Here is a 128,640-nt window from a genome sequence, read left to right as displayed (position 1 = left end):
CCCAGTGAGATTAAAGAACCTCTTTTTCAAGGGAGTCCTGGCCAAGACAGGAAGCAGCGAATTTACACAGTTAATCCAGATTAAATGTTACGTTGGGCGATCACATTTATGAGAAGTTAAAATGGTGATTATTCAATCCAACTTTATTTATAAACAGGGCTGAACGATTCTGAATAAATATCTAATTGCGATTATTGTGACAGGAATCGCGACTGCGATATCTTTACATCGTTATTGTCATCGATTACTGTGATATCTGTGCAGATCTGTGAGAAACAAGTGTTCTCTTCACTGTGTAGTGAATAAGATGTGGACAATAATTCATCTGAAATGATCATTTACATTTTGTCTTTAACAGATTTGAACATTGCAGATTTTGATAATATTTGGATGAATTGTTCAGCCATGTTTATAAAGCACTTTAAAAACAACAGCAGCTGAAGCTAAGTACATGTCTGTATCTGTACATCACAGATACATAAAATAGACCTAAGAACAAACAGTAAAATACTGTAGAAAGTATAAAAACAGCACAAATAAACTCGTCACGTCTCATACTGGGTCGTTTTAAGATATGAGAGTTTGACAGTGAAGGAGCAGCAGCTGATCAGCTGACCTCAGAGACCGAGCTGGAGTCACGATGAAGCAGCTCAGAGACATTTAAGGATTTAAAAACAAATCTAATCCATTTAAAATGAACTCTAAAGTGCAGTGCGGCTAAAATAGGTGTTAAAATGTGTTCCTCCTCTCACGTGCTGCACTTAAGACGCGCAGCAGCATTTTGGAGGAGCTGGAGACGTGAGAGGGACGTCTGTGTTACAGTAGTCCAGGCCTGACCTAATAAAGGCATGTGTTACTGTTTGGAAAGGATAGAGTTTTAGAGCTTTGCCAACATTATGATACAAATATGATTATGTGACGTCCCACTGTATGTCCTCAGTGTTTTCTGACTCTCACTCAGAAACACAGAGTTGTTTACACTTTGATGAAAACGAACCGAGCAGATCCAGTGGGACAGTTTTAATAATAATAATAATAATAATAATAATAATAATAATAACAGTTTTACATGTGTATGTGTGAAGAATCTTCCTGGAAAGCAACTCTCCAATGTTACATGTTTTACTTGATAATCACACTTTGCTCGGTCATCTTCACATGTAGGGTGTTTCTGGTGTGCCTGGCCCTCCCGGTCCCAGAGGAGTGGATGGGGCCGCCGGTCTAACTGGGCCCCAGGGACCATCTGGTGGTGCCGGCCCTGAAGGGCTCCAGGGAGAGAAGGTGGTCATTCATTCATTCACTCACTGGTTTGATGCTAACCCACCTTATGGCGAGTTTCCACTAACTCGACTCGACTCGGCACATCGTGGTTATTTTGCGTTAGCACTACAGTGCCACAGTTCCTGCTACTGAGGCCATACAATGTGTGACTCGTCACTCGTGTAAAACTAAGTCACGGCAGTTTCATGCAGCCGTGCAGTGATGACTCCGCCCACTGAACCGTGCCGCGCCGAGGCGAGTTCCACAGGTGGACGAGGGGCTTGATTTGAATTGTATCTGTGGGGTAAAGTCACTGCAAGGCAAGAAAGAACAGGAGATAGTAGTGCAGCAGCAGCAGCAGCAGCAGCAGCAGCAGCAGCAGCAGCATCAGCAGCAGCAGCGACTGTGCACAGGTGTGATGGAGATCCAGCAAAAGAACAAATAACAGCTGTGAGCGGCGTCTGAGCGTTGGTGCCAACAAAGATGAGACTTGTTTTGATATTTGACACAAGAACAAAAGGATGTTCTATAAAGCAGACGGTGTCTTCTGGTGTGTTGCTCCTTACTATGTTTCTTCTCTTGATTGCTGTGTATTTATCTTTTGTGTCGTCCAGTAAATAATTAAAGCTGGTGACGATCGATTGACCTCGTTTCAGACGCAGACTCTGCTTATAGCTCTGTTATTATATGACTTAAATGCAATGAAGGCAGAGCAGCTGGTGTACTGTACTTATACTTGTACATGAGGTAAATGTTGTCACGTGTTACTCGTCGAGTTGCTACATTATTGCCAGACTACGGAGAATAAATAATAAATAAATTCATTCTGTTACAGTGCACTTGTGATTTACACAGACTTGATGTCTAATTCCTAATCTTGTTGTGTGTTCTCTGTGAAAGTGTGCAGCTAACACCACACAAGCATGACTCACTGTAATGTTGTTTTTGCTCCTCGCGTGTCAGGGAGAGCGAGGGCCGTTCGGTCCGTCGGTGGTGGGTCCACGCGGAATCCCGGGGATCCCAGGAGAGCGAGGACAGCCGGTCAGTGTCACACTCACTTACATCCTTGTTTTGTTTTGGTTGTTTTTATGGTTAAAACAAAAGTGTTTCCCATCAACATCCACACATTATCCAAGCTTTGAATAAGTGTTTAGGTGTCTGTCTTAAGTGCCTTTGACTTTGACTTTGACGTGCAGTTCTTCAATGTTGTGACTGAATGTGCTGCGAGCCTCTCTGTGGGTCGCGTCTGTCGGTCCTGACACTTGTCCATGTTGCAGGGAGACTTGGGCCCAGATGGAACCAAGGGAGACAGAGGAGAGCCGGGCATGACGGTCAGTGCTCCATCCTTACTGACGCTGAACACCATGCACGTATACAAAGATATCAGCGTTGTGTTTTAAGGGTCTCGTCTTGCTTCTCTCTCAATTTCAAATTCAGGAGGATGAGATCAGACACTATGTCCGCTCGGAGATGAATCAGCACTGTGGTGAGTCTTAAAAGAGAAGCTGCATTGACCTTCAGCAAAGACTTTACTCTTTTACTGACCTTTATTATTCTCTCTCTCTCCTTCTTTCCTTCCTGTCCATCTGCCTGGTCCTCAGCGTGTGGAGGTGAGTGAGCATCAGCAGCAGCAGCAGCAGCATCATCATCAGCAGCAGCAGCAGCATTAGCAGCAGCAGAGGGAAAGGTTGACAGAAGGGCTATGATTGAGTCACAGTGCTTTACTGTAGCACATATGCTGCATATGCAGCGTCTGTGGCCGTCATCCATGTAGCAAATGTGTTTTCTCTAAACGACAGAACAACACTCCAAACGCCAAATGACTCATCGCTATACAATATCAGTTCTTATCATGAGTCAGTCTGACGGAGGATTAGGGCCAAACTTTATTTTACAGAATAAAATCATGTTTTTATGAGAATAAATCTTTCAAGAATAAAGTCGTAACATTGTGAGAATAAAGTCGGAATCTTTCGAGAATAAAGTCGTAACATTGTGAGAATAAAGTCGGAATCTTTCGAGAATAAAGTCGTAACATTGTGAGAATAAAGTCCATTTCACCCGTGTTTAATTCTACATCCTGTGACATCATGTGACGTCATGTTGCATGTTTCATCACGAGCAGCTCACTAACACTCTGAGTCTCCAAGTCTTCAGCTGAATCAGCACTAATTTGACTTGGACTCAAACCGGTCAAAGGTTCGACTTGAGTGTGACACAAGTCCAAATACTTGAGTCCTTAAAGGATTACAATCAGTTTTTGGAAACAGACCAAAAACCTGTAATTCCTTTAGCGTGCGTGCGTGCGTGCGTGCGTGCGTGCGTGCGTGCGTGTGTGTGTGTGTGTGTGTGTTTTTTTTCAGTGTGGGAGTGGAATGATTGTGTGGTGGATGTGGGTGTTGTTGCCTGCTCATGTGTCTAAAAGGTTTGACTACCAGAATGTGATGTCCCTCTCCGCCCTTCCTGACTCCCCTGTCTCCCCCTCCTGTGTAACACTCACCTGGTCTCTCTCTCTCTCTGTCACTCTTGTGAGTTCCATCTCTGCTCCTCCTCCTTCGGTGTCCCTGTTCACTCCTCCTCCTTTTCCCTCTCTGGCTCTCTCAGGTTCAGGCCTGGACCCTCAGTCCCAGCCGACGGTCAGGGCTCGGCCTGCACTCGAGCAACTGGGCCTGAACGGTGAGGAGGGTGAGTGTTTCCATCTCTAACAAACAGGATTCATGTGGTGGTTCAACATCTGGAGACCTCTTCAAATACTGGGTTGTTTTCTCTTTTAAGAAAACAGAGTTCTCCGATTGTGTTTCACATGTCTGACGATGTAGTGTGCGTCTCTGGGTGTGTCCACACACACATATCAGGCTCTATTTAACCTGAATTAACACACTCCTTGTGTTGTGTTGAGTTAAAGGGATGAAGAGCCTTTAACTCTCACTCACTGGCAGCTTAAGTTAAGGGCTTTTCTTCCCTTTCAGGCCGCGAGCTGCACGTGGTGGTGAATACCAACGACCCCGACTACGAGCACATCTACTCCGTCGAGGCCTACGACGAGCCCATGGACGAGCTGCTCTACGTGGAGCCGCCGGCCAACCAGAGCGATGGTAAGTGTGTGGTTTTATTTTCATTGTGTGTCTCATGCTGCGACGCATGACTCATGTTTACACTATTGTCTGAGTAATAAAACAGATAATAAAGATAATTGTCTGTGTCTGGTTCCACAAGTGAAGCCCGGGGAGTAGAACAGAAGCGTCACAGTCATTGGACACAAGTTTGAATGGAAATATCACTTCTCACTTGATTTATAATGAAAGTAAACATTCTCCTCAGGAGTTAATGGTCTCACTCACTAGTTCCAGAGGAAAGTAGATAATAAAGCATGTGTGGACACCAGGTGATTGACAGCTGGACTCATCTGATCGGTGCTTCATGGTGCCGGTGAAATATCAGGGCTTCAGAACAGAAATTCACGTTTCTCTCTGTTTACTTAGTAAAGTTATGTTAAGAAAAGTTAAGTTCTCTCACAACAGACAAAAAATATTCGAATTAGAAACATTAGAATAACATAACACTATTCCTGACATCAACACAATTCATTTATTCATTTAAAATTCAATTTTCTTTATTCAGTTGTACCATAATCCAATTTGTGCTGCGAGAGTCTCAGATCCTGCGTCTGTGCTGATTTCATGTCATGACATTAGAGAGAATGTGTTGGATATTTGTCACGCCGCCTGTTCCACACACACACACACACACACACGTTGACCACATTATCTTCTGTCCACTGCCTGTGTCTGTTAAATGTCTTGAATGTGTGACCACGTGTGCTTGTGTGCATGTTTGGACAGGTGAGACTGTCAAAAAGGATTCAGAGAAAACATTCAAAGTGGAAGCAAACAAATCAGTCAGGACCAAGAGGAGAGTCAGAGGTGAAGGTAAAGCAGCTCATCTACTGTCGTCTTGGCTCGACTTTGATAAGTGGTTCACTCTTCACTCTGCCTGCTCTGCTCGTGTCTCTGGGCTGCTGGCTGTGCTGCTGCTGCTGCTGGTTACCAGACGTTTGAGCTTCCACTTCTGTTAAATACAAAAAACAGAACGACATATGTCCATACATCACATGGGAAGAAAGAAACTCTGATTTGTGGCTGCGAAATAGGTCAAACGTGTGCATGAAATACTAATTTGTGGCCATGAAATGCTAATTTGTTCCCACAAAATAGGGAAAACGTGCACACAAAATATTAATTCATTCCCATGAAATGTGTATAATGTCCATCCATCCATCTTTTAGCGCTTCATCCTCCACATGAGGTCACAGGGCGAGCTGTGCCAATCTCAGCTGACATATAGGAGGATAAAGTGGTAGAAGATGGATGAATGGACTTTATACCTATTTCGTGGCCACAAATGAGTATTTCGTGCACACGTTTCACCTTTTTCGTGGGAACTAATTATTAATTAATTCCTTAGCCGTGAATCAGAGTTTTTTTCCCGTGTCATGTCTGACGCTCCGTACTTCCTTAATAAACAGGTTGGTTTGGATCTTAGAAATGATGACTTCTGGTCTTGGGTCTCATTTTGCTATTTACTGCTCCTCTGCTTCTACGCTATTTTCCTCAAAGTGCAGGTCTCTGTGTTTACTTGTGTTCACGCCTCACATGTGTCTTTTTTGTGTCTGTGTCTGTGTCTGTGTCTGTGTCTTTGTCGTGTCGTGTGTGTGTCATTGTCGTGTCGTTGTGTCTGTGTCTGTGTCTTTGTGGTGTCTGTGTCTGTGTCTTTGTGGTGTCGTGTCTGTGTCTCTGTGGTGTCGTGTCTGTGTCTTTGTGGTGTCTGTGTCGTGTCTTTGTGGTGTCGTGTCTGTGTCTGTGTCTCTGTGGTGTCGTTGTGTCTTTGTTGTGTCTGTGTCTGTGTCTTTGTGGTGTCGTTGTGTCGTGTCTGTGTCTTTGTCTTTGTCGTGTCGTGTCTGTGTCTTTGTGGTGTCGTGTCGTGTCTTTGTGGTGTCGCGTCTGTGTCTTTGTGGTGTCTTTGTTGTGTCTGTGTCTTTGTGGTGTCGTTGTGTCTTTGTGGTGTCGTGTCTGTGTCTCTGTGGTGTCGTTGTGTCTTTGTGGTGTCGTGTCTGTGTCTTTGTGGTGTCGTGTCTGTGTCTTTGTGGTGTCTGTGTCTGTGTCTCTGTGGTGTCGTTGTGTCTTTGTGGTGTCGTGTCTGTGTCTTTGTGGTGTCTGTGTCTGTGTCTTTGTGGTGTCGTTGTGTCTTTGTGGTGTCGTGTCTGTGTCTCTGTGGTGTCGTTGTGTCTTTGTGGTGTCGTGTCTGTGTCTTTGTGGTGTCGTGTCTGTGTCTTTGTGGTGTCTGTGTCTGTGTCTCTGTGGTGTCGTTGTGTCTTTGTGGTGTCGTGTCTGTGTCTTTGTGGTGTCTGTGTCTGTGTCTTTGTGGTGTCGTTGTGTCTTTGTGGTGTCGTGTCTGTGTCTCTGTGGTGTCGTTGTGTCTTTGTGGTGTCGTGTCTGTGTCTTTGTGGTGTCGTGTCTGTGTCTTTGTGGTGTCTGTGTCTGTGTCTCTGTGGTGTCGTTGTGTCTTTGTGGTGTCGTGTCTGTGTCTTTGTGGTGTCTGTGTCTGTGTCTTTGTGGTGTCGTTGTGTCTTTGTTGTGTCTGTGTCTTTGTGGTGTCTTTGTCTGTGTCTCTGTGGTGTGGTGCAGCTCCAGCAGACTTGTGCCAGTTGCCCATGGACGAGGGAAACTGTGGACGTTACAGTCTGCGCTGGTATTTCAACGATCGGTCTCAGGCCTGCAGACCCTTCATCTACAGCGGCTGTGAAGGAAACGACAACCGCTTCCTCCACCTGGAGGATTGTGAAGAATTCTGCCTTGGGGAGGCTGAAGGTACACACACACACACACACACACACACACACACACACAGACACACACAGACTAGTCTATTTTAAAGTCCTTGATTTAACGTGTGCAGTCTAACGCGTCGTGTGTTGCAGGTCCTCGGCCCGTGGAGACAGCGCGGTGATTGTGGCCAAACCTTTCTCAGCTACGGGAATGTTTATAAAGCTTTATATATCTTTTTTTATAGATCATTATTTTTGTTGAAAGCCAATGGTCAAGATTTGTTGTGTTTATTTATTTATATCTTTAAATGCAGCCATTTCACTTCACCGTGGGTTCGACAGCTGTGAGACTTCCAGAGAGTTTATATTCTCATATTCAGCAAAACTAAAGACTAAATTGTGTGTTTCACATTTGCACAGTGAAGAGGAGTTTCTCTTAAAGACTTCACCCTGAGGTGGTTTTAGTGCTTTTGTCACTCATATGCACAGAGGGAAAATCACCTCACACATTGGTGAAGCTGTAGTTTAGCCTGTTATTTCACTTATTATCTGAACATAATGAGACGACTCATTTCAAGTTAAAATGAAATCATCAGTATAAAAAATGAACGTTAAATGAAGCCAAAGACGTTCCCTGGAGAAGTGGAATCCTCCGTCTTGTGTGGTTTGGTGTTGATTTATCGCTGGTCAGTCACCAACAGTCACCAACAATCTCAGCCTGTCTCTCTGCTCCTGTGCTTATTGTTGTCGTCTATTAAAACTCACAGATATCGCTGATTAGAATTCAGCTCGCCGCGTTTCTAATGATCGTCTCTGGAAGTCTAAATAAAACAAGTCAACACTCGAGCAGAGAGTTAAACCATGTGTTCAAACTGCAGCCAAAGCTGGTGCTTATACTCGCAGGATGTTTGCTAATGTTTTCATTCTTTTCATTCTTTCTGTACAGCACAAGTGGGCGGAGCTGGTGGTTTCATTATCCTTCTGTCCAGGCGTCTTCTAAAGATAATCAGGATACTTTGTTTCTCAATATAGGAACGTAGGAGTCACCCGAGTCGTATTAAAGTGTTTAAAAAATAACAATTAGAGAAGAATCCTTTTGCAGAACTATTTATAAAAACAAAAATAAGTGATTAAAGTATTTATACCAGCTCTTAGCCTCACATAGTCAATAGAGTTTTAAGTGAAATCATTGGTTGATTGTTTTAACTTCTCTCTAAAACTGCAGCTAATGATTATTTTCACGAGTAATAAATAAAATAATAAAGTATCAGAAAGTGTTTGTCAAACGTGGAAATGATGATGTTTTTAATGATTTCCTTGTGATATGAAGCAAAGAAACCAGAAAATATTCACACAGAAATCTTCTTTTAATCATGAAAAAAAGCTTCAAACCGATGAATCGATTATCAAAATAGTTGACGATTCATTGAATAATCGATTAATCGTGTAATTGTTTCAGCTCTACATTTGTATGAAAACACAGATCATCATTAAAACTTTCACTTGAAGTCGTCTGATGTTAAAGTTTACTAAATACAAAAGTTACTCCACAAAGGCCAGAAAACAACAAAAACATTGGCTTACAATTATTCTGGATACAGTTTGAATCATTTGTGTCAAATATGAAGAATCAAGCACAACAATCTCAACAATGTTTTGTACATACTGGTTTTATTATTATTAGTTTGGGGGAATGTTGTGTATCTGCATGTTTACCTGCCAGAGAAAAGGTGCTATTTGGAAAAGTATTTTTTTGTACTGTTCGTTGAAGGTGGAAACTTTCGTCATGTGGAACATTGTCATGAACATTTCTAATAAACCAAATGTTTGAGTAAAAGCTTTTTTTTTACACTCTGTCATTTTAGATTTACAACCTCGCTGATTATCTGACAAATCAAATGATACAGTTTGACTTAATGTCACTTTATCTTGATATCGTCTCTAAGGGCCTCAGTGAATTGCACATGGTTTAAAGCAGGGTTTCCCAGTCCTGGTCCTGGTTCTGGGGACCCACTACACTTGCGGATGATCTGAATTATCATTTGAATCGGGTGTGTTGGAGCAGGGAAACCCTGACAGGTGAGGCGTGTCCAACTGCACTTTTGCTCATTACACAGCAGGTGGTCGAGGTGCAGAGTGCAAACAAAGGGGTCGTCTGAATTATCTGGGGTGTGTGTGTGTGTGTGTGTGTGTCTGGTGCTTTACTGTTTAAGTGACCAACACAGGCAATGGGAGACGTGAGTGTGACGTGAGTGTGACGGTGAAAAGAAACCTTTAAATAAAGGGATAGTCACATGAGTCCTTGGCCAACATCAGTAACGACGTCTGACTGCACAGGATAAGGAATTGCACTGGTTTTTAATCTGCATATATTTCATGTCATTTAAAAATATTGCGCGACTGGATTTTGATGGTTCATTGTTGTCTAAAATAAATGAACCATGAACCGATGATGCACCAATTCAGCACCATTAACTCAATTCTGTACCAGAATCAGCTCCATGCTTTTGTTTGCTAATTACAGGCCAATCATTAATAAACTCCAGGAGAAGGTTTTCTTCAGTCTTCTTTAGACATTCATGAGGTCTTTCAGTCCGGGTTTAAAACCTTACACAGCACAGAGATTTCACTGCTGCTTCCCTTCTGACAGCACTCTTCATTTCTCAGGGTTAGAAACACAGGACACGCAGGCGTGAGCACATCTCCCTGTTCTGACCTCCCTCCATTGGCTCCCAGTGTGTTACAGGAGAGATTTTAAAATCCTTTTATTTCAAATCATCTATCCTGTATAATTGTCTAAATGAAAATATTGCGTTATTGACTTGAGACCAGGATTTTGTTGGTCACATGGCGTAGTGGCTTTTTTTCTGCCTCTAAATAGCCACAAACCCACAATGCACCAAACCACAACTCATTTACAGACCAACACACAACACAATGTGTGCACTGGGCGTGAAAATGCCAACTGTGCAGCGATGACGCACCGGGTGTAAGATGGAAACCTGAATTTTCATGTGCACACAGGAATGGAATATTACGGGTCACAGACATCCACGACAAAAAAAGGGAGGAGTTAATTAAGCAGAAAAAATAAGAAAGTGTGTGTGTGTGTGTGTGTGACTGATGTGGATGTTCTATTTCATCAGCAGGTTTTATTAATGAGCAGATTTTCTGCTTGTTGCCCATGACTCCTCCCCCCTTGGTTTTTCCGTGCCCCCTGCCCTGAGTTGATTTCCCGTGGTGGGAGACGAGCTGACTCCACATCCACTTCATCACACCTCAACCGGCCTCGAGGAGCGTCCAGCTCCCTGCTCCTCTTCCTCTTACATGACTTAATATCTCAGTCGGCGTCTTATCTGCAACAAGATCGTGACACACTGACAATGACGGAGGACGTAAAGATAAATAGATGATAGAAAAGCTTCAAGTGGAGCAGGTGATGAACAAAGACAGGCCAGATATGTGGATCAGTGACATCACAGACTGAAAAGTGAAAGAGTTATTTTTCACCTGTAACTTCTTAAGGTTTCATGTGTGAAATTCAGCACAGTCTGCACTTTGAAGGGTTTTTAATGACATTTATTTACCCACTCACTCTGGTAACTGTGTTGTTCTTCTGCTGCTTTTGCGACGGTTCACCACAACACTCTTAATTAATTAATTATTATATCTATATCTTACATTTTGTCAGGTTGCTGATGAAAAAAGCTTATTTCAAGAACATGTTTTATTTTTGGCTAAAATATAGATTATTCCAGGGTAAACACATGTTCCTGTCCCTGTTTATAAATATTACTGAGTGCATGGAGGTCACATGTTCTCCCTGTGTGTGCGTGGCTTTTCTCCGGGTTCCTCCCACAGTCCAAAAACATGCAGATTTGGGGATTAGGTGAACTGGACACTAAATTGACTGTAGGGGTGTGAGTGTGAGACATGGTTGTTTGTCTCTGTTGTGTGTCCCTGCGATGGACTGGAGAACTGTCCCGGGTGTGACCCCCCGCCTGTCGCCCTATGTCAGCTGAGACTGACACAGTGACCCTCATGTGGAGGATAAAGCGGTGGAATGATGGAGTTAAATACACGACGATGTGACGCACTCTCAACACTTAATCACAAGACACCGGCGCTGTGTGATGCCACGGTGTGATGCTGCGGCGTGATGCTGCGTTTAACTGTGCTCCACTGTGGAGCTTCATCATCATCATCATCATCATCATCGTCCAGGTCGACTCATGTAATAATAAACAGTTTCTTTATGACTCGATGAGCTTCTGAACTCAATATAACCCACACACACACACATGATTCAGACAGACGCACTTCTCTAAAGTCATATGGACATCGACACACTCTGCTGCATGATCCTCTCCTGTGTGTGTGTGTGTGTGTGTGTGTGCGTGTGCGTGCGTGCGTGTGTGCGTGTGTGTGCGTGTGCGTGCGTGTGTGTGTGTGTGTGTGTTGGAGCCTTATTTCACATCCTAAAAATAGCTGCCGTCACTGATTTCAGTCGCCATAACCAGTCAGCTTTACAGCAGGCACCAAAGCCTTTAAAGGACGTGTGAGGATAGTCACTGTGTGTGTGTGTGTGTGTGTGTAAAGTTAAGTCTTTATGAGACAATAACCTTATCTAAATTGATATTCACTCTGTTGTCTGAGGCTCCACAGGGTTCTCACTCTAAACACACACACACACAGTTTTGTGATTCAAGGTTGTCCTTCACAGACCTATGCTAATGTGTGTTAGACGCTGGGTGTAACACAGTTGAAATGTAATATATTATATATATATATATATGTTATATATGTATAACATATATATATATGTTATATATATATATAACATATATATGTTTTATATATATATGTTATATATATAACATATATATTTATGTTATATATGTATATATATAACATATATAACATATATATGTTATATATATATAACATATATATTTATATGTTATATATGTATATATATATAACATATATATATGTTATATACATATATAACATATATTTATATGTTTATTATATATATATATAACATATATATATGTTATATATATATATATAACATATATATATTAAGTGCATGCCTCGCTGCATTGGTCAGTTTCAGCGTTTGAACGTCAAAAGCATAAAAGTTGAACATGAATGTTGAATATGGGACATTTTCCAATAAGACGGATGTTGACGGAGAATCGTCGTCCAAACGAAGCACAATAAGGATTAAATCCCCCCCTTCTTATTATCTATGACCCTTCAAGGGTATGGATGAAAAGCTGCCTGCTGCTGAGGAGCGGGTGTTCACAGTGGCGCCCCCTGTCTGTGTGAGGCAGAAGTGCATCATCCCCTCTCTTGGATGTGGAGTATGCACAAGCACGTTTTTCAGAGTTGTTCATTTTTCCTCCTCAGTGACCTTGACTGTTCAAAGCCCCGAGGTCTTAGGGTTGGCAGAGAGCTCGGCTGGTGGAACCAAGAGCACGGAGCCAGCCAAAGTCTCCCTCTGTCTCCCTCCCTCCCTCTCTCCCTCCATCACTCCTCTCACTCCCTCACTCACAGGCTTGCTCTTTTTTTACCCTGCCACCCACTTCTCTCTGCAAGTACAAAGGCTGTTGCTATAGCAATGAAACATGCTAGAAATGTGCTCAATCTCACTTTTACCCCCTCAGTCATATTAGCATATGATCTGTATCACTTGCTGCCACATTTTTGCTCATCAAGCAAAACACAGCAGCCATGTGTGTGTGTGTGTGTGTGTGTGTGTGTGTGTTGTTCACAGTGAATGCCCGTGATGCTTTGACCCCACAGTTTATCCGTCTCATCTCCTCAGTGGTTGACGGGGGCATCAGGAGTTCTCGCTGTCTTTCGTCTTTCATTTCAATTTTCTGCCACTTTAAGCTTTTCTACAGTCTATCGATTTGCACTGAGCTCTTTAACACAAAGCCCCTTCAATTAGAAACGGGTGTTTCACACCACCACCACCTCCTGTCTCTGTCTGTCCGTCCCTCGTCCTCACTCTCTGTCTGTCTGTCCGTCCCTCGTCCTCACTCTCTGTCTGTCTGTCTGTCCCTCATCCTCACTCTCTGTCTGTCTGTCTGTCCCTCGTCCTCACTCTCTGTCTGTCTGTCTGTCTGTCCCTCATCCTCACTCTCTGTCTGTCTGTCTGTCTGTCTGTCTGTCTGTCCCTCGTCCTCACTCTCTGTCTGTCTGTCTGTCTGTCCGTCCCTCGTCCTCACTGTCAGTGGAGGTGTTGTTTCCTTTCTTTAATTCTGCCTGCAGCAGCTGAGTCATCCATTAGCATACCCTCTTCATTATGGCAGTGATGAGCAGGGGCCACCTGAGTGTCACAATGCCTCCTCCTTATTAAAAGCCTCTCATGGGGTATCTTGGGTGCACAAGCCTAAATTATCATCTGCCATTTCTCATCTCTGCTTACTGTCATTCACTGGTCTTCGCTCTATTTTAGTTGATGCTCAGACTAAACTGAGGGCTTATTTTTCTCTCACCACCTATCATTACACCCTCCCTCCCTCCCTCCCTCCCTCCCTCCTCTTTTTTTGCGACTCTCCCTCAATCTTTGTCCCCTCAAGCGAGCCACTTCCCTCTCTTGACTATAAGCAAATCGGTAATTTTGCAGCTGACGAGGAAACAGAAAGTGGAGGAAAATTGTTACCTTCTCTAAAAGAGGGGGAGTAGATCACGTTAGTCACTTCCTGCTCACGACTACTTGCACAGTGTATAGATGGACATTACATTACATGTCATTTAGCAGACGCTTTTAACCAAAGCGACATGCAGCCATGAAGTCTTTTGCACACACGGTACCAGAATTAACCACTGAGCCACTGTGGAGCTGGAGCCTGTGTCATGTTGGTATTAGTTATAATAAATGTTGATTCTAAAGGCCCTGGTATACTTCTGTCACCTTGACGCAGTTATTTTGCTTTTCCATTAGTGACAGTACTTTTCAGAACCTGCCCTGACGAGGTTCCAAGCCAGCTGAGGCGACACCGTGCATCGGTCAGTGTGACGTCACAGGAGCAAACAATCCTGAAAACGTGGGAAAATCAATGTCAAACATCTCATCATGTAACAGAGGAGTCTGGTGTAGTTAGTGACAGCACTGCTGAGAGCCTGTGTGTGAGCGGCGAGCTGTGCACGAAGTCATTCACTGATTCACTGAAAACAACTGCTTTACAATTCACTAGTGTGTGTGTGTGTGTGTGCGTCGCGTATAAAACAAAGGCACGGCAGTTTCATGCAGCTGTGCTGTGATGACTCCGCCCACATTGAGGAGGAGCTATATTGTAATGAAAAACCAACCAAACTGTGTGGAGGCGTGGCGAAGCGAGGCGGTGCTATGTCGTTCGATCCATCACTTTAAATGGACGTAAAGTGGAATGTCCCAGTTGCTCCACAGGGTTACATAGCAGCTGCTGGTCAAACTGGTCAACCAGACAAAATCTGATATTTCTTCACAGGCTGAAAACATCCCAGTATTCCCTGAGTTACATTTTTTTTAATGCAGCATTTTGTGCTAATGGCTTTAAAACGTCATCCTTAATTTAACTCATCCCCTTAATGACTCTAAGTGTGCTGATGGTCCAGACGCTGTGTAGCCACCACACTTTCCCTAAGTAATTGTCTATTGATTCAATGACATTTGGCCAAAGTGAGGTTTTCTTTGTCAGGAAAAAATTGCACTTTGACTTAACTTTAAAGGGGAAGACAGTGATGCAGATAAATTGTCATTTAGTGAAGATGGAGGAAGACTGCAAGGTGAGGGAGAGGATTATTTTCTGCTTTGTCTCTGGAGATGGATGCATGCGAGCTGTCTGTGTGGTGTATCAGTTTGGATTAGTGGGCTCCAGGGCTCCATCGCTCTTATTCAGCACATCATCTGTGGCAAAGGATCTCATAATATCTTCATTCTGAATCAAATGTCTCCCCGAGGCTCTGCTGTTAGAAACACACTGAGAGGAAACTGTAGTAACGGGGGGGCACGCTTTAAAAAAACCTTTGAGAATGACTTTATCAGGTGCAGGCACGCAGGCGGGGCACAGGCGGGGCACAGGCGGGGCACAGGCGGGGCACAGGCGGGGCACAGGCGGGGCAGAGGAGGGGCAGAGGAGGGCCCGCTGCGTCCACGCTGAAGACGTCACGCGTGGTTGAGCGGGAATGGGAAGCGAGTGACACGTCGATGACGGACAACCGACGGGAGACGGGAGCGGGGATGTCAGCTGGTGCCCGGGGAGAGTGGACGATACAAGCAGGGGTCAGGGAAAGATGGGCTGGGCTGGGCGGGCCGGGGGGAGGTGGGGGGCGATTGAAGTGACAGGTCACTTCTTATCTTCCATCATCATCCATCCGTCACACAGTCTGTCCCTCTGTGCTTCAATCAGAGCAGAAATGACTCGACTGGGGTTGACTGCAGCAAGAAGTGACCCAACGCATGCAGGTGAACACATGAAGGCACTTGTTCATAACTGAGCAGTCAAGTGAAAAGAGATGCACTCTCACTGAACCCAGAAAACCAGTGGGTCAAATCATATTAAACAACGTGAACAGGCTTTAATCTGTTCTGTCATCATCTGTGCACACAAACACTTTGGTGTTTGTAAATGATCAATTTCATGTGTTCCACATAATTCACATTCTCACATCTGCCAACTTCCATTCCTGTTCTGAGCCGAGAAACTACAACCTCGGACTTTTCTGAGTTGACCCTTTAACGCCGAGCGTATCGCAGTGAACTTATCGCAAAAGTTCCAGCAGTTTCTGAAAGCTGAGGAGTTGCACGTCAAAGGAAACGTGGGGTTACTGCGGTAATCTCACTCATGCTGTCGCAGAAAGCCGGAGAATTTGTGTCTTTGTTACCAAAGAGGAAAGAGCTGGAAAAACATTTTTTTGGCCGGTTTTTAGTCCAAAAAATGTGTGTATAGTGTGTTTTAAAAAAAAATATAAACAGTTTGTTTTTCTTCATTTTAAATTGTTAAAACACAATTTTAACATGCAGTAAATTTTAAATAACTGCCAAATATTGAAACATTGGCTAAATCACTTACTCACAGAACGTTTTCTGGCACTTTAATGGTTAAAATAAGCACAGACGGACATTTTGAGGTTTAGGTGTTAAAGGGTTAAATTTGCTTTGTTGTAATTGGTTTTTTTTAAGTTACCTCTAATTGTGTTCCTGCTGCAAGGTGAATTTATACAACATATATATGCTGCAAATAGAATTCATCTCTTCACTCACACATGTATGTTAATGTTGAGTGTTTTTGTAATTGTTGTACGATATGTAATTTAGACTGGAAATGTATTTTATTTTTTACAAACTGGGCCTTTGGAGAGAGAGAGAGAGAGAGAGAGAGTGAGGGAGAGGGAGAGAGGAGAGAGAGAGAGAGAGAGGGAGAGAGAGAGGGAGAGAGAGAGGGAGAGAGAGAGAGAGAGAGAATGAGACTTGTCGTGGAGAATTGTTGTGCAGAGATAAAACTCATTTCACAGCCCATTAGACTTATTTGAACAGCAGCAGCAGCAGCAGCAGCAGCAGCATCAGCAGCATCAGCAGCAGCAGCAGCAGCAGCAGCAGCAGCAGCCTCAGCAGCAGCATCAGCAGCATCAGCAGCAGCAGCAGCAGCCTCAGCAGCAGCATCAGCATCAGCAGCAGCATCAGCATCATCATCAGCATCATCATCAGCAGCATCAGCAGCAGCATCAGCAGCAGCAGCATCAGCAGCATCAGCAGCAGCATCATCATCAGCAGCAGCAGCAGCAGCAGCAGCACGCTCATAGAGGACATACAGCATCAAGAACATTATAGTTTACACCAGCTAAAGGTGATGGGGCAACCACAGCGCAGTTATAGCCACATCAGTCAATATTAGACACAGTGTGCAGGTCCGGGGCAACACACTGGGTGCACTAATGAGAGGGTGAAGCACAGTCTCACACTGTTAGCTTATACAAATACACTTTAGAGGTTCAGTTAGTTACATTTATGTCAGTCATAGTCATCACACTGTTACAGCTCTGCGGTCTTTGTTTCCTTCTTACACACTTCTACTCTCTCGCTCTCTCGCTCTCCGGCTGTCTTTTGTTGATCGTCCTTGTCTCTCCAAACCCTGGAGGTTAATCTGCTAAGCCACCATGTCTGTGTCCTCTGCATGGCTTGGTCAGATGCAAGGGCACTCCTTGGATCGCGATAAATCAGAGCTTAGAAATATCCCAGTTCTCTCCCATTAGGCGTCGCCACAGCGGATCATCCGCCCTTCCTCTCGTGTCCTCTTCTGTTAGACCAACTGTCCTCACGTCCATCCATGAGCCTTCTCTGTGGTCTTCCTCGTTTCCCTCCTGCCCTGCAGCTCCGTCTTCAACATCCTTTGTCCAGTATAATCTCTGTCCCTCCTCTGCATCGACCAAACCGCCTCAACCTTGACTTTCTTACTTTATCTCCAGACTGTTGAGCTGTCCCTGGAATATTCAATATCATTTGTAATCCTGTCCATCCTGGTCGCTCCCAATAGAAATCACAGCATCTTCACCTTGAACACCTCCAGCTCCAACTCTGTCTCCAACTGTCTTTCAGCCACTGTCTCTGAGCCATGAGTCATAGCATATCAGGCTCTCTGGATCTGTCCCCCATTTGTTTCCTTTCACCCCAACCTGTCTAGGCATCTTTGAGTCTGGTTCTCTCAGAGATTTCTCTCTCTCTGTGATGTTGTCTATGTACAGTGCTAACAGTGATAATGTATGTTGTGATCCGGCGCTATACAAATAAAATTGAATTGTAGTATAGCATCTGTTATTCAACCATGCAGGAATTATGATGCTGAGAAGCCGACGTCACAAAAGTGTCTTTGTCTGCGATCGGACGTTTGTTACGCAAAAGTCCCAAGGGCTACCGTAATGACAAGTATACGAGTGCAAAGCTCTGTTTTTCTGCCTTCTGGTATCCATCCATCCATCTATCCATCCCTCTTCTACCACTTTATCCAGCTGAGATTGCTGTGCCAATCTCAGCTGACATAGGTGGGATCACAGATTGCCAGTCCATAGGTTTTGAATTTTCGGTCTAGGAGTTACGGTAATGAAACGTACGCACGCCAAATCCTGTCGTCGCGGACAGGATTTGTAACAGAAGGGTTAAAGGTGAAATTCCAGTATTTTCCGAATGTGGCTGCATAAATGAATGGCACTCACAAAAAGTTTCCTAATTGGTCCAGTAGATGGCCTCGAGCGCAGCCACAACAGGCACTTGTAGTTGCAGTGTAATCTTTTTTGTTTTCTGACAATAAATGGCTCAGATTGACTCTGGCTCTCGTCTCCACACGTACACATCACCCTGTCTCTATTATTGCATACATTGCAGTCTGACGCGGCTGCCTGAGGCCATCTGCTCGACCAATTAGGAAACTTTTTACACACACACACACACTTATAATAAAAATAAGGCCCAGGTTGAAAAATACACGGGAATTCCTCGTTTAAAAATTCATCTTTCAGATTTGTATCCTTACTGGCTTCTCAGGTTTATTGTGAATAATAATATTAATACACCTCACTGCCCTTTTCAAGGCTGTCGCTGTTTGTGATATTTTATCAGAAATGAGACCGAGCCCATTTTTCATCTTTGTGTTATTTACGAGTGTGGAAGTGACTCATTCGTGCTCCTGCCTTTTAAAAGATGTTGCTGTTATTCACAGAACACAGTTCACAGAACACGACACAATGCAGTGAAAAAAGACGGCACAGCAGCAAACATGCCTGGGAAAAAAAGAATGATTCATTATTGAAAGATTCTCAGTTGTGTGGTTTATAAGATAAGTTAGTCCTTTATTTGTCCTGCAGTAGGGAAATGTACATTATTACAGCAGCAAACACAGTCACCATAAAGATGAAGAGATAGTTTTGCAAATGTGGTGCTGTGAAAAATAACATTTCCATAGAATATCCTCTAACTTATTGTCTCATTCATTGGTCAACTGACTTTTATCTCCTGCTTGATGGTGTTTCCCAGACGACGTACAGTAGCGAGTAACTTTGACGACTCCACCACATTTATGTTTGTTTTTCTCGTTCAGCATCTTTTCTATTGGACACATTATTTTTTGCCATATTCAAGTGTGTTCACACTCTGTCCTTTAAAATCATTCTATCACAGGTTTTTTCTTTATTCATTTATTTATTTATTTATTTGATTTAACACTAACACTTTATATCAGGGAACACATATTCACCATTAACTAGGTGCTAACTAACATGCATATACTGTAAGTAGCATACTAGCCCTTTATTCTACCTCTGTTACGACATCAATTAAGATTTGTCCTAAAAGTGTTAATATGTGCTTAATAATTACTAATAAAGGGTTAGTATGTTAGTAAGCACCTAGTTAATGGTGAATATGTGTTCCCCGATATAAAGTGTTCCCTGATTCTTTGAAGGAAGTCGACTTTTATTATTTATTATTCTCCCTCTGTGTGATGATTGATGAACACATTTATCTCTGGAAATTAGTAAAAAAAACAACTGTATATGTTTTGTGTGAACTGACCTTTTCTCTGTCTCTGTCTGCACTTTGTTTCTTTCCATTTTTAGATCACAACACTAACAGAAGAATAACTGTGATGGACGGTGTACACTGAGCTCCCTGTTTCATCTCTGGAGACAGATTCTTCCATAAAGTAACACATTAGTTTTCACCCTGTGGCTTTATCTATGTATTTATGTTTTTACAGTGCAGTGAACATTAATATTGAGTGTGTGTGTGTGTGTGTGTACTGTAGCTGTAGCTGTAGCTGTGTGTGTGTGTGTGTCGGTGTCTTCTCTGACAGCACACCAGAGTTACACCTGTGCTTTCCTGCTATGAGCTAAAGACAAAGACTCAGAGTCCGGTGGTAAAGAAAACCAGGGTAGATGTGGTGTTTGAAAATGTCATTGTGAACTAGTGCTGTCAAAGTTAACGAGCTTAACGCTGCGATTAATTCAATCATTTTACACAGTTAATGCAAGTTTGTTTACGTCTGGTGTGCGCCGACCTCTGACCTGAGATCCACGCGAGTCAGATACTGTAGGAGAGACTGAGGAAGTGGCTGAAGATGGAGAGAGGTGAGGGATTGTTGAGGCGGAAGGTTTCATTTTAAGAAGCTGAGCGACAGAACCGTCGATAAAACAATTTATTGACAACGACTGGAAGTTGCGATCCTTTGCCCTGACTGTCAAAAAACAGATGTGCAACTAATTGCTGAGACCTGCGCAGAGGAATTCCTCAACATCGCCAACGAGTGGTAAGTCAGTGGCAAACGAACCACTCCAGGCACCGATAGTGTCCGTAATACCCTGGCAGCTGCCCGGTGACTTCTATATGAACACCAACGCTGCGTCACTGACTGTGCTTTCTGATTTGTGTGTTGTGATGTTAGCACGTGTTCTTGTTGCATACGGGACGACAGTCATCAGTGTCAAGTTTCTTCTTCGTTTGACCAAGTGGGAAAAATGGATGGAACTGCCCTTTAAAGAGAGCTGAGGGAACGCACTTCAAATCTCAATAGATGATTATATAGGCGTTATAAACTCTAAACTATAAAGTGTTGACTGTATATGAATACTGGATATTTCCTCAGAATCTTCCGTCTGCGTCCGTTTGCCTGGAGACATTATGTTAATGTATGTTTTTATTTGCTTTCTTGGTCTTTCGTCTTCATGTTTCCATGTTTGTCCTGATTTGGCTTTGGCTGCATGTCACAGACATATGGTCTGTGGGTGTGTGTGTGTGTGTGTGTGTGTGTGTGTGGCAGATGCTTCCCATAATCACCGGCCGTAGCTCTGCTTCGGTGGCTCTTCTCATAACAGATTCAAATCGGTAGCAAGGGCACCTCACTGTTTGTCAGGGGGAGAAAAAAAAGGTGGCTGCAGGCTCAGCGGGGGGGCGGGGGTTTCACAGCAGAAGAGAAAGGCGGTTTGTGGAGGGAAATATGGTGATGAAGAGGCTTTTGGATGGAAGGGAAGTGGCAACAAATGTCCAGAGAGAGTGCAAAAATCTGTTGACGGAGAACACGAGCTGTTAATGAGAATCATGTGGAGTCGGAGGTTTTTATACCAAGTACCACCTGAGAAAATAACAGATACTTAAGTATTTAACCCTTAGAACACTTTATATATCGGTTTAAACATACAGTAAATACAGAGGCTATAAGGATGCAAAAGTGCAACATAGACAGTCTTATATCCTTATATATCCTTTTTTCAGCACAAGCTAAACAATCTGATGACATTTGTTTTTCATTTTTATAAACTTTATAATCAGAATCAGAATACTTTATTAATCCCATATAAACACACCTAAGCAAAATGACTCAATGACTCGTTTTCATGAACAAAAAAGGAAAAAAAAACAGTCTAATTTTGTGACTTCTGCACAATTATTGCTACTTTATATCACGACTAAAATGCGATAATAAAATTAATCATAACTTTGACTAAACAACACATAAGAAGACATTTTTTAAAGCCTGAATATGTGACCTATAACCACACACACACACACACACACAGGATGTCCATATAAGGAGTTGTGTATTATTAATATTATGGTAAATTACCTTTACACACTCTGATCAAAATTCCTCACATACCCTGGTTTATACAGTACAACAGTGTTTCTGATTTTCCCCCAGGTACCATCAGAGGAAGCTCGCGTACCACTTGCCGTACACGCACACACGCTTGAGAACCCAGGCCTTAGATGAATGCACTGCATGGACAGTCCACACTGAACCACATCTACAGTTTGTGTCATATTACAGATTTACATGGTTACAATTATTACTTTACAAACAGGGTTAGGGTTATAACCCTAACCCTAACCCTAAACCCTAAATATGAATATGTATATGAGCAAGGGCAAGAGAGACAAATGTCTGCCACACTGCAGTAATTATATTATTTATTTTAAACTTAAAGGTCCAGTGTGTCCAATTTAAGAGGATTTATTAACACAAATGTATGATTATGTTTGTAAAATTGTTTTATATTAAAAACAGTATGTACAATCATCTGGACACTTACTGAGAAAAAAGGATGGACAATGAATATGTGAGGTGCAGAGATTTGGTTTTTAAAGGCACAGAATGTTTCTTGTTCAAGGTTAATTATTAAATCCATTAGCATCCTGGGGTCAAACGGTCTAACGAGGGTGTAACAGGTTCAAGGGGGCATTTATTCTCTTAATGACCTGCCTCTGAAACAGGGTGAGAACTGCACTGACAGGGACTGACTATTTATTTGGTGGCCAAGGTCACGTTTCCTTTAAACCCGCGACCTTGATCCCTGCTCATGGCGCGTAAAGGATGCACTGTGCGAGGATGATGACGATCATCCAGTTGAAGTATGGCCTCACAAACCTGCTCTTTAACCAGTTCCTGCTCCACTGAGGTGGTGACTGTGACACGAGGAGCAGAGCAGACTCTCGGTGACCGTGTGGGCAGCTGAGCGTCGACAGAAGCATCCCAAAAGCCTCCTCCACACTGGACGAAACTGATATTATCAACTCAAGCTGGAATCCAATCATTTTACTTTGAGGGAGATCAGGTGAAGTGCGAGTAATATGCTGGGAGGGAGGAAGAGAGGCAGGGAGGGGGGGGGGGGGGGGGTGACACACACAGGTTCAGGGGAATCTCGTCGAATTACTACAGAGGATCATTCACCCTTGAGGAATCTCAGGTCGTCCTTGTGAAAGGCTCGTCCCTCTCTCTGTGTGTGTGTGTGTGTGTGTGTGTGTGTGTTCGTGTTAGGACTCTGATTTAGAAAGACTTGGCATCTTTTTCTTGCATCTTCCTCCCAACTTTAACCACTTCTACCTCATCATTTCCGGGCTTTGAGACCTCTGGTCCTGACAGGACCAGTTTTCACACCAGCGGAGGTCCTCAAGAGGCGACAAAAACGAGTACACACACACACACACACACACACACACACACACCTCCTCCTCCTCCTGCATTCTTGTCTCCTCCCCCTTTCGAACAAGAACCCTCTCCATCTCACCCCCGCCCCTCCTCCCCCTCCTCCTCCTCCTCCTGCGTCGGCGCGTGCTCGTGCTCGTGTGCGGGATGCAGTGAAGCCCGCTGCGTAAAAGTGTTTTGGTGATGATGGTGATGTGGAGAGGGTGGCGGACAGCGCCATGATATTACCTGATGTGTGAGCCGGCACCAGCCAGCGCTGCGCTGAGTGTCTGCAGCCCTGGAGAAACCCCCCTCCTCCTCCTCCTCCTCCTCCTCCTCTTCCTCCTCCACCCCCTCCAACTGTAATATTTATGACAAAACGGAGGCAAATTATTCTGGTCACGTTTTTGGCTGACAGCCGGCTGTCCCGGAGAGCGCTGGAGTGAATCCAGCGGTCCAGTGGTGGAGCGACAGCGCAGCGCGGCGCACAGACACCTGCAGTAGGATGTAAAGGGGGATTCCCGCTCTAAACTGGTAAGTTCAACACTCTGACTTCACATCAGACACTAGGTTTTTATTTCTGTCATGCTGAGCATTTGCTTTTTCCTCTGAGACAAAATGCAAAATGGAATGAACGCAGCTGCTCTGTCTGTGGACAGTCCACACATTTGTTTAGTGGACTGTAGAGGACTACAACAAGCTCGGACCAGCTCTTATGAGGAGCCAGGAACCAGCCTCCGGACTTGAATCCCCCAGCATCCCATGATCATGTTTGGCTTTCTTCTGATGTTCAGTCAGAGCCAGACGACCCTGAGGGAGAGGAAAGAAAAGTGATGATTACTGCTGCTCTCCAGTCACATGGACACAGGAAGGTGCTGGGTTTCATCATGTGTGCGGCTGCAGTTCATCAACTTAAATCAGATTTAATGTTATCCCATGTGTGCATGTGATATGTTCCACTGTCTCAGATCCCCGTGAGATCTGGACTTCAAAGGACTGGGTTTTTTTTAACCTGAGATCCTCTGCGTTTATTTGAGTCCACAAAGCATCAGTGGAAACACGGGGAAACAGTTGCCCCATCTCTGATTTTATGAGATTCTTAAAGCTGGTGTGACCGAGCAGCACAGAATTCATAACGCTGTCTTTTTTTCCTTTTTTCTACCTCAAGTTTCCTCCAGTGCATGAATGCAGTGATGCCTTTGAAGTCTCTGTACTACTGTACAGCTGCCTCCTTATGCAACGTGGCTCTGTGTCTTCACATGTTGTGAAGGTTGTTTTGAACATGGCTCACACACATCCTCGTGTGTTTGTGGGATGGATTCAGCCGCTTCCTGTCGACCACTTTGGTGCAAAGCCACAAATTCAGGCGCTTATTGATTTCATGTCAAACGGCTTCTTGTTTGCATTCGTTGATGAGCGTCGTAGGACGGACACAGCGGTGTGCTTCACTTCAAGTCATGAATCCAATTCTCAAGATGTTTTGTTTCTTCAGCTTCTGTAATCGCCTCTGTGGGTTAATTATAACTAAGTAAAAAATTATTTATTACTTTTGTGTTCACTGCAACGCTTAATTCCCCTAAATTCTGCCCCTAACTGAGTGCTATCCACGTGTCGATGTATTGGATTGGCTGAAAATACTAATGCAGTGCTAGAGTGGCAACTTCATTTAAGAACAACCATCAGGTTTTAAGGTTGCAGCCTTGGAATTCTAGGTATCGTGTGAGCTCGAGCAGCGGTCGCCTTTGGAATTAGATTTGTGTCGATATTTTCAAACAACACTTTTCACGATGCAAACTCGTCTGGAACTCGTTCCCCAAGTTTTCCCCGTCGACGTCCGTCAAAATAATTGTAATTATCTAACGTTTGTCAGATTCTAAACGTTAGATACTTACGATTATTTTGTCGGATGTCGACACTCGGGGGAACGAGTTCCAGACGGACAGTGACTCCAAGCCTGTGAGCTGTTGCTCCACAGGTCAGTAGCCAATCAGCAGGCAGCTTCCTAAGGCCCGCCCACAAACAAAAAAACCATGGGTGCAAAGAACAAATATTTTTGAAAATATTGTTTCCGCCTAAAAACCTCGGTCTCGTTTTGCTTCAAGTGATCCAAATGCAGGAAGCGGACTATGACGCAGGGCATTGTGGGTAAACACAACCAAATCATACGCCCGATTTGACGCAGCTCCATGTGGAGGAAACAGAAGTTGTCCTGCATTCACCGACAGATGAGCCAGTTTTCTTGGTCGTTGTTTGTCTCGTCTTCTCCTTCAGTCATTCCTGATGCAGCGCCGCCTCAGGCGAGGAGGGGAACACGTTATTCAAAAGGTTCGGGTCGTTTGACTAAAGTGCAAAAGTGTGAAAGCAAACTGGGACCGGCTGAATGTTGCAACCCCCAATCGTACCGAGTCTAGCCGACGATCAGGTGTGACCCACAGACTGGTACCGGTGGTCTAGACTCTATGTTGACTAAAAACTAAATGAAATGATGAAAGTAAAGTGCAGGTTTTTTGTCCTGCAGTTAAACAGTGAACCTGTCTCACCTGTTTCCGCTCTGACGGACGACAGTAGAGTGTTTTTACCTTCAAATGAATATTTCTGATGCGTACAAACACGTGTTTTACTGTCGTGGATCTCAGAGAGAACATTTCTTTCAACAAACTACCGTTTCCATTCACTCTCGTGGCAGCACCGCGTGTGTGTGTGTGTGTGTGTTTGCCTTGCATGTGGGTCATTGTGTGTTTGTGTTGCTGCATGTATTTATAGCGACGCGTTGATGCTTCCTGGTGTCACTCGTCAGATGTCACACCATAGTTGTGGGAAGTTGTCGTTTTGTTTCTTGTTATTTGCCTTTTTGTGTGATAGTTGTTCAGAATGTTGCTGGAAGAGCTCACATGCTTCATGTATCTGTGGGATTCATTGCCTTTTATGAATCAGTTGTTTTTTTGCTTTTTATTCTCTAAAGTTTGTATTTTACTGGGAAGAAACTGCTTGTGTGCCCTGTGGTTCATCTTTTGGTCACTACTCTTGTAAAGCAGTAATTGAGCCATTTTACTCACAGTCTGCACCTTTTCCTTTGAAGTAGGTGAAAATCATTCAGTTGCTGCGTTTGAAAGAGGGAAAGATACAAATGTGGAGGATCCAGAGATTTACTGCAGAGTTTGATACACACGAGAGAATCACAAGGGAAGATGCTGCAAAGCTTGCAGGATGTTGACAAGTTGATCAGGTGGGAAGTGAAAGGAGAGTGGAGACTATATACTTATTGGCCACTTTATAAGGTACACCTGTACCACGGGCAGGTAGTAACAAGACTGAACACAGACGATCATTTTGGTGACTTTTTCACCGCCCCCGATTATTCCGCTGCTTTCCGGGGCCACGGACATGTGTACACTTCATTTTGTGACAAATATAATGCAAGAAAAAACCAAATGAAAACTCAAAGTCCTTCTGAATCCCTGGAGTGCAGATGTGATGGACCATGACGCTAACTTTATTCTGTGTGTTTGCAGCGTCGAGCGCGACTCACAGGAGGAAAACAAACTCTCCAACTGTGCAATATGAAAGGAGTCAATCGCCTTTTTGTTAAAAGCCGCAAGGTTTTGGTTTGAAATGATTAATAATGAAAACAAGGCTGAAAGGTTGATGAATACCAACATGGACGCTGTTTTTCCATCACCAGTATCCACTTTGCAATCAACAACAAGTACAAATTGGTACATTTTTGTCAAGCCATTATCATAACGTCTATAATTTTGCTTTTAGCACATCTTGAATGTCATTTATTAGAGTAAATAACAGCATTTCGTGAAGAGAGTGAGAGAGAGAGAGAAAGAGAGAGAGCGTGAGTGCACAGAAACAGAGGACGGGGGAAGGAAGATTTCAGCATAAAAGCACGACGCAGGATGATTCTGGAAAAACAAACCACCGGGAGAAAATAGATCATAAATCATTAGAGGAGCAGTGTCATAACCTATCAGGAGCCGGGAGACGGGTGCAACATGAAAGAGACGACGCATAAAGAATTGATTGACTCACAGTGACCACCCATCTGTAGAGCAGGGATATGGCTGCATTCTTACTTATGAAGGTGTGATTTTAATACATTTACAAATACATTAGTTGATGCTGCTGTAGCAGAACTGACAGATATTACAGATTAAGTGACTATCTTTTGTGTTGTGTTTGTGTTTGTGCGTGTGTCGTGGCCTGAGACCTCTTGTCTGTTGTGAAGTGGTGATATTACAGTTGACTCTTGGTGTGCTGTAGATAAATGACATGAATTGAACTCTAATTGCCTTCTCCAGTGAAAGAGCTTAATCATTTCATTTGAGGAACACAACTTCAGTGTCTTTTTTATCAAGAGGACCCACGCAGTTCCACCTACTCTTTGGCTAATTGTATTGCCTTTAAATCTATTTTTTGATCCCCTCTCTCTCTCTAAAGCCTGATTGTCCACCTAACCACACCTAACCCAACAGGCTACACAGCTCCTAATACAGGGTTCATCTCCTGCCTCGACGACTGCAACGTCCTGACCTGTGCTGTGAAACCAGCACAGATGGTTCAGAACGCGGCGTCTGGTCTTCAATCAGCCTAAAAGGGCACATGTCACGCCTCTGGTTATTGCTACCCTACGAAGTGCTCCATGGGTCTGCTCCCACCTTCTGAAATGCTCTCCTAAAGGCTTTTTTTCCCCCCCCGACTGCTGCGTTCATCAAAGGTTTGTCGTCTGGCGGTGCAAACACCCAGCACATGACAATCCAGACTCTTTTCCTGTGTCGTTACGAGCGCTACCAGATCTTCAAGAAGCTCTTGACGATCCAGCTCTTCCAAGAGCATCTTCTGTCCTATAGCACTTACCTTACCGCCGTCTTCTTCTGCACTTGGATCCACTTGTGCACTCTCACCCTCTCTGTGCTAATCTAGTGGATTTCTTTCCAAGACTTCTTCTCTGTAGCTTGTTCCTCTTTGTGTAAGTCGCCTTTGATAAAAGCGTCTGCTAAATGCTTCAATGTGTGTGTCCACGTAAAACTCAGGCACTTTGGTCTTTGACCAAATCCCATAATCCCATTAAGAGGAGAAGCAGAGTTTCTTAAATCAAGAGACCGTTTCGCTTGAACGTCTGATATAAAATAAATGATTTTGACCACTGGAAACACGACGGAGGTGTGGTTTAGTATGAGCTCATCCATGTCCACGGTTTATGGATCACAATGAACCATGAAGAATATTGATAATTATCATAGTAGAATGTCGGATAATTAAATATTAACTTTTGCTCCAAAGAAACGAGTTATTTGTGGTTTGAGCAGAAACTTCTGAAACATCTGAAAGGAATGATGTAATCAGACAGACAGAGTCAGGCATCATCTCCGAGGCCTTCATTACTGTGTGATGCGTTTCATTTTGGTCTGTTTTATTGTGTTTGTGTTTTGTAATTGTAGAGCACTTGGATTGAAACTGCTAAACTGCTCTATAAGTAGAGCTTTTATTAAAAGCCTACTTTATATAGTCCAGCTATTCCCAAACTTAGGAATGTCTTGGCCCATTTTAAATTCTGACCAGGTGACGACCAAAACACCAGATTAAATCACAACTCTGATCAACACACAACACGACAGGATCAAGTATTTACAACCAATTTATTTATTTATTTCAAAACCTGCCAGAAACCAACTTTTTTCTGTTTCAATCATATTTAAAGTTAACACGTTCATGGATGATTCAAAGTGTGTTCCATTTGAGAACATGTGGCCACAGGTGGAAAGAGTACTGAAGTATTCATATCAAGTAAAAGTCAAAATGGGTCAAAGGTCACAAATTCAAAGTCATTACGGCCAATTCACCTGTTTTTTTATTTTTTTTTACTCAGTAACGGATGTGATATGATTTAAAAGTACAGTAGAAAAAACACGCTTCAGTAAAAGTCAAATTACACATTTTAAAAATGACTTCACCAAGTACAAGTACACAAAAAACCTCCTCAATTACAGTAGCGTGAGTAAATGTACTTCATTACTTTCCACCTCTGCATGGTGAATACCTCACTAGAGAAAGAGCAGCAATAATGAAGGAGTTCTCGCACAATGTAGAGCTGAACTTTCATCGAATTAAAGCAAGATAATAAAAATAAAACACTGATGTGACTCCCTCCTGAGCCACAATAGACCCTGCATCACTCGTTAGTTAATCTCATCTCATAATGATTATGTTGGCATGTGCACATGAGCAGCGGTCACATGCTTGTCCTGCTCAGCGGTGGAGAACTCCTGCTATCACGCAAACAGCCGCTGATTCTCAACAGAGTGGCATTAAAGCAAGCGCTCACCCCACGTTTTACATGCAACTGTGAATTCACACAAAAACACTTGAAAACAACACACAGATACACACGTCTGTGCTAATCATAAGCAGTCACTTCACAGCAGCACATGCACGAGAAGTGGCTGATGTATAATAGCAGTGTAATGAACACTTTTCCATGCGTGTGTATTCCGTCCCATTGCATTGTCTTACATTCATTAATGGCAATCATAGCTATTCTGTTTAACAGGCCAGCGCCCGCTGATGTCCTCGCCGCGCTTCCTTTCAGCCGCTTTCACACTTGATTTTCCCTCTTGTTTTAAGGGGGACCGGGATTGCGCTGGCAGCATTAATTAGTGCTTATGACGGGGTGGTGCTTGTAATAGCAAGATTACAGGCCGCGGATGTCATCGCCGGATATGGGATGCAGATGGGTATCTTTTAATGTCGGGCGGCGATGACGCCGTACACCCTGTGGACCCGGGCCGTGTGGAAACCAAGGTCTTCTTTGTGCACAGAGCTGTTCCTATAGATTATAGACTGTGATAATTGACTGGCCTACTATGGTTATTGATGTGCTGGTGACAATAGATGGTGGGGCAGGAGTGGGGTGGAGTGGGGTGGAGTGGGGTGGAGTGGCTCAGTGGTTAAGACCCTACCCTGTGTGCGAAAGACATCATGGTCACAAGTTCGATCCCACCCCTGGCTGATTGTAATCAATTCCATTGTAAGTCGCTTTGGATAAAAGCGTCTGCTAAATGACATGTAATGTAATGTAATGTAATGGGCACATAATGACTGCTGGACACATGAGTTTATATAGATATACACATGGATAGATACACGGGAGGCAGCCTGTTCACTTAGAGTCTCAGAATAGAGTGTCCAGAGACGTGTGCAGATATTACACAGGGTAAAAGCACAGCGCCATGTGCTGCTTGTAAGATGGATGGTGACGGAGGGGAGGAGGAGGAGGAGGAGAGGAGGAGAGGAGGAGGCAGCACAACTATTCAAAAGAGAGATGGATAGAGGTAGTGAGCAGGGAACAAACATTCCTCTCCAGCAAAGCATACGACTCAGCATCCATTTGCACACCCCTAAGCCTGCCTCCCTCACCATCCATCACTCCCTCACCGTACCTACCTCCTGTTTTTCGCCTCGCTTCCTGTTACCTCCTTTTTTTCTCCCCCCCGAACTCAGATGGGACTCAGCAGTTTCTTAAGCACACAAGAATGTCATTCTCCTCGGACAGCAATCCATCTTTCCACTGAGAGAGAGAGAGAGAGAGGGTATGAGCAGAGAGCTGAGTGAGAGCGGTGTGGGCTGACAGCGGTTGTCTCTGTGTGTGTGTGTGTGGGTGGGTGGTGATGATACACTGATACACTGTGGACTACACGGTGTGCCTGAGTGTTCAGTGAGCCTGAGAAGAGTTACGGTCACTCATTTATACGTGTTTGAGTGTGATTGTGTGATTGTGTGATTGTGTGCGCCTGGCCTTACATAAAGAGTAGCCATGTTGGTTATAATGCTTCCAGAGTTGCACGCCTCTTTAATAAGCATCATGCCTCTTTCACGCTAAAATGAGTGTGTATAAAAAGCCGATTAACACACCGTTCCCATTGCTCGTGGTTGGTTTGTGTGACTTGTACAGATAACTTTATTTATCCCTTTAGGGTAATTCAGTTTCCACAGTTGCACCACTCCACACACACAAGTATTCATCATACATGGTATTTGGTAGAGAATGTTAAAACATACAGTAAATACAGAGGTGATAAGAATGTGCAATAAACACAGTTTTATGTCCTTTTTTCAGCACAACCTAGACAATCTGATCTGACCAACTCTATAAACACACCTGAGCAAAAACTACTTCAAATGTTTAAAATCAGATTGAATTTGTTCAAATTTGGAAATACGTCACAGTTCAAAGTTCACTTGATAAAAACAAAAGAAAAACGCTTTAATTTTGGGACTTCTGCACAATTATTGCTACTTTAAATTATGACTAAAAACTGCATTTGTGAAAGCCTGAATATGTGGCCTATAAACACCCCCCCATCCACCACCAGGATGTCCATATAAGGAGTTGTGTATTTACAAGTGTGATTACTTGAAGCACTTACTTACTTCTAGCTCTTGTTTGTACCCAAATGTTGAAATGCACTTATTGGAAGTCGCTTTGGATAAAAGCGTCTGTCAATCTGTCATTTTGGTTGAGACGGTTTTTGAACAGACTTTAACAATATGATTTATGCTGTTTCTGTCCTTTACTGCCAGACTGTTGAGCCAGCAAGTAAACGATAAGGTGAGGAGGCTCTCAATGCACAATAAATATACTCCAGAGGAGTTCATCTGACGCAGCAGATAAATCCTTTGGTGGCCCTGTTTGACGACCAACTCTGTATTTTGTCAAATTTAAGTCGACAATGTCAGCGTCCTCACTGTGAATCACACCGAGCTGAGCTTTCTAAAGATCTATGTCACGGTGGCTCTGGAAACACAGAGCAGCTCAGTGACTGTGTTCCACTCATGACTATCTTTTACTTCAGTGCCTCATTCAAACTTAATGATATCGAGGTGGTCATGAAACAAAGTTAATATACATTAAAAGTGAGCGCTGTCTCAAGTTGTAAAAAGGTAAGGTCACTAAAACCATCAATGGCCAGAGGTTTCACATCCGTCCATCCATTCATCTTCTACCGCTTTATTCTCCACATGAGGGTCGCAGGTGACACTGTGCTAATCTCAGCTGACATAGGACGATAGGCGGAGTCACACCCTGGACAGTTCTCCAGTCCATCACAGGGACACATAGAGACAAACAAGCATCCACTCTCACACCTATGGTCAATTTAGAGTGTCCAATATTGGGTGTCTTTGGATTGAACCTGGAGAAAACCCACACACACACAGAGACAACATGCAAACTCCATGTGTTCTGACCGCGTCTCGACCCAGGTCTTCTTCCGCCCGCCTCTTCACATTGTGCCGGAAATGACATCAGAATTTGCATCATTGCCAATAATGAACCAAACAAAGAAGACGCAGGTCTTCTTCCAAGTAATGAAGATCAGACCCAAAACAGATGAAAACCCCACGTGTCATTGCTGCCCTTTGACCTGGGGGTAATAAACATAGTCTAGTTAATGACCACTCAAAGCTGCTGTACACTACAGTTTTCCCATTCACCCATTCACACCCACTCACTCACAAATTCATCATCCATGTGCAGCCCATTTACTCTGGCACATCTTGTCATACCCATTCACAGCCATCAGCAGCAACGTGGGGTGAAGTGTCTTGCCCAAGGACACGTCGGTATGACGACAGACCTACAAACCGACGACTCACTCGGCCTCTGATGACCAAACCTTTGTAAACCAACAGTATTGAGTGAGTTTACTTCTCCTGATGTTGCAGAAACACCTCAGGTTGCTTTGTGTTGTTGGTTATTCCAGACTCGGCCACAGACGCTGTTGCCCAGCCGGTGGCAGCTTGCTGTTTGCGCTGCTGGATGAGTTGAGTGGTAAAATTAAGCCTTTGATCGATTGCCTCATTGCAGACTTTGGGAATACCTGAGGCGGCCATGACAGTGTGCAGAGTGCTGCATGCACCAGCATCATCATCGTCTATGTTTCTGATTTTTCTCCCCCCTCCTCCCCCTCCCTCTTTTCTGTCTCCCTCTTATGTATCAATTTCTTACCTAAATGTCAACTTTCACTGTCGGCGCCCATGGATTCAGGGAGCCAAGGCTTCATTTCAGGTCCAACCATTTTGTAGTGACATTTTAGAATTTGACAAGGGGCAAAAAACCCATCAAAGGAGAAACAGATAGTTATTTTCTCTGTGGATAGAAACCTGAATAAACCGTAACACAATGCAGCTACACTGACGACAATGCCCATGGATGTCATTTAAGGAAACATGTGTTAAACGTGTCATTCTTCTTTTTACAATCTTACTTTTCATTCAAAAGTGATAGACTTGTAGACCTGGTAAAGGTAAGGCTGGAGATCCTGGGAAAATTGTTGGAGCAGTTCAAAAGTCCAAGAACCTTTCTTCAGAAACCTCTAGAGCACAGGAACGTGCAATGCTTGTTCATGAAGTTCTGTTGGTTTCACATGGATTCATGTGTTCGGGCCGTTCAATATAATTGGATGGTGTTTTTACAGGCCACGGGAAGATGATTTTAAGCAATACAGTAAAAAAGAGACCGTTTTTTTCTGGCCATGGGGCTTGTGAGAGTCAGTTTTTTGCAGAATAATCTCTGCCTCGGAAATAGTTTCTCACTACAAAACCTTCCGAGTCGGAGGATCGGTGAGGATCAGTGAGGATCGGCGAGGATCGGTGAGGATCCCGCACTTGTAAGACAACATGCTGGCTTGTGAGGTGGAGTCACGTTTGCAGCCACGTTGAGATCACGCATCACATGACCTCTCTTCAGCAGGAGCTCTCACGAGTGTTTCTCCACCATCTCATCACTTAAACACACGTGCTCACAAAAACATGTGAGCAGTGATGACGTGAACCCAGGCTAAATTTAACCTGGTTTAATCTCTGCAGGTTGAGCAGTGCTGACTTTGTCTTTTTGTTTTTCTTCTCGATAAACCTGCTGTTGTTTTCCTGTTGGTGTTTCAGTGACTGTCAGCCCCGTCCTGATTGGCTGAAGGTGGATCAAATTAGGCACGCTGGAAATGAGATCTCAACCTGCGATGTGCTGCAGAGGTGTTTTTCCTCGGGAATGAGGAAAACTTATTGTGCAGCTGAAAATCAACGTCGCGTGAACTCGACTTAAATGAGAGAAAAAGAGAGCAGAAGAAAAACAACAACAACACAATCTCTGGACTAAGCACAGGGACAAAGAAATTGCAGCTTAACTTAACGGCGACCTTGTTATCCACAGAGATGCTGCATCAATATGTTGATTACACTTTTGAAAAGTGTGTTTTTCTGCAGTTATCTCGGACGACATCCCTCAGATCAGTCCATTTATACGTCGTCCTCCTCCTGCTGGGGTCCAAACACATGCTGGGCCTGTTTGTATTGAACCTTCTGTATTGTCAGTATAATGTTGGATTTCCTTGAAGGAGACGCACTGTAGTGCATAACTTTTCAGCACATGTTTGTCCCATTAAAACCATGTTCATACGATGCTGATTAAGCCAATCAGTTCCACATGACTCTCTCTGGGGTTTTTTTAAGTGGTATTTATATCTTGTGTTGCCTGACAACTGCACTGCATAGATGAGGCAATAGCAACATTGTGCTAGTAAAGCGAGTCAAAAGCTTCGGAAACGTAAAAAACCTCCTTGTGAGTTTGATGGGATAAATCTTTCTGATTTGCTCTCGCCTGCCACTGCGCCGCTACTGAACACAGATTATGTTACATCATTTCTCCAAACACCAAAGGTTACACTCGGCACATAGATAAGAAACAGGATGTTGTCTGGGTTAAAAGTGTCTCTGCTGTGAGTCTTTGTGTTGGACGGATCCAATTTGTTCTCTGTGAGGAAAATGTGCCATCGGGCGGAAAAACATGTAAATAATCCATGATTTCTTAGATTATCTAAACAAACTTTATACACAAATTGCCGGAGAGAGGAAATGGCTTTAAAAAAAGAAAGTGAGAGAGAAAATGAAAGTCTAACACTTTGAAGTAAATCAGCTGTAACACTGTGGACACAGCCTTGACAACCTGACACGTATAATAACCCTGACAGCAGGGTCCAGGAAGCTGTGCAGCCTCGGATGCTGTCAGTTTGTGGGCTGTTGTTCTGGAGTCATGCACATAATTAACAGTATGTGTATCACTTGGTTTGATGGGATGGATGAAGCATGTACAGACGGACGGACGGAGCTTTCATTGCGTGTAAATCTAAATCATAACCACTTTTCAATAATAGGTGATAGATTTTGGTAAAAAGAGTTGATTCTGGGTCATTTCCTAATATAACACATGTTGTATTCCTTGCCTGGAACCCTGGGGCTCAGTCCTCTCCCCTTCTGTCTGACGTGTCAATGATAGGATGGGATTTATTATCTAATGTGCAGCTATTTTCTGTAGCCACAACCTAAGGCCTTCTTGCACCAGCTCGTTGGCTGCACCAGCACAAAACACTGATTGGAAACGTAACATTTGTAACCTCAAAGTTTTCATTTTCTCTGAAAGATCCGGAGCTTGGTGGCCATTAGAGAAGATCCTCCTCGTCCAACACCTTGTCTCATTTCCCTCTTCCTTTGCTCCCTGTAAAAATCCATAATATTGTGATTTTTTTACACCCGTAGGTCAGAGTCACAGCTGCTCACATAAAGTGCTCCTGACATTTTGTCTTGCAGTCAAACCACACGCACTGAGCTCGTCTCCGTTTCTGTCTCTCGTATCTTGTTCATCTCCTAGTTGGTCAGTGTCCATTATCACAGGACTGATTATGGCTCATTGTTTCTCTTAGTCGTGGAATATCATAAATGAGTCTTGTTGAAAGCCGTTTCACCAGCGCCCTCATCCTCTCCTCGTGTAATTACTGTCGGGACAGTGAAGACGACTCTCTTGTGTTTGATGAGACCGATCACGCCAGAGGCTGCAGGATGATTTGGCTCATTTGTGGAGAAAGAGTGACATGATTGCCTGTGACTGATAAATCTTAGATTATCATCGACTGATTTGTAACTTTAAGTTCTTGCGCACACACATTTATTGATGACTGCAGTGCTTCAAACAAGATCTCGCTACCGTTGGTCAGTGAAGTATTGACCTGAGCTGTGATTGGCGTGATTAACTCTCAAATTTGAAATGTTCTCGTGATCTTCTGTTGTGACGTGATTGATTTTGATGACACATCTATTTACCAAGCTCAGTGTGAATCTCACACACACAACACATGAGTGAATCTAGATTTAGATCATTCTACCGGGGACTCCTGGAATCCTGCATACCAAATTTCAACGGCATTTTTAATGCTTGCATGACGGCTGCGGGATGTGCTTTCAGTTAAGTTTAAATACTTCTGTAATTCTAAAATAGAGAGAGTAGAACAAACTATTCTCTAAATGAGACCGTCTCCGTGACAGGACGAGATCGCGAGTGTGTGCTTGTGTGTTTGTGTGTTTGTGTGCTTGTGTGTTTGTGTGTTTGTGTGTTTGTGTGTTTGTGTGCTTGTGTGTTTGTGTGCTTGTGTGTTTGTGTGCTTGTGTGTTTGTGTGTTTGTGTGCTTGTGTGTTTGTGTGCTTGTGTGTTTGTGTGCTTGTGTGTTTGTGTGTTTGTGTGCTCCCTTTCCTCTGGCGTCGTAAACTGGCAGATCGATGATGCTTTAAATCAATGTTCGAGCAGCACCACAAACCCCATGGAACCCATTAGTGGATTATGATAGACCACTGTTCCACATCGAGTCCTGTTCTGCCCGCAGGTCTTTTCTACATGACAAAAAAAAAGGGGAGGGGAAAGGCGGAACTGTGAAATAAAACACAGAGAAAAGGGCAAACAAGAGTGTGAGGACAAGAGCTGTAGCAGAGGAAAGGTTGACCCTGAAAGGAAAACACCTGTCGCTCTTCCTCACTCAAGGAGGGAATCATTTTCTGTCCCACTCGATGCAGAGAAAAGACCTTTTCTCAAATCAACAAGCACTTGATATGATTTCTTTCCCAGGCACAGGAGAGCACCCAGCCAGACACGGATAACATGCTCCACATGCAAAACAGTCTGTCTCAGCCAGTGAACTGTAACACAGATCACAGCAGAAGGGCTTGTGAAGGTTGTGGGATAGCAGAGGAGACGGGATCTGGGGGGGGGGGGGGTCTTTCTCTACTAGCATTGTTTATGTGCCACTCTTTGTGCATCATTGATCCATTCATCTTCATTACATCTCCCTCTGAGAACTATTAACTGCTGCCACCGTCACTTGGGCGCCTGCGACGTTGACGTGCACCACACGGTCTCTCGAGCAGCCTAACAATGTCCCTGCCACCTCTCTTCTAGGAGGTAGAAGCTGACACTTACACTGCTCGGGGGGGGGGGGGGGGGGGTCATATTGTGGTTAACTGGATTTGTACGGGCAATAATTGTCATTGTAAATCTCATTATTACACACGGCGTGTGTTTATGTCTGTCACTGCCAGCTTAATACAGGGTATGATTGTTTCTTGTATGTTTGTTTTCCGGCCCATGTTAATACATGTTAGTACATGTTAGTACATGTTATACACGTTAATACATGTTAGTACATGTTAATACATGTTAGTACAAGTTAGTACATGTTAATACAAGTTAGTACATGTTAATACATGTTAATACATGTTAGTACCTGTTAATACATGTTAGTAATACTGTGTGCGACGACTCTTGCCCTTGTACCTAATAACGTCCAGCATGAGACACTCTGCTACAACTCGTCTGTCTCTCTTCAACTGTCCCTGCCGTTGTTTATGCGAGGGCTGATGTTGTCTAACTGCCTGAGCTCAGTGAGACTTCATGGGTCATCAGCGGCAGCTTGAACTGCACCCCATGATTCCACTCGACTGCCAGCATCTCTTTCACCTCGTAGCTTCGCCTCACTTGTGAAATCTGACACGTTTGACTTGTACTTGTTGTACAGTGTTATTTTTGACAAAATATGAGACAGGCTGGCGACTAAACTATGCAATCTTTGTCCTCTGTGTGTGTGTGTGTGTGTGTCTTCCCTTCATAGAAATCACCCACAGATCGGGCCGTAATCGAGACAAGGAGACAAGGAGACAAGGAGACAAGGAGAGACAGAACATGGTGAGGGGCGGTGGTCACTGTTGCTATGTATGAAGGAGAGCTGTCACGTCAATGGAGACCGAAGGCTATCGTGACCTCCTGGAGACCAGCGACGGTCAGGGGGTAGACCTGTTGGATGGAGGGGGTGAGGTGGGAGTGGAGGAGGGCTGGAGCACACCGTACCCACTGGGATTCCAGGTGTCTTTGACCACCGTGCTGATGCTGGAGCTGGTGCTGGGCTTCAGCAGCAACCTGACCGTGCTCGTGCTCTACTGCGCTCAGTCCAACCTTGTGGATTCAGTCAGCAACCTGGTCACGGTCAATCTCCACGTGCTGGACATCCTGGTGTGTGTGCTGTGTCTGCCACTGACTGTTGCTGTGATCCTGCTCCCGGCTAATGGAAGCGGACTTGGCAGTCTGGCCACTTTGTGCTGCTTTCACGAAGCCTGCGTCACATTCACCAGTGTGGCAACGGCAGTCAACGTACTGGTGATCAGTTTGGACCGATACGACATCTCGGTGCGTCCGGCCAGTCGCCTGCTGACCCCCCGGCGCGCCGCGCTGCTCCTGGCAGCCGTGTGGGTCGTGTCTCTGGCCGTCTTCTTCTTGCCTTTCATAGAGGGGGACTTCTTTTCTTCAGCGGCTGAGGACGGTGAGGATGAGGAGGCAGAAGGGCAAAGTCATGAGCCCGAGCTCACCACCAGACTGAGTCCTATTTTTTCCTCCCTTTCGCCCTCTTTATTACCCCCCAGTCACCCGTCCTCCCCCTCACACCACCTGCCTCCAGTGTGGCAGAACAGGACACTGCTGTGTGTTGGCGGGCAGGGCTATCACACAGGCATGGCCATGTATTACCATTTGTTACTGCAGGTTCCCTGCTTCTTCATAGCTGTGGCCGTCATGTTGTTCACCTACTCCAAAATTCTACAGGCTCTCAACATCCGCATAGGCTCCCACATGATGAGGGGTAAACGTACCAAGGACTCCACCTGCAGGATACGCTGCAGGAGGCGGAGGAAGAAGGACCTGAGCCTGCCCGTAGAGGCCGTGTCCTCGAACCAGAACCAGAACCTTGCCCATCCTCCTCTCATTCCCTCTCCGACACCAACGTCACCCCCACCGATCTCCTCCATGCCCCAGGGGATTTCTGACAGTGGAGCAACAGTCACTACCGTCAGCACCGCTGCCACCACCCCTATCGCGACCACCCCGGCCACCCCGGCCACCCCGGCATCCCCAACCCAAGCTTCAGCTTCCGCCTCAGCGCAGACCCATGCCACCTCACCGCTGCCCGCCTCCTCCATGGGCGTCCAGGCGTCTGTTTCTGCCATCATCGCGTTGAGGCGCGCTGTGCGCAGACACAGGGACCGCAGAGAACGCCAACGCCGCGTCCTGAAAATGTCCCTCATCATCATCTCCAGCTTCTTGGGGTGCTGGGCCCCTCTGTCCGCGGTCAACATTCTCATCCTGTGTCTGGGTCCCAGCGACAGCCTGGTGCGGCTGCGTCTCTGCTTCTTGGCGATGGCTTACGGCACGACCATCTTCCATCCCCTGCTGTACGCTTTCACCAGACAGAAGCTGCGCCGGGCCCTCAAGACACGCGTCAAGAAAAGGGTCGTGTCCCTTCTGCAAGTGGACCCAGCTGTCAGCGGGGGGACAGTTATTCATAACTCGTGGGTGGAGGGAGGAGCCCAGAGGAAGAGCCGCAAGCCACGGGTGGAGGCCAGCGATGGCACTGATCGATGCCTCACAGAGGCCGTGAGGGAGTGATGTGTGTGTGTGTGTGTGTGTGTGTGTGTGTGTGTGTGTGTGTGTGGATTTAATGCTGGTGATGGATCCTGTGTTGCAGTCATGACTGTGTGTGAGAGAAATAAGAGGCAGTTTGTTTACAAAGGTCAGGACAAATCCCGTGACCCCAGGTCCCATGCAGATATGGAGACAAGTGAGTCCTGAGCTGTAATTAGAGGCAGCGTCCCTGCACACGTCCTCATTAGTCCACATCCTGACTGACAAGGTGGCCACTGTCTCTCCATGGCTACTGGAAACTACTGGAAACTAGCGCGCACCGCACCCCACGTGTAGAGTTAGGGTTAGATAACAAGAAACACACACACTCACTCGTGCGTGCACTTTAATCTTGCATGTGCATGTGCTTATGCACACACACACACACACACACACACACACACACACTGATCTGTGAAAGCACACCAATATCTACCTGCACAAATACTCTCAGTGAGGAAAATAATCATCATAAAAATCAAAGAATACAATTCTCTTTATTTCCCTTTTTTTTTTTCATGCCTTAATTGAGTTCTTGATCTATTCTCGTGGTGCTGGACGTCGTGCTGTATGTTTACAACGATGTATGAGATACAGCAAATGAATGCAAACGTTCACACACAAAGTTTACAGGCTCAGAAGAAACTGCATCAGAAAACTGCAAAAAGTATTATTCTAAAAAATGATTTCATTTCCAATCAGCACCATGTCTTACAAGAATGTGTTAAAGCTCTAAGGCATGATTTTAGTTTTTTAAGCAACAGTCATGATGGCATAGATGAGGATATTTGTACGATTGTGTTTACATGTGAGCATATATACACAGTATATATATGCATGTGTGCGTTTGTGTGTGAAAGTGTGGGACAATACATAAAGAAGAGCGCGTGTCCGTGGTTATGTGCAATAAAACGCGAGCAAAGCAATGGCGGCAACAAGGATGTGTACAAAGACCAATGTGAAGCCTGTGGTTCACAGCAGACGGCCACTGGGGCAAATTGTAACTATGTGTATACGACAGGCCACTGTAATATTATACTGATATTGTTATTACTTAAGCTTTCAAGTGAAAATCAAAGGGCAATATTTTGTGACAAACGTCATCGTAGCTGCTGCAGGTTTAACGAGCAACTCAGACCATAGGAATCCAACAATCACAGACGTGGGACATGTCCTTGTGTTAGCACTTTGAAAGACTGCAGAGACAGTGTGTGTGTCAGCATCTGGACTGGAGGTCCTGGACGTGTTCCTCTCTATAAATCTGCATCTGTCTTTCTCCTCAGGGCTTCATGTCTCATTTCCAGATATGCTGGACGTGAAACACTCACCAGTCCTCAAAGAGCGGTTGTGTTCTGGGTGTTACTGTGTAGGAAAAGATACGACTCGGTTAGTAGATTCAACTTTGCACGGGCTCCGGTCTCGGCGAGCTCGCTGGGCGATGTTGTCCCTCATCCTTGCCCCTCTTTTACACTTACGAGCCGGATAAAGACGATACTTTGTGTGTATTCATGTACATTTTTCAGGGATGTAAATATTGACGTGTCTGTTTTGAGTTTTAGAATTACATTTTTGCTTTTGGATCACAATCATCTGCCGGACAGAAAATCAAACATTGTGATAAACTCTGTGTGAGTTGGAAGGTTTGCCGTGAAGAGAAGTTTCATGTAAGTGTATTTGTGTTAAACCTGTTTGTGTGTGTGTGTGTGTGTGTACACTGTACTGTACTTTGATAACCATGTGTATAGAGAAGTATTAGTATTGTATAAGATTTATATTATGTGTTATTGTATAGAACAGAACCAAATCTGTATTAAAAATCTTTACGTCTGCTCATATATAAAATCATTATAGTGTTTTTGTATCATGCACTTTACCTGCTATGTCATTAGAAATTTGAAACACTTGTGTGCTCTTGCCTCTGCAGTAAGAAGACCCGGGTTCACCACCCTGAGTTGAATGTGCAATATAGACTTCCTTATATATCCTTCCTTTCATTTTCAGCAACTATATAAACACACCTGAGCAAAAAGTTCTCAAAATGTTAAAAAATCTGATTGAAATTTGTGAAATTTGGAAATACGTCACAGTTCAAAGTTCACTCGTTTTTAGGAACAAAAACAAAAGAAAAACGCTCAAATTTAATGACTTCTGCACAATTATTGCTACTTTATATCACAACTAAAAATGTGATATCAAATCAATCATAACTTTGATTCAACAACACATAAAAAAACACATTTTTTTAAAGCCTGAATATGTGACCTATAAACACGCACCCTCAGGATGTCCATATAAGGAGTTGTGTATTATTCCCACGGCGAATGACCAAGGGTGCACCTGCGGCACAGATCTGTGTACCGCATGAGTAATAAGGGTTAATCCAGGTTCTCCAGTTTCCTCCCACAGTCCAAAAACATGCAGATTTTGGGATTAGGGCAAATTGGAAACTCTAAATTGACCGTGGGTGTGAGAGTGAATGGTTTGTCTCTCTATGTGACCCTATGTCAGCTGGGATTGGCACCAGCAACCCTCAAGTGGAGGATAAAGCGGTAGAAGATGAATAGATGGATGCAACACTTGTCTCCCTTGATCACACATATGCCACTTTTGTCACTTCCGAGACATTCGAAGCTACATAAAAATATTAAGAGGGAACATTTTTGGACTTAAGATGAAAAAATCCCTCATCCTCGCATCCACTCATGACAGTCTAAATGTGTTTCTCTTTTGTCCGTCTGTTCCCGTTTCCTCTGATCCCTAAATTTAGAAACTCCGTCCCAGATACTTGAAGTACTTAGTGCTGACGATGTGTCACTTTGATGTGACAACTGTGCTAATCACCATCATGTAGAGGGAACTTGCTCGTCAGGTAAGTGTGTGTGCAGGCTGCTCGTTCTCTCTTCATGTTCATGCATCTTCTTCTTTTTCTTTTTGAGCTGATCACACTGAATACATGTGGCGTGGCGTTTGTCTTTCATGTCTTACTGATTTGCGCAGTGAACGCTACACAGAAGAATCCTCGATAAGCTCATCAGTCTCCTCCCCTTTTTTACATCACTGTTTTCCCTCCCTTGGTTTTTCTTCTTTTTTCACTCTGCCAGTCTGCATCTCTATCTTGCTCTCCCTCTCCCTCTCTCCCTCTCTCCCTCTCTCTCCCTCTCCCTCCCTCTCCCTCTCTCGTCTCCAATCCACTCTCAGGCCTCCCAGAACAAAGCGAAGAACAGCTGCAGTGTCTGTGAAGGAAGAGAAGTCACCTTGGGGGTGAGACAGAGAGAGGGAGAGAGAGAGAGTGAGAGAGGGGAGAGAGAGACAGTCACAGTGTGGAGGTAAGATTAGGGAGGAAAAGTGGGAAGGGAATCTGGCATCAGGACATTGTATGACTAATAAGGGAACAGTACTGCATCACTGCAGAAGCCTATTATAAAAAAGAGAGAGAGAGAAATATCACCAGTAATGACAATGTTTTCTCTCAATGACAAATATTTGTGTCAAAAGGTCGAACATGGAAAACAATGACATATTTAAAGTCTCTCTCATGATTTTGGGATTTATCTAATTCAGCCAGTAGTGGCTCGTGATGAAGTGCAGAAAATGTCCACGTCAAAGCGTGGACGAGAACGAATGCACTCGTCGGTGGCTGCACTTGCAAAGGCCTTCAATTTTGATTTGTGCAATCTGATGCTGTGGTGTTGAATCGATTTCTTTTTGTTGTTCAAGGAGCAACGTGCACCCGTACATCAATATTCAGGTGTACTGCTGGATGTCACCTACATGGGCTGTTCTAAAAGACACGATAATCAAACTCAGCCTATGGTGATGCATGTTTTCCACTCAGGCTCTGAGGCTATGACAGGATGCTCACAGGATGCTCACAGTAGGTTTGTCATTTCATTTTTTTAATCTAGGCCTCCATTTGTTAATGAGTGACAGAGTCACAGTGAACAGAATGCTAACCACACACTATACAGCAACCCCCACTATCACGTCAACCAGCTCTTTATGATCGCCAATGGCGCCATCTTTCGTTCAAATGCTGGAACTAAAGCTGAACACGGGCCAAAACAGAACATTGCAATTCTTTGTTGTGTTTTCTACCGCCGATGTCATCACAGGTAACGTTGTCTTTTGTACAGTTCATTGATACGTGTTCGTATCAATGAAGAAGCTGAAACCTTTAGATGAAAGTTAAGTGACTCAGAATCATTTGTCAAGTTTCTGACAACGAAAATGGGTCATTTGAGTCACTGGCTGATTAATAAATAATATGTGATTGAAAAAGAATCATTAGTTGCAGCCTTATAAACAAGATATTAAATTGAGTTTGGAGACATCACACAAGTTGTATACATCTATCAGTTGCATGACGGTATTACGTTATAAATGTTGTAATGTTTTTAATGATTAATTATGTCAAGTCCAACTGTAAATTCTGTTGTTTTAAAAGTCAATCTTCCTGCCGAAACCCGGGATTGAACCAGGGACCTTCAGATCTTCAGTCTGACGCTCTCCCAACTGAGCTATTTCGGCACAAAAAGTCTAGTGTATACAGTATGATTCAACTCCATTAGAGGTCGCTCTTGAGTCACTAAAAAATTAACACATTAGTTCTGGCATGATTCTACAGAAGCACATTGCATTCATTTAAAAAAACAAATGTTGGTTTGTTTTTCAGAGTAATTATTTCTGTTTCACTGAGATATTTTTTTCTATTTTTTGTGCTCGTGCATTTGAAACAATAAACGTTCGATTTATAACAACATGGACAGCTTGTTTAGTTTAATCAAGTTTTACTTTGATTTGGGTTTAAGACACTGAGAGATAGTCTTGACTTATGTATAAATAAATACAGAAATAAATGTATAAATAAATACAGAAATAAATGTATAAATAAATACAGAAATAAATAAATAAAGCACAGATACAAGATGATGCATTTGAAATGCATTCAGGCTGGCTATGTGGAAGAGAAGAGATGATCAGGAGACTGCTGAAAATATGGGAGTCACTTGCAGGTTGAAGGTTCTCGTGAGAGATCTCGAGAATTCAGGAAAAAATTACTACGAAAAACAGGAGATGAAAAAAAATTGCACGAAAAATAGAAAACAAATTACTCCGAAAAACAGGAAAAAAACATTAGACAGAAAAACAGGGAAAAAAATATGCAAATAAAGAAACATAAAAATTGATTACTCATAATCATTACTCGTATGATTCACATAAAAAGGAAAAATATATTTTAAAAGACTTTTGATTCATGCAATACATTCAGTTCACAATGTAAACATGTTTTTTTCCTTAAAATCTGATTAATACTTCATGTCATAGTTTAGAATGTCGTACAAAAAGTCACCAAAACGTCATAGTTTAGTATGTCGTACAAAAATTTGACCAAAACGTCATAGTTTAGTATATCGTCCAAAATTTGACAAAAATGTCATAGTTTAGTATGTCGTCCAAAATGAGACAAAAACGTCATAGTTTAGTATGTCGTCCAAAATTTGACAAAAACGTCATAGTTTAGTATGTCGTCCAAAATGTGAGAAAAACGTCATAGTTTAGTATGTGGTCCAAAATGTGACAAAAATGTCATAGTTTAGTATGTCGTCCAAAATGTGACAAAAACGTCATAGTTTAGTATGTCGTCCAAAATGTGAGAAAAACGTCATAGTATAGTATGTCGTCCAAAATCAGACAAAAACGTCATAGTTTAGTATGTGGTCCAAAATGTGACAAAAATGTCATAGTTTAGTATGTCGTCCAAAATCAGACAAAAATGTCATAGTTTAGTATGTCGTCCAAAATCAGACAAAAACGTCATAGTTTAGTATGTGGTCCAAAATGTGACAAAAACGTCATAGTTTAGTATGTCGACCAAAATTAGACAAAAATGTCATAGTTTAGTATGTCGACCAAAATTAGACAAAAATGTCATAGTTTAGTATGTCGTCCAAAATGTGACAAAAATGTCATAGTTTAGTATGTCGTCCAAAATGTGACAAAAACGTCATAGTTTAGTATGTCGTCCAAAATTTTACAAAAATGTCATAGTTTAGTATGTCGACCAAAATGTGAGAAAAACGTCATAGTTTAGTATGTCGTCCAAAATGTGACAAAAATGTCATAGTTTAGTATGTCGTCTAAAAAGTCACAAAAACGTCATAGTTTAGTATGTGGTCCAAAATGTGACAAAAATGTCATAGTTTAGTATGTAGTCTAAAATTTGACAAAAATGTCATAGTTTAGTATGTCGTCCAAAATGTGACAAAAATGTCATAGTTTAGTATGTGGTCCAAAATGTGACAAAAATGTCATGGTTTAGTATGTCTTCCAAAAAGTCACCAAAATGTCATAGTTTAGTATGTCGTTCAAAATTTGACAAAAACGTCATAGTTTAGTATGTCGTCCAAAATGTGACAAAAATGTCATAGTTTAGTATGTCGTCCAAAATGTCACAAAAACGTCATAGTTTAGTATGTGGTCCAAAATGTGACAAAAATGTCATAGTTTAGTATGTCTTCCAAAAAGTCACCAAAATGTCATAGTTTAGTATGTCGTCCAAAATCAGACAAAAATGTCATAGTTTAGTATGTCGTCCAAAATGTGACAAAAACGTCATAGTTTAGTATGTCGTCCAAAATCAGACAAAAACGTCATAGTTTAGTATGTTTTTCAAAAGTTGACAAAAACGTCATAGTTTAGTATGTCGACCAAAATTAGACAAAAATGTCATAGTTCAGTATGTCGTCCAAAATCAGACAAAAATGTCATAGTTTAGTATGTCGTCCAAAATGTGAGATAAACGTCATAGTTTAGTATGTCGTCCAAAATGTTACAAAAACGTCATAGTTTAGTATGTCGTCCAAAATGTGACAAAAATGTCATAGTTTAGTATGTCATCTAAAATTGACAAAAATGTCATAGTTTAATATTTCATCCAAAATCAGACAAAAACGTCATAGTTTAGTATGTCGTCCAAAATGTGAGAAAAATGTCATAGTTTAGTATGTCGTCCAAAATGTGACAAAAACGTCACAATTTAGTATGTCGTCCAAAATGTGACAAAAACGTCATAGTTTAGTATGTGGTCCAAAATGTGACAAAAATGTCATAGTTTAGTATGTCGTCCAAAATTTGACAAAAACGTCATAGTTTAGTATGTGGTCCAAAATGTGACAAAAATGTCATAGTTTAGTATGTCGTCCAAAATGTGACAAAAACGTCATAGTTTAGTATGTCGTCCAAAATCAGACAAAAATGTCATAGTTTAGTATGTCGTCCAAAATGTGACAAAAACGTCATAGTTTAGTATGTGGTCCAAAATGTGACAAAAATGTCATAGTTTAGTATGTCGTCTAAAAAGTCACAAAAACGTCATAGTTTAGTATGTGGTCCAAAATGTGACAAAAATGTCATAGTTTAGTATGTGGTCCAAAATCAGACAAAAACGTCATAGTTTAGTATGTGGTCCAAAATGTGACAAAAATGTCATAGTTTAGTATGTGGTCCAAAATCAGACAAAAACGTCATAGTTTAGTATGTCGTTCAAAATTTGACAAAAACGTCATAGTTTAGTATGTCGTCCAAAATGTGACAAAAATGTCATAGTTTAGTATGTCGTCCAAAATTTGACAAAAGCGTCATAGTTTAGTATGTGGTCCAAAATGTGACAAAAATGTCATAGTTTAGTATGTGGTCCAAAATCAGACAAAAACGTCATAGTTTAGTATGTGGTCCAAAATGTGACAAAAATGTCATAGTTTAGTATGTCGTCCAAAATCAGACAAAAACGTCATAGTTTAGTATGTTATTCAAAAGTTGACAAAAACGTCATAGTTTAGTATGTCGACCAAAATTAGACAAAAATGTCATAGTTTAGTATGTCGTCCAAAATCAGACAAAAATGTCATAGTTTAGTATGTCGTCCAAAATGTGACAAAAACGTCATAGTTTAGTATGTTATTCAAAAGTTGACAAAAACGTCATAGTTTAGTATGTGGTCCAAAATGTGACAAAAATGTCATAGTTTAGTATGTCGTCCAAAATCAGACAAAACTGTCATAGTTTAGTATGTCGTCCAAAATGTGAGAAAAACGTCATAGTTTAGTATGTCGTCCAAAATGTGACAAAAATGTCATAGTTTAGTATGTCATCTAAAATTGACAAAAATGTCATAGTTTAATATTTCATCCAAAATCAGACAAAAACGTCATAGTTTAGTACGTCGTCCAAAATTTGACAAAAACGTCATAGTTTAGTATGTGGTCCAAAATCAGACAAAAAAGTCATAGTTTAGTATGTGGTCCAAAATTTGACAAAAATGTCATAGTTTAGTATGTCGTCCAAAATCAGACAAAAATGTCATAGTTTAGTATGTCGTCCAAAATTTGACAAAAATGTCATAGTTTAGTATGTCGTCCAAAATGTGAGAAAAACGTCATAGTTTAGTATGTCGTTCTAAATTTGACAAAAACGTCATAGTTTAGTATGTGGTCCAAAATGTGACAAAAACGTCATAGTTTAGTATGTCGTCCAAAATGTGACAAAAATGTCATAGTTTAGTATGTCGACTAAAATGTGACAAAAACGTCATAGTTTAGTATGTGGTCCAAAATTTGACAAAAATGTCATAGTTTAGAATGTCGTCCAAATTCAGACAAAAATGTCATAGTTTAGTATGTCGTCCAAAATCAGACAAAAATGTCATAGTTTAGTATGTCGTCCAAAATTTGACAAAAATGTCATAGTTTAGTATGTCGTCCAAAATGTGAGAAAAACGTCATAGTTTAGTATGTCGTTCTAAATTTGACAAAAACGTCATAGTTTAGTATGTCGTCCAAAATTTGACAAAAACGTCATAGTTTAGTATGTCGTCCAAAATGTGACAAAAATGTCATAGTTTAGTATGTCGTCTAAAAAGTCACAAAAACGTCATAGTTTAGTATGTGGTCCAAAATGTGACAAAAATGTCATAGTTAAGTATGTCGTTCAAAATTTGATAAAAACGTCATAGTTTAGTATGTCATCTAAAATTTGACAAAAACGTCATAGTTTAGTATGTCGTCCAAAATGTCACAAAAATGTCATAGTTTAGTATGTCGTCTAAAAAGTCACAAAAACGTCATAGTTTAGTATGTGGTCCAAAATGTGACAAAAATGTCATAGTTTAGTATGTGGTCCAAAATCAGACAAAAACGTCATAGTTTAGTATGTGGTCCAAAATGTGACAAAAATGTCATAGTTTAGTATGTCGTCTAAAATTTGACAAAAATGTCATAGTTTAGTATGTGGTCCAAAATGTGACAAAAATGTCATAGTTTAGTATGTGGTCCAAAATCAGACAAAAACGTCATAGTTTAGTATGTCGTTCAAAATTTGACAAAAACGTCATAGTTTAGTATGTCGTCCAAAATGTGACAAAAATGTCATAGTTTAGTATGTCGTCCAAAATTTGACAAAAACGTCATAGTTTAGTATGTGGTCCAAAATGTGACAAAAATGTCATAGTTTAGTATGTGGTCCAAAATCAGACAAAAACGTCATAGTTTAGTATGTGGTCCAAAATGTGACAAAAATGTCATAGTTTAGTATGTCGTCCAAAATCAGACAAAACTGTCATAGTTTAGTATGTCGTCCAAAATGTGAGAAAAACGTCATAGTTTAGTATGTCGTCCAAAATGTGACAAAAATGTCATAGTTTAGTATGTCATCTAAAATTGACAAAAATGTCATAGTTTAATATTTCATCCAAAATCAGACAAAAACGTCATAGTTTAGTACGTCGTCCAAAATTTGACAAAAACGTCATAGTTTAGTATGTGGTCCAAAATCAGACAAAAAAGTCATAGTTTAGTATGTGGTCCAAAATTTGACAAAAATGTCATAGTTTAGTATGTCGTCCAAAATCAGACAAAAATGTCATAGTTTAGTATGTCGTCCAAAATTTGACAAAAATGTCATAGTTTAGTATGTCGTCCAAAATGTGAGAAAAACGTCATAGTTTAGTATGTCGTTCTAAATTTGACAAAAACGTCATAGTTTAGTATGTGGTCCAAAATGTGACAAAAACGTCATAGTTTAGTATGTCGTCCAAAATGTGACAAAAATGTCATAGTTTAGTATGTCGTCTAAAATGTGAAAAAAACGTCATAGTTTAGTATGTGGTCCAAAATTTGACAAAAATGTCATAGTTTAGTATGTCGTCCAAATTCAGACAAAAATGTCATAGTTTAGTATGTCGTCCAAAATCAGACAAAAATGTCATAGTTTAGTATGTCGTCCAAAATTTGACAAAAATGTCATAGTTTAGTATGTCGTCCAAAATGTGAGAAAAACGTCATAGTTTAGTATGTCGTTCTAAATTTGACAAAAACGTCATAGTTTAGTATGTCGTCCAAAATTTGACAAAAACGTCATAGTTTAGTATGTCGTCCAAAATGTGACAAAAATGTCATAGTTTAGTATGTCGTCTAAAAAGTCACAAAAACGTCATAGTTTAGTATGTGGTCCAAAATGTGACAAAAATGTCATAGTTTAGTATGTGGTCCAAAATCAGACAAAAACGTCATAGTTTAGTATGTGGTCCAAAATGTGACAAAAATGTCATAGTTTAGTATGTCGTCTAAAATTTGACAAAAATTTCATAGTTTAGTATGTCGTCCAAAATTTGACAAAAATGTCATAGTTTAGTATGTCGTCCAAAATGTGAGAAAAACGTCATAGTTTAGTATGTCGTTCTAAATTTGACAAAAACGTCATAGTTTAGTATGTCGTCCAAAATTTGACAAAAACGTCATAGTTTAGTATGTCGTCCAAAATGTGACAAAAATGTCATAGTTTAGTATGTCGTCTAAAAAGTCACAAAAACGTCATAGTTTAGTATGTGGTCCAAAATGTGACAAAAATGTCATAGTTTAGTATGTCGTTCAAAATTTGATAAAAACGTCATAGTTTAGTATGTCGTCCAAAATTTGACAAAAACGTCATAGTTTAGTATGTGGTCCAAAATGTGACAAAAATGTCATAGTTTAGTATGTCGTCTAAAAAGTCACAAAAACGTCATAGTTTAGTATGTGGTCCAAAATGTGACAAAAATGTCATAGTTTAGTATGTCGTTCAAAATTTGATAAAAACGTCATAGTTTAGTATGTCGTCCAAAATCAGACAAAAACGTCATAGTTTAGTATGTCGTCCAAAATTTGACAAAAATGTCATAGTTTAGTATGTCGTCCAAAATGTGAGAAAAACGTCATAGTTTAGTATGTCGTTCTAAATTTGACAAAAACGTCATAGTTTAGTATGTGGTCCAAAATGTGACAAAAACGTCATAGTTTAGTATGTCGTCCAAAATGTGACAAAAATGTCATAGTTTAGTATGTCGTCTAAAAAGTCACAAAAACGTCATAGTTTAGTATGTGGTCCAAAATGTGACAAAAATGTCATAGTTTAGTATGTGGTCCAAAATGTGACAAAAATGTCATAGTTTAGTATGTCTTCCAAAAAGTCACCAAAATGTCATAGTTTAGTATGTCGTTCAAAATTTGACAAAAACGTCATAGTTTAGTATGTCGTCCAAAATGTCACAAAAATGTCATAGTTTAGTATGTCGTCCAAAATGTCACAAAAACGTCATAGTTTAGTATGTGGTCCAAAATGTGACAAAAATGTCATAGTTTAGTATGTCTTCCAAAAAGTCACCAAAATGTCATAGTTTAGTATGTCGTCCAAAATCAGACAAAAATGTCATAGTTTAGTATGTCGTCCAAAATGTGACAAAAACGTCATAGTTTAGTATGTCGTCCAAAATGTGACAAAAATGTCATAGTTTAGTATGTCGTCTAAAAAGTCACAAAAACGTCATAGTTTAGTATGTGGTCCAAAATGTGACAAAAATGTCATAGTTTAGTATGTGGTCCAAAATCAGACAAAAACGTCATAGTTTAGTATGTGGTCCAAAATGTGACAAAAATGTCATAGTTTAGTATGTCGTCCAAAATGTGAGAAAAACGTCATAGTTTAGTATGTCGTCCAAAATGTGACAAAAATGTCATAGTTTAGTATGTCATCTAAAATTGACAAAAATGTCATAGTTTAGTATGTCGTCCAAAATTTGACAAAAACGTCATAGTTTAGTATGTGGTCCAAAATGTGACAAAAATGTCATAGTTTAGTATGTGGTCCAAAATCAGACAAAAACGTCATAGTTTAGTATGTGGTCCAAAATGTGACAAAAATGTCATAGTTTAGTATGTCGTCCAAAATCAGACAAAAACGTCATAGTTTAGTATGTTATTCAAAAGTTGACAAAAACGTCATAGTTTAGTATGTCGACCAAAATTAGACAAAAATGTCATAGTTTAGTATGTCGTCCAAAATCAGACAAAAATGTCATAGTTTAGTATGTCGTCCAAAATGTGACAAAAACGTCATAGTTTAGTATGTTATTCAAAAGTTGACAAAAACGTCATAGTTTAGTATGTGGTCCAAAATGTGACAAAAATGTCATAGTTTAGTATGTCGTCCAAAATCAGACAAAAATGTCATAGTTTAGTATGTCGTCCAAAATGTGAGAAAAACGTCATAGTTTAGTATGTCGTCCAAAATGTGACAAAAATGTCATAGTTTAGTATGTCATCTAAAATTGACAAAAATGTCATAGTTTAATATTTCATCCAAAATCAGACAAAAACGTCATAGTTTAGTACGTCGTCCAAAATTTGACAAAAACGTCATAGTTTAGTATGTCGTCCAAAATCAGACAAAAAAGTCATAGTTTAGTATGTGGTCCAAAATTTGACAAAAATGTCATAGTTTAGTATGTCGTCCAAAATCAGACAAAAATGTCATAGTTTAGTATGTCGTCCAAAATTTGACAAAAATGTCATAGTTTAGTATGTCGTCCAAAATTTGACAAAAACGTCATAGTTTAGTATGTCGTTCTAAATTTGACAAAAACGTCATAGTTTAGTATGTGGTCCAAAATGTGACAAAAACGTCATAGTTTAGTATGTCGTCCAAAATGTGACAAAAATGTCATAGTTTAGTATGTCGACTAAAATGTGACAAAAACGTCATAGTTTAGTATGTGGTCCAAAATTTGACAAAAATGTCATAGTTTAGTATGTCGTCCAAATTCAGACAAAAATGTCATAGTTTAGTATGTCGTCCAAAATCAGACAAAAATGTCATAGTTTAGTATGTCGTCCAAAATTTGACAAAAATGTCATAGTTTAGTATGTCGTCCAAAATGTGAGAAAAACGTCATAGTTTAGTATGTCGTCCAAAATGTGAGAAAAACGTCATAGTTTAGTATGTCGTTCTAAATTTGACAAAAACGGCATAGTTTACCCTGACGCCCAAAATTTGACAAAAACATAGTTTACCATGACGTCCAAAATTTGACAAAAATGTCATAGTTTAGTATCTCGTCCAAAATCAGACAAAAATGTCATAGTTTAGTATCTCGTCCAAAAAACTGACATTTTTGTCAAATTTTGGACAACATGCTAAACATGACATTTTTGTCAAATTTTGGACGACATGCTATACTATGACATTTTGGTCAAATTTTGGACGAAATATTAAACTATGACATTTTTGTCACATTTTGGACGACATACTAAACTATGACATTTTTGTCTGATTTTGGACGACATACTAAACTATGACATTTTTGTCTAATTTTGGTCGACATACTAAACTATGACGTTTTTGTCAACTTTTGAATAACATACTAAACTATGACCTTTTTGTCTGATTTTGGACCACATACTAAACTATGACGTTTTTGTCAAATTTTGGACGACATACTAAACTATGACATTTTTGTCACATTTTGGACGACATACTAAACTATGACATTTTTGTCACATTTTGGACGACATACTAAACTATGACATTTTTGTCTGATTTTGGACGACATACTAAACTATGACATTTTTGTCTAATTTTGGTCGACATACTAAACTATGACGTTTTTGTCAACTTTTGAATAACATACTAAACTATGACGTTTTTGTCTGATTTTGGTCGACATACTAAACTATGACATTTTTGTCACATTTTGGACCACATACTAAACTAGATTTCCGCAATTCCGTGCCGAAATTTCGAGTGTGCCTGCAGTTCTTGCGGCATGTGTCTTCGCGTGCAGGACTTGTGCTGGTAAAGGATTGAGTGGTATTTTGGTGGAATCACCCTTTGAAAGAGAATAACTCATAAACCCCTCCCACTCCCTGATGCCCCCTCCCCCTTCCGAACACCTGCGTTATAAAATCTAAAAATGTGGATTGAACCTTTAAAAGCATTTAGACAGAGTGGTATTTTGGTGGACTCACCCTTTAAAAACACCAAGTTTTAGAGGAGATAACAAGACGGATCAGAGAGGACTCAGACGCAGAGGCCTTTTAATTGTCTTTATTGGCACTCGTAAACAATTCTCAAGGCAGGTCCTCTTTACTGAGGAAAAACAAAAGCGTGGCTATGAAAACCTATAACAAATTGCGAGCGCAACGCTCTACAAGAGAAACGTTGTGGAACTATAAACGCGGAACAAAAAAATCACTCCGAAGAGGAAACATACTCGGACTAAGGTTATCATGTAAAACTTAAACAGAAAACTCTCCAAACGGAGGAAAACACGGCTCTAAACACTTCAAAACAAAAGCTAACTCAAAAGCACAATCCTAATGATTGGCGATCCTTAACCAACTAAGAATGAGATAAAAAACAAAACGCAATCTAAATGATTGGATCTAACTAATAAAAGGTAAGTCACAAGCCTAGTGATTGGAGTTCCTAAAAGGCTGTGAAAATTAACAAACAAAAAATCTCTCCCAAGGAGGAAAACAAAAGCTATAAATCTTAACTAAGGTATCAGCTAACAGGCTATGATAAGAAAACTTACAAAATAAAGCATCGCTCACCAAGAGGATCAAAAACTTGAGGATTCTGGGGCTGTGACGAGGCGCTATGGTGATCAGGCATGGACGAAAACACACTGGCACTGAAACAGGGGAACAGGGAGTTTTTATAGTCCACATGGCTTAATTGTCAGCAGGTGTGTGTAATCAGGGCTGGCAGAGGAGGGGGCGGGGCAAACTGCTGGAGTGACAGGAGAGAGGGAGAGAGAGAGATTCACAATCCCCTCTGTTTCCCATTCTCACAGAGAAAACAGCATGTTTTAAAGTTGTCATATCTCAAGAACGGTTGATGATAGAGATAAAATTTTTGGTTTGTGAGCGCCAGGAGGCTTTCAGCAGCTCCCATCTCAAAATTTGTGACAAACGGGCGTGAATTGACAGAGAAATCACAGTTTTAAAATCACCCTCATCTTGATTTTCCACAACTCCAAAGCAGACATTTTAACATGGGAGTGAATTGAGACTGTGACCAGAGTTCTCTGTGCTTTGAGGTGATTTTAAGAAAAACTACAAGTCATATGAACATGACAAACACACACAGGGTTAGACGACAACCATGGCAACATTTTGATGTAAAAATTGTCTCTGTAGGTTGGAAATTGTGGGCAGGAGAAGAGTTTGTTTAGAAGTTTTTCTGATTATTTTGCTGGATCTTGCTAGAGTGTGTCACTCTAGCTCACACCTAACGACCACACACACACCCATTATAAAATCAGAAAGCTTTGAAAAAAAGTACAAAACTTAAACTGCGATAGTTCAAAAACCGTAACATGTATCAAAATGTCGACTTAGGTCAGAAAAGTCCCAAGTCTTGTGACCCGTTTAAACTTCCAACCACGTTTCTACGTTAAAGTATGACGACACTGTGATGCTCCAAAGCGGGCTTGGTTTTTTTCGGTCTCCCATCCACTTCAATGTTAATTTTTGTTCAGTTTTTTGTAAATATTATCCCAATGGTTATATGAAAATCTTAGAAAAGTCATAGCACACCATTCCCGGTCAAGGCGCACATTTTGATATAACTTGTGTTGGGGGTTTCTCAAAGATGCAGGAGGAGTAGCGTGCCGAAATAACGGGAGGGCGCGAGAATAAAAAGCAGAACTAGATTTCCGCAATTCCGTGCCGAAATTTCGAGTGTGCCTGCAGTTCTTGCGGCATGTGTCTTCGCGTGCAGGACTTGTGCTGGTAAAGGATTGAGTGGTATTTTGGCGGAATCACCCTTTGAAAGAGAATAACTCATAAACCCCTCCCACTCCCTGATGCCCCCTCCCCCTTCCGAACACCTGCGTTATAAAATCTAAAAATGTGGATTGAACCTTTAAAAGCATTTAGACAGAGTGGTATTTTGGTGGACTCACCCTTTAAAAACACCAAGTTTTAGAGGAGATAACAAGACGGATCAGAGAGGACTCAGACGCAGAGGCCTTTTAATGGTCTTTATTGGCACTCGTAAACAATTCTCAAGGCAGGTCCTCTTTACTGAGGAAAAACAAAAGCGTGGCTATGAAAACCTATAACAAATTGCGAGCGCAACGCTCTACAAGAGAAATGTTGTGGAACTATAAACGCGGAACAAAAAAATCACTCCGAAGAGGAAACATACTCGGACTAAGGTTATCATGTAAAACTTAAACAGAAAACTCTCCAAACGGAGGAAAACATGGCTCTAAACACTTCAAAACAAAAGCTAACTCAAAAGCACAATCCTAATGATTTGCGATCCTTAACCAACTAAGAATGAGATAAAAAACAAAACGCAATCTAAATGATTGGATCTAACTAATAAAAGGTAAGTCACAAGCCTAGTGATTGGAGTTCCTAAAAGGCTGTGAAAATTAACAAACAAAAAATCTCTCCCAAGGAGGAAAACAAAAGCTATAAATCTTAACTAAGGTATCAGCTAACAGGCTATGATAAGAAAACTTACAAAATAAAGCATCGCTCACCAAGAGGATCAAAAACTTGAGGATTCTGGGGCTGTGACGAGGCGCTATGGTGATCAGGTATGGACGAAAACACACTGGCACTGAAACAGGGGAACAGGGAGTTTTTATAGTCCACATGGCTTAATTGTCAGCAGGTGTGTGTAATCAGGGCCGGCAGAGGAGGGGGCGGGGCAAACTGCTGGAGTGACAGGAGAGAGGGAGAGAGAGATTCACAATCCCCTCTGTTTCCCATTCTCACAGAGAAAACAGCATGTTTTAAAGTTGTCATATCTCAAGAACGGTTGATGATAGAGATAAAATTTTTGGTTTGTGAGCGCCAGGAGGCTTTCAGCAGCTCCCATCTCAAAATTTGTGACAAACGGGCGTGAATTGACAGAGAAATCACAGTTTTAAAATCACCCTCATCTTGATTTTCCACAACTCCAAAGCAGACATTTTAACATGGGAGTGAATTGAGACTGTGACCAGAGTTCTCTGTGCTTTGAGGTGATTTTAAGAAAAACTACAAGTCATATGAACATGACAAACACACACAGGGTTAGACGACAACCATGGCAACATTTTGATGTAAAAATTGTCTCTGTAGGTTGGAAATTGTGGGCAGGAGAAGAGTTTGTTTAGAAGTTTTTCTGATTATTTTGCTGGATCTTGCTAGAGTGTGTCACTCTAGCTCACACCTAACGACCACACACACACCCATTATAAAATCAGAAAGCTTTGAAAAAAAGTACAAAACTTAAACTGCGATAGTTCAAAAACCGTAACATGTATCAAAATGTCGACTTAGGTCAGAAAAGTCCCAAGTCTTGTGACCCGTTTAAACTTCCAACCACGTTTCTACGTTAAAGTATGACGACACTGTGATGCTCCAAAGCGGGCTTGGTTTTTTTCGGTCTCCCATCCACTTCAATGTTAATTTTTGTTCAGTTTTTTGTAAATATTATCCCAATGGTTATATGAAAATCTTAGAAAAGTCATAGCACACCATTCCCGGTCAAGGCGCACATTTTGATATAACTTGTGTTGGGGGTTTCTCAAAGATGCAGGAGGAGTAGCGTGCCGAAATAACGGGAGGGCGCGAGAATAAAAAGCAGAATAAACGCGCACGATTACAAGAGATGCCTTGCAGCGCAAGGCATTCTAGTGAGAACCCTAGGGTTCTCACTAGAATGCCTTGCAGCTGCAGGCACTAATAAACGCGCACGATTACAAGAGATGCCTTGCTGCGCAAGGCATTCTAGTGAGAACCCTAGGGTTCTCACTAGAATGCCTTGCAGCTGCAGGCACTAATTATGACATTTTTGTCAAATTTTGGACCACATACTAAACTATGACTTTTTTGTCTAATTTTGGTCGACATACTAAACTATGACGTTTTTGTCAACTTTTGAATAACATACTAAACTGTGACGTTTTTGTCAAATTTTGGACCACATACTAAACTATGACGTTTTTGTCACATTTTGGACCACATACTAAACTGTGACGTTTTTGTCACATTTTGGACCACATACTAAACTATGACATTTTTGTCACATTTTGGACGACATACTAAACTATGACATTTTTGTCACATTTTGGACCACATACTAAACTATGACGTTTTTGTCACATTTTGGATGACATACTAAACTATGACATTTTTGTCACATTTTGGACCACATACTAAACTATGACATTTTTGTCTAATTTTGGTCGACATACTAAACTATGACGTTTTTCTCACATTTTGGACCACATACTAAACTATGACGTTTTTGTCACATTTTGGACCACATACTAAACTGTGACGTTTTTGTCACATTTTGGACAACATACTAAACTATGACATTTTTGTCACATTTTGGACCACATACTAAACTGTGACGTTTTTGTCACATTTTGGACGACATACTAAACTATGACATTTTTGTCACGTTTTGGACCAAATACTAAACTATGACGTTTTTGTCACATTTTGGACCACATACTAAACTATGACATTTTTGTCAAATTTTGGACCACATACTAAACTATGACATTTTTGTCTAATTTTGGTCGACATACTAAACTATGACGTTTTTGTCAACTTTTGAATAACATACTAAACTGTGACGTTTTTCTCACATTTTGGACCACATACTAAACTATGACGTTTTTGTCACATTTTGGACCACATACTAAACTGTGACGTTTTTGTCACATTTTGGACCACATACTAAACTATGACATTTTTGTCTGATTTTGGACGACATACTAAACTATGACATTTTTGTCTGATTTTGGACGACATACTAAACTATGACATTTTGGACGACATACTAAACTATGACGTTTTTGTCACATTTTGGACCACATACTAAACTATGACATTTTTATCACATTTTGGACCACATACTAAACTATGACGTTTTTGTCACATTTTGGACCACATACTAAACTATGACGTTTTTGTCAAATTTTGGACCACATACTAAACTATGACGTTTTTGTCTGATTTTGGACCACATACTTAAACTATGACATTTTTGTCAAATTTTGGACGACATACTAAACTATGACATTTTTGTCTGATTTTGGACGACATACTAAACTATGACGTTTTTGTCACATTTTGGACCACATACTAAACTATGACGTTTTTGTCAAATTACCAAATTTAATTCTCCTGTAGATGAATGAAGTACCAATCAGATTTAAAGTAGAAGTACATGTTTAGATTTAGAATTGAATGTAAATGCATCATCACAAGTTTATAAACCGTTTTGTTTGTGCAAAGTATTTAATTTTTCAAAAATCTGCCGAAACCCGGGATTGAACCAGGGACCTTCAGATCTTCAGTCTGACGCTCTCCCAACTGAGCTATTTCGGCGTCCCAATTGATGTTATGATATACCCTTAACATCATATACATATATATGTGATATATTAAGAGTTGTTTATATGTCCACATTTCCAGAAACTCGAATCTCTATTCAAGACGTCAATTCAATTTTGAAAAACTTATATTTAAACGGTTAAATCACGTTAATTAATTATTATTTTTAAACACGGTCAGTTTGCCTCTTTGTCTGTGCTTTTTCTTCCCTCCACAAGAGGGTACTTTTGGATGCATAAGGTGAACAATTTTTGTTGTTAATAAAGATGTAGTTCAATTTTGAACAGCATATCGTAAAAATATTTGAATCATGTTTGAAAAAAAATTGGGTTGCGGGTCCTCACCTTTTTTTTGTCCACTAGAGGGTGCTATAGCCTCAGGTATAGAACACACTAAGGTTATTGTTTGTAGACAAATTAAGACGAGAAAAAAAGAACTTAAAGAAGAAGCTGATGTGTTCCATTCAAACAGACAAAAGGTCTAATGTGAAAATAGCAAAACATGCACCAACACAGAAAGACAAAGAAAGTAAAGTCACATTTAAACATCATGTCCACATTAAAAAATAAAACAAAATAAAATGAAGCAAAGGCTGAGGTCACTTCCTAGGTATTTTTGATTTTCAAGTGAATAAAGAAATTCTTGCAAATACAATTTAACAACACTATATTTTATTGCGTGCATAGATTCACTCCAATAAATGTGTGGTTGTTTAGAGAAAGACCGATCTGCTCAGTGTCCCACGGTCACTGCGTCATCTTACATACATCATATGTCCTACAGCAGTTTACACTCTTATTTATATATATATATATATATACACAGTATATATATATAACGGGACTCTTGTGCATAGAATATAATAAATAACATGTTAAATGAAAAAAACATTTGCCACTGCCGAAACCCGGGATCGAACCAGGGACCTTTAGATCTTCAGTCTAACGCTCTCCCAACTGAGCTATTTCGGCCTGGATGTAGCGAATGAGCCAATATGGTATACAACCGTTAGAGGTCGCCCGTGAGTCACATATGTGGGTGGGTAAAATATTTGTATTTTAATTCACCTTCTGGTACACAACAGCGTTTAGAGTCGTTTTTAATCTATAGGTTAATAAGAGTATAAAATCCTGTTTTTAGTATAAAAACCTGTTTTTATACTAATATTTCATGTTGACAATTATGTGCTGTGAAAAATTACAAGTTTCAATTCAAAACACTATACTTTAGGTCAATGTTGTAACATTTACACACAGGAATTATGGGCTGAAATTAAATATTATGTCCATACTACCCAGTTATATAATAAATATATTTTTCACAACATTATTTTCACAATATGAGACGTCCACAGCAAAAGACAAAAGTCAGTACAGGTCTGTGTCTGGCTGCCAGGGATGTAGTTAGTGGCAAAGTCATGTTAGGACAGGGGGGGGTCTCCAACCTTTTTTTTCTCCTGAACCAGAAGTTGTATTAAAATACGGAAATCACATAACAAAGGCAGCCACTGCAGTTTGATGTAAGTGCTGCTGAATGACTGTGGCCTACAGGCTTCATCCCACATGAACGACCTTCTTCCTCGTGCACTGCAGAGGTCTGGAGAGCGTCCTGCCCACGCTTCACACAGCCCACGGAGAGTTTCCACACAGATATTGATCTGTGGTGGTGAGGACGAGAGGAGCTCTGCCAGGTAAGTGATCAGCAGCACCCACACTGAACATGGATGGATGCATTTTTGTTTGTTTGTTTTCCAATAAACCAACTTAAGCACATGTGTACATGTGTAGTGGAGACCGAGGTAAATTGAGACACTTTTTATATTCAGGATCTCCACATCAATGCAATTATAGTTGTGTTGCTAACTAATACATTTTATGGACATTTTCTCACACCTGTTAAATGACACGTAATCTCTAACGACTATCAATTTAGTATTTGTTTCAATCATACAGGAACAGAAGTTTAAGTTTACCTGTTGAAATGACTGGAGACAAAGAAGCAGTGTGTTTTTAGATCCAACATAGAGGCTGTAATCTCATTGGATTTCAAGAAATGGAGGCTGTGATCTGATTGGTTTTCGAAATATGGAGGATATGATTTGACAATCTGAATGATTATAAATAATATACAAATAATAATATAAAATGTGGCAAAAACTATTTATCTATGTGGTTCTCCATGAAATCATGTCTTCCTCCTGAATTATATTTAGTCACATGGTCATTTTTAAAAAAAAAACCTTTCCCTTATCCACCAGCCTCCCCTACACTTTTAGTGAAATGGGCTTGAGTCGGGCTCCAGACAGACAGTTTTGAACAGGAGATGAAATCATATCTGCATAAGACCAAGTTTTACATTTGAGAGAAAGAAACGCTGCAAAATCTGAACATAAAATAATGAAATAGTGTTGCTCGACATGAAAGACCACGGTCTTTAAATAAAGATGGTGGAAACTCCAAACGCATGTGTCTACGTACGGCAGCGATGATCATGTGAAGTGTATGAACAGAGCTGTACATTGATCTCACCCCTGGGTTCACCAGGCTTTTTGACCTTTGACTTTTTTTCAGAACAATAACTCAACCGTTAGTTCTGTTCTCAGTGTGCATGGACTCAGAAAATAAAGCAGCAAATGTAGACCTCAATAATTCATATTTATTAATAGAATTCATCTTTTCATGGTGATACATTCACATAAAAACAAAACACCATGACAGAACTCGTAAAGATAGCATATCGTTGGTGTCCATACAGTATTACATTTACGTGTGTGTGTGTGTGTGTACTTGGATTTGTTACCTTTTTAGGACATTTTCTGGCATAAAAACTGATCATGAGAACCTTAAACCTGGATCTAAATGAGGCAGAAGCTCATTTCTGAGGACCTGAGGTTAGTTTAGGGTCAGGATTTAAAATGTGATTAGGTTAAGGTTAAGGTTAAGGTTAGGGATTAACTGGTTATGATTAAAGTTGGGGATTTGTTTAGACCAGGCATGTCCAAAGTCCAATCACGGCCCTTCAAATGAGTACAAAATCTGTTTTATAATGTATTATTTACGGCCAGGGGCGTCATGAATGTCATAAAAAAAAAAAGTTTGGATACCCCGAAGTTTAGACTGTCCAAAAGTGGGTCCTTACAAGTGTGTGTGTGCATGTGGGTCATGTGTTTTACATTCAGGATTGCATTAAGAGTGTGAAACGAATCACATGGCCTCTCAACTGAGCCCCAGAGTGTGTGAGTGTGTGTGTGTGTGTGTGTGTGTGCAACATTACAGCAGTGAACACACACACACAAATGTACGAGGTCAACAGCAAACACGATATAGACCTTCTAATCATCTCACCAACCTGTCAGTGCCCTCTCCCTCTTCCTCTCCCTCTCCCTCTCCCTCTCCCTCCCTCTCGCCGCTACACTAAGGCTGAGTCGCCCCATGAGGAGGCAAAATGGCGTCTGGGAGCTGACAGACACAAGCCAGCGACAGCCAAACACTCTTAGCTTCTAATAACATTTTTTCTTAAAAAGTCAGTGTATAATCACAAACAGAGCAGGTAGACTGCACATTATGTTAATATCAAATCTGACTAATATTTACATCATGTACTTGGATGTTCAATTAAAAGGGAATGAGAACTGAGAACTGAGCCGGAAAATACACAACAGATCTGCAATAAATACTAGCGAAGCATTTTTGAAGTGTGGTGGCACCGTGGTGATCCATCGTCACAGCACTGACTTGGCTGAGGCTGAAGAAAATGGCTGCTTTAGTTCCTTTTTTTAAAGCCACTTAACAAAAGACCCATCTATTAAAATGTACACCTACTTCAGTCTATAATATTTAATATTATATCCCACTTTTTTCACCATTACACAGACTTTTCCAGTGAAAGACTCCAGTTCTTAAACTGCTCACTCTCTTGCACCAAAGCCCATAGAGAAAATCGACACTTTTAGCTCATGAGAACTCAGTCAACCGCTGCCTCGTTTGATAAGTTTGTGTCAATTATCTGAACCTGAATAAAGGATCTCAAACACCGGAGTCACAGAATAACATATTTGAACTTACGGGTGGAGGCAGAAGTAGACAATCAACTCCTGTGTGCAGTGATGTAAAATCATTCATTTTCTCTATGGACTTTGGTGCAGGAGGGTGAGGGTTTTACAACGTGACTGTAAACTTGGAAAAACAGATTTTATCAGGTGAGACTTTTGTAAAGTGGCTCAAAGTGAGCGTCCGTGTCAGTGGTTATTCTGTAGATCACATGACTGCTCTTCAGGAAACGTGAACTATGCCTTTAAGGCTTGTGGACAGTGTGACAGTTTGCGTGTTTTGTCGACTGAAGATTGTAAAAACAAGATATTGAACCATTTGATACAAATCTGGGATCAGTAGAGAGTTGCATTTATATCAAGAAGTTTATAAAGTTTTCATATAAACACTGTTAACATGTGATTGTGTGATAAAATTCACATTGTAGTCGTACTCAGACGTGAGCGTCGCCTGCTCTCTGTGGATCGAGTGGCGGTGGCTGTTTCACGCAGAGTTAAGGCAGAGACGTACATTCACAGAGTTTTTCTGTATCTGAAGTGGGTCGACATTTTTTGCGAGCTGCCTTTGAGCGCGAGGCAGATCCGATCATCCGCTGCTGAAGCATGTTCTCTGGAGCAGTTATGTAAGCGGCCGCTCTGACACGGCTCCAAATGTAAACAGACTTCAGGACTTGACCAAACTATATACACTTGTGTGTTTGTTGTTGAATGGTTTGCCTCAGCGCCAAAGACTCGGCACGCAACTGTGACCACAGCAACAGCTGCCTGAGGCGATAGCCGAGGTGTTTAACATGGGCCTGCTGCTGGTGCTTCAATTATTAGAACATCTCCCAGAGGTAGAAATGTGTTTTTCACATTTCGTACAACAGTTTCACGCACCAGCGAGTTTCTTAATGAAACAAGTTACAGTAGGAAATGGAGTCAAGTCTCACAGGGCCTCTGCCTGGCAACGGTCAGTGCCATCGCTGGCTTCCAGCCGCACCTGCCGGCTGTTTTTTCTGTTCTCCACCCAGGAGTTGTGTATGACAGTGCCCCCTGGTGAGGGGTCGACTTGGAGTAGGGACACCACCCTCTTCTTAACCTTGGCACGGAGGGCGCGCCGCAGCTTCTGTCGCGTGAAGGCGTAGAGCAGAGGGTGTGAGACCGTGGTGCCATAAGCTAGAGCGAGAAACCAGAGGCGCAGGCTGATCAGGGTGTCGTTGGGGCCAATGCCGAGAATGAGCACGTTGGTCACAGAGAGGGGAGCCCAACAAGCCAGGAAGGTGGTGATGATGATGAGGGACATCTTGAAGACCCGCCTCTGACGCTCGCGTCGATCCCGGTGTCGCCGCACTGCCCTCCTCAGGGCAATGATGGCCGACACAGAGGCCTGAACACCCATGGAGGGCGGCATGGGCGTGGCGGCAGAGATGACCAGCGGTGCTGATGAAGAGAGGGCAGGAGGGGAGGTAGCTGTGGGCGTCGGTGAGGGGGAGGGAATGAGGGGAGGGTGGCTCAGCTCTTTTGTACCATCCATGTTGTTCTGCTCCCCTGCTCCCTCGCCACCATCGATCACTCTGAGCCCCGCCGTCTTCTTCTTTTTCTGTCTCTTGTGGCGCCCGCTGCAGGACGAGCCGCGGAACCGCTGGCTCTTCTTCATGTGCGAGCCGATTCGGATGTTTAAAGCCCTCAGGATTCTGGAGTAGGTGAAGAGCATGACTGCCACGGTGGTAAAGAAGATGGGCACCTGCAGGACGAGATGGTAATACATACTCAGGCTTGTGTGATAGCCCTGCCCGCCAAGACACAGCAGTGTCCGGTTACGCCACGCCGCTGGCACCACTGTGGCACTGAGGCCATGTGAGGAGGACAAAGACAGCGGGGTCACCGGCCCTTTCTCCTCTGGTCCCTCCCCCTCGTACCACTCCAACTCCAAGAATGGGATGAAAAACACAGCAATTGAGGTGATCCAAACAGCGGCCAGGAGCAGCGCCGCTCTGCGTGTGGTCAGCAGCCGGTTTGCCGGCCGCACCGAGATGTCATACCGGTCCAAGGTGATGACCAGGATGTTGATGGCTGTGGCGATGCTGGCAAAGGTGACGCAGGCTTCGTGGAAGCAGCAGAGCAGGGCCAGGTTTGGTCCCGGAGGCAGCAGCACGATGACCAGCGTGAAGGGCAGACACAGCGCGCACACCACCACGTCCAGCACGTGCAGGTTGACCGTTACCATGTTGCTCACAGAGTCCACCAAGTTGGACTGAGAGCAGTAGAGGACCAGCACGGTCAGGTTGCTGCTGAAGCCCAGCACCAGCTCCAGCATGAGGAAGGCTGTGAGTGACACCTGGAAGCCCAGCGAGTACGGCATGTGCCAGGACGCCACAGTGCCGGACGAGCCTCCTCCTCCATGATCCTGGAGGTCTAGTCCCTCCAGGCTGCCCACCGTCCCGACCCAGTCAGTGGTGGCTGGGCTTGTCTCCATGACGACCTCTCAGTCCCTATATATTGTATATTGTATTTGTTTGTATTGTCATGCCGTTGATGAGCTCCCATGATGCACCAGGCTGAACCTCCATGATGCAGGGATGAGTAACAGCTTGATGGCAGCGCTGGGGAGAGAGAGGAACACAGAGCAGACAGATGAGCAATGAGCTGAGGAGAAGAGAATGAAAATACAGGATTCTCTCTCTGAGCATGTCACATCTATCTATCCATCTATCTATCTATCTATCTATCTATCTATCTATCTATCTATCTATCCATCTATCTATCTATCTATCTATCTATCCACCTATCCATCTATCTATCTATCCACCTATCCATCTATCTATCTATCTATCTATCTATCTATCTATCTATCTATCTATCATCTATCTATCTATCTATCTATCTATCTATCCACCTATCTATCTATCCACCTATCCATCTATCTATCTATCTATCTATCTATCTATCTATCTATCTATCTATCTATCTATCCACCTATCTATCTATCTATCTATCTATCTATCTATCTATCTATCTATCCACCTATCTATCTATCTATCTATCTATCTATCTATCTATCTATCTATCTATCCACCTATCCATCTATCTATCTATCTATCTATCTATCTATCTATCCACCTATCCACCTATCCACCTATCTATCTATCTATCTATCTATCTATCTATCTATCTATCTATCTATCTATCTATCTATCCACCTATCTATCTATCTATCTATCTATCTATCTATCCATCCATCCATCCATCCATCCGTCCGTCCGTCCGTCTGTCATATCTATTCCATATGCATGTGTGTCGTGTCCCAGCATCTGCAGATTGAGCAGGTGCTTCATTATGCATCAATCCAGTCTCCAATCTGTCGTCTATCAGAATCCCTGATAACATTCTGGCTCCGCCGCAGCCTGAGACCTGCACACAAGCTGTCGGAGCGACAGGCTGCCGAGGCACCGGGGCTCGGGGGAATGGCGCTCAGTAATCAGACCCACATGCCGTCAGCCGCTCTCTCAGTGGATCAGTAAAAAACAACACGTTCAGCAACTTACACAAAAGTGGTCGCGATCTCGCCTCTGCCAGCTGGAGCGGGCCACATGATTTATTTAAGGGGGCAATATTTATTGAGTGCTGGTGTCGGGTTTCAGTTAATTCACTCCAGTATCTGTATCGGCAGCTGATGAGGTGATGGGATCGTTAGTGAGGGGTTATTAAATAGGCGCTTGTTGCTGTTGTTGCTCTGTTTGTTCTCTGTGGACACTGACAACGTAATGTTATTTGTATTCTGTGTCCTTCATCCAAAGACAGGCTCTGTCAAGCAAAACTATCAGACCTGACTGACCGAGCTTCTAAAGAGCATTTATCCCGTCTTAACCCTTTTTACAGTCGTCTAACTTTACTATGGCAACGTAACAGATATCTGTTTAGATTTCAAAGTTAAATCATTTTAAAGGTTTATCACACTTCACAAAAAACTGCTCAAGTCTATGATATCTTTATCTCACCGTTACACAGTCATTTTCAGCTGGAAACTGAAGTTTGTAAACTGCTCACTCTCCAGCACCAAAGTCCATTGAGAAAACAGTGTTTTTTTTTTTCACAGGGACACAGGCGTTGCTGGTCGTCTACTGCTTAGTTTTGTAAGTCTGTGTCGCTGAGGGGAATCTGAACAAAGAATTGAAATGACCAAAGTCACAAAATAACTCATGAGAACTTACTAATTAGGCGGCAGTGGATCTATACTTCCTGAGTAGCCTGATGTAAAATCACCGATTTTCTCTATGGAGTTTGGTTTGTTTACAAAATGTAAAGTTATTGTAGACTTAAGGAGGATTAATTCAATTCAATTCAATTTTATTTATATAGTGCCAAATCATAACATACATTATCTCAAGGCACTGAACATAGAGAAAAAACTCCCTCTTAACAGGAAGAAATCTCCGACAGAACCAGGCTCAGAGGTGTGCAGTCATCTGCCTCGACCGGTTGGGGTGAAAGGAAAATGGGGGACAGCAGAGAGGTGGGGGACAGAAAGGGGGGAGAGAAAGGACAAGAGGGAGAGGAGGTAGAGACAGAAGAGAGAGAGAGACCAGGAGCAGATACACAACAACTGTATTAGTTTTCAGAGAAATCAAGCGTCCATGTGCCAGGCAGTCAGTGTTTCTATACCTAACACAGCCACACCTCATTCATTCATCGGCTTCATTCGCAGGGCTGTTGTGACACATGACAGAGAATAACAATCATTCTAAACTACGGGCACTTTAGAGGGTTTGTCCTTTATTTTGGACTGTGGAGGAAACAGGAGAACCCAGAGAGAACATGCCAACTCGGAAATGCCCCGTCTGACCCTCTTGCTGTGAGGCAACAGTCCTTGCCACTACTCCACCCACTGACAACTACACCTCAAACAGCCTAAATGACCCTGATGATAATGATGATCCTTCAATCATTCTCAGAGGCTCAGAAGTGAAGATGTCACCTTTACCCTTTCCTTATGACATAATACGGAACAAAACAAACTACTCGACATGGAGCCAATCACACTTACATGGATCCATCTGCTGTTACACAAAACACTGTTTCAGAGACGACCGCAAGATTAAAGGCAGGCTGTAAAACACAGTTAGCTCTGCATTGATTAGAGGGCGCCTACTGATTGCACCGGTGGGAAATCAATCGAATGATTAAAGTCACAGCTCCACCCCCCCGCCCCCCCGAACTCATCAGGCCGTGGAAATCTCTGCATCAAAAACGAACGAGTCATGGGTTCAGGAACCGAACAGCACAACTCATCAACGGCGTCAAACTATCAACAACCTCTGCACAACTCAGTGGAGTGATGGGAGTCATTCCCCCCCCCCCCCCCCCCCCACACACACCTGTTTCCATGGCAACCACACTACAAGGTAGAGATTAATGAAGGGCCAGGTGCTGTAGTGTAGAAGTGTGTAATGTGGAGCTCTTTGGTGACACCGGTGACAGCATGTGTAGGAAGTGGAGTTAAAACACCTTTCAATTCCAAAGGAAACGTGGAAGTGACAGCGCGTTATATTATATTATATATTATATTTCCACAGAAGGAAAAGTGCATGCAGCCATAAAACAATGTCAATTACACTGTATGACAGATTTTATATTGGATATTATTCCACTTGTGATGGGAAGTGTGGCTCGAGGGCGCCCTCTCTTTGAGGGAGCAGGAAATCCAACTGATTCCCAAAGACTGGGTTAGGACACACAGGAGAGTCCCGGGGAGTTAGGGTTGAACTGTCAATTGAAATTGTATCATAATCACAATCTGGCAATTTTCAAACTGCAGGAGGCGCGATATTTGTTATGAAGCCAAAATGTGCGTCAACATGTCAGTTTCGATGAATTATTGTCTTGATCTATTAAACATCTTATTCTACAGACAGAAGAGAACATCTTTGTTACAAATATCACACAGTAATCATTTTAAATATGTTTTGAGAATAATTATTACCATTCCCTTTGATATCGCAATTCCTGTTAAGTTAACGCAATTAGACATTTGTTCAAAATCGTTCAGCCCCAGTGAATTTGATTAATTATTCAGCTTTACCCGCCTCTAAAAATACAACAGCTTATCTGCTGCCTCTCTTGAAGTTAGAATGAGTTAATTCTGAGTTTTTCCCACATTAATTTTGCATCATATTCTTTCTTTACTGTGAATTATTTACCATTCTTTATCAAAACAAATACTTTTATTTATGATCAATTTGAATAAATAGGAGAAATAGGACTATAGACAATCCGTTACCCACCAGGTCATTTGAGTTTGAGAACCAACACTGTAAAATGCAGCTGATGCAGCTGTTTTTGTGGCTCTGGTTAAATCTGTAAAAGCAGAAAGGAATGAAGGAAAAGCACAATCCAGGTGAACGATGTGATCCCAATCATAGCAAATGAAAAGAGACCAATACTAATGTCTAGGACGTAAAACAGCAAAGACAACCACTTCCATTATTATATAAAATTCATGAATTTGGAGTTAAACCAAAGATAAGTAAGAAAAGTAAACGGTTAAAAAGAAGATTACTTATCACTTATCTTTAAGAGATTACTGCATTTTGGAAACGGCGAGAAAACAGTTGCATCGAGTACTAGGTTACAAAATCCCCTTAGTGTGTGATGAACTTAATGTATTTAATCTAATATTGGTTAGAAACCCTCAACAGAACAGTTGAACTGTAACATAATCACAACTGGACAACAAATGGAAGAAACTGAAAATAAACAAGACTTTTCCTGATGTCTGCAGACTTCTGCAGGACTTTTACAGGTGTTTTCTACACTGTTTATCACTGTTTTAACGTTGTCAATGACTGATGAATAATGACTCGACCACGCAGCCACTCTGTCTGACTCTGGTTGAACATTATTGCAGCTGGTCCAGTCGTGATGAGTCGACTGCCTGATTGCCAGCAGCAGCAGCAGCAGAAGCAGAAGCAGCAGCAGCAGCAGCAGCAGCAGCAGCAGCAGCAGCAGCAGCTGGACTTGGGAAAGAGCAAAGACAAGAGGGCAGAAAGTGGAAGTAGAGAAGAAGGGGGCGAGCCGTAACCAGCGCTGGTAAACAACATGTCCCAGGGAGCAGAGGTGGCAGCTTTTTTTCCACTCCCAGTGTCTTACATCACTGTTCTCAATAACTGCTGCTGGTTTCCTGGTTCCCTCTCGTCCCCAATGGACTGATTTAGTCCCAAAAGACTCTGATTGTGATTGTCTGTGTGAAAAAAAACACACGGTGGCTACACAGGTGACGTGTTTAGAGCAGGGAAGTTGTTCAGAAAAGCAACCTGGACTTAGAAACGCACAAATAAAAGGAACCCGAAGAACTTTTACATTAAAATAAGAGGATGAACGCAGGTTTTTAAGTATTTTTTTAAACTGCAGAGAAGTTTATCTTTCCATGTTTTTAAATGCGCTGCAAACAAACGCCATGACAATGTCATAGTAATAGCTAATTTAGCTAATTAATGCTCATGCTAGCATTTAGCGGTGCTTAAGTGTGTTGCTAAGTGTGTTGCTAAGTGTTGCTATCTACTCGGGTTACCAACTGTCCCGTATTAGCCGGGACGTCCCGTATATTGGGCCTATTGGGCGTATGTTGTCCCGTTTATTGACTGCTACGCTGATGATGATACAACAACGATCACCACACCTGTCATCATCCAATCACAGTGTGATGATGACACACGATCAGTGAACTGTACGTAAACGCACACATTCATCCAAATTAAACTACAATGGATAAACCTGCAAAAAAGAAGAGAGAATTTATGGGAAGTTAAAAAGACGTGGGTAAGCCCGTCAGTGGTGATTCAACGAAAGCCTTCTGCACTGTATTTTCTGTTGGCCACACACACACACACAGATGGTGCACATTCTGAGTCACTTGTATTTTATTCCTCTGCAGAACTGCTATCATTATGACAAATGCCTTAAAACAATACACTGTGTAACCGAGATGAGGGCGTCTATACTGGGCACGTAAATAAACAATCCAAGGACACCAACAGCCGGTGTTGACGCCAACAGCGACTCACTTTTATTCCACTTCCTTTTATTTTTACATGTAAAACAACCCTTCTTCCCGGCAACAACAACCGTGCCACTTCCGGTCTACCCTTCACAATAAAACTACACATCAGGTATGAGAAACGATACCTGACAAACTCACACTCCCTAAAAACTACACTCTTATTATTGAAATACATTTCAATGCAAGTACTGTCGACTTCATTTAGTTCACTTATTCATGTATTTGCTGCTGCTTATTTGACTTTGTCCCTTTATCTTTATCTCTTTTCACGTCATGTGTTCAGTGAGTCACCACCTTCACCACGTTTTGATGTAAATTTCACATCATTCACATTCTTTTTTTTGCTTGTTAATAAATGTATGTAATTGCTGGTCAAAGTCAATCTGCCTACATTCAGTGAAGGATATTTTCCCTGCCGTGTTTTTCCTTCTCCTTCTTCTCTGTTTTGCTGATCAACGTTTGTTTCTGCTAAACAACCAGAATTAAATGCAACAATTTAGGCCACCTCTCTGGGGGTTGTAGAAAGTAATTGCATGAAATCAATGCAGGTTTAATGGACATTTCAGGAGAACATTTAATTACCGCACAAAACAGCCCCTACCTGCACACTACAGACCGGTCTGATTATAAAATGAACTCACATTTTATCAAAGGTTCAGCAGGAGCGAGTGAATTCTCAGAGTGACAGAGTTCTAGATCTAAAGACACGTGGTTTTCCACAGAGATCTAAGTGGTTCTCTACAACAGGTTCTCCTCTGAGAGCCAGAACACGTGTGACAGGAGACTGTGTAGCATGTATAATTGAACAGCTGAAAAAAATGAATGGCAGCCAGGATAATCTTGCTATTCCTACCAGACGAGCTGATGTAACAGGTTGTCAAAATGATACAGAGGGAGGAGACAGGAGTGTAAAAGAAAAGGTCATGAATGTGTATTAGAAGTCTGCTCTTTCCTGCAAACCGTGGCTTTCAAATTGTTACATTTTAACATTTTCTAAGTGACTTATATAAAATATTAAAGTATTTAATAGTATTTAATGCTATGTAAGTCACATGTATTTGTGCTCTCAGTCAGCACGTTTACATGCACAGATTAATCAAGCTAAGGCCGTAGTCTGACTAAGACAGGCAATCGGACAACTTGTCTGTAGGTGGCGCTGTATCCCTCTATAAGCTAGAGTTTCCTGTTGACCTTTACGTCACAGAATAACAAAACAGCAAACGGCGAGATGTTTCGTGTTGTGGTTCTCATCTCTTCGTCAGTACAAAAGCGGGTCTTATTCTCCATAGCTTTCGCTCTCTGAGTGTGTGTGTGCTCTCTGAGTGTGTGTGTGCTGTGTCAGCGTCAGCGTCCCTGACCTTGAACCACGCTGCTAAAATGCTCCTGCTAACATTAACCTTATTTTTATTTCTCATCCAAAAACACAACCACACATTTGTCCTCACGGTCCATATGAACTCCACATCTTAAAAGCAGCACGGAGAATCAGAGCAGTTTGAAAAGAAAATCTTTTTCTCTTCATCATTATGCAAAGTTATGCAGCAGGAAGCCAGAAAATCTAATCAGACTGTCAACTCAGCCGAGAGGAGCTGGTGAGCAGAGGATGAAGTTTGTGACGCGCGCTGCTGTCATGTGATGTCGCTGTCATGTGATGTCGCTGTCATGTGATGTCGCTGTCATGTGATGTCACTGTGGAGGCAGGACGGGAGAAAAAAAGAGAAGACGTTTGATCATCATATTTATTTTACCTTCAGGTGGCTGTTAAAAAACAGTCATCGTCTTAAACTTAATGGATTATTGTTAAGAGTCATTTTTGAATATGAAATGTTTTTATTGATCTTTACACGATACGATGTAATCCCAATGTTTAAGTCACGGTACGATATAATCACGATATTTATGTCCCGATACGATATAATCACGATATCATGATATTTAAGTCACAAAACAATACTATCACAATATTGTAGTCACAATTTTGAAATCATGATATGATATATCACAATATTTAAGTCACGATATGATGTAATCATGATACTGCAAAATACAAAATCCTATATTGCGATATACTCACACGCATCTCAAAAGTAAAGTAAGTAAAAAAGAAATAATATTGTGATATTTCACTGTATCGAGTATGTTGTATGCTAGAAAAAGACAATCCGTGCCCTGACTTGTATGTTCTGCTGCCTGTCTGGCGAAAACAGAGAATTTTAATCTCCTGGTTAAATAAAAACAAAATAACTTTTAGTCAATAACATCTGCTAAAAAGGTATTTCCTCCTTCTGTGCCAAAAAAAAAGAAAAAGAAAGAACGGCAGCTTCAGTCACTTGTGAAGACAAAGTTCAGCAGAGACACAACGTTACTAAAGACAAAGCGAGACACAAGAATAGACTCAACAGCTTTCAAGAGAGTCTTGTCTGCTGTGAGGGGGTGAGACACGACAATAACAGGAACACAGAGCATGTATGGAAGTAGTACCACTGACTCTATGGGGCGTACCCTCCATACAACGAACACACACCAGCACACGAGTGTGTGTGTGTGTGTGTGTGTGTGTGTGTGTGAGTGTGTGTGTGTGTGAGTGCACTTGGGCTCCCTGCAGAGACATCACGCTGTGATCTGAGCGCTCTCTGTTCAGACGAAATATCATGTCACAGGAAAACTCTGGGAGGCCACTGCTCGTCTTCAGCACAGCCAGACTCACGCATCCATATGTATGCACATGTATGCACATGTATGCACTCGGGCAGTCAACGGGACTCCCACTGAGACTAAGTGGTCCTGAAGCTGCAGGTGAACACGATGTAAAGGGAAATGTTTCTGTAAAGTAAAGTAAAGGAAACGGTCGGATGCAGAAATGTGCCTCCCTGCCGGCCGTCTGCTCTTAACACGCTAAGTCTCTGACCTGCGACTGTAAACACGACGTCCTTCTACACAACACTTTTCAACACATGTATCATCATGTGCAGCGGAAATAACACATGTAAACAAATGGCTCAGTATCAGAGAGAATGCCAGAGTTAGAGTTGTATGATAATCTTGACTCACTGTCTTGACTCCCATTTCTGTAACTTATTAAAAAAGTAAATGATACTGTGTATAAATATACTGTACATTCAGTTGTGGCTGAAGATTACATCAACACCAACATTTTCCTTTTCATTCTTTTCTGTAAATGCTCTGTTGTTGTTTCACAGTTTGTTGTTTCACAGTTGTCTTTCAGGAGGGGGGTGTGGAGCGTCCCAATTTGAAACCCTTCTGGAAAGAAGTTGATCAATTCATTTGGAAAACCTTGGATACAGAATTATATTTTTCCTTCATCTCCATGTATATTGGAAAACTCCCCAAAAACCTCAGTAAGAGAGACAACTGTAACTATCATGGTTGCCAAATGTTGTCCGACCTTGAAGCTCCATAGAAATATTATAAACTCAATGAGACATTGACTTTTACACTACGACTTCAAAAGGAGAAAGGAAAATGAGATTGTCATGAAAACCCTTCCAAACAACTGCCGTCACGCTGCCACATACTTATGCCATAAATGAAGAAGAAGAAAAGATATTCTATTTTCCATCTGGAGAATGAAGTTTGTCTCGCTTTATTTAAACCGATGTCTCGCCTTCACCAAAGTCCACAGAGGAAATCAGTCCTTTTACATCACAGCACACAGCAGTTGTTGATCCACACATCAGTACATTCATTCGTCTTATTTGGTGATTTCTGTGTTTAAAAACTCATTCATTTCAAAAGCTACTGTAACCATGTGAGTTTCTCTATGGGCTTTGGTGTGGCAGAGTGAGCAACGTATTCTTATGTTGTACAACTAGAACTATCCCTTTAAATCCATGTTTTTTGTTATTTAACTCCACAGATTGTGATTGTTTGTCACCAGCATTCACAGCCTGCGCTCGCTGTTTTATTGTCTTTACACTTTACACGACTTCTGTCTACCGTGGAAGTAAAAGGTCTTTAATAAGACAATCCTCACTTTCACTGAATGAATATTTTCTCGGCTTTGTTTTGACGACTTTCTTCAGGAGACTCATCTTTAATGTATTCATCTTATCTTTTGTTCCAGGCTAAAGACAAATCTGAGAGATTACAAACTCCGACATACAGAACGTTGAATGCCATTTTGGTCAGCGACTAGTATTTACCCCGGTATTGAGGGACGTATCTATTATTTAGCCCCGACGTTCCAGATGGTAGACGAGTAATTCAAGTTTGAGCAAAGCACACTGTGTTGTCCTGTTACCTGAATTATTTATTGCCCAGAAGAAATATGGACCTGATATAACCGACTACTGAAAACAGAGAGAAATAAAGAGAAGGATGAAAGGAAGAGAGAGAGACAGAGAGACAGAGAGACAGAGAGAGAGAGAGAGACAGAGAGAGAGAGACAGAGAGAGAGAGAGAGACAGAGAGACAGAGAGACAGAGAGAGAGAGAGAGACAGAGAGAGAGAGACAGAGAGAGATGCTGAACACAAAGCCACTTGGTAAAAAAAAATCAATTAGGTTACTTAACTGCAGAAGGAGGCAGTTAGCAGTCAATTAATCTGTGTGTGTGTGTGTGTGTTGCTACCAGCTCTCTCTCACACACACACACACACACACACACACACACACAGGTTTGCACAGATATTATTCTAAGGACACTGCATTGTCTTCCATTCATGTGTTCAGCCTAAACAAAGCCTGATCCCTAACCTAACTTCATCGAACCACCAAAATTTAAATCTTTATAAATCTTCATATCTTTATAAACTTAATCAGTCCCTCAGAAATGAAGTTCTGCCTCATTGGGACCAGGTTTTGGTCTCCATGAGGACTACTGGTCCTTACAAGGTCAGTGTACACATGCACAGTTTAATCGCACAACTTGCAGAGCTCATAAAGAGAAAATTGATTGATTTATTGGCCGTGTATGTCTGACTCCGCCTCCGTGGGAGGCGCTGTATCGCTCTATGAACTAGTGCATATTGAAGACACAGACACACAAACACTGGACAGACAGACAGACAGACAGACAGTGAACAGCGAGATGGATCGTGCAGCGGTTCTCTTTGTTTCGTACCTGGTCCAACTCCAGTCCGACTAAGCGTATACAATAAGTAATCTGAGTAATCTGTCTATGAATCGTATCATCCTGGTATACGTTAGATTAGACTAAGATTAGCTCCATTTCAATCAGACTAACGTTTACATGACGTTAGGATCATAATGAAAATACAAAAAAAAGAATCAGTGGCTCTATTATCAGCAATAGACTAAACCATTACGATGCTTGACTCTTTCAATCATACAAGACTGAGAGAAACATTCATATCTGATAATTAAGTCAAATTTACCGCAGATAAAGTGTGAATTAAATTTGACTCCAACAGTTTAGGCAGAATAATTAAAAACAGACGGGCAGGAATCACATGTCTCATAGAACCACCGGTGGTACACGTACCACAGTTTGTGAACCATGGCCTTTGATATCGAGTACGAGTGAAAACAACTAAATGGGACTGCACTGACGCAGTGAGTGTGTGTGTGTGTGTGTGTTGGCAGACAGTGTTCATGGAGACAAGAGAACTGTCTCACATGTTCAGTTGTTTTCCACGCTGTGAGACAGACAGGCAGCTTTGTTCAGTCCAAACATACTGCAGCGTCCCTCTGTGTGTCCCCGGGTAAGACACTAATCGCCAAATTGCCTAATATTCCACTATATCCACGCAGCCACTGCTGATTCCAATCCCAGAGAAATGATGGAGACGGTCAGGAGGTAAAATGAAGAATGCACATAAGAAATAATATGCTGGCGACTCGTAACTGGCAGCAGCAGGAAGAAGAAGAAGAAGAAGAAGAAGAAGAAGAAGAAGAAGAAGAAGAAGAAGAAGCATGTAACCGCAGTCAGTCCTCTTCATAGACACTGAAGAATTTTCTCATCATCGTGTGCAGAGCCATGTTATAATGTGTCAGATCAGATAATGTGGTTATATTAGTTTATATAAAAGGATGAAAGCGTAATAAACCACACCGACACTAATCCAAATATAGTGAACAATTGAAATGTTATTGTCTCTTTGCTTATTTACAGAGATAAACATGTTTTCTCTGCTTCCCCATTTACATCAAAACAACGTGTAAATGTGTTTCTAATGACGCTTTTCCACGACTCAGCTCAACTCCACTCTGTATTCAACTGTGCACTCACTGGCCACTTTATTAGGTACACATCTGCTTTAACGTTCAACATTACGTTCATTCTTCTCATGAACATTTTCCTTCATACACTGGCTGTGACAGGGGCTTTTATCATGAGTTCTTGTTGCCTTTTTACTCTCATCTCAGAGCAGTTTGGTCATTCTCCTCTGACCTCTGACATCAGCGATGCATTTCCTCTCAGACAGCTGACACTGGGCGTAAACACGAGACATGGTTGTGTATAAAAAGCCCAGTAGATGAGCTGTTTCTGAAACACTCACACCACACTCACACTCACTTAAATCAGCTTTCCTGCTCATTCTAATGCTCAGTTTCAGCTCGTCTTGATCTTGTAGTTGACCTGGTGTACCTAATAAAGTGAGTGTATGTATCATCCTGACTTCAGTACCTGTTCATTTTTAAATCAAAATTGCAGCAAATCACAAAGCCCATAACATCAATTTTCAAATTCTTGATGCTCTCATTTCCATGCCAAAGTAATACATGTTAGAAACTGTTTGTTTGGAAAAGTGTCTAATATGAGATTAAGACGATATCACGATATTCAAATCATGAATCATTGCAAATACAATATTCGTGGCAGTATTTTGCAGAATTTCAAAATAAAAGTGTTTGTTTATGATGCTTTATGATGTAAAATGAATCTATAAATATCAAAAAAGGACATTTTAACTTGATATTGGCCACAAGTTTGAGACCTCTGCATTAGAGTAGGGTATTTAAATCTATAACGGTGGATTATTTAACTGAGTGTAGTTTATAAAATATGTCATAAATGTCAAATCACAGTCACAAAATCACACATTTTTACCCAAATTGTAAACTGTCTCTTTAACAAGTGATAATATTCACTCTCAAATAAATTACAATATAGTTTAGTTTAAAAAAAAAACAAATCAGGACACGTAAAAGATATTTTAAGACATGTTTGTCCTCGAGGCTGCTGGCACGCGCACACACACACACACACACACGGAGAGAAGACGAGCGCACTTTGATGCTGAGCGCGTGGATGTTTCCAGCGGACTGCGGTTCCCTCGGGAGCGTGGGAGAAAAACACGCCGCCTCAGAGGCTGTAACTGTGTCAGGCACCTTCTCCCACACAACAACTCACACACACTGGCTCCTCTGCGCAGATCCATATTTCGCGGGGCTCGTGAATGACAAAACAGCGCTGCACAGCTGGCTGCACAGCTGGCTGCATACCGGAACTGTAAACGGATCCTCTGTAAACCGTGTTCACACGGACGAAAAGTGCAGAGAGTTGAATGTTGACGCTACATGTGCACAGCGGCGCAGTTTGGAATACGCTGCGTAAAAGTTGACGCACGTCAGGAGTGAACGTTCATTAAAATAACAGCGTTAATTGCGTGTTAATTGGCTGTTAAAGTTGGTGCTGCACCGGTTTGTTGAATTTGTGAAACACTGTGCGTCTCAACTGATGCGCAAACATCATTAGAATACATATATATAATAATATTATAATATTATATTGTGTTTACATAATATTATATATATAATGTTCCGATTACAAAGCGTCTGTTTTTCCTTTAATAAAAATAAAGATCATTTTTGTTTCCTTACCTCTGCTGTTGGATCCGTGCGCTCATCAGTCCATGTCCGCAACCTGTGTGCGTGTTGATGGGAAGCGGTTCTTCTGACTTGTGGCGCAGCAGCAGCAGCAGCAGCGGGAGCACAGTTCAGAGGGACAGACAGACAGACAGACGGACAGACAGACAGAGAGACAGACAGACGGAGACAGAGCCCAGACTCCACTATCAGGATGATTTCAAACGACTGGAGGAGGAGAGAGGGCGGTGCCTGATTGAGATTAAACTGGATTATAAAGCTTCACATTTGCTTGTTGCTTGTGGGTTTTTTCCGACTTTTAAAAATCCAATCAGCGATTTATCACCTGTATGAAAAGCATGAATTCTGATCTCAGAATTCATGCTGTTTTATTTTTTTTACTTTCTTCCAAAACATGTTCTTACATGTGGACCTGATACTGCATCAAAGTCTACACAGGTTTAAAGGGGTTTTGGGGGAAGCTGAGTAAAGTGAAATAAATGGATTTAACGAGACAGTTCAGACAGTTTAGATATAGAATAGTGTCCATCTGCAAACTGCAAGAGAGGGGGCGGGACTACAAGTGACCTTGGGGCCAATGAGCATCTAGTCTGGTCAGATGGTCAAGGGAATTAAACAAGGGTTAAAAAAAACTTCAGTAGGGGGTGGATGGTATGAGGTTAAAATTATAATGAATTCATCTATAAATAACCAAAAAAAAACAGACAGAAATAACTTATAATTTTACAGTAAGTGGTGGACCACATAAAATCAATTGGGCAGCCACATGTGGCCCACGGGCCGCAAGTTTGACACCTCAGTTTTAGAATATCCCATTTACCCAATCCCCAATGCCAGAGTGGAAGCTGGAGATCCCTCTGGTTCAAGAAGGATCCGAACCAGTGACCTTCTTGCTGTGAAGCTACAAAGCTGGCCACTGCACCACCATGTCACACTATATGAGAGGACCCATGCAGCAAAATAAAAGAATAAAAACAGATCAGTATTGAGGGATAACACAAAACAAGGGTTGTGTAATAATTGGTGCAGATTTTTCATGACAAATGAGCCACGTATTTAAATGTAAACAGTAAAACACGGTCTCAAGATGTCGACACGTGACAGAGAGGTTCTATTTGATTTGGATAACTTGGTAGTTCTGCCCACTTCAGGTCATGACCTTTGTGCTCTGCACACAATTCTTTAAGGTAGTTACACAACGTCAACGCTGACTCTTACAGCACCAGGAACCAGACACAAACACTCACTTCCTGACACGGAAACTAAAATAAAGCTCAGTGTCTAATTAAAACTACAACATCTTAAGAATGTGTTTGACACTTTACGTTACACAGGTTTTTCTGACTAGAACACCAAAGTGTGTAAACCCATCAATCTCCTGCACCAAAGTCCATAGAGAAAATCAGTGTTTTAAGCTGCTATGAACACAGCTGATCTGCTGCTGCCACGTTTGGTACGTGTGTGACACTGAGGTGAATCTAAACATGAACGTGAACATTTCAAACATGAAAGTCACAAAATAACAAAGTGAAACTTCCTGATGGAGGCAGCAGTGGATCCACAACTCCTGTGTCCTGTGATGTAAAATGGCTGATTTTTTCTATGGGGTTTGGTGCGGAGGTGACACAGTGACATAAAGCTCAGTTTCTTGTGGGAAAATAGTAATATTTTTATTTACAGTGGACCATTTTTCACTGTGCGAGCCTTTGTGGCTGTTTTCTTAGTATCATGATGTCGCCGAGGGCAATCGGCTTGTATCTCAGGCTGTTTCCTGGCGACAGCGGCACGCTGTGCAGCACACGGTGAAGTCAGCGGTGATTATGTGTCAGTGACTCGTACAAACCACACTTCAGAAGAAAAGAAAACCTGGACTATTCCTTTAAATGAGTGGAAATAAAAACTGTGTAGAATGTGACCAAATGTCAACAAGAACAAGAAAACTGTATGTGCCTCTGCTGCTGTGATTTTTATATAAAAGTGCTTGTTTTTGTCAGTGTTTCACTATGTCATCAACAGGAAATACAGTCACATGTTTCAGTCTTTGTTTAGTCGTGTAATGACCCTTCACTGAATAAACACTCACTGACCACTTTATTAGGTACAGGACACCTCATACAATGACATCCCTGTTGCCTTTCTGTCATTTTGAACCAGTGTTTGAAAAAACTCACTGACTCTGACTCTCTAAGTTAAAATCCCAGTAGACTTCGGTCCTATGGTTAGAACAGAGTGTTCAAAGTCCCTCTGATGCTGTTTGAACTCCAACAGGTCGTCTACATGTCTGAATGCACTGAGTAGCTGTGATTGACGGATTAGAGATTTGCGTTTAAAAATAAAGCTTTTCCTTGGATTCAAGGAAGATTCTGGGAAACTGAGAATCTTTGGTGAAAGTCTGCGCTCTTTGATTTCTCTAGTTATTATTATTATACATAAATCAATTCAATGAATGCAACACTGACATGAAACGTAGCAAAAAAAGTGTTGATCATCCCATTATTCACTCCCTAAAAAACAATCTTAAGTTAATTAACAAAGTAAATAGTCCATGACAGTTTCACTCACCGGGTGTCACTACATCTCGTCTCCTCACGGCGGCGCTGCTCAAATGAATGAGGGGGAATCTTGGGGTGGAAGTTACCTGCACAAAGAAGAAGAGGGAGTTTAATGGTGGAGAAAGCGACAGCACGTTAAAAGATGCTCAGACTTTATGACCTTTGTTCTCCATGTTGTGAATAAACAGAGAATTGTTTTTGTTTTCTTCAGTGACACAGATATCGTGGGAGTGGCTCAGTGGTTAAGACCCTGTGTGCAAAGACTTCATGGTTGTACTCAATTCCCTTGTAAGTCGCTTTGGGTAAAAGCGTCTGCTAAATGACATGTAATGTAATATTTGTGACGTCTTGCAATATATTGATCGTCACAGAATGGTATCGTGATGTTATTGGTATCGTGTATCGTGAGAAACAAACACAGACATCAACAACAAGAGAAAAGTGTCTCAGAGTTGTTTCAATTCTCAATCTGCACTGAAGCGTTACCTCAGATATTTCCTCTTCATCATACATCACACAGCCAATTTGGTGGAAAAACTCCTCCAGGTTTTTTGCTGCCACCTTCCTCGACAAGATGGCAAACGTGGCACTTCAGCAGCTCCCCCCCCTCTCTCTCTCGGTCTCTCCCCCTCTCTCTCGCTCACTTTAATGGTTTCCTTCCTTGTCGTCGCCTCCTGCAGCTGCTCGCTCTTTCCCCGTCTCATCATCTGGTTTTCTGAGCAGAGGCAGGCTCCAGCTGACAGGACAGTGGGGACAATTAGAGGAGCGTGGGAGAGACAGCTGGACCTGTTGCCAATTACACCGACTCTGACCAGACACACACACACACACACACACTACACTGTACAGAGGACACGTTTAAAATATAAATGAGTCTGTTTAAAGTATTGTCAAGTGAGTTCATGCAACACTGCACACGACTGTTTTTATCAGGTTTGTGACATTTTGTCCTCGTGACAATCCTCCGCTGCACACAGGAAGTGACTCCTTTTACACCATGACTGAGGGTCAAGGCAGCAGCACAATATGAAAGCAGGAGAACGAGAGAGAGAACGAGAACCTCCAGCGAGGCTCGAACACTTTACTATCTCACATGTGCATCAGGGTTGACATCAAATTCAAGGACGTTCCAGGACCAATTCCCCTTAATTCAAGGACTCTGCATCTGCACAAGTGATTGTCATTGGGATCTTTTGTAATCATCTCTGGTGAGACGGAGATCTTGGAATTTTGTTTTTCTCTCTTTGCTTAACTTTACTCGCTCACTGTGCTGCATGGAATCTCACGTCCATGGCGGTGAGAGGGACAGTGTCCAGTGTGAGAGGGACAGTGTCCACGACACTGCGAGTAATTACGACTGGTACGATTTCGTACTGCGTTGCCCTAGTCTACGCACATCAAGCAATGCAGGGCGTGAAACAGTAGATGGCGTCGCAAACAAACGAGACATTTATCTAAACATCAACTTAACTTTCTTGACCAAAATCAAGGACTTTCAACAACCCGTGTCTATTTAGGGCACTTTCTTAAAACTTTCAAGGGCCTTGAAAATATGTTAAACTTTCAAGGACCTGCGGGAACCCCGCTAACTGCAAGCAGCATTACGCTAGTAAAGCCAGACGACAGGTTTGTGTTTGACTGAAAACACACAAGTCAGAGGTTTGGACACTTCCTGTCCCCGCCCACCCCTGCGCTCCCTCAGTCAGGCCTGATAGTTTTGCCTGACGGAGCTTGTTTACAGATGAACGACACAGCATATGAATGATCGTTTGTATTCATGAAGATCAAACACAAGCAAAATAGTAACCAAAGAAACCCACAAACATTTACATACTGTAGCTTTAATTCTCACACATCACTTAAAAAACAATTCTTGTGGAACCAGCAGACATTCCAGCGCAGCACACAGGAAGTGATTTGTTTCTCGTAAATAAAAACAGCTGATGAATTTGTTTTGACTAAAAAAACCGACATGTTTCTGGAACTGGTTGGAAACATTAAAGTTAAGATCAGACAGTATTGGCAGACTTGATGTAACTGTGCCAGGAGTCAGTCAGTCAGTCATCATCTACCGCTTTATCCTCCACCAGAGGGTCGCGGGGGGTGCTGTGCCAATCTCAGCTACATCGGGCGATAGGCGGGGTACACCCTGGACAGTTCGCCAGTCCATCGCAGGGCCACATACAGAGACAGACGAACAACCATTCACTCTCACACTCACTCCTATGGTCAATTTGGAGTGTCCAATTTACCTATCCCCACATTGCATGTTTTTGGACTGTGGGAGGAAGCTGGAGAACCCGGAGAGAACCCACGCACACACGGGGAGAACATGCAAACTCCATGCAGAAAGGCCCTTGTTCCAACCGGGGCTCGAACCCGGGTCTTCTCGCTGCAAGGCGATAGTGCTAACCACTACACCACCGTGTGTGTGCCAGGAGTGTTTTTGCAAATTCTCTGAATTCTTCAGATGGGAACAGTTAGTCACTGGAGCTTTAAAGGATCAGTGAGTAACATTCACCAAGGTTTATTGGCACACGTTTGACCTTTAAATGAACTTTTACTTATTCACCTCTAAAAGGAAACAGAAAGTGACACAGTGATGAAAAGTTTGTGGTGTTCTTGTGACACACACATGTAACAGAGCAGGAGTGTCAATGTGCTTTTGTCCAAACTGCACAGGGAACGGTGACATCATCATCATCATCAGGTGGGAATCACCCGTTTCATCCGTGCACTAAATCCGTCCCGTCTTCAGCTGAAGTCCATCACCAGTAAGACAATCTTCCCAGAAGCATGTGCTGCAGCTGCCTGATCCTGCCTTTCTGTGGCAGCGACAGCTTCTTCTCCGCTTGTTGTTCCTCCTCCTCGTCCTCCTCGACCTCCTCGACCTCCTCGTTCTCCTGGTCCTCCAGCAGCTGCTCGATGTAGCAGGAGGAGCCAAGCAGGATGTGACCTGTGGCCTGCATGGAAAAGATGGTCCATCGCAGAGCCTCCCTGGAAGCACAGTGCAGAGGGGGAGAGATTTAGAGGGACGTCGTGAAAGCAAAATAAACAGAATCCAAAACTGTGGTTGAATGAAGTGATTTTAACCACCACTCCGTCATCAATGACATGACATTAAGTGTAGATCACCCACTTTGTTTCATCTTGGAACTTGAGTTTGTGTCAATGTGTAAATCACTCACTCCCGGCACCAAAGTCCATAGAGAAAAGAAGGGATTTTACATCACAGCACATTGGAGTTGCTGTGTTCAAATATGTTATTTTGTGACGTTTGTGTTTGGAATCCATCATTTTAATTCAGGTTAAGTGACACAAGTTTACCACACGAGGCAGCAGTAGACCGGCAGCTCTACAGCTCTTCAGTGTCCACATGAACTGAAAACGCTGATTTTCTCTTTGGAATTTGGTGCAGGAAAGTGAGCAGTTTACACAGTGATAAATGGCTGAAATGTATTTTTCCCTTTTTGTCCGTGCTGCAGGTTTTCAGAGAGTCGGTGTCTCAGGCAGCGACAGCAGCTGCAGCTCATGACACCGATGTCGACGACACGAACCCTCTCGCTCTGTAGCTCCAGCATCAAAGTACGTGAAGAGCAATCTTCTCTCACAGAAAGCTCAAACGACTTAACTCCTCCAAAAACCTAACCTTTGGTTCTGTCCTGCTCCGCCCACACAGGTGTATATGCACATTACAGCTTGGTGTGATGCTCTACATTGTTTTAGGGTCCGTGCACAGAAGACTGTAACTGGTGTGGACGTGCTATTAAAGCAGCTGAGATATTAAAAACGATCCATTCGGTAAATTCTGGATTAGAAACTCATTAAAATAGAGAAATTCATATCACAGCAGCAACTTTAACTAAAAGAAAACAAGTCTTCAGTGAAATCACCAGAGAAATAATGTTTAAGCGTAAATAAATAACAGGTTTCAACTTGAGCTACTCACTTGAGCATCTTCTTGGCAGCGTAACACTGGATTTCATAGGACATGGTGTAAACGCCGTAGAGAGTCGCCTTCACGTTGAGGCAGCCGATGAAATCCTTGGGGTTATTTTTGTAGAGATCAAAGGTCACCGTGGCCACATCTGTCCGTTCCAGTGGCCTGTGTCTGCAGACATGACCTCCGGAGAGACAGTTCTGTGAGAGGGAGGGAGGGAGGGAGGGAGGGAGGGAGACACGCGTCAGGTCAGAGGGGGCGGACTCACGCGTCTGTCAGGGTCGACATAAGGTCACCAGAGTGAATATCTGCGGCTCTACAAATCATAGCATGAATCAATTTGTATGTTAATGAATTGCTTTGGGGTGAACGTGACTCATGTTTGATGACACAACTGAGTCTGTTTCATATTCAAAACACAACCTTTCATTTTTCTTCCTCTGATTGTGATGAAAAATCCATCTCTTCTCTCGTGTTCACCTGCGCTGGTCACATTACTCGTCTTTTCACTTTCAAAGACTAAATATTTGCCGCTATTGAATTTCTCTGAATAGTCAGTGGTCACAGATTAACGTGACATCCATATTCATGGCTGCTGCAAGAAAGAGGCGGTTATTTCTTCTTTCACGTGTTCAGACATTACACTGAACAATCACTGGCGTCACTCAATAAATAAAATCAACTTCCCACTGTGTGTCATGCAGTGAAGCAACTGAGCAACAGTGACACCCAGTGGTTAATGTGGAAAGAGTCATACAGGATGTGGGGTCCACTTCTCTCCCATGTCCAGGAGCATGAGGACAGAGTTGTCTTGCAGCGTCTCGTAGAACTCCTCCGTCTCCACGCCTGTGCCGTCCTCATCCAGAACCAAGGAACCCCCGCGCTTCACATTCAGCGAGAAACTCGCCTGAGAGAACACGGACAAAACAAAGCAATATCAAACTAATGTTTTTATTACTATTAATAACAATACATTTCATTTATATTGCACTTTTCTTCATATCTCAGTGTACATGCATACATGTAATGAAGAGAAAAGAAACAAACCCAACAGATCACACGACAGAGAGTAAGTGGAGAGACACCAGGAGTTATTAAGAAACTAAGCTAATATTTAAGAGCAAAGGGAATTTTGAATCTAAATATGTACAGTCAGCTGTTGCTAAAGGCCGTGAAGAAGAATAAAGTTTACAGAACACACGTCTGTGAAGGTTCTCCAGACTCCACAGTATGCACTTGTTTTTCATAACGTGCTTGTAAATTTCATCTGGATTCTTTTGTCTTCTGTTTGTGTTTTAAGTGCATAAATGTGTAACTGCTATTATCCTATCTTAGCCAGGACTCCCTTGAAAAAGAGGTTCTTAATCTCTTAAATAAAAAAATTAAATCTTCTCATCTTAAACTGTCAGGTCACTTTATTATTAGGTACAACTGTTTTACTGCCATCTAATAAATCCAGTGCATTTAGGCGGGCAGACCTGATCAAGATCAAACCGAGCATCAGAATGAGGGAAAACAGTTGCTGCAGATCTACTATCACACAACCATCTGTAGAGTTTGACAGAATGGTCTGGAAGAAAAGCTGAAATGAGCAGCAGCAGCAGCAGCAGCAGCAGCAGCAGCAGCAGCAGCAGCAGCTCTCTGGATGATGTGATGCAAGAAGTCATAAGAGAATAACCAATCTGGCTCAAAAGGCAACAGTCGCTGAAACAACACGACTGACAGCTACAGTCTGCAGATGTTCTACAAGAGCAGATTAGCACATGGAATGCTTCTCCTGTACCTCTGTACCACCTTTGTTTCTTCTTTTCTTCTTTTATCTCTTCACTTCACTACTAGAGCTGTCCTTTAATCTTGTTGTACACTGTTTAATGACAATAAAGGTGATTGTGATTGTATTAGACGCCCTGTAAGTGACGGGCGAGTCGCTTGGTGAGTAAATGTGACGCAGAAACACTTCAGGTCTGTTTCTCTACATAAAGACTAGAGGTCATGTTTCTCATCACGTGTTTCATGTATTAAATATTTAGTTTATACATTGGTCTTAATTCAAAATATTAAACTGCAGACAAAAATGCAGCTATTAGCATTATTCAATAAATCTAAGTGCAGTAGAAGTTACATACGTGCCTGTTTTTGAGAGGGTAGAAGCAGCTTAGTTTAAATATTTAAATATTAGTGAAATATTTCCGACAAAATCTCTCATTTCTTATCCGAATAACATCAAAGTCAGCGGTGCACACACTGGTGCCCCGAGTAAGTTACCCATCAAGTTTGATACTTGATTTAACGTGAACGGGTTTGTCTCGTTTAAGTAGAACAATGTTGCCTCTGTTTTACTGACCTGAAACAAATCAAAACTGTAAACTGTATTATAAGAGAACAAAAAGATTTCTTAACATGAAGACACTTGTGAACTTTAGACACCACAGGGAGGAAGGAGTGAGTCACAAACAACGCTGTGGTAATCTTTGTAACCCTTCCACGTGCTGCAGCGTGTGAACCATGAACCTTCATGGCTCCTCACCTTGTTCATGAGGGTCTCCAGCGAGTCCGTGATGATGCCTTTCCTCAGGCTGCGGTCAGCGTTTGTGACTCTGAAGCATTTGTTTCGCACAGATGAACCAAACAGGAGCTGCTGGGTCATGAAGGCGCTGGCTGACACACACCTGAGACGGAAAGAGTGACAAGAACAGTTAAAATCTTCCAATAAACTGGGGCTAAAATGAAATAAAAGGGTTTTTTTTTTTTTTATTAATAATAAAAATAATACAGACTGAAACCATTCCAAACATAATATCACGGTTATAAGGTTATACGAGTGTCATCATGATATTGTGATTCCCACCCCTACCGTTTGTTTTTCTCGTCTGGTGAAGAAATGACTTAAAATCATTTAAATTAATTTACTTTAATTTACCTACACTGAAATATAAAGTTATGGAGGTTTTAGTTTTAGTACAGAAAGACACAGTACAAAGTTGTTAAAGCTTACAGAATATTCAAGGAGGGAACCTGGAGTCCCAGTATACTTGTTTGCATGTGAATAAAAGACAATACTATTCAATTCAATTCAATACAATAAGCGTTAACTTCTGGTCAAAACGAAACAAAGTTTCAGTGGTTAGTCCTCTAGTGGGAAACTAGGTCTGAGTAAATGTAAATGTTACCTGGACAGTGAAGACGGCGCCAACAGACTCAGAGAGTTCATGGTGTAACTTCACCTGTGACGGAGAGAAAAGTCCGTCAAAAACAGTGAAAAACTGTGAAAAACTGTGAAAAACAGTGAAAAACAGCGAGACAAGTTCAGCTTGAACGTGTCAACGTAACGTTGATTTAATCTCGAGGCCTTCACGAGGACACACATCTGAACTCGTCCAGACAAAGACTTTCAACAACAACATTACAACAGGGAGGAACTTCACCAGACCTGGTTTGTCATTGGCGTGTTGGTTCTAATCCAATCATGATGACAAAAACTCGGTTTCGTCACTGAACTCTGTGCGGATTATAATCCTCTGCCAAACAACACGTGGACATTCACCCTCAGCTGTAAACGCCCCACACTTCACTAACTAGACAGACAGACAGAGAGACAGACAGGCGACTTTATTGATCCCTTTGGGAGGTTCCCTCGGAGAAATTAACATTCATTAATAAACACTTCACTTACACACAACGATCATTAATTAACATTCATTAATAAACACTTCACGGTGTCTCACCCTCACTGGAAACATGGCTGCCGGATTTGAGCCACTTCAAATCTCTCTTATTTTACAGCAGGATTTAAATAACTTCTACAGATTCACTAACACAAACACAAACACACGGAGCAGCTCTTGTATCGCTGCGAGATAAAAATGCAGATTTTCTCTGTGGGGTTTGGTGCAGAAAAACACTTCAGTGACGTGTTACGACCTCAAACTACCACAATAACCGTGAACTGTGCCTTTAAAGTGGCCACAACACGGTCCTACGTCACTCATATGTGAGTTATGGAGGTCTACTTACTAACTGTCAAAAACATACTACTCACTGCAGACGACAACTTCCACTGTCCACTGTCCACAGCCCACTGTCCAGTGTCACAAATAGCCCCGCCCCCTCCCGCGCTCACGCTAAGTGAGCAGACTTAGCAATTAGCTGCAATGTAGCAGTAGCTTCGTCGTTGCGCTTTACATTTTGGTCCAGAATCACCGGAAACAGAGAAACTGAAAACTTGTATCCGTCTCTGTGGTGAGAGTCCGGAACTCTGGGAGACTCGGAGCTGCCCTTACTGCCCCGCGTGCGCGCGTGCATAACTAATGTTGTGGGGTATCTGTTTAAACTGTGTGTGTGTGTGTGTGTGTGTGTGTGGGAGAGCTTTGGATGATCTTACCTGTAAATCACTGGGAAAAGTTTTTTTCATTATTCTGTTTTTATTATTAAATGTAGTTTTTTTTTGTCCATAATGTTCTTTACATATCTTCATAGCTGGTGGGACTTTAACAGTCAAACTAAAAAGTCAGTTCATTTAGTAAACTCTTGAACTTTCTATGTCCTCTCGGTCTCTTCTGACGTCACATCATTGACACACAGCTGAGAAACATCCACTGCACAGAAGATAAACTATACGTGTGTGTGTGTGTGGACACAAACATGAATTCTGCATGGAAAGATTGATCATTTCATACAAAATAGTATTAAATAAATCAGTCTACTCAGATATACAGTAGCTGCATTTACAACTGTGCAGACTATGAGAGGCAGAACATTACACAAGTACATTCTTAATGTCTCAATAATCTAATCATTAGTGTCATGTCAAATGAGAGGCCTATTCTTGTTCAATAAGATTGTCTCTAAATAATTCCGTTAAAAAGTGATTGTTTATTTTTACATATAACCTTATTTTAATTAAAGAGCCTTTTAACTCAAAAAAAGAAAGGAAAAAGACACCTTGTCTATTGTGTTCAATTCATCAATGCAAACATGCAAATGTGAGAGTTAGTGAAAAAGCGCAGCAATTCCCACGGTTCCGTCATTGTTCACGACATTATCTTATAAGTATAGGATGAAACAAGCATGGTGCAACTCCCTGAAGTCACTACGTCATTCTGCACAAGCACAGCACACGCACGCACGCACACGCACACACACACACACACACACACGCACACCTGTGTCACCTCACCTGTACGTCACTTACAACCCCGTGATTGATATGGAAACTGTGTGGCCACAGCCTTTCACTTGACACAAAGCAGGAGTTATGACAGACGTGGCTCCTCCTTATTTAAGACCTCAATCACATGCTCAATTTAAATCAGCCAAAGAGTAAAAGGTACAAACTTACTTTTCTCCTCCGTATCCAGGGCCGGTTCTAGGCAGGCATATATGAGGGGGCAGTCAGAAATGTGAAGAGGGCATCATGTGTACACATCATGCTCCAGCACTTTTTATTCTGTGCTTATAGTAACAATGCTTTCTTCATTGAAAGGGGTCTATGTGTCCAACCCCAACCTAAAGAAGTGGATTGCACTTTATCAGGCCTCTACCTTCAGACCTGTCCAACTTGGGTGTCCCACCTGAAGACTAAGCTCCTGCTGGTATAGCTCTTAAGGTCACTGAGGCACCAAACCCCCTGACCACAATAAGGTGGCAATCCCTCAGGGGGGGAAACTGAAAAATAAAAATAAAATAAATGAATAAAATAAAATAAAATAAAACATCCTTCATCCAGATTTTATCAACCAACAACATAACATTTATCTTAAGTGGATGGCCTAATTCTCAAATACATTTTAACCTAAAATAGGACTTCACACACTATAGTCAATAAAAACCGCTGTGATTATAAAAAAACCAGTACACAACTACAGCCTGGGGCGGGGCTTTACGTAGGGGTCCGTCAGACACAGGTCACCTGTCTTCAGTTTGTCACATGCAGTGGACATGGGCACTCATCTCTGTGCTTGGAACGCTGCTCCTTCAAAGTCTAACCCACTCCGTGGCACAAACTGTCAGGCTACGTCTTGGCTCATTTCATACTGTGGGTTGTGTGCGTGTGCGTGTGCGTGTGTGTGTGTGCTGCGCAGCCTGTCAATACAAGCACAGCGGAGGGACAGAGACATGAGAGGAAAGCCGACACTGTATCTCGTGTGTCCCTTTTTCGGCGGATTTTTCCGCTACTGCAGATTATTTTGTCAACTTGTAATGTATATTAATTGTGTGAGTATATTAAAATGTGCTTTCTCAACTTCCAAAATTTTGATTTGAGGGGGCAAGACATTTATTTAAGGGGGCATTTATTTATTTAAATAAATGTCTTGCCCCCTCAAATCAAAATTTTGGAAGTTGAGAAAGCACATTTTAATATACGGACCGTATCCCTGATGAGTACGTGACTGCACGTGAACTCCACAGCTTAATGAGCAACACCTGGATCACACTGATTAAGGACACGGCGCGTTTTTGTCTCTCCTTGTTTCTCCTTGTCTCTTCTTGTCTCTTCTTGTCTCTTGTTGTCTCGGTCCCCGGGTCAGCATTAGCGCTTCACTCTAACATTTAAAAAAACAACGTATAAACACATCCGGGTCCCGTTTGTTCAACGTAATTCAATAAAATGACGTGTAATTAATCACTTACAGCGCAAGAGAGGAACAACGAGGACACCTGGTGGACAAACGAGGGGCTGCTTCAGTTTACAGCCATGAAAGAGGAAATGGTTGAATTTAGTAAAATATTCTTTGTCAAACATCGTGTAGCAAAGACACAATATAGAGAAGTACTTCTTTTTACTTTAAGTACTTAAAATGGCAAAGGGGGGGGGGGGGGGCATCCGCTCACTGCCCGAACCAAACCCCACAGAGAAACTCTGCGATTTTACATCAAGAAAAAGAGGAGTTTCTGACCCACCGCTGCCTCCATTATTGAGTTCAAATGTGTTATTTTGTGACTTCTGTGTTTGAAATCCTTCATTTGGATTTAAATAAGCAACATAAACTCACCAAGTGAAGCAGCAGGCGACCCACAGCTCCTGAGTTCCTGCCAGCTTTCTCCATGGACTTTGGTTTGGGAGAATGAGCCGTTTACAAACTCCAGTCGCTGAGATAAAGCAGTGAACACATTCATAATAAATGTTACACATGGAGTTTTTTCTTTTTCTTTTATGAAGAACACGAGTGTGTTACTCGTCTGACAGTGTCAACACTGGGCCGTTGTTGATGTTGATGAGTAAGTGGATGGTTAGTGTAATCTCTGACTCTGTGATTAAAGCAGCCGTCAGTGAGGCATGAACTAAGTCAAGGTCGTGAGTGTAAAACAGAGCAAACTGGAACGCAGCTTCTCGGATGAATCACGCCACACACACACACACACAAAGCGTCCGCGCCTCAAACATCTGCCACTCATTCACCACATTTATCAAGTACCACGTGAACAAAGGTGCATAGAAAGGGTTTGTTTCTACTTCAGAGGTCAATTTCCTGTCGGCGTCTTTGTCCCGCTATCACACATCAGGTCCCGCTGCGGGTGACGCAGACTCATCTGACTCTCACCCATTCATGTGTGCTGTGCTGATGCTTGTAATCATCTTCAGCATGATATCTGTGCAGAGTGAAATGAATTAAGACAAAAACACGGGTGTCACGTGGAGTTTTATTTCTCTTTGAAATCAAGATTACAACATGCAAACAACAAGAAGCAGATTCCAGAACCTGATCAGAGTTTCTGACCCACAGGTGAATCATCTTTGAGACCAAAGACCTGCTTCATCTACTCGTCCACGCTGTCCTTTCGTGCGATGCTCAGTCCACGTGGATTACATGAGCTAACATGATAAATGACTTAAAACAAGTATAAAAGTAAAGCTGATCTAATCTCTAACGGGCAGATACTGACTGTTTTCTACCCTGACCAGTTACCTGATGCCACACCGTGTTAACTCCACTGCAAGGTGAGATTTTCTTTTCCTTCAAGCCCCCAAAATGTGCTCCTACAGAGGCCCGATCATTTCCGCTTGCCTATTCGTGCCATGAGTTCTGCGTTTGCTGCAGCCTTGGTCCTCATGTCCTGGTTCTTGGCCAGGTCTATGAGGACACTGAGGATGCTCGTGGGGACATCGAGGGACAAGGCAAAGCGGGAACCCTGCTGGGCTCTCTTTGGCACCGGGGAGGCCGGACGCTGGGTGCGCGCCCGGCGGAGCACCGCGTGGTGCTCCGACCGCAGCAGCGAGTTCAACACGCCGCTGCGGTTGAGGATGTCGACGGCCAGCACCTCCCTCTGTGTGTCTTCGTCCAGTTTGGAGAGAGCGGCGCCGCCCCTCTGGCTGTGGGCGCAACGCAGCAGCAGCAGCAGCAGAGACACACAGACGCACAGGCGCGCACTTGTCATAGTCAGACTGTCTGCAGGGAGACAAGAGAGAGAGAGAGACAGAGAGACAGACAAGGTCACTGTTTCACAACTGTTTCACAACTGTTTCACAACTGTTTCACAACGGTGGCTCAGTGACGACGTCCACCAGGAACTTTTGCTTCTAGACTAAAGGAGGTCTCTTCAAAATGATGATTCTTTATTATTTCATATAAGAATTTAACTGTCGTTTATGCTGAAAGTCAAAGGTTAAAAAGAACACGCATTACCCAGAAGGCCTGCACATGCTTAATATATAAGAATACAGTAATAATGAATAAAAAAGCAGAACAATAAAAGAAAGAATATACATACACATAAAAATCAAAGAAGCTGATGAAGAACTTCAGAAATCTCTGCTGATAAACACTGATTTTCTGTTGATTAACAACAAATACATAACATTGCACTTAAAGAAACATTTATTCAACAACATATGGTTATTTTGCTCTGCAGTGCAAATGTTTTAAATAAAAATAATGTATAAAGTACATTATTATTATTATTATTAATCTACTATTAGATTAGACGACATTAGATTACACCTACAGTCACTTATTATTGCAGCAAAATGGTCAAAGGTATAATACAAATATAAAAAGCAATATAAAAGAAAAAAGTAGTGATTACTAAAGAGTGATAGAATTACCAATAAAAACGGATCAAATTAACAACATAAACACTAGGGAAAAAAATTGCAATAAAATTAGACAAAAAAGCGATATGATTTTTACATATAATACCACATTGTATATCAATCTGTGTAATCTAGAGGCCCCCACTGTGCAGTTGTTGGATTATTGTAGTTATTATTGTATGTCTACACAACAAATAATTTGATAAACAATTTAAAGTATTATATAATCGATCATTTATAAACTCTTAACCACTCTGGCCTCTGATTTTCACACTTCTTTATTTTCTCAAGAAAAAAAACTACATTATTTTCTCATTTATGTGCAGATGACCTTGTTAATATATATGATAATATGGGTGAAATGTATGTATAATGTAACATAAAGCAGCAGGAGTGACGGACAACCCTAAAAACTCTAATATCAAACCAAGATTTACCCCAATCTGTGTCGACGTTGAGATTAACTGAGCATAAATGTGTTTACACACAAAAGCATTCTGTATAAAAACTTTAAAATCATTACACAAATAATAACTTAGAAAATAAAATCATGCATTATGTTGTGATGTACGTGCAGATGAATCATGCAGACTCACTCAGTGTCACCACTTCTTCTTTTTCTTCTTCTGGACCAACTCTCTGACCCTCACACGTCCTGTGATGCTGGATCTTCTCGCCTCTCGGCTTCTTCTTCTTCTTCTCCTGGTTTGAGAGCGACCTGTGTGGATCACGGCCGGATGTTCAAGTGCACTCCCGCCCCGCTCGTGCTGCGACTTTGTCTTCAGCCACATCAGCCTTTTGTTGTGACACGAGCTCCTTTCCACTCTCGGTTTATCTTTTACATCTCTACACTTCATCGCACCGCCCCTCATTTCATCTCATTTCCTCCACACTTATCGTCATCGTCCCTCTCTTTCTAAAAATAACAATGGTTATTTGGCCTGTAATGAATTATGCCCCCCCCCCCCATCATCATGTATCACCTCCACTTTAAAGAAGATAAGTACGAGAAAACTGCAATAAAACCTTCTCTTCGTGATGAAACTGTGGTGTTTCTGTGGCTTTAAAGGCCAGTCCTGTTTCACTTTAAGTTTTAACAACACGTCACATTTCCTCATTAAAGAGTCAGCCCACAGGCCAAACTGCATCCTACGTCACCAACAAAAAACAAAACAAAACAATTGTGCATGAAAGAACAGGCCGTAAACGTGATTGCATTAAATAAAATTGGAGCGTCTTAACCATTAGAACACAGAAAATATCCTTATTTAAACCTAGACAATTTTTACCAACGGTGTAAACACAACAGAGCAAAAACTACTCAAAATGTTTAAAATGGGATTGAATTTGTGACATTTTGGAAATGCGTTCACTTTCGCTCGTTTCTTATGAACAAAAAGAAATAAAAAGGGTCTAATTTTGTGACTTCTGCACAAATATTGCTACTTTATATCACGACTAAAAATGCGATATAAAATGAATCATAACTTTGACTCAACAACACATAAGACACGTTTTTTAAAAGCCTGAATATGTGACTTATAAACATGCACCCCCAGGATGTCCATATAAGGAGTTGGGTATTATGACCATAGGTGCACCTGCGGCACAGATCCAAGCCACATAAGCATAAGGGTTAATAATAACAACAGAGTAAAAGCAACATGGATTTGTTTCTCCTGGTTTAAATGTAGAAAAAACGGAGCGTGATTAACGATCTAATAATCTGAATAAGTGCTTTGTACTTAAAGGAACATATTGTATGATGACATGTCCGTCTATTTACAGAACAGAGGAGGAGGAGGAGGAGGAGGTCAGACTGAGGAGCCTCCACAAAGAAAGAAAGCCCTCTGGAGAACAAGGAGGAGGAAGAGGCTGTCAGGCCCAGGAGGGAGATTCACCAAGACAGAGTGCACCTCGTTTCCTGAATCACCTCCAGTCCAGCCCATCATGGGACTTATCCTCATCTGACTAATGATATGAATAATAAGTCCAGCCTGATTACGATAGTCGGGCCCTCGGGGCCCTCAGGATTATGAGCCGTCTCGGTTACCCTCAGATAAAAACAAACATGGGTCAAAGAAAAGTCACACAATGACTGTGTCATACTAGTAAGGCTGTCGTTGTCATGGTAACGTGACGCAAGACGACGACGGACGTGAAGTGACGTCACCGTGGGACTCGAAATCACAACACATCCAAGCAGGTGCTGGATAAATTTAACTACTTCCTCTTAGCTTTTTTATTCTGCTGTGAGTTTTAGATCTGAAATTGTTGTTGTACGATAGACAGACAGACAGACAGACAGACAGATATAAAAAAGAAAGATGTGAACAATTTACCATCAAATTTCCCCAAGGGAAATACAGTACCCAATATTAATATTCAATATTTCCTTTTATCGTTTGTGAAATAATTGAGAACTAGTGACAGAAACCACAACTGTCACAGGTGTTAAATGTCTGAAATGGTGACGGAAGTTCAGCTGCTTCTTCTAGTTTGTTCAATTATTATTTTTGTCCACACTGAGAAAACAAAGTAACTGAAATACCATCGTTAAATTCTAGTATTTGGACGACAGAATTGTACTCATTGTTTTTTGCTTCCATTTGAAATGACTCATTGTTTCTCTAAAGTTATAATGCTAACCTGCGAGCTAAAAAGGTCTTTAAATTCACTTTAATATCTCATGTGCGGTTCTTTATGATGTTAACACTGAACAAAAAATATCAAACTCATGCTGTATATATTCTTATTACTGCCTGCGACTGCCTGCTATTTATTATTATATTAATGGTCAATATTTTGCTGCTATAACACAATAACTTGAAAATGAAATAAGTAACTCTCTTCTTACAGTCTTTTATTTTGCTGGAATGAGAGCTTCTGTTATGTACAATAGAGGACAGAAACAAATGTTACACAAATTATAAATATACTCCGAGCTGTGTTCATTATGGGCTGTACTGTGTCGATGATGATTTTAATTCTAATCCACCCTCTCGCTCCCTCTCACCCCCCCAGCCTCCCCCTCTGATGAGGACCTGTGTGAGTGAACAGAGGGTGGACAATCCTCATGTGTTCACTCTCACAGTGACGACAGGAGGAGAGTGAGTTAAGTTTTGGGAGGAGGATGAGCGGCAAATGTTGGACACACACACACACACACAGCAAAACCACTGGATGTCTTAAAACCTGAGCCAGTACATGGCACTGCGCATTCTGTTGTAGTCTGGGACCTGCTCGATGGGACCTAGAGGACAGACAGGAAGGTTATATTAGACAAAAAGAACAAAAACATCACAAAGTGTGACGACTTCCTGTTCCTGCTAACGTATGACAGCAGTCGTGGCATAAATACTAAAACTAAACATGAAGCTATTTTTATGGCCGAGCTGTGACTGGAAACCTGATTTCTGTTTGTACGCATGTGAGAATAATAACTAACACCCTGTTACCACTGATGCATTATGTCAGTTGTGGAATGACTAACAAGACTAAAAATAACATAAAAACCTTGTAATGACTGGAAGCTATTTTTTAGGTTGATCATAGACAGCGACTCTTATTATGAAAGCCAGGTTAGAAGGAAACAGTGCTATGTTACAACTGGCTGAAAATGAAGTCCCAATAACTGGTAACTGTCTTGTTTTAAGACTCACAGTATAGATGAACTACGACTACAACCAAACATACTGTGGGTTTTATAACATGCTGTATATATAAAAATGTAGATTTGATTTAATAAAAAGGACTAATAAACTGAAAGAACATGAAAAAGTGCATTTATTTTGTAAGAACAATTACTAAAAACATAATACAATACATTATTTTTTAATTTAAAAAAAATCCCTATATCAGCTGTAAATTGTTTGAATAGGAAGTAGTCACACTTTGCACACATTGGGCAGTGAAAACCACACGGCAGAACTCACCGACAGCTGCTACGGCGAGACACTTGTCGTAGATGTATTTAGAGCAGACGTCGCGCACCATCCTGGGGGTCACCGCCTGAAAGCGGAGATGAGGAGGAGGTCAGAGCTCTGAGCTGCAGGAAGACTGCACTTTTGACCTGATCACACGATCAGTTCTTTTCTTTTTTAAAAAAAACTCTACTTCAACTCACATCGATGCGAGCGTCCCACTCAGCCAGAGGAATACGTCTGCCGTAGTTCAGGATGTGTCTGCCGATGTCGTCACAAATTGGTGTTGTTCCTAAACAACAACAAAAGATTTGTGGAGTTGTGATTCAGGGAGACTTTATTTATTTAATTTTTCAAATTCACAAACTTTGGAGGATTTCAAGGACCCGTGGGAACCCTGTTATACTGTGGCTTTCTTAATATAATGCATATTATCCTGGGTCACATTATATTTAAATTGTGTCTCTACAGACACTGAACCGTCCTCTAACAGAGAGACGAGACAGACGTGTTCACGTACCGTTGAGCTGTCCAACCAGACTGGCCTTCAGAGCGATCTTGCCTCTGGCGACGTCGCTCTCCGTCACTGTGGTGCACAGGTTGATCCTGCGTCGACATTGACACGATATTAACACGTGTGTCGTTAAATGATCTAACACTTTACTCTTTACACTTTACAGTTTACTGACCAGGCGTTCTGGGTCCAGTGAACCATGTCCTCGATGTGCATTTTATCAGCGACAAAGTAAACTCCGAACAGCCCCGTGTCGCTGTAGGAGGAGTGAAAGGCCTGGAAGCTGTGACACAGGTTGTGCTCCACTGCCATGCGAGCGAGGCGGCTGCTGAGATGCTGCAAGTGAGAGGAAGGAGAAGATACTCATGTTCTACTGTTTCCGTTCACAACTCGTAGATAGATATTATATATATATATAAATATATATATATATATATATATTTATCCTTGGTTCGTCCACAGTAAAATGTTCCCATAACTATCTCAGGTAGGTAGAAAGTGTGATGTCATTAAAAAAGTTAATTTTTGATTTACGTAATTGACACAAACTCCGAGGACAGTGAACGCGAGAGTGAGAGACAGGTGGAGCTATGACATCATAAATGCAAGGGTCACGTTTTTGAGATTTTTAGAAGTGTTTGACGGCTCCCGTGCAGGTTTTCCTTCCGTAGCCATGTTTTCAGTGAGAGCAAGTGCTCGTATGTCAGGCTGGTTTCCCGGCAACAGTGGTGTGCACACACAATCAGAACCTCATAGAGCCGCACTTTTAAAAGAACAGAATTATCACTCCAAGATCCGTGCCCATCTAGTCACAGATCACAGGTGGTTTTTGAGACGTGCGGCCTCGTTCTTTATCGTGTGTGAATACATGTCAGAATCTGCTGTGTGTTTCAGGTCTTGTTCCTCCCGACAGGTCCAGAGGCAGAGGTGAGACCCCTGACCCAGGGTCCCAGAGAGAACGATAATCTACCCCTCCATCATGGCCGCTCAAGGCACCAACAACCTCGAGTGGGCAAAGCTTAAAGGGGACATAACTGCACCAGTGAGAGGAATTTATTTCAGGAGTTATTACCGGTCCACCGCCGAAGGTGAGGTCATAGCTGCCGATGATGGAGTTGGCCACCATGAGAGTGACGATGTCTGGGCTAGTAGCACTCGCCCCCTCCACAGCGATGGCAACATGTGCCAGAGGGATAGCATCATCACGCATACGGATCTGAGGGAGGAGCAGCGGAGAACAGATCAGCCACGCTAACTGCAGTTAGAGTCCAGAAAACGTTTACACTCTTGAAAAAGGCAGACACAATCTCAGGTCTACCAAATATCTGCACTTTAATCATCTGGCTCATGGCACTGGAATAATCTTCAGGTAAAAAAATATAATATTAAATATAAAATAAAGGAATTAAAATCTGAGCATTGTAGCTGCTTATAGGGCTGCCCCCCAGACAAACACACAGAGTAGCTGCAGAAATCAGCCCTGTGGGGGTGTGACAGGAGTTGTTTTTATATATATACACTGTATATATATATATATATATATATATATATATATATATATATATATATATATATATATATATATACACATATGTATATATATAGTGACGAAGCTGACAAAAGACAGTGAAAAACTCTCAGTAACGAGCGTCTCACCTCGCTGCCTGTATATCTGCAGGGTGGCAGCACAGGGACAGCATCGTCCTCGTACTCAAAGGAAACCCCACTGAAGTGAGACTGGGCCAAACCGACCAGCTCGTCGTGGTTCACACCTGTAGAGGGAGCACATGAAAAAAACACGCCAAGTCAGTCACGTAATCCAGGGACGACAGATTAACCCCACACATCATTGGTATAAAGCAAAGTTCACGCTGCTCTACTTTCAGAGTCAGAGGATCACTGTGTGTCCAACACTACAAGAAGTCTTTCTGAGTTCTCACTAAATGAGTGACCAGCAGGAGGAGCTGCTGACTGACGTCACAAAAACACACATGAAAAGTGACACATGGACACATAATGTGTAAAACCAAAGAATGGGAGCTTAACCAATGTCAGCATCTGCTGTGTATTTCAGGTCTTGTCCCTCCCAACAGGTCCAGAGGCAGAGGTGAGACCCCTGACCCAGGTTTTTAGAGAGGACAATAATCTACCCCTCCATCATGGCCACTCAAGACACCAACAACCTCGAGTGGGCAAAGCTTAAAGGGGACAGAGGTAAACCATCTCTCTTATGTACCACTGTTTTATTTCCGTCAGACATGAATTCATTTCACACTAAGCTGGAAATAAGATCTGGGTTAAAGGGTCATTGACGGTCTTTAAATATTTCACAATCAGCAAACGGCTGTAAGCGTGCCGATTGCTGCATGAACTCGACTTTAGGAGGAAGACAGTTTTACCTCCAGCAGCAGCCAGCACCATGCGAGGGGCCTTGTAGTGACTGTTGACGTAATCAATTAGGTCCTGACGGGTCAAATTCCTGGAAGAAATGAAGATGAGCTATGGTAAGTTTTATTTTACTTATGCTTCTCTGGTAAGGACAATGCAAAAAGTTGTCTTGCATATTTTTGTAGCCAAGACTAAGTTGCAATCAAGCTTTCTGAAAAAAATATAACAATCACCAAAATGTCAATATTTACATGTTTGTTGGTGTGTTACTTAAAGAATCATCACAGACATTCTTTAAACACGGCGCTGTATAATGATAGTGATGACAACAGTTGAAAAAGTAGCACTAAAATGATGAAGACTAATGATAAACTGTGTCTGAGCAGCTGTTCCTCCTACTTGGCATTTTCAGAGGGTCCCAGCACACTGTGTCCCAGTGAAGTTCCCTGGAAGGCAGTGGAGTGCAGCAGGTCCAGGCAAACGTCCTGCAAGTTTCCCTCAGCTTCCTCCAGCTCACGCAGCACCACCTTCCTCTGCTGCTCGATCTCTGCCTCGTTCAGTGAGCAGCCCTGCACCACCTCTGACAGCAACTCCACGGCTGGAAGAAGGAAAGATGGTCGTGGTTAGTGATCTATTGAGCTTATTTCATCTTGACACGTCCACTGCTGTTTTTTATGCTCCATCAGTGGTTTTTAGCTCAGCAGACTGGGGGTGTGCTCTTGTTTGATCAGCTGATGAGAAATCAGATGATCCTCTCAACTGTATTCTCACAGATTCTTAACTTGTAACAGATAACACTAAAGGATGTGATTAAGGGAATTCTGGACTTTTAACTCCATCTGTACCACAGCTGAATTACAGACGTATGCAAAATTCAACACATTGTGAAATCACAATCAGTTCAGGCTCTGGTTCTTTCATGTTGGCGAGGCTTTTCTTCTTTTATGTCAATGTAGTAATGGTAATTTATGCTGCACACGTGCCTGTAATCAGTGAGCATACAACAGTAACTTATTAAAGTGAATTCCAATTATTGCAGTGGTATCAACAGCTTCTCAAACTTGAAAACAATAATCTACACCCAGACAGTTTAAATGTCAGGTTATCAAAACTTCAGTATTGTTAATTCACTACTTTTAAACAACAGGTCAAGTCACCTTTGGGCAGGTCCTTGGCCAGAGCCTTCATGTAATACGCCGTGTGCTCCCGAGACGTGTAGGAGCTCAGGTGAGCACCCATTGACTCCACCTCCTGCTCCAAAGCTGTCTGGGGGTATTTCTTTGTTCCCTGAGGAAAAGTGAGAAAGGTGAATAAAATGAACAGTGCTCTGTGGAAATATTCATTAACACATAGCTCTGTCAACAAAACATGGTCAAAACTTCCAATATACCAATGGAGCACATTTGATACCATGTGACAATTTTGGAGCAGGGCTGTTGTAAATCTGCCCCATGTTGGAAACACAGCCTGTAAAAGCCCTCATGACATAACAAAACCTAATATCACACAATATAAAAGGTCATAAAGTTTAGTGATGTCCACCTTGAAAGCCAAGTGCTCCAGGAAGAAGCCTGTTCCATTGTTCTTCTCCCTCTCATAGCGACTACCAGCACTGATCCACAGCCCAACCTGTGACAGGAGACAAACAATGAGAATGGAAGACACATTCATCTACAGTTCTCTCTGATCAAAACCCCTTTAAAGCAGCATTTTTAACAACTCAATAAAATCCCCATAGTGCTGTGTTCTTACAGTGCATGTGGCATGTCCAGTCTCCTCTGAAGCAACCTTCAAACCATTTTCCAGGGTAGTAAGTTGGGTTTCAGGGGCTCCTGCGATGCTCTGTGCATAACTAATGGAGGCTTGTCCTCGCCTGAGAGACAGCAGAATAGGCTACAAACAGAAGAGAAAAAGGCATGAGCTGTGAAAACAAGGCATTACTCACATTCACATACTTTTCATATTAAACGTGTTTGAGAAAAACACTTTCAAATAGCCATCACACTACACATGATGATGGATGAACGTAATCCAGGAACAACAGATTAACTCCACAAAACGTGTATAAAGCAAAGCTCACGCTCCTCAGTGTCAGAGGATCACTGTGTGTCCAACACTACAAGACGTCTACAAGAGTTCTCACTAAATGAGTGACCAGCTCCATCTTTTAGCAGGAGGAGCCGCTGACTGATATGCCATGTGTCACAAAAACACACATGGAAAGCGACACATGGGTAAAATCAAAGAATTGGAGCTAAACCGATGTCAGCATCTGCTGTGTATTTCAGGTCGTGTCCCTCCCAACAGGTCCAGAGGCAGAGGTGAGACCCCTGACCCGGGGTTTTTAGAGAGGAAAATAATCTACCCCTCAATCATGGCCACTCAAGACACCAACAACCTCGAGTGGGCAAAGCTTAAAGGGGACAGCTAAACCAAAACATCTTCTAAATGCAGTCTACTAGTACCTTGACAAATACAGCTTTATGTAATTGGAACTGAAACAACTACATGCCTGCTAGGATATAGTTGTGCAGATTTTATAAAACATAAAAACTTCGTCAGTATTGGGATATGTACTCAAACTCTTCAGTACATATCACGTTATAATTATTTTAGTTTTCGATGTATTGATTAATTTTGCATCATACATATGTTTATATAGTTAACTATTTATCTTCCCATTAAAAAAAACAACACTTTTGTAAATTGAATTATATTTAAATTATGTGAAATATCATTAATATTTTTCTTTTTTCCTCAGAAAGCTGGACTTTATTTTCACATGACCGGACCCCTGCTGACCAAACTTGACACTCAGTGGCTCCCTGGTCTTGTGAGTTTGAGACCCCTGGTCTTAGGTGACAATACGGGGCTTTTCAAAAGTCAGCACATTCACATTAATAACCAGATTATAACATTAATAACGACATTAGCTAATTAACATTAGTAGAAACACTACTCGAGTTATGTCCTAGCAAAGCAGGACATAACTCGACCATGTTTTCCATTTCAATGTCAGTGTTCACGTTATAAATCCACGTGCTTAAAATGTGCATCTAAACCAACCAAACACTATAATGTCGTAAAACAAGCAGAATGTCAACTAATGTCTTTCCAAAGTCACCGAGCTAATGCCGTTAGCCAGGAAGCTCAGCTGAGGTTTGGGGACAACTAAGGACAAGTGACCAGCCTCACGACTGCTGACCTTAAAATACTCACACAAACGAGTGACTCAACAACACTGTGGTTTAAATTAAACACGTTTAAACAGTTAAAATGACACTAAAGTGGCCTTAAATATATGTTTTACCGTATTTGTCAGGTGACCTTGCATTCGCTGCTAGCCAGCTAGTGCTAACCGGTTAGCACCCACCTCCCCTTACGCAACAGTACAGCGATCCATTAAAGAGACTAAAACAATGATACTGTGAACACATACGTTATTTTATACACATATTACGGACTGGTTTTTAATTATTTAAACACTTACACTACGGGTTTTGGCGAGGGTTCGACCCACGGTGCTCCCGACACGGCACAGGGACGCCGCCATTTTTCAGTCCAGTTATTGAAGAAGGCAGAGGGGGAGACTCTTCTTCGTCGTCCCAATACAATAAATCATAGAATGTCGCCACCTGCTGGACATCATATGTCGGTGTTATATTTGTCTGTGGGGTTTTGGCAATAATAATAATAATACTACGGTGGCCCTGGAGTGCAAATCACCACAACACAGCGACATTAACTGAAACACAACATTGTTGGCATTTTCCAACAATTTATCAGAATTTATTTTGAATTTAATTTAATTTTTTTAATTAACAATACAATGGTGCTACATAGTATGTCTATTGACGTGTTCCACACTCCAATACAGAAGGTGGCAGTAATGCACCTATTACACTGGGTTGCCAACCGACATTACAACCAACAAAGAAGAAACTAGGGGCGGGCCTTCGCGGGAAAAGCGCGGGTGGGGCTGCTGTGCTGCTGTGAGCGCATCTACGTCATACTTCGTCCCGCATTAGACGAACTCTGTCCGGGCAAACCTCTGCACAACATCCACTCACAGGCTACACAGTCTACGCCAACACTGAGGTAAATAAACACTGTGACACGTTTAAAAAAGTGTTTCTGTAGCAAGTGTGTTCCCTAAAGAGGAGTAAAACAAGCTAGCGTGCTAATTCTGTGGACTTGTATACTTAGCTTCCCGTTGGTTTGTTCAGACGTAAACATGTGTGGAAGAACCGCGTGCACTCTGGCTCCCGACGAGCTGAGCCGAGCCTCGTCCTACAGAGACCGAGGAGGGCGGAGGAGACAGCCCCGCTGGAGGGATGGAGACGCGGACAAGTACAAGCCCTCTTACAACAGGAGTCCGCAGTCCATGAGTCCCGTCCTGCTGTCCCAGCAGCACTTCGATAAGGTCAGTAGTGAACAGAACCTGGTCTAACTGAAGGACAGTAAAGTGGACAAGTAGACATGTGAGCAGGGGCGGTTTAAAGACTTTTGGGGGCCCGAGGCAAAAATTAAACTACAGCTTTCCAGACAGATGTGCCTTTTGGGGGAATAGTTTGTATATTATAGCTCATTTTGTTTACATTATAGTGACGTTTTTGATAATATTGCTTTTGTGCATACTGGTCACTATGGTGGACAACTATTCAAGGGCTATTTGTTGGTGTTGAAGGTATAATTGTGCACTAGCCACCACACTGAGATCAGGTTTGGCCCTGGAGACCACTGGCCACAGCTTACCCAATTGAAAAATGCAAAAAGATGCCATGATGCTGCATGCAAGTTCAGAAGTGTTTTTATAATTCATGCATTAAAGGGATATTGCTTTGCTTAAATTGTTTTATTAGTGTATCTTCATTGCAATGTTTGTGTTAGATGCACTAGTGGGTACTTGCAGGACTCATAAGTATAAAGACAGGAGTGCACCTGGGTGGGGGGCATATGGCAGAAGAGACAGTGTTTTACTGGATTAAAAAAACAATTCAAACCTCAATAGCCCAGTGTGTACATTCAGCTTTCTTTTGCATGAGTATGATACCTGCCCAGGGTGCAATGGTTTTAACATTTGATTAAGTTAAGTTGACAAACGGCCACTACACTAGGGATGGGAAAATTATTTTCAGGTTCGGGTTAGGGTTCTTAGAATCAGTTCTCTAAACAGTTTTGTTAACTGAATGGTTCGGTTCGTTCTGCATGACTGCAGCACAGACTCGGTATGACTCAGTAAGTGAAGTGAAACACAGCTGAATGGATTGTGATTCATTTCAGTGTTTCCGGCTTTCGTCAGTGCTGTCGCTAAATACACCAAACAGTTTAAAATAGAAATGTCCGAGTTTAACCGTTAGTGCTCTGTGCCACAGGTGCACCCTTGGAAATAATACACAACTCCTTATATGGACATCCTTTAAAAAATAAAATATATATATATATTAGGGATGCACGATATATCGGCATTAATATTGGTATCGGCCGATGTTCGTAATTTTTTAACATATCGGCATCGGTGCAATGAGTAAAACTGCGCCGATTTTAACAACCGATGTTTATACCCGTCTAATTGCTGTTTGTGTATGTGTGTCGGGAAGGGGACAGCGTCAGTGATGCAAGCGCAGCACAAGGTGTGTGTGTGTGTGGAGGAGAGAGAATGTCAGCGGTGTGGGCGATTTTTCAGGGTGTCAATAGAAGATACGCGAAAAGCATTATGCAACACTTGCAAAGTCGAGGTAATGCGAGGAGGGTTCCGCGTCAAGTCATTCAATACCACAAATTTGATCATGTCATTTGAAAAACCGCCACCCAGAAGTACACAAACAACGGCAGGAAGCTAACGCTAGTAACATTAGGCAGCAGACAAAAAGAAAGCAGCGCAGCTGGGACTCGACCAAAGGAAGACAGTGGCCAGGGCAATAACGATCAAGGTAATGGAAATGATTGCTCTTGACGACCAGCCGAGGGTTCCGACGGTTGATAGCGCATATTGAACCCCGCAACAACCTGCCAAGTCGGCGCTACTTTTCCGATGTTTTGCAATTGAATAAATATCTGGTTGCCATGAATACTGGCAAGTTTGATAAAGTATTTTAACATGTTTTTTTTAATTATGGCTTAGTAGAGCTTGTCAGGTATTGTTTCTCATATCTGTTGTGTAGTTTTATTGTGAAGGGAAGTGGCGCGGTTGTTGTTGCCGGGAGGAAGGGTTGTTGACTTTATTTACGTACCCAGTATAGACGCCCTTATCTCGGTTACAGTAACTTTGGCAGGGTATTATTTTTATTTATGTTCATGTTTGTAATTTATGATCCAAACTTTCTCACAGGAGTTTAGTGAGTTGAGGGAGTTAAACTGTACTTTAATTTAGTTACACACTTGCTACAAGTGGTAAAGGTTTCTAAAAACCTTTACTTGTAGTTGGTTACTTGTGTCTTATGTGACCTTGTTATTTGGAGGTAAAACATGTTTTGAAAATAAAGAAAGACATTCAAAAATTCAGCTTGCATGATTTTCATTCTGTACAAACTTTTATCATCTCAGAAACTTTTTTTAAAAAACATATATCGATATCGGTAAATATCGGTTATCGGCCATAGCAGCAATATTAATATCGGATATCGGTATCGGTGGAAATAGTCATATCGGTGCATCCCTAATATATATTATTGTTTTTGTTTAAATCCACCCTGTGGAATAAGAAAATCAATTAAATGTTGAGTCCTTGTGTGTCCACAGGATGCTCCTGTGGACGAGCGCGTGTTGGCTGTGATGCGCTGGGGTCTCGTACCTGCTTGGTTCAAGCAGGATGATCCGAGCAAGATGCACTACAGCACCAGCAACTGCCGCAGTGAGAATATCCTGGAGAAGAAAACATACAAGGTGCGTACAGTTACAGATACTTCAGGGTGGAACGCTACTCGCCTCGCCTCGCCTCATCTTACTTACCCTTGATCACTCTTTATTTTCTACTCAAAGTACCCGATGAACAAAGGACAGCGCTGCGTCATCCTGGCTGATGGTTTTTATGAGTGGAAGAGGCAGGAGAAACAGAAGCAGCCGTTCTTCATCTACTTCCCTCAGGGTTCATCAGGATCCAGTGACCCTGCAACCTCAAAGAAGGCACGCTCTGCAGAAAAGGTCTCCCTGGACATGACAGAGGTTTGTCCCAGGTTTTCTTTAGTTGAGAAGAAAAGTAGAGTGAATGCAGCTGTAGTGGAAATTGGAGCGGCTGGTAATCTCCTGCATGAATCCACCAGGTGGTTCCGTAATCACTGGGATTTCCAGCAGTATAATAAAACCTGTTGTTGTGTAGTTGTGGACTTTTCCAGCACTTGAGTGACTCACTCTGCCCGTCTGCTCTCTGCTGTGTTGTGTCGGACAGGAAGGAGAAGCTCCATGTGAGTGGACTGGTTGGAGGCTGCTGACCATGGCTGGACTGTTTGACTGCTGGACACCACCAGAGGGTGGAGAACCCCTGTACACTTACACTGTAATCACTGTGGATGCTTCACCGAATCTGCAAGACATCCATGGCAGGTAATCACACCTGTGGTCCTTTCATCTGTGTCTGTGTGTGATGTCGTGCTCAGTGTGTGTGCGCAGTGCATCTGCGTTGCTTCTCGTTAACATTGACACAAGTTATCGATTAAAAAATAATAAAGTTATTGATTACTAAGTCAATGGTCAATGAATTAGATTTTTGGTTTGAGCGTTTTAATAAGTGACCAGATTTTTTCTCTGTTTCTTTGCTCCATTTAACAAGGAAAGAATTAAACTGATTAATTTTGGTTTGTGGTCAAAAAAAGACTTTTGAGAACATCATCACGTCAAGGTTTGAGAAAACACAGAAACAACATCTCTGACATTTTTTGGTTATAGGAAACAAACGTTGACATTGTTCTTTTTCCTGTAACTTTTAAATGCTGTTATGTGTTATACATGTTCCATGCATGAATAATGGATCTGGGAACTTCTGGGTTATTCTGGGCATTTTTATAGTAAGACTACTTGATGAGGTGCTGGCCCCTTTAAGAGTTAGACTTGTTAATGAGAGGCTCCAGTTCACTGTTTGAAGTGAACTGGCAAGCTTCTGTCTCCTGTTTAAAGACAGTCTGTGTAGTCTTGTATAAAGTACCTTAAAGGGATACTTGAGTAAAAGTACAAGTATCTTACCAGAAAATGACTTTGTGGTTCTCTGACCAGAGTCGTGCCATAAATAGTGCTGGCTCTATCTCAGCACAACTGCTGAGCCTCTCTAAGAAAATAATAGAAGAATTGATCATTAAAATGATTAAAAAGTCTTAGTTACAGGCCTAGATTTCACATCATAAATAGATGGAGGAATATAATCTGAAACCACAGTTTTAGTGTCTAAAGATCTAAAGTGTCAAAACAACACTTGCTGTAACAATTTCAAAGGACAGACTGACAGTTGCACAGATTTACAGCCAATAACTATGTTTGTGTAATTGCTTATTTTTGTAGCTTTAGAAAAGTCGCTTTAAATGTTATTTGGGCAAGGGCCTTGCTTTACGGTGACAGACATCTTGTGTTGCCATTTTTCTGCAGTGGACTGAAGAGACAAAACCGCCAGAGCGTGCACCTTACATTCTGAAACTGAAGCTTACTGCACATATGAATGAGAACAGCATTGTTTCTGGTGCACAAAGGTCAAAAATCCTTTAAAAGAAACAGCAGCTCTGTAGCTGATACACTCACCCTGTGTGATGCAGCAGATCAGCGACGACACTGTCCCCCACACACACACACACTCACTCTTCATTTGTGTTCCAGGATGCCGGCCATCCTGGAGGGAGAGGAGGAAGTGAGGAGATGGCTCGACTTTGGTAAAGTGAAGTCTCAGGATGCTCTGAAGCTGCTCCAGTCCAAAAACACTCTGACCTTTCACCCCGTCTCTTCACTCGTCAACAACTCGCGCAACAACTCTCCAGAGTGTCTTCAGCTGGTGGATCTCAACAGCAAGAAGGTAAAAATAAATATAATACTGTGTTTATTCATCAATCACACATTCAGAAGAAAACTTGCGAAATCTGACCTTTGACACCCGCAGGAGCCCAAACCCACAGGCAGCAGCAAGATGATGATGAGCTGGCTGAAGAACGGGTCACCTTCAAAGAGGAAGAAGTCCAACACGTGTGAGAGCGAAGAAGAAACAAAGAAACGGCCCAAATCTACAGGAGCTCTTCAGGGAGCCAATAAGAAACCAAGAATCCACTGAAGATCTGAACCTGGACGTAAAACTCAAGTTGTGAACATAGTTTACGTCTCCTCTCTTCTAATTTAACGTTTAACTTACAGGTTTGAGGGAAAACATCTTAACATTTTTCCTTAAATTAGAAAAGTAAATCAGATTTTTCAGACAGTCTATCACTTATTAATTGCAAGTGGTCAAATTTGTGTAAGCAGGTTTTTTGTTAACAGCGTAGGTGTGACTGTGTTTGAGGCACAGGTTTCAAACATGGATGAAATTCAATATGCAACGATTCATCATTTTGTTCTAAAAAATTAAAACAATTTCTGTCATTTTTCCTGGTTTCTTTGCTCCACACACCAAAGAAAACATTTAAAATGAATAAAGTTTGGTTTGTAGACAGAACTAGACACTTGAGAACATCATTTTGTGGTTTGGGAAACATTTGTTTTACATTTTCTGGATCAAACTAATCCATTAAATAATCAACAATCAATCAAAAGTGAATGAACTCCTTGTGAAGATGCCTCGTAGAAATAGCCGGGTTCACTGTAAGACTGAATTTAAAGACATGTTTGAAACCATATTACTGAGATTTTACTCTTGCACTGGAGTTCATTAGTTCATGTTTTGATGATCATTTATGTGTTAAAGCTTTATTTTGTATTCAAGTTGCAACACAAGAAATACTGAACTGAAGTTTGTGTTGGGGCAGTAGATATTTTGATCCAAATCGTTCAGCTGTGCTTCACTTTGCTGTGAAGCGTGATTGTTTGTGACGTGTGGGTCACATGGTGTGATCCAAGAATTCTGATTTGAGCAACAATCTGATTAATAAACAAACAAAACCAAAACAAAATCTGATACCATGTGTTTGTGTTGTCCAGATTGTCAAAACAAATTTGGATTAAAAAAAAAAAAAAAAAACATACATTTTCATGAATAAATAAATAAATAAACACAGTGTGCTTTATCCAAGATTTATTACCCTTATTACTTGAAACGCAAAGACACTAAAACGATGTAGATGCAATGCATTGATCATATTAACGATATAATAACGATGAATGCCGGTACCCCCCCCCCCCCCAACCCCGCACATTTTTTTTGTTGTATGTAATCTGTGATATATTTTCAAAGTTTAAACACGAACAGATCGGTCAGATGTCAAGCACTTTTACTGTTTGCCAACACGAGCATCTGGCAGTCAGATATGAGGATTTACAACACAACTTTTTCATTTATTTTTTTTTTAGCCCCCCCCCCCCCCCCACAAAAAAACCATAATGATCGAGAGGTTTGCAAATATACAAAGTCTTGCGGTCGCCGACAGTAAAGAGAAAATGTACTAGTGAACGGTACTGACTTATAAATGATATTTATACTGTACTTATACTGAAAAAGAAAGAAACAACAATCCCTCCTGTCCAGGACTATTTGGTTGATTTCATGTCTATTGTTTCAAGAATAACGAGAAAACAGAGAAACAGCACTCGTGATTTATAGAGTTAATCTGGATCCACATGATGTCCTCGCGCTGGGCTACAACTGCGTGTATTGTCGTAGATTAAGGTTTAAAAAAAGAACGAAAAAAAAAAGAAAAAAAAACATCTGTACAAACTCGTCTGATGGACTTGGATTTTTCCACTTCTACTCTAATGAACCAGCGCGTTAACGCGATCCACACATGCACCTTCATGCGCTCTGATGATCCTTCACGACTGCAGTGTCCTTGTATTTGTTTCCTTTGTTTTTAAGGTTGCATGAGGTAAATTAAATCCGTGGTGTCAAGTGTTTTTGAGAGCGAGACAAAATTTTAAGCCACAAAATGAGTAAAATGAGAAGGTGGGGAGGGCAGGGGAGTGGAGGGGGGCGTGGCCATGCAGCAGTGGCAGGCTGTGAAATGTACGAAAACAACCAGCACCGCTGAAGAAGCTTTGATTAAAAAGAAAAATAAACAAATAAACCAAAAAAAAAACTCCAACACGAACATATATAGAGATAATGCTTCAATCTACTACTTTAAGTATCCAAATAAAAGCAATTAGAACCAAAAGAACTGGGTGTGACAGCAGCATTGTACAAGGAACTGGACTGAGATTGGCCCAAAACCACCACCTGGAGACAAACTGGGAAGTAATAAGCGTCGTACATGTAAATGTCATGTTTCCTATAACGTGTTCTTTGGGCTAGGAGACTTGTATTTTATAAAAATGTGTAACTTGTATACATAAGGATGGGAGTGCAGCATGTTCGTGTGTCGTAGTCGTAGTATACTCTATGAGTGGGTTGCTGCTTGTACGTTGGGCATCAGGGTTTAACACAGTGGGCGATGGGAAAAGGGAGATATAGACAAGGCAAGACAGGGTCGTGGGGGCAAAGGTCAACCCCCTGCCACCACACTGGCGATCCCCGGAGTCCTCAGCAGCTGCAGGTCTCTGCCGACGGCTTGGCTCGTTCGTTCCTGTCCAGCTTCAGTGGTTCAGGAAACTCGTTGTACAACTCCACCTCGGTCTCCTGCAATGAGACGGTATCGTTTTGAGTGAGAACCCGGCAGAGCACCTCCCATCTTTAAAGAGATGGTTCAGGCTTTTAAAGGGTGGTTTTACGTTCTTACTGTTAGTACTGTCACAGAATCAGAGCTGTGTGCAAACACACAAGAAGACACACGTTTTAACCACTTAACTAAAAGCCCACCTCATAAAACATACACATGCTTACATCTTAGCTCCAATGTCCCGGCGAGCTTAAATTGCTGATTTTCTTAATAGACTTTGGTGCAGGAGAGTGGAATCAGTTCACAGTAGGGGCTGAATTATGATTTTTCAATTGCAATTTGATTTGTGACACATTTCTTCCTTGAGTTGACAGATTTTATGAGGTGAGCCTTTTGCTAAGTGGCTAAAATCAGTTTTTTCCCTTGTGAAGCTGCTGGCAGCCATGTTCTAGGCAAAGACGGTGCTGACTCAGTGTCAGTCCCTCAGAGACGAGATCAAACTGCCGGCCTTCTGTTACCTGTTTAAGAGCGTTGCGTGCAATAGTCTGGAAGGCCTGCTCCACGTTAATTGCCTCCTTGGCACTGGTTTCAAAATATGGGATGTTGTTCTTGCTCTGACACCAAGCCTGTGCTCGCTTGGTTGTTACCTGAAACACAGAAGAGCGAATCTTACATTTGGAAACTTTAACTTTAACTTTTATAACTGAGAAGGACAGATGATAAAGTACTTTAAATATGTCTTTTGTCTCGAGCCTAAAGACATATTTAAAGCCTCACTTATGGCCAATTGTAAACATGCATTTCCCTGCAAATCATGAGAAATAAACACAAAGCTGATGATCCCATGATGGACCCACCTGTCTGTTCTCCAAGTCGATCTTGTTGCCGAGTACCACAAAGGGGAAGTTCTCAGGGTCTCGAGGGCTAGCCTGGATCAAGAACTCGTCCCTCCAGCTGTCGAGGGTCTTGAAGGTGTTGGGTGCAGTCACGTCGAACACCAGGACGCAGCAATCTGCTCCGCGGTAGAACGCGACACCTAAAGACTGGAACCTCTCCTGACCTGCTGTGTCCCAGATCTGTGACACAAAAACAAGGAGAGACAAACGGGTTCAAACTCAGCTGTTCAGACTCATTTTTCACCAATTTTGTTATTTTGTAAAGAGTAACTGTGGTTCCAAGCGTATACATCTCTGGCTGGACACTGTTATCATTACTAGTTGATAAAAAATACCTCTACATGGTAATCTGCATACACAAACAGCATAGCAACATGTCCAAAGATAAAACATGGAAAACTACTATGTAAATGACTGACTTAATGTAAAACAAATAAGAAAGAGGTGCGGCTAACCATAAAAGTAGCAGTTTTTACGACTGACGTGAGGATATGTGAAGATGCTCCAACTTTATACATACATATACACATACATACATATATATATATCTTCAAACTTTTGTCAAAGGTTTTTTTAAACATTAAAAGACGAACAAGTTCATTATCATTATGAGAAATAAGTATCACATCAGTTTATCACCACAGCTTCATTTCTGATTATTTTAGATGTGATCATTTCAATGAGAAAAAAAGTCATTACCTGCATTGTGACAAGTCTGTCGTCGACCATGACTTCTTTTGTGAGGAAATCAGCGCCTATTGTTGCTTTGTACTGGTTACTGAACTTCTTGTTCACATACTGGTTCATCAGTGAGGTCTTCCCAACTCTAGAGGAAAAAGCATCACAAGACAACGATGAAGAACGTGGCAGAGAAAACATCTCTAATGCGTTGTCTTTACAGTGACACCGTCTGTCGTTGTTTGTTTTTCACTCACCCAGAGTCTCCCAGGATGATGACTTTGAGAAGAACTTTCTTCCTTGACGTCATTGTGCCACAGCTGAAAAAAAACAACATCCAGATTATTCCTTACAGACGCAGACCAGTGCTGGCGCTGCTCACAGAAGATGAATACGGCCTCTCCCCCTTAATGACCCCTATGATATCGGCCAACAGTTTTTGCTGAAAGATGAAATACACCCATTCAAAGAAATGAAATGTTTACTTATAGGTTATGAGTAGAGGTGGAGGATTTCCAGCCGATATATACCATTTTTAAATCATCGGCATGGGCTGATTAGTATTTATAAATCAATTTAGGCTTTTTTTTTGCTCTCAGAAACTTGATTAATATTGCCAGATCATCCAAAAATGCATTTCTTTAGGTATCTGGTGACCTGTTTCATGTATTTAATATGTCGTGTATGGGATTGTTTTCATTGAAAATACTGTATATATTTGCTCTGTGGTACAAACTATCGGCCATGGAAAACCCCCACATCAGTCAACCTCTAACCATGGGCATTAACAATATGCTGCAAGGCATTGTGCCATGACAAATTAACACAATTCATGGAACAAACAATGCTTTACAATCTGATTTCTCTTTGGAAATAATTTAAACAAAGCAGTAGTGGAGCTGCCAAGCTGAGCTGACGTTTGTGTCAACGCTCTGATAATTATGATTCTTACAAACCAAATCAATAGAAACAAACTCACAATTCTTGTGAATGAAGAAACGTGAACATTACAATATATTAGAAAATGTAACATGAGTGGAATTAGTGGAAAATTAATTGGACCATTGTGTGAGATAATTGTTGTGTATCATAAATCCATGAGGATATTTTTGGTGAACCGTCATCTACTAAGACAAAAATGCCTTTTTTCTGTCATTGAGGAAACTGTGTCTTTTAGTTAGTAAACGTGGATCATCAGAATAGGGCTGCAAAATTAAACTGATTTATAACTGATGACTAAATTATTTACCAGCTATTTTGATCGAATAATTGATTGGAGTGTTTTTTTGGGGGGAAATATAAAAAATAAGTTATCTGGTTGTTTTTTGAGCTTCTTAACTGTGAATATTTTCCTGTTTTCTTTGTTCATCTACTAAGACAAAAAACAGAAAATGTAGATATCTTCAGTCAGTGGATCAAACAAGACTTACAAGACGTCGTAAATGAGATTTCTCACATTTCCCTGTGTTTTGGTCATCAGTTAATCAAGAAAAAAAAATCAATAATTAGAATTGTCATTATTGCAGCCCTACATCAAAGCCACAGAATACTTTGAGGGTAAATACCAGGGCTGATCAAACACTCATCTTTGTGGCCTGTTAAAGACATCACTCAGCATTGGACTGTGAGGCTGAGTGTGCTTTGTAATCATAAACAACCTCATACAGCTGTAATGGTCAAAGTCCATAAACTTTAACCTTTAAATTAAAGGCTTAAAACTATCTTTCCATCCAGCTTGGACCGAAATTATGAAAAAGAAAATACACTGAACACGAGGCACCTCTGATGTAAGTCAAAAGACATGATATCAGTGCTATTGAGAGGCTAGAGTGGCATAATCTGCACCCCATGACACCGTGTCAGGGAACGATCACATGGTTTAAAAACACACGACTAACGGAACCATGACTTGGCAAGCGAGATTAGCATAGCAACAACTCTAGTTAGGATTTAACACACACATATATCGCTGTAACATACACCGTTTGTATCGATCTGACGATTCACCTGTTTACCGTCAATAAAGCAGCATATTGTACTGACTCGACATTTTAACTGCATCAAGGAAAAACACTTCCAACAACGATTAGCAAGTGGTGAAACATTGCTGGAAAACACTAAAAGATAATATCTTAGGATTGTTTTTTTTTACTGTTATCTGATAGAACACATTTTCTAAAGCAGCGTTTTTTGTTTTTTTTTAAAGAGAAAGAAAAGAAAAATGACAAAACAACAGTTACACTTCATATTTTAAGCTAGTCTTTAGTTAGCTTAGACAGGGTGTCAAACATAAGTAGAATAATTACTGACAAATAAAAACCGTTAAATGTAAGTCACCAAAAAAACTCACCTGACGGATGGTCCTGCGGTAAAAACACACAAAAACAAATCTCAAAGGTGGACTTTGTTTTCCTCCCTCTGTCTGTCTGTGGGAACGTTCGCTAACGCGCAGGCTAGCTAACAGCGAAGCTAACAGCGGCGATAAATGTCTGACGTTCACAAAAACAACAACACGTCGACAGCTAAATTCTCTTTGACAGCTACACTCGCGGCTAACCGTGAAATCAACAGCGCTGCTGCTGCTGCCGACGAAGATCTCCTCCTTTTTGTGAGAGAAAAGATTCTGTCTGTCCGTCTCTCCGTCTGTCTGTCTGTCTGTCCGTGTGTGTGTGTGTCGCTCCTTGACGCTTTTGCTTTTCCTGTCACGCTAACAAGCGCTAGTAGCTACAGCTAGCCTAGCTCCGTCCACTTCCTCCAAAACAAGGTCTGCTGTGACGTCCCGCGCAGGACACGCCCATGACAGGTCGTTTTAACATTTCTCTGAATTTAAAAGCATAATTCTTTTTTACTTGTCGTAGTTACATTCAGTGTTGTAATGTTCTTAAGTACAATATTCACGTATCCCTACTTTACTTTGTTATTTATATTTCTAGCTACTTTGACTTTCACTCCACTACATTTCCCCTTAACTATCTTTGTGAATCAATAGGAGAAAAGTTGGTAAATGGTCTGTATTTCTATAGAGCTTTTCTAGTCCTGATGAGCTGCTTTACACTATAGCATTCACCCATTCACACATCTTTCATACCAATTCACACGCTTTAACATGGGTTTAAGTACTGCGGTGAAATCATCATGCTATTGTACTAAAATTATAAAAAATGTGTGAAGTATTTAAATGGAATAAAAAGAGGTGTGTCCTGACTAGGCAGTCTAGTACTATGTTTCTGCACTGACAAGGCCATGTGTCCCAAAGACACCACATTATTGCAGAAACATAGTACTAGACTGCCTAGTCAGGACACACCTCTTTTTATTCCATTTAAATACTTCCCATATTTTTTATAATTTTTTTAATGTAAATATTAGCATTTTAGCTCAATAGCTTCCAGGCCATGTGTCCCAAAAACTCCCCACTTTTTGTAATACTTTTACTTTAACTCTACTCTTCTCTCTTTATGTTTACATTACATTTTATGTTTATAATATTTGTTTGTATTGCTGCTATGTTGAAACAATTTCCCCTTGGGGATGAATAAAGTATTTCTATTCTATTCTATTCAATTGCTTTAGATACTGGAGTACAGTACATAATATAGTAATATTATAAAAAAAAATTGTCTTCAACGTCTGCCAAATCCATTTGCTGTTGAGATAATTGTAAATAACGTTTTATGTTTAGGAACTTTATAGAAGACTGGCTGACAGACATTTAAATCTGACCTCAAAAGTACTCTGCCTTGAGCTTACACTGCCGAAACCCGGGATCGAACCAGGGACCTTTAGATCTTCAGTCTAACGCTCTCCCAACTGAGCTATTTCGGCTCGGTGTGCAGCCAACGTCACCTACCGATTGTAAAACTCACTACATGCAAAATAGATATCCCGGTTCTGGTTCGAATCCCGGTCTGATCGGTCGCCAATAACTAGAGGATTTTTGCATTATTTGGAGCAAAGCTCCATAGTCGCAAGTTCGAATCCCACCTCACCCAATCGTAACGTCCTGAATTTAGTTCACAATATGTTGCTACAATGTGTGTTTATACTTAAAGGGGATTACATTTAGCATTCAAAGTGAAAAACAATTATGAGGAAACAATATTACTGAGGTAATAGATCTTCATTTAATGCTATTAAATGTTGATAGTCGATCTTGAGATCATCGTCGACTTCAGAAGATCCCGACCCAGCCACACACCACTCCTCATCTATGACACAACGGTGGAGGTCGTCAGCAGTACCAAGTTCCTGGGGGTTCACATCACAGACAACCTCGGGCTGGACACTTCACACCACCTCCCTGGTGAAGGAAGCCCAGCAGCGATGAGAAGGGCGTCTCCCCCCCCATCCTCTCCACCATCGAGAGCGTGCTGACCAGCTGCATCTGTGTCTGGTCTGGGAGCTGCAAGGCCTCAGACTGGAAGACTCTGCAGAGAGTGGTGAGGACAGCGGAGAAGATCATTGGGACTCCACTCCCCCCCCCCCCCCACCATCCAGGACATTGCACACAGGCGCTGCCTAGCCAGAGCTCACCAGATCCTCAGCGACCCCACCCACCCCCACCATGGACTGTTCTCCGTGCTGGCGTCTGGCAGGAGGTTCCGCAGCATCCGCTGACTCAGAAACAGTCACTTTCCTCTGGCCATCACGCTGCTAAATGCCACACCAGTACTATGTAGAAAAAAATAAAATGTTGATTTCAGACTTTGCCCACTAGAGGGCGCCACGACATTAAAAATGAGAGAAGGAAAGCTGAGTGAGGAACTTTAACAATCAGGTGCACAATAGACAGAAAGACACTTTATATTTGGTTTTTACAATTTAGTTTTAAAAATGGAAAACTTTTTTTTAAACGTCATTTTAAATGTTAGTGCACAGTATTCTGTGTTTCTCTGGAGTTTGCATGTGTCTCCATATGAAGACAACAGTTAACATATCCATGTTGTTTTATTTATGTATTCGTGTGTTTATTTCTTGTTAGAATCTGATTAATCAACACAAAACCTAATTAAAGTTCATTTAACAACAAACATCAATATGGGGAAAAAAAATATTTCTGACTTTGGACACTAGAGGGCACCACGACATCATAAATGGATATGTTCCATCACTGTGTCCACACTGACCCTGGCAGATCTGCAGCTGTGGGCGGTCCAGAGTTTTTCCTATCGTTTGTATTGGAGGGCGTGGCTGTGCGCATGCACCACTTATAACGAGAGTCTGTGGTAAAGATGTTTGCCCCAGGGGAACAGGAAATACATCATATGTATGTGAAGCTCATGTATTTAAATGTTCATGTTTTTGTGAACTTATTTTAATGCGATTACCATCTTCTTCTTCTTCTTCATGTGAGACAGGTGGGGTGTTGCAGGAAGTCGGTGTTGTTCCTGTTCCTTATTCTCATCATACACCGACTTCACGCTCAGATGAGTTGACAAAACTTGCCTTTGTTTGTCAAACACTGTGACACATAAAACTGCTGAGAAATGTCAACCAACACTCCACAGTGACAGGGTTCTGGCATGGACACAGTTTGTCTTGAGTCACATCCAGAGTTCCTAAGAAAAAGACACCCTCAAGACAAGCCTTATCAAGTATAAGTATAAGTCTGTTTCTACAAAGAAAAACTGGAGTGTAATACATATACGTATATATATATATATATATACGTATAAACATATATATATATATATATATATATATATAAACATATATATTTAAAGACTGGACACCAACATCAACAGTTTGATATTTCTCCTGTTTTATTCAAAACAGTGTGAATTATGTTATTACTGATTTTCAGCAGTGATGAAAAGCTTCCTGAAACAATACACCAGTATGAAGTTGCAACAGCACTGATGAAACAGTACATTATATTTATGAGATATTTACTAGCATGGTTTCCATGGTAACCTACACACAGATCAGAAAATAGTGAGGGCTACATCTGTCTCCATTCATTTCTCCAAGTGAGACGAGGGCAAACCTGCTAGCACTCTTAGTACTTTTCTTTTCCCCACAAAACTTAACAAAATAAAGTAAAAACAAAATAAAATAAAATGAAAATCACATTACAATTTTAGCTGCAAAAAAATGTTCACATTGATTTAAATCAGAACAGCAGATTTTGGCTCCAGTGAAGTCTGACGGTTTAAAATAAAGCTACAAGCAGAGAGATTATGTCAATATATATAAAGCTTTATACACACACACACACACACACATACAGACACAGCAGTGAGGGACCATACAAGGCTTTTTGGTCACTTTGGTCAAAGTTGAATACGAGACATTTTCGATAAAGTTTAGTGGATTTGAATAAATATGGATTGTATGGGTTTGGTCAATTCTTTCTTAGAAGCCAGCGAGTTAGGGCAGTCACAAGTAGCCACCAGTCTCTTTTATTTAACTCAGAATTTGAACTACAAGTGCGAGTTAGTTAGTTCGGCTTGTTTGGTCCACGCCTCTTTTACCTCTAAACACTCTTAAAACTGGAATTGTTCACATTGTTTCTTAAAGTCACTTTTAATCAGGTGCTTTGTTCCATTATTATATCTTATGTGCGTCACAGCTATTCTTCACTTTAGGACGTATTGCGTCATCCTGTTTTGTCGTCTAAACATTGCTTAATAGTAAAAAGCGGTTGAAACCAGTAAACTGTACACAGTCGTGTAGCATGTGGTGCAATAAAGTCGTTGATACAAAAGCATGAAACAAACACTTGAGTAATGTTCATATTTCCCAGTTCATCTCTCTCTCACACACACACACACACACACACACACACACACACACACACACACACACACACACACACACACACACACACAGTATATCCCAGTCAGACTATGCTAACATGTGATATCAGTGTTGGAAAAGTTTCCTTAAAAAAGTAATTAGCTGGAGTTACAAATTATAAAAGTAACTATTGGGTTACTTTGAAGTATATTTTAAGTGCTCAAAGAATTTGGACCCCAGCTCCACACCCTCTTTAAGAGAATTTAAAATTCATGTGCATGTACAATTATTTATGATAAATCTGAATATTATAATGAAATGGACACTTAATACAATAAACTACTAACAGCAACAGTGCACACACAAACGTGTGGGGCTGAAAAATCAAGCCTCAGTTGTTTTGATTGTGTGGCACCGTCTTCGTCTCCTTTGGTGTTCATGGTCACTTATCTCATGGAAGAGAGTGACGTTGATAGATGTTTCATTAGGTCAGAACTGCTTGACACCGACGTGGAGAAGCACGTTTGTCCAGGGCATAATGTGCATTGAACATATAAATTCTTTCATTTAATTTACAGAAAAGTATCTTCCAGTTCAAGAAGGCTGCTTTAGGATTAACCAGGCTCACCATTCCTGTTGTTGGTCGTTTACTCACTTGTGTCAATGTGTGTGTGACTACGCTGATGAAAACAGCATCAATGAGCTAATAATTAGAGTAATTCAAGTAAAGTAATTTTTTTGGCATTAACCGTAACGGCATTATCATGATTGACACAGTAATGAATTAGATTACTCCCATCACTGGTCAGTCATGACTGACTGACTGACCATCACTGGTGATAATGCCATATCTTCATGTTCCATAACATGCAGAGGTAAATTCACATCACTTATTATCCACCGTTGCATTCACCTAGAAAACAAAAACAAATAGAGAGTTAAGAGAATCAGCCAATCAAACACAGAGAGAAAAAACTCCATGTGAAATAAAAATACCATCGTTCTGATTCATGAGATCTGTTTATTGATAATCTGACAACATAAAAAGTTTTTTATTAAGCAGTGTCACTACTCTGTGACTCTTAGTAGTGGCGCCATTTACAGTGACAGAAAAGAAAACAACTCAAAGACTGTTTTTTTATCACAGTCCACAATTATCTCACTGTAAACTTCAGTTAAGAGAGAAGTACTGATGTTTTTAATCAGTTACTGCAGAGTTGCTGTTTTAGTGGGTTTTTTTTTGATTTTCATCACTGGAAAATACTGACCGAAATCTTTATGTCAACTGTGAAAACTTTTAGTGTAAACAACATGTTTGTGTCTTTCTCTTATCGTTATGATTTTACAGATATAAACATGACTCAAACTCACCCTTTTTTTAGTTTGGCGAATTAGAACCAGAAGAACAACCAGAAGAACAACAAGTAAAAGCCCCTCCAAAAATCCACAACAATCCATCCAGAGCGATTGCCTGAAACAGAAAGTTCACGTCACTGATTATCATCATGTAGAACAGACTGAAGATATTTTGACTTTGTCTATTTTTACTTTCAGTCATTTCATTAAAGCTGGTGTACACAGGACACACGAGTGGATACTGGACGTCTGCTGTGTCAAGAGGGTGAATTTAAAGCAGGAGCTGATGAACGTGTTAAAGTGTCCCTCTCTCTCTCAGGGTGCATTCACACCAGGATAGTCAGGTGCACTTTTGTAAAGACCCTGGTATTTGTGGACCCAACGCAGACCAGATTTTGAACCGCACACATTGGGTGCGCGTGGACAGCGCATGCGCAAACTGAACCTTTGCCCCACCAGCAGGTGGAGTATTAAGCCTCATTCACCAAGCAGAAAAAACATTTGGACAATAGAAGTCGCCAGGGATAGTCATCCGGGCCTTGACCTGGTGACCCTCGAACCGGCTGACACCCCGACTCCTGTGCCCGGCGGACCTATCAGCCGTGAGCCGCTAGAACCAGATGTGTAGCATCACTCTCTTCTTCTTCTTTGGTAGGAATGCATCCTATGCCCTGCGTCCAGACTTGTACCATCACCTGATGGTGACGTGGGATACTACACGTGACCCTGATATGATCCACGATATAAGACAAGCAATGCAATGCTCACTGTGGCGCGGAATTATACCACAGGCCTTAGTGGGCCAAACCGCCTGGACAACGTCGCATGTCCGAAACGAACACTAACCAGGAGGAAAAAAGTATGAGGAAGAAGATAACCTGGCTCATCTACCCCCTTCAGTCGATTTGTTCACCACAAAAACAGACAATGGAGCAACTCCAAATGTATGCAGTCTTGGGGTTTCTGTTTTTACTTTGGTGTTCAAACCTAATTTTGAACAACAAAGTGAAAAAAAGAAGCTGCCCAGTATGAGCAGCAGGCAACGCAGCCAGCTATCCTCACTTCCTGTCGGTTCACTTCCTGTCGTTGGTTCCCTAGACAGTCCGTTTCCCACTGTAAGCAAACCTCAGCAGGGTTCACTTGCAAGCAAACTGAGACCAACTGAGTTGGGAGGAGCTTTCACATGTGCTGAAAAAGGATGTGGACGAACCGAGGAAACTAGCTCAGGTCTGTTTAAAGCGGAACCAAACTAGTTTCAGCTCTGGTGTGAAAGTGACCTCAGTTTTTTTTGTGAGCAGATTCACTCTCACTTCCGTTTTCAGTCACATTTTTTTCATGTTGACACAGAAGCCGATGTTTAACCAGATTGTGTAAGAACACTGTGGCTTGAAGCCAGATTCTTCCTGGAGGCTGTTTCTCTTCACATGCTCCCTCTCCATATTTTACGACCACACTTTGTCACCGTGTACCCATAAAAGACACAATTTATTAATTTACACACCTTGTCCTGTTTTCTGTCCATGTTACTGCTTCTGTGCCTCTTGTGTAAGAATCGCTGAGCTTGCCCACACGTAAGAGGAATTAAAAATAATGAATGAAATAAAATAAAAACTCCCGACATCTGTTTTTAACACTTGCATCAGTGTAACTTAGTACTACCTGAAAACCAAACCTTGTGTCGTCATGTTCAGAAAGACAATCAAGAAACGTTCAGGCGTGAAAATGTGATTAACCAACATTCTGCTGCTTTGAGTGAGTATAAACTTATTGACCTTATCATGTTTATTTCCCTGTAAACAGTAGAACCAGTTTGTGTGGTTTAACTCACGAGTGTGTTTAGCCAAATTTCCTCAGAAGAGATGAGTTGTTAAACTCACACCCTCACTCTTAATGTGTGTGAGTGTGTAGTTTAATCTGTGTGAAACATTAACATTTAAACTAGTATGAAATCACACATGACGTCGTCACCTCGTGTTATGACTGGTTCTTCATCGAAGAACCAACATCAATCACTGCACCGGTGGACACATGTAATTTTACTTGTGATCTTGGTCAAAGTCAGTCTTTGTCTATTCTGAGACAGAGATCTTGGAATTTTCATTTCCCAGACATCACGTCGTCATTTACTCTCTCTCTCATCTTAACTTTACTTGCTCATTGTTCTGCGCAGAATCTCACGTCAACGGCGGAGAGAGACAGTGGACAGCGTCCACAACACAGTCCTAGTAAATTATGAGTCCACGTTTGTCCTGCGTAGGCCTAGTCTACGTACATCAAGCAATGCAGGGCATGAAACAGTAGGTTGCGTCCTAGTAAACAAGGGAGACATTTACCTTAAATATCAACTTCATATCACAGCACAAAATTCAAGAACTTTCAATGACCCATGTGTCATGATTGTCTCTCTCAGTCATCTCTTTTCACCCCAGCTCACCGGCCCCTCCTTCTCATCACCTTCCAGCGACTCTCTCCTCATCAGCTCAACTCCACTCACCTGTTCACAGCAGCTGCACCTGATCACTAATCAGCCCACTATATATACTCCTCTCCACCATACAGTCACTGCCAGATTGTTCTATGTCGTTTGCACTAGACTCTCCAGCGTTTCTTGGACTGATTCCCCGGTTTTGACCCTGCCTGTCCCCGACCTGCCTGTGTTTCTGTTCCGGTGATCGACTCTGCCTTCTGCCTCTGACAACGGATTCTGCCTGCTCCCTCCCAGCTTCTCCTTGCAAGGTTTTCTCTGAACTTTCACTGAACTTTGTGGTAAAATAAAGGTCATTACCAACTGTCTGCCTGCCTCTGTGTACTGCATTTGGGTCCTCTCCTGACCCGTTACACCATGTCTATTTATGGCAATTTACAAACACTTTCAAGGCTCTTTTTTTTCTTTTTTTTTTTCACAAGGATTTTTAGGACCTGTGGGAACCCTGAAGTGACACTGATGGTGGGATACATTTACCTAAATATCAACTTGACTTCTTGCTTGCACACAATTCAAGAACTTTCAATGACCCGTTGTCTATTTAGGATTTCAAGGATCCGTGGGAACCTTGACATACTCAAGCAGAGCCAGCCCAAGGCATAAGTGAATTTAGTGTGTGCGTATGTGAGAGAGATAAATGAAGAGAAAAAAGTCAACTTTTATGCTGCGTGTGTGATGCTGTGAAAGTGGGGATGGGAGGACATGGCAGGCTGCGGGGAAACATGTTCACTACAAAGTAAATCCAGTCACTGCATCTTCTACTTCTTCTCCCTCACCTACGATAAAAAAACATAATAAACAAAAAAAGATTAATAAATAAAAGATAAACCACATTTAGTGCTTCACCTTGAATCTGAAAGTTTAAAATAAATGTGTGATCTCAGTACCCTCTGAGGTTAACAGGTATCTGGTTTGGTGTAAATAACGACTATATTAATACAGGGGTCTACAAAAGGGCCACAAGTCTAGAGGGGAGCCCCAAAACATTGTTGGCATGTGAGCAAGGATGGATTACCGAATAAGTCGACCGGCTATCCCAGCTCTGAGTTTAGCAGTGATGTTTCCTCTCTGTCCCTCTGAGTCTCACGTGGGTGAAGTCAAACACAACAGTGAAAGTGAACGACATAAATGTGTGACAACTGTTACACAATCACACTGAAGGAGAAGAAAAAACTATGTGACTATGTGTAAATGATCTGAACATAAAAGCAGAGACACAAAGAAACTCACCATGATCAGGAACAGGAACGTATGTTTCCTCAGAAACCCGGTGATTGATTTCCTCCTGTGTGGCGACACACTGATAGTAGTCAGTCTTGGTCACAGAAGTTTGAAGGATGACATCGTAGCTGCCTCCTCTTTTAGAAACCTGTGGTTCTTCAGCAGGAACAAGGTTTCCAGCTCTGTCCTGCCAATGAACTTTAGGTTCAGGAGACGCACCTTTAACAGTACACTGAAGCTTGACTCCATTCTCTGTTTGACCAAGTATTTTGACGTATGGCTCTGGAACATAAACAATAATATATGGAAATAAAAATTAATATTTACAGGTTTAAATGTAGAAAAACCTGATCTAATATCTGATTTTCTGAATGTAACCTGCTCAGGTTAGATGTTATAGTAGTTTTTTGAATATTTTAAACTATTGTAAAACAGATTCCAGTTAATTTCCTTATAAACACCAGTATGATTTTCAGAAACAGTTACTTCTGTCTGTGAAAATAATGAACTTTGAAGCATTTTTATTGACATTTTAAAAGTTTTTGATTCAGTTAACCATGAAATTCTATTAGTAAATAGTTCTCCAGAGTTTCATTCTGGGACCATTATTATTATTTTGGTTTTATTTAAATTATTCAATCACCTGCTTTATCACTCACATTTCAATGTTTTACATGGTATAAACTACAAAGTTTATTATATTTAATGGAAAATAAATTGTACTTTTTCCATTAGTTTTTGTTGATCAGAGTTAGTGTTGGAGAGAACAAACTGATTGAGGTTCGCAGACAAATTCCTAAATCTATTGTAAGAAACATTTTGTTGTCTTTTAACTCTTTATTATAGTTATATAAAGTGATTTATCCCTATTTTATCTTAATGTACTATGTTTGGGTGACTACATTTCCAACTACTCTTCGTAAAGGTTTGGTTCTTCAGAAACGTTTTGTTCGGACGTCGACTTGATCAGAGTCTCACGTCAGATTCTGACTCTTTTTGATATCAATATTTCACAAACATGTTCTTTTATTTACAAGTTGGTTTTTTTTGTGTTTTTTTTAACCTGTCCTGTCCAGTACCCAGGACATGTAATATGATTGACTGCATGCCTTTTGGTGTCGGACAGATTTGATATGTGCAGGACGAGTCTGGGATACTCAGAACTGCAGTATTTTTATTTATTCGTTTTATGATTATGTGTTGCGGGCAGCCGGACCGGACAGGGGGACAGGGAGTGGACTGACAAGGGGATGGGGAGTGAGCGGGGAGGAGGAAGGGAGGGGGAGTGAGAGAGAGAGAGGGAGAGAGAGAGAGAGAGAGAGAGAGAGAGAGAGAGAGAGAAAAAAGAAGAGAGAAAGAGATCGAGAGGAAGAGAGAGAGGGAGAGAGAGGGAGAGAGAGAGAGAGAGAGCAAGGTGGACAACAGTATAATACATGGGTTAGTACCATTAAATTGAAATTATATAAAGTAGACAGAACATACCTGTTAAGACAGAACATAGACAACTTAAGGATGCCATTAGTGTGTTAGTAACAGGTTAATAACATTAAACAGTTGAAATTATTTAGCGTATACAGAACATACTTTCAGATACAGTTTATATAGTAATTGTTAACGACCACATCAAGAGAGTATGTCCGGGCTTACAACAGTTATATCAGTTAAATTTAATTTATCTTAGCGTGTTAGTGTGTGTGTGCATGTGTGTGTGTGTGTGATCGTGCATATCAG

General features: G+C 41.5%; 7 protein-coding genes and 4 non-coding genes across 14 annotated transcripts in view; 3 read left to right on the top strand and 8 right to left on the bottom strand.

Moving 5' to 3' along the window:
* col7a1 (collagen, type VII, alpha 1) overlaps positions 1-8,921 on the top strand; it is a 70,566-nt gene extending 61,645 nt beyond the window's left edge. The window contains exons 106-115 of the mRNA XM_058631117.1: positions 1,165-1,281; positions 2,224-2,301; positions 2,538-2,591; positions 2,698-2,746; positions 2,862-2,870; positions 3,865-3,945; positions 4,230-4,355; positions 5,103-5,189; positions 6,945-7,127; positions 7,238-8,921. Of these exons, the coding sequence (XP_058487100.1) occupies positions 1,165-1,281; positions 2,224-2,301; positions 2,538-2,591; positions 2,698-2,746; positions 2,862-2,870; positions 3,865-3,945; positions 4,230-4,355; positions 5,103-5,189; positions 6,945-7,127; positions 7,238-7,266 (813 nt within the window). The 3' untranslated portion in view covers positions 7,267-8,921. The remainder of the gene's footprint in view (positions 1-1,164; positions 1,282-2,223; positions 2,302-2,537; positions 2,592-2,697; positions 2,747-2,861; positions 2,871-3,864; positions 3,946-4,229; positions 4,356-5,102; positions 5,190-6,944; positions 7,128-7,237) is intronic.
* A 14,262-nt stretch (positions 8,922-23,183) lies between these two features.
* Positions 23,184-41,698, top strand: LOC131460241 (G-protein coupled receptor 22-like). The gene is made up of 2 exons (XM_058630549.1): positions 23,184-23,562; positions 38,019-41,698. Exon 2 carries the CDS (start codon positions 38,144-38,146, stop codon positions 39,839-39,841), a length of 1,698 nt encoding a protein of 565 aa, XP_058486532.1. The 5' UTR covers positions 23,184-23,562; positions 38,019-38,143; the 3' UTR covers positions 39,842-41,698.
* Positions 41,699-44,310: 2,612 nt separating this feature from the next.
* Positions 44,311-44,383, bottom strand: trnaf-gaa (transfer RNA phenylalanine (anticodon GAA)). The gene has a single exon. It is a non-coding gene; the product is annotated as a tRNA-Phe (tRNA).
* Positions 44,384-59,498: 15,115 nt separating this feature from the next.
* trnaf-gaa (transfer RNA phenylalanine (anticodon GAA)) lies at positions 59,499-59,571 on the bottom strand. Its single transcript has one exon. It is a non-coding gene; the product is annotated as a tRNA-Phe (tRNA).
* Positions 59,572-60,475: 904 nt separating this feature from the next.
* On the bottom strand, positions 60,476-60,548 carry trnaf-gaa (transfer RNA phenylalanine (anticodon GAA)). Its single transcript has one exon. It is a non-coding gene; the product is annotated as a tRNA-Phe (tRNA).
* Positions 60,549-63,759: 3,211 nt separating this feature from the next.
* Positions 63,760-79,770, bottom strand: LOC131460292 (G-protein coupled receptor 22-like). The gene is made up of 2 exons (XM_058630629.1): positions 79,468-79,770; positions 63,760-66,210 (listed from the first exon to the last, which is right to left on the bottom strand). Exon 2 carries the CDS (start codon positions 66,081-66,083, stop codon positions 64,554-64,556), a length of 1,530 nt encoding a protein of 509 aa, XP_058486612.1. The 5' UTR covers positions 66,084-66,210; positions 79,468-79,770; the 3' UTR covers positions 63,760-64,553.
* Positions 79,771-84,722: 4,952 nt separating this feature from the next.
* LOC131460301 (lipid transferase CIDEC-like) lies at positions 84,723-89,512 on the bottom strand. The gene is made up of 6 exons (XM_058630646.1): positions 89,396-89,512; positions 89,136-89,189; positions 88,493-88,634; positions 86,723-86,872; positions 85,975-86,165; positions 84,723-85,022 (listed from the first exon to the last, which is right to left on the bottom strand). Exons 2-6 carry the CDS (start codon positions 89,174-89,176, stop codon positions 84,794-84,796), a joined length of 753 nt encoding a protein of 250 aa, XP_058486629.1. The 5' UTR covers positions 89,177-89,189; positions 89,396-89,512; the 3' UTR covers positions 84,723-84,793.
* An 8,330-nt stretch (positions 89,513-97,842) lies between these two features.
* LOC131460389 (cytochrome b-c1 complex subunit 1, mitochondrial) lies at positions 97,843-105,443 on the bottom strand. The gene is made up of 13 exons (XM_058630843.1): positions 105,312-105,443; positions 103,574-103,714; positions 103,364-103,450; positions 102,979-103,108; positions 102,221-102,419; positions 101,833-101,912; positions 101,090-101,205; positions 100,506-100,649; positions 99,609-99,769; positions 99,440-99,525; positions 99,123-99,211; positions 98,932-99,007; positions 97,843-98,249 (listed from the first exon to the last, which is right to left on the bottom strand). Exons 1-13 carry the CDS (start codon positions 105,372-105,374, stop codon positions 98,185-98,187), a joined length of 1,437 nt encoding a protein of 478 aa, XP_058486826.1. The 5' UTR covers positions 105,375-105,443; the 3' UTR covers positions 97,843-98,184.
* Positions 105,444-105,717: 274 nt separating this feature from the next.
* hmces (5-hydroxymethylcytosine binding, ES cell specific) lies at positions 105,718-111,750 on the top strand. Of its 4 annotated transcripts, none has more exons than XM_058630845.1 (7): positions 105,718-105,919; positions 106,028-106,244; positions 108,563-108,706; positions 108,803-108,985; positions 109,209-109,363; positions 110,621-110,813; positions 110,898-111,750. In XM_058630845.1, the coding sequence occupies exons 2-7, from the start codon at positions 106,056-106,058 to the stop codon at positions 111,063-111,065; spliced, it is 1,032 nt and encodes a 343-aa protein (XP_058486828.1). In that variant the 5' UTR covers positions 105,718-105,919; positions 106,028-106,055; the 3' UTR covers positions 111,066-111,750. The 4 variants fall into 4 exon arrangements, with proteins under 4 accessions (XP_058486828.1, XP_058486830.1, XP_058486827.1 ...); XM_058630847.1 differs by having other exon boundaries at positions 105,720-105,919; positions 106,048-106,244; positions 108,803-108,964; XM_058630844.1 differs by having other exon boundaries at positions 105,720-105,919; positions 106,048-106,244.
* A 254-nt stretch (positions 111,751-112,004) lies between these two features.
* LOC131460391 (ras-related protein rab7) lies at positions 112,005-117,806 on the bottom strand. The gene is made up of 6 exons (XM_058630848.1): positions 117,460-117,806; positions 115,367-115,429; positions 115,131-115,257; positions 114,393-114,611; positions 114,054-114,182; positions 112,005-113,555 (listed from the first exon to the last, which is right to left on the bottom strand). Exons 2-6 carry the CDS (start codon positions 115,417-115,419, stop codon positions 113,460-113,462), a joined length of 624 nt encoding a protein of 207 aa, XP_058486831.1. The 5' UTR covers positions 115,420-115,429; positions 117,460-117,806; the 3' UTR covers positions 112,005-113,459.
* Positions 117,807-118,861: 1,055 nt separating this feature from the next.
* On the bottom strand, positions 118,862-118,934 carry trnaf-gaa (transfer RNA phenylalanine (anticodon GAA)). Its single transcript has one exon. It is a non-coding gene; the product is annotated as a tRNA-Phe (tRNA).
* Positions 118,935-128,640: the final 9,706 nt, after the last annotated feature.

This window comes from Solea solea, chromosome 6 (genome assembly GCF_958295425.1).
Source record: "Solea solea chromosome 6, fSolSol10.1, whole genome shotgun sequence".
Classification (NCBI taxonomy): Eukaryota; Metazoa; Chordata; class Actinopteri; order Pleuronectiformes; family Soleidae; genus Solea; species Solea solea.
This window is presented reverse-complemented; position numbering and strand designations above follow the sequence as displayed.

Coding starts and splice junctions, on each gene's coding strand:
- LOC131460389 (XM_058630843.1), bottom strand. CDS start 105,374: ATGGCGGCGTCCCTGTGCCGTGTCGGGAGCACCGTGGGTCGAACCCTC. Junction 103,451..103,573: donor CTGGACATGCCACATGCACT/GTAAGAACACAG, acceptor CTCCTGTCACAG/GTTGGGCTGTGGATCAGTGC. Junction 100,650..101,089: donor GCAGATATACAGGCAGCGAG/GTGAGACGCTCG, acceptor CTCCTCCCTCAG/ATCCGTATGCGTGATGATGC.
- LOC131460391 (XM_058630848.1), bottom strand. CDS start 115,419: ATGACGTCAAGGAAGAAAGTTCTTCTCAAAGTCATCATCCTGGGAGAC. Junction 115,258..115,366: donor ATCATCCTGGGAGACTCTGG/GTGAGTGAAAAA, acceptor TTTTTCCTCTAG/AGTTGGGAAGACCTCACTGA. Junction 114,183..114,392: donor TCGACTTGGAGAACAGACAG/GTGGGTCCATCA, acceptor TCTGTGTTTCAG/GTAACAACCAAGCGAGCACA.
- LOC131460241 (XM_058630549.1), top strand. CDS start 38,144: ATGGAGACCGAAGGCTATCGTGACCTCCTGGAGACCAGCGACGGTCAG.
- hmces (XM_058630845.1), top strand. CDS start 106,056: ATGTGTGGAAGAACCGCGTGCACTCTGGCTCCCGACGAGCTGAGCCGA. Junction 106,245..108,562: donor CCCAGCAGCACTTCGATAAG/GTCAGTAGTGAA, acceptor GTGTGTCCACAG/GATGCTCCTGTGGACGAGCG. Junction 109,364..110,620: donor CTGCAAGACATCCATGGCAG/GTAATCACACCT, acceptor TTTGTGTTCCAG/GATGCCGGCCATCCTGGAGG.
- LOC131460292 (XM_058630629.1), bottom strand. CDS start 66,083: ATGGAGACAAGCCCAGCCACCACTGACTGGGTCGGGACGGTGGGCAGC.
- LOC131460301 (XM_058630646.1), bottom strand. CDS start 89,176: ATGAACTCTCTGAGTCTGTTGGCGCCGTCTTCACTGTCCAG. Junction 86,166..86,722: donor AGAAGTGGACCCCACATCCT/GTATGACTCTTT, acceptor TCCCTCTCACAG/AACTGTCTCTCCGGAGGTCA. Junction 85,023..85,974: donor GCTGCCAAGAAGATGCTCAA/GTGAGTAGCTCA, acceptor CTGTGCTTCCAG/GGAGGCTCTGCGATGGACCA.